Source organism: Mirounga leonina, unplaced genomic scaffold (assembly GCF_011800145.1).
Source record: "Mirounga leonina isolate KUSES-001 unplaced genomic scaffold, KU_Mleo_1.0 Mir_173, whole genome shotgun sequence".
NCBI lineage: Eukaryota > Metazoa > Chordata > Mammalia > Carnivora > Phocidae > Mirounga > Mirounga leonina.
In genome coordinates this window covers 67,655,073-67,790,132 of record NW_023270447.1, presented here as the reverse complement: position 1 = coordinate 67,790,132, position 135,060 = coordinate 67,655,073, and the positions used below count along the sequence as shown (strand labels likewise).

At 47.6% G+C, this 135,060-nt stretch overlaps 2 protein-coding genes across 3 annotated transcripts; both read right to left on the bottom strand.

Moving 5' to 3' along the window:
* Positions 1-26,729: 26,729 nt before the first annotated feature.
* Positions 26,730-31,234, bottom strand: SMIM12 (small integral membrane protein 12). Of its 2 annotated transcripts, none has more exons than XM_035019151.1 (2): positions 31,103-31,234; positions 26,730-28,014 (listed from the first exon to the last, which is right to left on the bottom strand). In XM_035019151.1, exon 2 carries the CDS (start codon positions 28,007-28,009, stop codon positions 27,731-27,733), a length of 279 nt encoding a protein of 92 aa, XP_034875042.1. In that variant the 5' UTR covers positions 28,010-28,014; positions 31,103-31,234; the 3' UTR covers positions 26,730-27,730. The 2 variants fall into 2 exon arrangements, with proteins under 2 accessions (XP_034875042.1, XP_034875043.1); XM_035019152.1 differs by lacking the exon at positions 31,103-31,234 and adding an exon at positions 28,162-28,185.
* A 5,173-nt stretch (positions 31,235-36,407) lies between these two features.
* On the bottom strand, positions 36,408-77,365 carry DLGAP3 (DLG associated protein 3). Its single transcript, XM_035019150.1, has 11 exons — positions 77,216-77,365; positions 74,348-75,499; positions 69,761-69,966; positions 69,405-69,477; positions 57,313-57,526; positions 56,734-57,047; positions 56,284-56,369; positions 39,127-39,611; positions 38,080-38,171; positions 37,699-37,842; positions 36,408-37,027 (listed from the first exon to the last, which is right to left on the bottom strand). Exons 2-11 carry the CDS (start codon positions 75,446-75,448, stop codon positions 36,809-36,811), a joined length of 2,934 nt encoding a protein of 977 aa, XP_034875041.1. The 5' UTR covers positions 75,449-75,499; positions 77,216-77,365; the 3' UTR covers positions 36,408-36,808.
* Positions 77,366-135,060: the final 57,695 nt, after the last annotated feature.

Below are 135,060 nucleotides of genomic sequence, written 5' to 3'. Positions count from 1 at the left end.
GATAGATAGATAGATAGAAAAATAGATGATAGATCATTGATACAAATAGATCATTGATACAAATAAATTACTGATATTTTTGTGGCAGAGCCTGTTGGGGCTCACCCAAATCATGTTGTCTCTTCTTCCTGGATACACTACTAGATCCCATTTCTGGCCTCCTTGCATCTAGGTAGGACCATGAAACTAGTTCTTACTGCTAGAATGTGGTTGAATGTGATACGAGTTCCCTCTGGACAAGGCAATTAAAAATGGGTTGCCAGGGTGCCTGGGTGGTTCAGTTGGTTGAGTGTCTGACTCTTGATTTTGGCTCAGGTCATGATCTCAGGGTCATGACTTTGAGCCCATGTCAGCCTCTGCATTGGGTATAGAGCCTGCTTAAGATTCTCTCTCTCTCTCTTCCTCTGCCCCTTCCCACCGCTTCTCTCTCTCTCTCAAAAAGAAAAAAAGAATGATTGCCTTCTCCATGTTCTGTTTCCTGGAGGATGGAGAGAAGCTCGTGGAGGACTCTGAGACCCTAGAAGATGATGGAGCCACAACATGGAAGAAGCCTGGGTCCCTGAATGACTGCATGGAGCAGAGCTCCCCTCCCCACCCACTATGCTAAACTGTGAAGTAGGTAAAAAATAAACCTTTATTGTATTAAGCCACAAAGAATTGGGTTTTTATTATTGTTGTTACACCATTAGCATACCTGACTAATATATATAATTGCTCTATCCTTGTCCTTCTTACTCTGAACACAACTCCTCAAAAGCCCTAGTTCAGGCTGGGCTCAGCATCCCACTCTTCAGTTTCCATCCCTGGCTTTATGTTCAAACCTCCATCTTTACTTTCTGTTATAATCCTGAGTCTAAAGTCACTGATAGACCAAATCCCACATCTAAGTAGCACATCTTTATCTCTAGGCAGTGAGGCACACTAGAATGGACAAAACTTGGTGTTTCTAAGACCTAGATCCAAATCTCTCTATAAATTACCAGCCATGTGACCTTGGCCATGTGACTCTATCTCTCTGAGCCTCAATGTCCCCATCTGTAAGATGGAGATAATAATGTCTTCTTCATGGGGTTGTTGTGAAGATTACACTAGATAACAGACAGTAGGGGCCTGCACAGCCTCTGATACACTGAAGTCCTGCAGTGAGCCCAAAACCACTGGCCTCATCCCCACAGGCTGCCAAAACTAGCCAGGCTCCCAGGAGCCAGCCTACAATGGAGAGGGCTGTGAATATGTGGGGAGTGGCACTCTTGGCCCCAGGAGAGATAGCATCTCCTCAGCCCTCCCCCCATACTCATGAAGACAAAACTGTACACCTCTTACTGCACATATTGTGGCAACCTCCTCCAAATCACACTCTGATAAAAACCACAATGGCAACAATCATGTACTAACATCAGTTACAATCTCTTGGGCTTATTGTGTCAGAGACTTCTCCCAAGGAAAATCAGAATGCTAGAAGCATAGGGGCACTGGGGCTGCTCAGTTGGTTGGGCATCCAACTCTTGGTTTCAGCTCAGGTCATGATCTCAGGGTTGTGAGATCAGGCCCCTTGTCAGGCTCCGTGCTCAGCACGGAGTCTGCTTGTCCTTCTCCCTCTGCTCCTACCCTTGCTCTTGCTCTCTCTCTCTCAAATAAATAAATAACTTTTTTTTAATGCTAGAAGCATATTTCATTTTTACAACAATTCTATGAAGTACTTACTCTACAAATGAGATAAGTAAGGTTCAGAGAGGTTAAGTAACCTGCTAAAAGTCACACAGCCAGCAGGTAGCAGATCTAGAAATTGAACTTATTCATTTGCTCAATCTTTCATTGATTTAGTCAACAAATCATTTCTGCCATCTGTTCAATGCCCAGCCACGTGCTGGGCCTAAAGACGCAAGATGCAGGGAGACAGAGTACTCAAGGGGCTCTAGGGAAACAGACTGTGACTCCTTAGCTACAGTCCCAGGTATATTGGAGCCTGTGCAATGCCTATCCCTCTCTGGTTCCCTCCCCCAGCTCTGCTACCTCCCAGAGCTGCAGAACCCCAGCAACAGGCCAGAGACATTTCCTGAGGCCGCTGTTTTCCTTGGCCCTGTGATGGGAGACAGTATGCCCAACAAGGTGGAAAACAAGATGGGGTGGGGGAGGTAAGCTGGGAGCAGACCTCCCAACAACCTGTCCCTTTCGCTGGTGGGAGCAGGGAACAGAGAAGGCTGCCCTTCCACCCACCCACCGGCCCATCCAGGCCATTGTTCCCTTGTTGTGACAGGGGGTTCGGCAAGGGCCCCGCAGACCGGGGGCTTCCTCCCCAGCCAGCCATGCTTGGACAGCTGGAGGAAACAGGCGGCTGGAGAGCCAGCTATCCCTCCAATAACAACAGGCTGCTGCCCGCTGGCGGCCTTGCTGGGGGGCGGGCCTGGAGCTGGAGAGGCCACCCCACTCCACCCTGCCACTGGCAAAACATGTTTTCTTGTTTTCTGAGGGGGAGGGGGAGGCCCGTGCCCATCCTGAGCAAACAAGGTTGCTGATAAGCGTGGACAGGCCTGGCTGCCAGGCTGCCGGCTGCGTTTACAGAAGCAGGGGCAGGGCCAGGCCCACCCTGGAGGTCACTGGGGCCAGAATGCCAGGTTCAGAGTCAGGGTGGGGACAGTGAGCTCCTGGCCACTCCAGGGACGAAGCACCCAACTCCAAGCCTGCCTTCACTGGAAAGAGAAGACGGGGGCTGCCAAGGGCACAAGCACCATCGCTGACCTCAGCAGCACAGCACGCTTACCTCTGAGAGCAGACGTGCACATACCCACGGGGTGCCTGCTTCTCCGCTGGTCTCTGTGACAGTCCCCTCCCCAGCATCGCCATTTTCAATGCTGTAGATGATATAAGAAGGATTGCTCCCCATTACCTTTCTCAGATGAGGTGACTGAGGCTTGGAAAGGCTAAGTGACTTGTCCAGGGCCACACAGCTCTTGGTGCACAGGTGGGATGTAAATCCGCATCTGCCAGACCACAGAGCCCACGTTCTTTCCATGCCCTAGCGAGCCCCACAGCCCTTCGTATTTGTAGGGGTCTTCAGTTTACAAAGTTCTTACAGGCTACTGTATTCATTTACTGGGGCTGCTGTGGGGCTATTATCAACCTGCCATAGCTACCCCACATTTTTTATCAAGAAGCTCACAACAGACCTGTGAGGATCATGTCTCAGTTTGGGATGCCCCCAAAGCAGACCCTGAATTAAGGGTTTGAATGCAGAGCAGATTATTCAGGAATCGATCCTAGGAAGCTCCCATAAGGCATATCAGTGGGCCAAGACAGCTGTGGGCAAGTGAGATTCAGTCACACTGGGGACCCCTGGGACACAGAACAGGACTGTCCCCCAGAGATGCAAGGAAGCTGACATAATTACCCACCACTGCCACCCATCTTTAGCTGAGGGCTGCTCCTGGCACCTTGGCCCCCTGAGACTGTGCTGTGAGAGGCTGGGCATGCTCCTGTAGCCAGAGAAAGCCCTCAGGAGGAGGCATACAAGTTGACAGCATGTGCACGGTCAGTGCCAAGGGGACATGAGTGGGGCCCCAACAGACTCTGCCATGTTAGTAAACAGAAAACATCACCCTCATTCTGTAGATGTAACTACAAAATGCCCCCCACCCAGACCACACTACGCCCACACCCTCTGCATACTGGGACCCGGACACCCTGGGCCCATCTTCAGCTCTAAGTAAGTGGATGACCTCTCACCAAGGGTCACAGTCCCTGCAGCCCACCCCACAGGGTCTGAACCCCAGCCAGAGACAACAAGCTTCACCATCCTCACCCTTCTGACCTTGTCCAGAGAGAGCCGTGTCCTTGGATTCCTCCCCGCTTCCACCTCTGTCTTCCATCCCCATTCATGACCTCCCCCTCCAAAAGTGGGGGTGGGGGCAGAATTTATTTCCTCCTTTTGGGGAGAAGATCTTTTTTTTTTTTTTTTTTAAGTAGGCTTCGTGCCCAGTGTGGAGCCCAGTGTGGGGCTTAAATTCACAACCCAGAGATCAAGACCTGAACTGAAATCAAGAGTTGGACACCTAACTGACTGAGCCACTCAGGTGCCCCTGAGGAGAAGGTCTTAATATTACTGTCCAGGCCACAGCAACTTCTGGCTGGACACATCTCCAAAGGCAAGGGAAGCAAGGGCAAAAATGAACTATTGGGACTTCATCAAGATTAAAAGCTTTTGCACAGCAAAAGAAAGAGTCAACAAAACCAAAAGACAACCTACATAATGGGAGAAGATTTTTGCTAATGTTTTATCAGATAGAGGGCTAGTATCCAAAATCTATAAAGAACTTATCAAACTCAACACCCAAAGAACAAAGAATCCAATCAAGAAATGGGCAGAAGACATGAACAGACATTCCTGCAAAGAAGACATCCAAATGGCCAACAGACACATGAAAAAGTGCTCAACATCACTCGGCATCAGGGAAATCCAAATCAAAACCTCAATGAGATACCACCTCACACCAGTCAGAATGGCTAAAATTAACAAGTCAGGAAATGACAGATGTTGGCGGGGATGTGGAGAAAGGGGAACCCTCCTACATTGTTGGTGGGAATGCAAGCTGGTGCAGCCACTCTGGAAAACGTGTGGAGGTTCCTCAAGAAGTTAAAAATAGAGCTACTTTACGATCCAGCAATTGCACTACTAGGTATTTACCCTAAAGATATAAATGTAGTGATCCAAAGGAGCACTTACACCCCAATGTTCATAGCAGCAATGTCCACAATAGCCAAACTGTAGAAAGAGCCCAGATGTCCATCAGCAGATGAATGGATAAAGAAGATGTGGTATATATATACAATGGACTATTACTCAGCCATCAGAAAGAATGAAATCTTGCCATTTGCAATGACATGGATGGAACTAGAGGGTATTATACTAAGCAAAATAAGTCAATCAGAGAAAGACAAATACCATATGATTTCACTCATATGTGGAATTTAAGAAACAAAACAGAGGATCATAGGGGAAGGGAGGGGAAAATGAAACAAGACAAAACCAGAGAGGGAGACAAACCATAAGAGACTCTTAACATAGGAAACAAACAAACTGAGGGTTGCTGGAGGGGTGGGGGTGGGGGGAGGGGGTAACTGGGTGATGGACATTAAGGAGGACGCATGATGTAATGAGCACTGGGTGTTATATAAGACTGATGAATCACAGACCCGTACCTCTGAAACCAATAATACATTATATGTTAATTAATTGAATTTAATTTTTTTTTCAAAAAAAGGAAAAAAAAATTACTGTCCAGGAGCCATATAATCAATCCCCAAATTCTCTTCACCATTTCTCTCACTATACCCAAGGGCTCTCTGGTGGCCTAGTCACTGGTGAAAAGTGCCCAGTGCAGGTATACAAATGACACCATGCTGGGCACTTCACTGCACAGATGAGGAAAAGCTCAAAAATTCAAGTGATTTGTCCAACTTCAACACAGCAAGCTTTTTTTTTTTTTTTTTTTTTTTTAAAGTAGGCTCCACACCCAGCATGAAGCCCAGTGCAGGGCTTGAGCTCACAACCCTGAAATCAAGACCTGGGGTGAGATCAAGAGCCAGACACCTAACCAACTGAGCCACCCAGGCGCCCCATATAGCAAGTTATCTTCTGATTCCGAGTCTTTGGCAAAGAGGCATATGCATCCAGTCACTGGGGGTTTATAACAGATGCCAGAAAGGGCTGCTCTGATCTGCTTTTGTCCTACCATTTGCATGTGTGCAGAAGGATGCCAGGGCGGGGCAGAGGTGGGCATGGTCTATCCCAGGTAGGGGCAATAAAGGGGTGCATTGTCTGCAGCAAAGAACAGTAAGACTGACTAAAACTCAGCCAACTTTTTATTATCACCAAGCACTGGCCATTCTCAAGAATATTAGTGACAAAATATTCCCCCACCCAGGTGGACAGCCCCTACCCCCACCCCACCCCTGCCAAACCCCACTGTCCTTTGCTCCTCCTCTCCCATTCTGTATCCAGAACAGAAACTTTGATTCAGTCGGGGCTCTTTTCCACTGAAGGGGAATGCTGTCTCAAAACCCATCCTCCACACATCACTCTAAGCAACCATATTCTGAGTTGGCATCAGAACTAATCCCTGGGATCTTTAAGGTTCTTAGACCAGACTCCCTGTTCAAGAAGTATTCCACAGGTTGTTCGCTAAGGCTAGGGGTCTGTATCCCATCCTCTCGCACGTAATCCAGGGTCCTACGCCTACCTCTCTGATGTCACAATCCTCACTAATCTTCCCTGACTGTGCTCAGCGCTATTTTTGCTCTGCTCTTGTCCAACTCCACACCTGCTTCCTGCCCCCAGGGCACCTAGGGCCCTGGCCTGAGAATTCAATCCAAAAAAGCTTGGCCTCCAGCTGGTCTACCTAGGGGCCATGATCTCCCAATGGTTACACAACACAGACCCAGAGGGAGCACCGGAAGGTGACTTCTCACCTGTGCACTGTCATCAACACAACCTTGAACCTTCTGGGAAATCCCCTGAATGGAGACCAGGCCCTTAGCACTTAACCACTATCTGAAGTTTTGTTATGGATTTGCTTATAGGTTTGGTGTCTCCCTCCACTGGAGAGTAAATTTCAAAAAGGCAGACACCTGGTCCATCTTCTTCCCTGCTGTGTCCCCAGTACCTAGAGCAGTGCCTGGGACAAGAGAGGCATTCAGTAGCTAGCAGCTGAAAGAATAAGTAGATGAGTTTTCCTCAGCCCACACCTTGGCCACAGAGGTCCAGACCCACCTGGGGAAGCCTCAACACTCAGTACGGCTCTGCCTCTGAGCCCCTGGGAGCACACATGCCCTTCACCCCAGATTGGATCTCAGGCTCTTCTACCACTCCATCCTCTATTCACCAGCCCTGCTGGGCTCTCCTGCCTGCTCCCCGTTTGAGAGCCAGAACCCTGAGATCAGACAGGCTGATTGCTGGACCTCAGTAAGGTTCGGTGTCTTTTCCCCAACAAAATGGAAAAGTAATAATGCCGGTCTCAAAGATTCTTAAGGGGATTAACTAGGGAGCCTAAAATACACCAGATGTGAAGAGTACTCAATGGTGTTTATCATCGCTAATGCCAAGCTAATAATACATTATTAATACTAAGTTAAGAGGCTTTTATAAAAGTCCAGAGGAAACTTCCAACCCATTCACCCTCCCCCAAGCCTTCCAAGGATCCCTGAGGAAAATGTTCAAAACTTAGGTTTACACGGAACTCAGATTTTAAAACAATGGGCTAATCCCCACCCATTTTGCATTGCATTCATGACTCTAAAGCTTTACCCCTCCCTGACCCCACCGCCTTTGTATATGACTTTGTAGCTTTCCTCACTAAAGAAATGGAATCCGCTTCCCCACCTCTTGAATCTGGGCTGGCCTCGTGGCCTGCTTTGACCAACAAAGTGCAACAGAACTGACTGTGTGCCATCTTTGAGCCTGGGCCCCCAGCGGTCTTGCATGTTTGCCTCTGCTCTCTTGCATCTCTACCACAGCCAAGACAGCATGCCTGCACTAGCCCGGGAGGATGAGAGACACGCCGAACAGAGCCAAGCCACGGCAGTCACCCCAGCCGAGGCAGCAACTCCCAGACTGAGCCCATCCAAGATCAGCAGGGCTGCCTAGCCCACCCCAGTGTACTCCCCACCTGTGAGCCAGGCATCCTTATTGTTGTATGCCATTGAGGTTTTATTACGCAGAAAAAGCTGATACACGACCCAACCAGGTATTGGATTGTGGTCTGGCCTTTGGACCGACCAATGGCTGGCCAGCTTCTGCTCATACAGCTCCATCAAGGGGATTCCGATCACCTTCAAAGGCAGCCTAGTCCCAAAAATCTAATCATATTTGGAGCTAAAATCTCTCTCCATGTACTTAACCCTTGGGCCAGACTCCTAGATCCACACAAAAGTAGTTCCGTCTCTCTCTCCTGGACCCATCTGGTGCTTCCAAGTCACATGTCCAAAATCAAAAGTTTCTCTTTTCTCTGTTTTGCACAGGGCAAGACTCTCTCAGGTCTCTGAAGACTTGTTCTGCCTCAGCCCCTGCAGTGAAAGTGTGGCAGAGCCATGAGACACACTGCTGTCTCCAGTGTGGGGACAGGGAGTCTCACCCCACCATCCCGCCCTCCACACCAGCTGCCAGGCTCCGTCCATCCATCTTCATCAAACAATGCTACCTGGCATCTACTTTGTGTCAGCAGCTGTGCTCAGGATGACAAGATAAAAGGCACAATCCCTGCGCTCAGGGAGTCCATCTAGTGAAGGGCTCATAGTGCTCGCACAGGGATCTGATGATGATACAATGATCTTTTATTGGGTGCCTACTATACACCAAGTACTTTAAATCATATATGTCTCAAGTCCTTGCAATGATTCTACTGAGTTTTATCATGTGCCTTTTTACAGATGAGGGAACTGAGGCTCAGGAATCGACCTGCCTGAGCCATAGCTCCTAAGTGGCAACATCTGGCTGTTGGTCCCAAAACCCAGGCTCTTCCTGCGGCACCAACTGGAGCAGAAGAGGTCACCAGGTTTTCCCTCATTTGACCATGCAACCCTTTTCTTGGAGAATATTCTGTAGGAGTACTGTTCAGCAGACAGGGAAAGCCCAATCTAACTCAACCCTCATTTTCAGGCAGGGAAACTGAGGGACTTTCCTGGCCTCACTGGGTCCCTGGCCTCCTGACTGTCAGCCCAGGACTCGGGGAAAGGACCCGCTCCTGGGAAGAGGAGGCAAAGGTGGAGGCAGGGACCCGGGCCAAGGGAACTGCTCAGGCCCTCCCCTGCCTGGCGCTGCCCTCCCTGCCCTGTCTGCTGACATGAGCTCACCCTCCAGGTGCAGCTGAACAATGCACACCCTCCAGGGCCGCAGGACCCACTTCCACCTTCAGGAAAACCCTTTGGGGAAGAGGAGGAGAAGAGTCCTGGGCAGCACTCAGCAATCCAGGCCCAGCTCCCAGCTGCCCCGACACCAGACGGAAGGGGACCCAGCAGTTAGCAGCCGCTCAGGGCCTGGCTGAGAAGCAGGTGTGCTGGAGTCCAGCTGTGGGACCTTGGCCATGGGGCCTTGGGAAAGGTTCACCAATTCTCTGAGCCTCAGTTTCTTCAGCTGGGACAAAAAAAAAAAAAAAAAAAAAGATCAGTTGAGACATTACAAATGATTCAGTAAAGCGTGATGCATTCTTCTTCAGATATGAAGAGTTATTCTTACATTGGAGATCAGATATGAAATAAACTTGCCCCTTTTTCCTAAGGAAAGACCCTGAAAAACTTCTTGGGTAAGTCATGGCAACTCTGGGGGGGCTTCCACAAAAGGAGGTGTCTCCTATTCCGTGATGTCTGGCAGGGCCAAGACCTGCCCAGAAACACAGACGGGACAGCATGAATGCTGAAGTACTCCTTCCAGAAATATTTCCCAAGTGCCAATAATGTGCCAGGACCTATGCTTACAGTTCCACACACCCCCACGCCCCCCTCATGCTGGCTTGTATCTTCATTTCCATGTCCTCGCTCTGACAGTCAGTCCAGGCTGCCGGAAATACACTTTCCCATCTTCACCTGGCGAATTCCTTCCTATTCATCCTGCAAAACTCAGATGAGGCTGAGGTGCAACCTCCTTGGGTCTTCCTGGCCTCTTCTCTCTCCAGATGAAGCGGAAGGTCTCTTCCGTACCCCACCTGTGCAGAACCTCACGACTGACCTCCTACCCTAGAGTGATCTCACCTGTTCGTACACCTGCCGCCCCCAGGAGCTTGTGAATGGCTTGGGGGCCGTGAGCCTGTACTCCCAGCCTGGCGCATACAGCTTGAGTGAATGAATGTGTAACCCAGCCTCCGGCCCTTTCTGTTGTGGGAAGCCTGGGGTTTTTCCTCAGGCCAACCCTTGAAGCAAGAGTCTGCCTGTCTTCACATCTACCCCCAGGAAAATACACGTAGTGTCCAGGTGCTGGAGATTTTGTAAGAAATACAGAGGACGTACACACCCCACAGCAAGATCCTCCCCCAAACCCATCAGATGTGTTTAATCCCAGGCTCCTCCCCACCACACTAGTAGACCAAGGTGGTGGGTGGAATGATGTCTGCCCCCGTCCAGGTGTCCACATGCTAATCTCCAGAACCTGTAGATTAAAGGTGGATTAAAGTTACAGACGGTAGTAAGGTCATCAGTTAGCTGACATCAAGATGGGGAGATTATCCTACACTATCAAGGGTCATAAAAAGTGGAAGAGGAAGGCAGAAGTGGATGTCGAAGTGATCTGACACGAGGACTGGAAATGGCTGTAAAGGTGGAGAGAAGAGACAGGGGGCCACATGCCAAGGAATTTGGTGGCCTCTGGAAGCTGGAACAGGCAAGGAAATGGATTCTCCTCTAGAGACTCCAGAGAGAAACGACGTTGGACCAGTGAGGCATGGTTCACACTTCTGACCTCCAGAGCTGTAAAAATAAGTTTGTGTTGTGTTAGGCCACTAAGTTTGCAGCAATTTGTTTCAGCACCAATAGGACACTAATACATCCTCCTCTTGCCCGAGCCCCTTACCCCGTGGACTCCCCGTCTCAAGCAATTCTGCTCTGGCCCCAAACCTGCACAGCTCACCCAGCTAAGGTGCAAGCCCTGCAGGTGCCCCAACCACCCTCCTCAAAGGGCAGTTCAGCAGCTGTCCGTTGCTACGCAAGGATCTAGCCCTTGACAAGAGGGCTCAAGCCCCCGCAGCCTGTGCTCGCATGTTGCACAGTCTGGCCCGGAGGCAGACACACATGCACACGGCGCAGAGCTCTGAGAGCGAAGGGGAGGGGAACCCAGACGGCACAGGAGAGCTCAGGGAAAGCTTTCTGAAAGAGGTGGGTGGCACTGAGCTGAGTTTTGAAGGGCATGTAGGCAATCATCAAGCGAAAGGAAGCAAAGGACTGTGGGTCCAAGGAAAGAGAAATCCAGAGACAAGATAGAGACAGGGGAGACAGAGAGCCACGGCAAATTGGAGAGGCAGAGAAAGAGGCCCAGAGAAAGAGGCAGAGAAGAGCCGACTGTGTCGGGTGGCTGCTCCCAGCCCAGCCCCCCTCCGGTTCTGGGACAGAAAATAGCCTGGCTGACCCGTGGTGTGCAAAGCATTTCCTGTGCAGCCCTGGGGACCCCTGAGCTGTACTTTCTCAGGGGTGGGGCTGGCTGCGAGGGGGGCAGTGAGGGCAGAGGAGGAGGGGACAAGAAGTCCTGGGCCTGCATCAACTGTCCAGGACAAGAGTGGCTGAAGATGGGAAGGAAGTGGCATGCATATGTCAGGGTCCACATGTGTGCATGAGCATGAGGACTACCAGGGTGTGGCTGAGGCTCTTGCACGCGTGCATGTAGCTAATCCTTGGGTTCTAGGTCTCTTCGTGGGAAGTGAAGGTTGGATGAACAGACAGCAGGTCCTGGTGGACACCTCCCTGTCTTATGTCCCAGGGTGAAAGGCAGCTCTGAGAGCCTTCTTGAGGACAGAAGCCATCCCCTCTGGGAAACCACCAGCTTCAATGTTCTAGGAGCAGCTTCCAGTTGACTCTGTCCTGCCTGCTCCCCAAGGGCACCACCTCTGTGTGCTCCCTTCAGGGGTCAATGCCCTGTTCTCAACTTTGGCTGGGGAAGGAGTGATTCATCCAGAACCTTCTCTGAGGACCTTTTCCAGGGAACAGGGGGAGAGGGTGGGGGACAGTGAGTCCTAGCTCCCAGAACCCAGAACATCTCACTGTGAAAGACATCTTCCTCTGGGGGAGATACTAAATATGCCCCAGCGACTTCAGCCTAGACCCTCTCCCACCCTCCTCACTGGGTACCTGTCCCCACTTTCCCAAGGCTGTTTTTGAGACTCTCTGGAAACCAGCTCTCCATTCTATCTTTATGCAGTTTAATATTTTACCCTCTACCCCTGCTAGATTTTTATCATTCCAGCACGTGGAGATGTCTTTGAATGGAGAGCACACTTTTTTCCTGTTTGATGGACCTGCTTTCCGAAACATTCGAGCAGAGCCTGGGCAGCCAACCGCTGGGCTGCCACAGAGGGGATTCCTGCCTGGGAGGGAGGCAGAGCTTTGGTTTTCAGCTGGGCAGCTATGCACACCGCAGGAGGTCATCCAGGGGAAACAAGGTAGTTCCTCACTGTCTTGGGTCTGAGTTCTCAGCCAGGATTACCTTCTCTGACCTTTTGGCTCAAATTCTGACACACCTAACAACCAGCCAGGACCTCTGATTGCACCATGTTGGGACCCATGAAGCTCATCCCAAAAAACCACAGAAGAGCTGCTAGGCTGGACCTACACTGGCTTCATCTGGCCAGTCCAGGCTGCTTCCTGGCCCCAATGGGCCTTATCCCCTGGCAGATCAGAGGTGCCATCATCCCTGCCCTCCCAAAAGGAGACTAATGAACACCTGGCCTAAGGAAACGGAACATTTGCCGAGCACCCATCATGTAGCTCCTGTAATAAACACGCCAACCCTTCTAAGGGGGAATTCCTATTCTGGTGAAGAAGGCATTTCCAGAGGAGGCTAAGTGAGGACTCAGAGTCAGGTTGAGTCTGACACATGGAAGGGACCGCGTCCTCTCCTCCTAGCCTCCCTCCACAAGAGGAAGGTCGGGCATGGGGGCGTACACAGGAGGCAGGCTCCTGGAGAAAAGGAGGCCGGAGCAAGATGCGCTTTCCCCAGCCCAGCTCCCAGGACTGGGTCAGAACCTCAGGGAGAGGGAGGGGGCGTTGCTAACCGGGAAACTGCCTTTCCTGGGGGGTTATGTGAGAGAAGCTCACAAGCCCCTCTGTTTTGGGGCCCGGTGACCAAGTATGATTTGGATCTGGTGAGAGAACCCTTCTCCCTGCTTCTTCATACAATTCCCGTGGCTCCAGTCCAGCAAGGACTGAGGGAAATATGATGCCACCTGGCACCCTATCATAGGCTTGAGGGCACTGGGGTGGCACTGGGTTTGGGATAAGGGTCCCTGTAGCCCTTCTGTGGCTCGCAGACCAGGGCCACTCATGCAATAGCCAACTATGAACACGTGTGATGTACCCTGGGGGCTCTGTGAGTAGGTAGAAGCCTGGGGTCCTCACGACGGGGAGCTATGAGGCAGCAAAGGTGGGGCCTTAATGTCAATAATTTCATTTGTAGCCACAGGTTGGTGAAGCCAGGGAAAGCCGTCTCTCACGAACTCTTAGGGATGTCAGTCAAGCTCAAAGAGGCCAAGTCACAGGGCGCCTGGGTGGCTCAGTTGGTTGAACGACTGCCTTCGGCTCAGGTCATGATCTTGGAGTCCCAGGATCGAGTCCCGCATCGGGCTCCCTGCTCGGCGGGGAGTCTGCTTCTCCCTCTGACCCTCCTCCCTCTCATGCTCTCTGTCTCTCATTCTCTCTCTCAAATAAATAAATAAAATCTTTAAAAAAAAAAAAAGAGGCCAAGTCACTTGCAGAGGTGGTACAGCCAGCACCACGCCTGGGTCCCTAGCTCCACAGCCATGATCCTTCCAGGACCCTCGTTCACCAGGGCACCCCTGATGCCCACTTCAATGCGAAGGTCCCAGAAATCCTCTTGGTCATCCCACCCCACTTCCCTTCCCGAGGCCGGTACACCTATGCTGAGCCTTCTCAGCAGCAGAGACGCCTGGGGCCACCTTGTGAACCTCTGCCCCGCCCGAGAGGCGCCGTCAGACCTGCCCCCTCATCGTGCCTCCTAAGAAACCGCCTGCCTTCTCTGGGAACTTTGGCCCCGTTCCCTGGGCCACTGCAGAATCGGCCACATTCTCACCTAACACTTGCCCTTTCAAGTGGGCCAGTGTGCCTCCTCTCTCGACTTCTGGGTTTGGAAACCAAGGATCGAGGTGAGTCCTGTGAGGGAACCTGCCATATATCAGACTTGGGAGTCCTTGGCAGCCGTGTTCCTCCATGTGGAAGAAACAGGTATGCAGAGAGAGGTTGGAACCACCACAGAGAGAGACACAGAGGTGAGCGGCGCAGAGAAAGTACGGTGACCTTCACGGCCGACGCTGAAGCCGCTCTAGAAACTAGGAAGGTCTTCTTTTTGCCTGAAGAGCCTGACGCTGGACTTCGGTGACTGGCCTACAGCATTGTCCAGCCCCCACATCGTGCCCTTTCCCATCCATCCCAGGAGAGGCAGGGCCAAGCAGCAGCACCAGGGAGAAGGAAAGCGGGAGGGGGCCCCAGCCGGGCCGTCCCTTGGGCTTCTCCCGACAATCACACGGGCGGCACATTGTTCATTATGGCTTGAGACACCTCCCCGGATACCCCCACCACTCAGCTGGCAGCCGAGCGAGGCCGAGGCGGGAATGGGCGGTAGAGGCAGTTCTAGTGTCTTCAGAAACCTGATGCCTGCGGACCACGCTCTAATGACAGCTTCCTGAGGACAGAGAGGGAAAGAGGAGAGGTCAGGTGGGGGACAGGAGAACAGCTCATTCTGTGCTGGGGCGGGAGGGATCCCAGGCCTGGGTGGGGAAAGGGCTCAACAGGAGAAAAGATGGCTGCCTGGCCCCCACTCAGACCTCCAGTGTGGCCTTGAGTCAGTCAGTTCTCTTTCCTCTCCCTCAGGCACCCCACCCCCCCCACTCCTCCCCACCCCCCCACCCCCCAACACCCCCGCCGTGAAACACACAATGGGAGCCGAATAGACTTTGAGCTGGAGAATCCTGATCTCTCCCAGCTTGGCCTCCCACCAGAACCACCCCTGACCTTAGCACCTGCCAAACTCCTCTGAATTCTAATTGCTATGACTGTGTACCCGCTCGGGGTGGGCAAGCCCACGGGGCCAACTGCTGGGACTCTGCTGTTAGTGCAGGCTGAGGGGAAAGGACAGGAAACCAGGACCTGAGCAGGGAGGCTGAGCTACTCCAAGGCAAGACCCAGCCCAATGCTGATGTCTTTAGGCCAGTTTGATCCTCAAAGCAGACAGACTCCGGAACTGGCGTTTTAGGAGATGTCTGTGTTCTGAGCAGGATCCCAGTCCACTGCTTAGGAGCATGGAAACCAGCCCAGCCCCTCAGAGGAGAAAGGCAGAAGGGTAAGGAGACACGAACGCGCCCAGTCAGGGCATCAGGAAGTAAAGCAGGGCGTATAAACTGTATAAACTGGAAAAGCAGAGCTGGAGCCAGACAGCCAAGGTCCAGGGGTGCCCAGGACTCACACACACCAGGCTGTTGGCAACGAAGCTGATTCCAGAGCCCCGCAGTTTGCCCAGGCCAGGCTGCTTGGTGGGATTGGCCCTTGCAGCTAAGCACAAAGTAAGCTGAGACTGAGTCACACGCAGGACTGCACCTGGGAGGAGGTGGTGTCCTCGCCGGCCACGTGAATGGCCCTGCTTTCTACACCAGGGGTGGCAAGAGAGTCCAGATAAAGAGTCTTATGGCGGTTGTGGCTCCCCCGGGCCTAAGTAGCCACAACTCACAGCTGCGTTGTGGCCGTGGCACACAGGGCAAACTGTCCGTAAGGGCTGGAGGTGACCCAACTCTGGAGCACAGGGCCTACCCGGGCAGCTTTCTCAGCCCAGCCTCAGAGGCCCCTGGCAGTAGAGAGTCCAAGTAGGAGCGAGCCAATATTTGCTTCAAAGCCTCTCTCCTCCACTAATTTATCTCCTCCTCCTTCTCAGATTCTGTGGTATAGCATGCCCTCCAGCTCAGTGCTGTCCAATAGAACATTCCACAGTGATATCCAATGCAGTAGCTACCAGCCACGTGTGGCTAGTGAGGAAGCGGATGTGTAGTTTTAATTCATTATTTTGTACTTGTCATCGTTGCCCACGGCTAGTGGTCACCATATGGGACAGCGGAGTCTTGGCTCTTGCACATGGCGGGGCAGTAAAACCTTCTGAGATCCAAACATTTCACCATGTCCATGTGCCAGGAGCGATCAGAAACGGCTCTCTGTTCAGGGTAGGGCTGAAGTGACAGGGACAAGAGGGAAAGGGAAAGAAAAGAAAGGCGTATACGTATTACCTTATTTCGTCCTCACAGAAACCCTGCCAAGTAAATACGATCATCCCCACCTTAGGAATGAAGACACTGAGACTCAGACAGGTCTAATAACCTGCCTCGGGTGACCCAGTTAGTTAAGGCCAGAGGAAAGGTTTGACCCTAAGAGTCTGGCCTCAAAGTCCCTGGTTTTCCACCTCATTACACAGCTGAGGAACAAAGCGCTCCCTCCTGGCGCTGACGGGTCAGAGCGGGGCAGGGCAAGGCCAAGGGCTGCCCAGGGTCCCCTAACCTGCCTCTTCCTGAGCTCAGGCTGCCCTGTTATGACTGCATGCTATGACCTGAGGTGAATTTGTAGAACTCAGGCACACCCAGATTCACACAGAAGGCCAAAGGCACATGGCCAAAGACAAATGATCTGCTTCTGTGCCATCCATTAGTGCGGATAATTACCAGTTGATTTGATATTCTTGGCTTAGGGGAAGGCAGAGCTGTGCTTTGTCCGGGCTAATATTAAAATACCTCTTCACCTCCCCTGCACACGCTGATCTGCTCACTCAAGGCTGGGCCAGACGGGGGGTCAGAAGTGAGCTGGAAGGGAAGGAGATGAGGGTGGGGAAGGGACTAACATTTCTTAGACATTTCATTTCATGCCAGGTACCAAGCTAAGGACTTCGACAGACCGTCTCGAGTACTGATCATCGGTACGGGGTAGTGACGACTATTTTCAGTTTATAGGAGCAGGCCTGAGGCACAGACAGGCAGGGCGATCTGCCCAAAGTCACACAGGTGATAGGGTAGAGTGCGACTTCAAAATCTAGCTCTGCCGGACTCCCAGCCCCTTTTAGATCACACTGGCTCTTGGCAGAGATCTGGAAAACCCACCGCTGCTGATAAAGGGCCTCAATTCCTCTCCAGCTCTGCCTGGCACCATGCCCGAAGCCAGGCTCCTGCTGCAGGCATCTATCCCTTCTCCCGGAAGTTCAGGCTCCCATGAACAGGGGCAGCCCCCAGCCCCCAACCCCATTGTGCAGTCCGTGACAATGAGAGGCAGGCGTCCCCTTCTTACCCACCGCTTTCCTCCCCACCCCACGGGGTGCTGCCAGCTCGGCACAATAGTGCATTCTGTGTCCAAGAGCCTCCGCTGGCGGCCCCCCGGCTTGCGCAGCCCCTCCAGACAATGGCAGGGCCCAAAAGGCCTGATAGCCGGTGACAAATGTATGTGAATGACCAGCTCACAGGAAGTTGCCTTCAATAGTCCGATAGCTTCCTGTATCCTGACATTGTGAAGGCCCACTTCCTGTGCTGTCTCCGAAAATACAGCTCGGTGAGGCTGGGGGCGGGGGCAGTGGTAGAGCTTCTCTGTCTGCTCCCCCCCAGGGGGGCCCGGGCAAGATTCATTTCTCCCCCCCCCAAAAGGCCACCCATCTCACCTCATTTCTGATTCAAGGGTGAATTCTCTGCTGGCCTCTAACCAGTTCCTCCACCTCCCGGCCAAACCCCACCCAAGCCCAGGCAGAACAAAATGACCTATTTTTAAAGATTGCACGGCCTTCCTCAGTAACAGCCCCCACCCCCCAATTCCAGGATCTCAGGCCTCTGCTGGGAAAGGCTTTCCCGGGTCTCCTCGCATTCCTCTGGTGCACACTGAACACGGTTCTACTCCAAACAATAACCTTCAATAGTCTTACAAATGCTCCTTCAGTCACCCTTCGACCTTCTCTTCCCAGGGTGGATGGTCATGATTCCTTCGGCTTCCTCTGTGTCACAAAAAGCCCAGGGCAGCAAGAGAGCGGGGAGGCCCCCTCTCCCTCCAGGCTCCGGCCAGACTCGAGAAAAGCTTTTCCCCGGGCGTGCCTCCCCACACACCTTGGCTCCCCACGGAGGTTGATCAGGGACAGCGAGACTGGGGCAACCAGGAGTGAATGCACCTGGGCATCTTCTGCAGAGTCAGGCACTAGGCAAAGAGCTTTTCCCTCCATTACCTGGTGACACTGGTAGTAGAGCCTCACGTTCAGGACAAGAAGTTAAGCCATTGGCCCCGGGTCCCCCAGCTACTGAGAGCTGGAGCCATACTACCCCCAGCCTTGCTTGGCACAGGGAGACAGGTTGAGGTCTAGGGCAATGGAGAGGGTACCATTTACCCCCTCCTCTCACACACCCTCTTAGGACTTGCGCCCCATATCCCCGACATTGGAAGTCCTCCCCCAGCTTCCGGGCACTGGGGAAGCAACACTAGGGAGGGCAGGGGGCTGCACCCACCCCGCCAGCAGCCTGCCTCTGAGTATTGTTTTCCACTGTTGATAAAGGAGGCACTGAATCAGCCTCAGGCCATTGTGGTTGCCTGGGTGGGGGGAGGGCGCAGGGAGGAGGCAGGACAGGTCAAAGGGTGACAACCCATTCATTCCCGCCCACCCACTGGAGACCTGAGAGCTACAGCTCAGCTGCTAAGGAGTCCCAGGCCCACAGTGTCCAGGAATGGGGAGAACTAAGAGGTCTCTGGGGATGGAAAGGAGGGGAGAAAGCCCTCACCAATTTTCCCACCCTCCACCCTCCCCTGTCCCAGGGGAGGAAAGGCCAAGGGCATAGTGAAATCAGGAGGGGCAGCCAGCTTCCCTGGGGTAGAAAAGAACTCAGAAGCCAGAGACCTGGGCTTAAGTATCACCGCCTTCTCCACCTGTGACTTCGAGGGTGGCTTAGCCTCTGAGTCTCAGATTCTACCTCCTTTCCATGGAGACGACCCCTGCCCTGCAGGCAGCTTGGGAGGATTAAGTGAGATACGGTGAAGCACCCAGCCCAACCACTACTCCTCTTCACCTGCAGGAGCTCAGCAAGCAAGCTTATTTCCTTCTTCTTGGCTGGGATTTGTCTGCCTCAGGTGCCTGAGATAAAAAAAGGTCCGCAGGAGAAACAGGGTGGCTGTCCGCTAGCTCTTTTCCAAGAAGCCGGGAACATCACAATCCCAGGACTCATGGATTTAGCTGGGCAGGAGGTGGCTGGCAGCCTGTCCTGAAGCATCCGTCACCCCTGCCCGCACTGCTGGCTCTGCCCAGGGCTGCAGAGCCTGGAGGGACACAATGAGGGTTGGGGAAGGGCAGCGCACCATCAGAGGTCCCTAAAACGTTCGCTAGTCCACCTAATGGGGCTGCATGAAAAGTGACGCAGAGGTGGGCTCCAGGCCAAGGCAAGGTGCTGGCTTGTTATCTGTGGCCAATTCTGAATCCCAGCAAACATCTGAGTCACTTTCCCACCCTGCTCAGCTTTTATCAAAAAAACACATGAGCTCAAAGGAAAAAGTCTATATGAGAACATCAGCGTGAACCTACCCAATCAGGCAGGTAAATCTTCTGGAAAAATAATAGAAGGGATACTCGGATTCTCGGTGCCTTTCTACCACTCCCTACCTGAAAGGGTACTACTGTGAGTTGCAGAGCTCAGCTAAAACGAGGGCAGCTGAATGATCCCCGCAAAGCCAGCCCCCGCTGGGAGAGCCTGGGGCCACGGCCCTGCCTGGAGCGGCTGCCTTGAGGCGGAAGGGCGTCCAGGCTCTGATAAGGCAGGGGAAGGACAGGACCCGTGCCTGGGGCCTGCTGACTGTTCCTTCACCCCAGAGACCACAGGGATAATCAGCTCGCAGAGTCTTCCGGCCTCAGGCATTTAGTTCCTACTCTAAGGCCTCTTGCAGAGGGGAGTCGGGGGAAGCCAGCACCAGCTTCACCCAGGACCAGGGCAGCACCAGAGACCAGCGGGGCCCCGCCTCAGGGGGCTGGGTACCCCCTGCCCAAGGCTCTCCCCGGTGGCAGAAGCAGCCTCTTCTGCACGGCTGCCCTACTCTCCTGTTATAGGCTCAAATTGTGTCCCCTCAAAATTCCTATGTTAAAGCCGTGACCCCCAGTACCTCACACTGGGACTGTATTCGGAGATAAGGCCTTTAACGAGGTGATTAAATTAGATGAGGCCATTAGAGTGGGCCCTAATCCAACCTGACTGTTGTCTTTCTAAGAATAGGAGATTTGGACACAAAAGACCCCAGGGAGCGGTCACAGGCACAGAGGGACCACCTTGTGAAGAGGTAGCAAGTGGGAAGCTACCCCCAAGTCAAGGAGAGAGACCGCAGAGGGAGCCAACCCTGCTGGCCCCTGATCTCAGACTTGCAGCCCCGGGCCACCCGGCCTGTGGCTCTGTGTTGCAGCGACCCTCCCCTGGGCTGGGGGGATCAGGAGGAGGGTTCTGGGGGGCTTCCTCCTCACACGCCACCAGCTGGGCTGCTGCAACAATAACCCCGGCAGGCTCCCTTCAGCTTGGCCCTACCCTTCAGATGCCCAGCTTCTACAGCCCCCTCCAGAAACCTCCATCTGCCCGCAGGCCAATCAGTGAGCCGACCAAGGCAAGGCTGTGTGGATGTCGGGGACCCAGCTGGAGCCGGGGAAATGCTTCGAGATGCCACGGCAGTGCAGAAGGGACTGGGGGGTGGGGGAGGCAGGGAGCAGAGACGCATCCAATGGCAAAGCCGAAGGGCCTCAGGGCTGAGGATCAGGATGCCCCAGCCCCCTGCCACAGCCTCACTGTAGTCCTGTTTCCTCTCTACACTCCCTCTTACAGCCTAGAGAGAGACCAGGGTCTTGAGGCAAGAGTACCTGCATGGAATGTAAAAGCTACCAATCAAAATAACTACCTTTTCCCAAGCGCTAACTATCAGTGAGTCTCTGTTCCAAATACCTTGCATGTTGTCCCTTAGTCTTCACAATAACCCTCTGAGGCAAGTCCCATATTAGCCCATCTGACACGTGGGATTGAACCCGAGAAGCCAAGCAGCTTGGCAGAGGCCTCAGAGCTATACGGGGCAGTGCTGGGCTTTGAACTCAAACAGCCTAACTCCAGAGCTGAGTTTCTTGGAGGGGAAGGGGAGGGCTGGGATCTGAGCCCCTCGAAGCCCAACACATGTCAGGGAGGTGACAGCCAGCCAAGGACAGGACTTTAGGGACCACAGTAGATAAACAATCCACCTTGTCATCAATTGACCAAACTATAAACACAAAGAACTCCATCTGTGGGAAAGACTGTGACCTCCTACCCTCCCTCACGTGAGGAAAGCAGTCTGGAGAACATCCGAGAGGCAGCGCTACCCCTAAAGCTTTATCTTTGGTCTGCATACGGGGAAAATGAAAGCGGGAAGGGGCAGGCGAAGCAGGCAGCAGCCTCCATCTGAGGCAAGTCCCGGGAGCCGCCCGCAGAGGGCCCGAGCTGGGCCCGAGCTGTGCCCTCTGACCAGCAGGCACTCAAAGGGTGCTTCCCTCATCAAGTCAACCAGTCTACAGGCCAGCTGACCTCGGTCCAGTGTGATGACAATACAGAAACTGGGAGGGGGAGGGGGCACGGGGTGGCTACAAGCCCAGCTCTGCCAAGAATTCCTGGTGTTATCTGGGGTGAGCCATTTCCCGCTTGGGGCCTCCGAGGCCCTTTGTTAGCATGAGGAGAACCAGTGCTCCTCTCCCTTCTGACCGAACTCCTTGGGGATGAGGGACAAACAAAAGGGGCTTCATGTGAATACGGAAGGTTTACATCAGCTTTGAGGAGAAATGAGGAAACTAAAGTGCGCCTCACCGATCAGCCCTCCCGCCCTCCCAGGCCTAAGGGATAAATGCAGACAAAGCGGAGACACTCCAGAAGCAGGGGCTCCCTCGGACTCCCAGGCCTCCCCAGGACCTCCACGTCCCCCGCATTGGCCCACGGTTCTGCAGAGGCTGAGGGAGAGCCCCACCTGGGAAGGGCATTGAGTGAGTCCCTGGGCTCCAGCCCAGGGCCTTGCTGGTTCCTTGGAGCGTCCCCATCCAGCCTGCTGAGCCGCTGCAGGGCTTTGATCACTACTACACGAAGGGTTTCCTGAATGCTTTCCTGAGGACATTGTTCCCCACTACAGAGTCATCAGGGTCAAATTCATCATGGGCTCTGCTGGGCCAGGTCCCACCCAGTGGGGAAAGCCTGCCCTCTGCCCAAGCCCCTTCCCCTGGGAAATTTAAGCGGGGCGGGGTGGGGGAGGGTGGTTTCCTTTGGGTTTAGCTTATTACCAGCCTTGGGGAAGGCAAAGCCACAGCCAAACACTGCTGCCATGAGCTCAAGGCTGTGGGCAGCCCTGCTCCCTGTCTTCCAAAGGGGCTCATCTCCACGCCCAGCCCCAGTACCTGCCCCGTCCCCGAATCACACTCAGGGGCCTCTTCATTCACTCAACATTTATTGGAAAGGACTCTGTGCCAGGCATTCTGCAAGGGGCAGAGAGGTGCCTAAGCCGTGGCCCCTGCCCTCGAGGAACTCACAGTCTGGGTGGGGGACAGACACACCCCCGTTACAGTGCCTTGTAATAAATGCCACAGTAGCATGACCCCAGGCCTGGAGCGGGAGGGAATGGCAGCCCCTGCTTCGGAAAGCGGGTAGGGACCTACGCGTGTCAAATCTTAGAGCGTAATAGGAGTTCGCCAAGGAGCCAAGGAGGCACGACGCATGGTGCATCTGGAGGCATCAGGGTTTGAACGAGCACGATGTGTTCAGGAAGAGGCAAAGCCTGGCTTCCATCCCTGGGGATGACGGGAGGGAGACTGGGGCAAGAGGACAAAAGGAGCCATGGAGGTCTTCAAGCAGTGACCTCAACAAAGATGTACTGTAGAAGGAAGATGCCGGCAGGAATAGGAAGAGGTTCCCGGGAGAGACCGAATGTTGAGGCAAGATGATGGAGCCCTGAAGCGGGGATGTGAGAGGTGGGCCGGACAGAGGAGGGTGGCCGCAGGCTGGTGAGGGAACCCCTGAGGGGGCAGGGGAGTCATAGACAGCCTGAGAAACAGGACAGGGGGAATGGGCTCCACGCCAAACACCATGCTGGGTGTTTTACAAACATCCCCTCAATCGTCCCAACTCCGTGAGGGAGGCAGAACTAACCCCACTCCACAGAGGACGCTTGGAGAAGCAAAGGGACTTTTCCCAGTCACAAACTAGATTACGGAGTTACCTGCAAACCCATCATACACTATGGGAAGGGTACCCAGATACTCTTCTTTATTCTGAAAAGCTGACATCCCAAAGACTGCTTTTTAGCAAATACTTTGAGAGACTGTGGACAGAAAAGAAGAGCATTTATTTCAATTTCATTACCCAGACGGGCTGCCACCCCAATGCGCTAACAGTGAGGCTTCGCTGGGCTAGAACCTAGCACCCAACATTTCCCAAGCACTCTCGGAGCTGGTTCTCCCTCTTTTTACGCCATCAGCAGGGAGCACACCCACATCCCTGGTTTGCAGGCAGAGAAGCCAAGGCCTGGAGAAGTGGAAGGTCATGTCCCAGGTCACCCAGTTTCCTTGCCCCCAAATCCACGGCTCTTTCCTCTGCCTATGCTCCTGATCCATGACTCCTGGGCATTCTGCAACCCCTCCCTCCCCGCTTTCTGTCTCTGACCCCACAGACAGCACCAATGGAACTCCTACTTAGCGACACAGGTCTGGCCACCTGGGTTCTTATGCAACATGGTCCTTTCTGTAAAGTATTCCTAAGCAGCCCTCCACTGCCGGGCCCATGAGGGTCCCTGTCATCACTCTCCCAGCCAAGGCTCCTCCTGCCTCTGGATCTCCACTTCACCAGGATCACAAGCATACATGCCACTATTGCAGGAAGTGGAGGTTTTTCCTATAGTCAAATGAAAGCAGCTAACATCACTGAGCACCTACTGGTTGCCGGGGACTCTGCTAAAAACTTCACATAGGTTACCTTAGCCTTGCTACATAACCCAGCAAAAATGGGTATTCTTATCCCCATTTGACAGATGAGGATAGTGAGGCTCAGAAAGCCTAAGTGACTTGCCCAAGGTCAGCTAGCCCTTGAGGCAGGAATCATAACTCGAGTCTGTCAGACTGCAGAGCGCACTTTATTTTGCTCTCCCGCACGGCCCGGCTCACCACTCTACCAGTGCAGAGGCCTCCCCATCAAAGTGGAAAAGGAAAAGGGAAGCAAGACAGGAGCTTTTCCATTTCTGCTGCCCAGCTCCCAGGCAGCTCCAGGGAGGCCCATCCCAGAGCGTTTCACTCGGCCACCAGCCCCACCAGCCTGGAACCCTGGGAGGCTGACAAGAGTCAAAGGGCTCCCTGGCAGGCTTATTCTGGCGGCCTCCCAGCTGACTTGTGCTAACACAGCAACAGGCACAGGAAAGGCTCTAGAGAGAGTGGAAAAGCACCAGACACTGGGCGGCTGAGTGGGGAGAGAAGTGATTCCTACCCAGCTTAGACAGGATAACCCCGCTCTAAAGCCATCACCATCTCTAGGCCGGGAAAACACCCAAGGCGGGGCGGGGGGGGGGGGGGGGCGACACCAAGCGCCTCTACTCACTAATGTGTTTCAGTGAATCGTGACTGCTGGACCAGCCCATAAAAAGGGACACATGCCTCCAAGGTGAATCAGCAAGCATGGAAGAAAACCAGTGCCCTGGGGCATCCCAGCAAGCTCAGCCTGCCTTTGCCCACATCCACAGAAACCCTGCTACCCGAGCAGAGGCAAGAAAGCACACGCCATGTCCATGCCCGCCCTGCGGCAGCAGGTCCCAGCCGGCCGTGGGAAAGAAAGACCCAGCTGCAGATATTAATAGACTTGCCAGAGGCAGAGAGTCAGTGAGAGCAAAGCCCTAGGAGATGAAATTATTTAAAAGGGGGCATAAAGTGAGATGGCTGGAAGAGAGCAACTTGGGTTTCCAAAGATGGGGCTTCTGTGGCCAGGCCCTGGGAGGAGGCATAGCCACAGTGACGGGCTTACCCTGAAAGATCTGCAAATCCAAAAATGTCTCAGGCTGTGGGAAAACTCTGTTGCTGTCATTTCTGTAGGTTTTCTGTCCCCCAGTGTTCTGCTTAGACAGATATTAAACGACACACATGCACGACACCCAAAAGTGTTCCAAGAGAAACCACTCCTGGGCCCTAATATTTGCCACAAGTTGTTAGATTGCTAGGAAAAAAAATGTATACCTATCAGACTTCACTGGAAGGACAGGGCAGTTTGGGAGGTCACAAATCAGCAGCCAGTGGGTCAAATTATCCCCATGGGTATGTGAACATGCTTAGAATTAAAAAAAAATAATAAAATAAAATGCCAACATTTAAAAATCAGGTTTCAAGAAAAATGCACAAAAATCTAAATTTCCAGGGGCACCTGGGTGGCTCAGTTGGTTGAGCATCTGTCTTTGGCTCGGGTCATGATCTCAGCGTCCTGGGTCAGCCCTGCATCGTCCTGCTTAGCAGGGAGCCTGCTTCTCAGTCTCCCTCTGCCTTTCCCCCTGCTTGTGCTCACTTGCTCCCTCTTTGTCAAATAAACCAAAAAAAATCTTAAAAAAAATATATAAATTTCTAGCATCTTTTAGGGAAAAAACTGAAAAATGTGGCATTACTGGGCAAGCAGCACAAACTGGAGAAGGCCGCATGGCCACCGCCCCCATTAGGCAGGCCCGTCCTTCTAGTTCCTGGCCTGGCCTGCTCACTGGAGTCACCCGACTGACCCCTGTGGGCACATGTCTTTGTCACTCCTCAAGCCCAGGGAAGCGATGCCAGGCTTGGTCATGCTCAGGACGGCCACAGGGCGGCAGCACTGGGCCGTCACTGAGGCCCGCCCACCTGCCAGTGAGTAACCCAGCTGAGCTTGGCACATCCTTTCAGAACCAGAAATCTCATCCTTACCTCAGCAGCAGACGCTCATCCCCTCCACTCCCCATCAGATTTATTCCCTAAAAGCAACAGCGGCTCATTTCAGCGCGCCCACTCGCCTCAGGGACAGAGGAGGAGCCACTAGCCACTTCCACTCTCCTCCTCTCTGGCCACCACCTTCCACGTCTTCCCAGCTCCTCCCACTCCACAGGACATCTCTACCTGTTCAGGCATCCCACCTTCACCCACCTGTTAACACCATCAGGCCTCAGCACCTCCCCACAGGGACAGACACCCTCCCCCGCTTTTAAAGACAGTGCATCCTTCATCATGCGCTCCTCACTTCCTTTTGCTCACTTAGGTTAAATGTCAGTGGACTTCATGAGACAATAGGTTCTCACGCCTCTTCCTGTCCCCCTGCTCTCACTGCTCTTCCAACAGTACCAGTAACATCTTAAGCAGCAGCATTTAGTATAAACTCCTGAAGCCATTTAGGAAAGACATTTAGACCCTTAAAACTGCTCATCCATTTCATCCAAAATGCCATTTACTGGTCCTGCCATTTACTCCCAAATGCAGAAGTTATAAAGGACAGTCACTACAATATTTACACTAGTGAACAATCAAAAACAACCCAAGTGTCCAGCAACTGGGAAATTATTAAAAACAAACTATGCTTTATTCCCACTTGATGGGCAATTATGTGGCTATTAAAAACAACTAGGATTATGAAGACCATGTGATAAGACAGAAAAATGACTACGATATGAAACACTATGTAAAAAAAAAAAAGGAATATAAAATTAAAGGGACAGTAATGATAAGGTTGTTAAAAAATGGGGCGCCTGGGTGGCTCAGTCCGTTAAGCGGCTGCCTTTGGCTTGGGTCGTGATCCCAGGGTCCTAGGATCGAGTCCCATATCGGGCTCCCTGCTCAGCTGGAAGCCTGCTTCTTCCTCTGCCTCTACCCTTCCGTCTGCTTATGCACTCTCTCGCTTGCACTCTCTCTCTCAAATAATTAAATAAAAATCTTAAAAAAAAAAAAAAAACACTTAAAAAACTATGCCAAGAATTAGTGAAAGGTAATAAATGCTACCTTTTTAGTTGTACTGGAGCCCAGGGAGTGGGGGGCCACCATTTATCAATCTCTACCAAATGTTCTTTAATGTACATATATTACATTTATAGGGGAAAATGTATGTCTGTATATAATTGAAAAATTTGATAGCAACTATTAAGCTCCCCGGTCCACACTGAATTCACATTTTGAAAGGTCCTATAAGCCTTTTCTCATCATGATAAAAAGGCTCCTGGGAACCTGCACCTCCAGGACTCAGTGCCTGGGCCCATGAGCCCTTGGTTAAAGGTCAATGTTATCCGACCCTGAAATGCCTGCATTTGCATAACCCTAAGGAGACTCCGACAGGATCTGGAAGATAGGATGAGATCAATATGATTCTCAGATGCCACTTTAATCAAGTTTTGTACCATACAGTGATGGGGGTGGTGAAAAATGTGACTGTTTTCAAGCAAATTCACCTGTCCCAAGGTAAACAACCTGGGCTTCCAAGAACAGTAAAAGGCTTTCCTCCCCAGGGAGTCTCATTCCTGAGCTGACAGGACAGGATTTCAGGAAGAATGAGTACAAGAAGAGGGCAAACTAGTGAAGGGAGCCAGGCAGCTTTTTGAATTCTTCCCAGTGTACACTGGAACTAGGCATGTAGGCATCCCTCCTAAGGCAACACCCCAACCCCAGCCACTCCCACTTGAGGCCAAAGTGCCTCCCCAAAGAAACAGACAGCCATCATTCATTTCATGACACTCCTCCCCATGGCGCGCCCACAAGCGCAGAAGCCTGAGCAGTTTCGGCCACCATACAACACATGCAGCCTTCAGGCCAGAACCCTCAAGGGCCTTCCTCTTCCCTGGCCCCTCGGCTGCTCGAGTGTCCGCCTGGCAACACGAGGGCGGCTGGTGTGTGTGGGGCTGGGTGGTACAGGAGGGGCCAGAATAAGCGACACAGCAAATCCAATGTGGGTTCTGGAGCAGGGTAGACATGGTGGCAGGGCCAGTCATGGCCCACACAAGGACCCATGGGGCTCTGTGTCCTTCATTAATTCTTCTCTGGGCGGTTTCTGTTCAGGACAGCTTTAGGGGCAAATTCCAGCTTGTCCTTAAGGCTCACCACCTGGGTGTGGTCCTTGCCTAGCAGTTCATCCAGCTTGCGGTCCTCCCGGCGCTCAGAGATGCTCTTCTCCTCCTCCACAGGCTGGGGATCCTTTCCCCGGATGAACCATTCCAGGTGGTAACCCACAGCCCCGACCACGAAGGCCACAGGAAATGTAACATAGGGAGCATAGGTACGCACCACGGTCCAAAGCACAGGCCACATGACATCTGCAGAAGAGCACAAGGCAGCATTAGGGAGAAACCAGCATCCCCCTTCCCACCGAATGCGGACAACCCACCAGGGCTCTCCATTTACCAGGCAGCCTGGCAGAATTTACCAAGCACCCACCCCACGCAGAGTAACACAGATGGTACCTTGCTTAGGCAACAGTTAGGGCCCTGAAGCAATCTAGAAAATTTTGAAAGACGTGACTGTTAGGGGAAAGGGGAAGGATCTCTATTTTATGTACTATACTCATTGACCATTATGCAACCATGTTTGGCAGTGTTCCCCACAAGGGAACCTCTGAGCTTACCTAACAAAGATTCAAGCCTGTGATTGGCCCCAGGCCCTCCCTCCACAGTTTACCAACATTTCAGGAATGGAAAAAAGCCCTTCCCTGCTCTATGCAATTTCTCCATGAACACAGCCAGCCACACTTTTCCCACCGTGTATAGTCCCACTGTGACTCTCCTGGTCCAAGATAATGAGAAATAGTTCCTTTACCTCACAAAAAGAATAAGGAGTCTATTTAAATGGCCAATACCCTAATCCATTACTCAACCATTCTGGATTTTAGATAATGATTTTTTTCCTATTCTGAACTTGATCTTTCTAACAATGAGACATACCTATACTTTACAAAACTGCTGGCCAAACCTCTCTCAAAATACATTCTCTTCAACCAAACCCATACCCTCGTATTTGCATAATAAACTCCTAAAAATATCACCAACACATTACACATACTCTGAACGTGATAGGTCTTGAATTTTTCTGTAAAAACAAACAAAAAAACAAAAACAAAACAAAAAAAACACTGTACAAGCCCATGGCGGTGGGGGGAAAAAGTGGATTGGCCCTGGAGCGTCCTGAAATGAAGTAAGATAACACCAAAAATATATATATAACACACAAATTGGTTCACTCTAATGGCCATTTAGTCTCATGACTATTACCATTAACAGTTATCAAAGATTATTCACGGGGCACCTGGGTGGCTCCTGATTTCAGCTCAGGTCATGATCTCAAGGTTGTGGGATCAAGCCCCGAGTCGGGCTCCACACTCAGTGTGGAGTCTGCTTGTCCCTCTCCCTCTACTCTTCCCCCCATTTGTTCTCTCTCTCTAATAAATAAATAAAGTCTTAAAAAAAAAAAGATTACTCACATTATCATAATAATGATAGATACCATTTATTGAGCACTTATGTACCATTCCTTGGGCTAAGCACTTTATTTACAGTATCTCCTTCTATCTTCATGTCCACTCTGTGAGGTAGATGGTATTATCAGAGGGTTAAGTAACTTGCCCCAAAGTCTCAACTAAAAGATCATTCATTCCATTTGCACCTCTGTAGGTGTTTCTCCAACTTGGCTATCTCTAGTCTAAAGTGTACAACTGAAATCTCACCAAGGATAAAATGATTCTTTCTTTGGTTCCAATTCTCTTTGGAGGAATCCCAGCATTCTGTGGACCCAAGACTATAACGGACCATTATCAGGGAAAAAACTGCAGCAGCTAGAATGTTCCCCTCTGGGTCCTTTGTCTTAGCACCAGCCCCTATGCCGGACAAGTCACCCGCTGGTCATCACCTGATCTTCACAACACCTCTATGAGGTAGGAATTATTAGCCCAGATTTGTGTCTAAGGCCACAAAGGCTCAGGGACATTATGTGAACTTGTCCAAGATCACTAGAAGTGACAGAACCACTGCTTTTGAATCCAGGCTTCTCCAAACGTCAACACTTGTGCTCTTTCTAGTGGCAAGAACACACTGCAGATAGGTGTGCTGTTTCTGTCCAAATCCTGGACTTGGGGAGCGCTTCCTGCAATTTTTTTCCATCAACTTGGCATGTCACTATCTGGAAGAGCGTCCCTTTTGGCAAACTCTAAGATTACTCAGAGATTTGTGAAATTACAGGACTTAGACGTTGTTAAAACAAACAATCCTGAAGAACCTCAAACCTAATACTTCATTTTCTTTCCTACCTTTTATGCAAGCTCTCTCTAAGTTAACACTTACCCTAAACAGCAATTCTCCCTTCAGATCCCCAATTTGTTGTAAAACATACCAAACACGAGTCCACAATTCATATCCTCTCCCATATGCAGCAAATGTCTCTCTCTCTGTTGTCCTGCCCACATTCTAATCATTCCCAAGTAAGTCAATTCATTCATTTATTCAACACTTAGAACCACCTTCTCTGTGACAGACGTTGTGCTGGCGGGCCTACCCGACTTGTCTGCATTTCTCAAAACACTTAAGCTCCAAGAGGGCAAGGACCATGTCTGTGCGGCCCCCACTGTGTCTTATCCATCCCCCACCCTTCCCGCCCTGCCTGCCATAAAGTGCTCCGAAAAAAGTTTGTCAAATGAATGAATGACAGCTCAAACAACGCGCCAGCGTAAAACCACAGCAGTCGCCCACCCCCACGCCCTCCTAAGGCGGCAGGAATACAGCAGGCTACTTTGCAGATCGGAAGAAGCTAAATACCCCCTAACAAGTCATCCCCAGGGCATCAAAACGAAGGCGGCAAAAGCGTCCCGCAAATACTGGAACGTCTTCCTTCCAGCCTGGCAGAGGAAGCCTGAGTGTCCGGTAAAGGTCAAGTGGGTTGCCAGGAAACCTGCCCTTGTGCGGGCGCCCCGGAAGCCCAATGAGACCTGAAGCCGCAGCCCGAGATTTGGGAATTGTTAACAAGAGCAAAGGAGACCTGACAGGGTGGGAAGACTGGCCCTGACCGTCACTCGAGCCCAGCCCGGGGATGGGAGCGCAACTAAGTCGGAGTCCCAAGTATCTGGCCCTCTCCCTCCTCTGGGCTCCCGGTCCCACCACGCTCGTGGCCTCCGCAGCGTCCGTTCTCACCCACGTGCCTGAGGCCGAGAAGCGCTGGCCGCAGAGGGTGTGCTGGGCGCCCAGACACGGCCTCCGAGCCCTGGGAAGAGAGCTGTCAGGCCCAGCCAGGGCCGGAGCGGACACTCGCAATCACCCTTCCCTAACTCAGAGGTCACTACCAGGAGTCGTCACCCTGACAATGGGCGGCCCCGGCGGCCGCTCCGGGGAAGGGAACTGCCCGCTGGGACCGCGTGCTCACCTGCGCCGCAGCCCGCACTCCACGGTCCTGCCCCCGCCCTCCGCCCAGCCCGCGAGCGAGCCTTTCGGCTTGTTCGCTCGCCTGGAGCACCGACGCCGTCTCCCAGCGGCCTGCGAGGCCTGGCCCCGGGACCCCGCCCACCGGCGCCAGCTCTCTCGGAGCGCGCCGATTGGCTGAGCTCCAGTCAAAGGCCCGGAGGAAGCTGAGCGTCCGCAGCGGGCCCCGCTGCGCCGAGATGGGGACTGCGCCCCCTCGTGGCCCGGAGGGTTTCCCAGTGACGTCAGCACGTGCTTTCCGCGTGGAGAAAGTGGAAGGTCGTCCGTTCATTTATTCAACTGATGTTTATTGGGCGTCTCTAAGACCTAGGTCTGGACACACAAAAACAAAAGACATGTTCCTTAACTTCAAGAAGATCTCCTTAGCAGGCTATAGTCTAGAACTCTAAGACCTCTTCAGATTTGGGCTAGCTTTTTAGCCATGTGACGTTGGGAACACCATTAATCCGCTGGAGCCTCCTTTCCCTCTTAGGCATAAAGGTAATAACATCTATTTCAAAGGATGTTGTGAGGGTTTGATGAGATAATGCATGTTAAGTGCTGTGCCAGGTACATAGCAACAGGGAAATAAATGGTACTATTGTCGGTATACAAAGAACTGAAATACAGTGAAACTTAAGTCTTGCCTGACCCCTTGATACAAGTATTCACTCCCGCTGTGTCCCCACTATGCCCTGTACAGACATCTATTTTATCAGGTATAGTTGACCTCTGAACAAGAGGGGTCTGAAACTGTGTGGGTCCACTTACACATGGATTTCTTTTTTCAATAAATGCAGAATGGTACTAGAAATATATTTTCTCTTTGTTATGATTTTCTTAATAATATTTTCTTTTGGCCAGCTTATTTTATTGTAGGAATACAGTACATAATACATATAACATACATAATATGTGTTAATCAGCTGTTTATGTTATCAGGAAGGCTTCCGGCCAACAGTAGGCTATTAGTAGTTAAGTTTGGGGGATGTCAAAGTTATACATGGATTTTCCACTGTTCGGGGGCTGGGCGCCCCTAGTGCTGTCATTGTTCAGGGGTCAACTGTATAGAAAAATAACACCAAAGCTCAAGCTCTGGAATGCCCCCACTGGCCCTGCCTTCTCACCTCTGTTCCACGAGTCTCAGCCACGCGTATTTACTTATCTTTAGTAACACAGGCTAAACCCCTCATATTCCCCCATGCAGACCAAACTGTTTCAAACCTCTGTGCCTTCATTTATTATGCTTTTTCATCTACCTGGAGTGCCCTTCCCACTTTTCTTTACCAAAGTAGCTCTGGCTCATTTTTCGTGCTTAAGAGACACCTCCAGAGGGAGCCTCCTAGACTGCATCATCATGTTAGATGCCCTTCCTCTATGATCTCAAAGAGGTCAGTGCTAAGCTCTTGCAGCGGAAATAGAAAAGAACAGTATAGAGATATATGTAAGAAACCATTATTAGCAGCACTTGTTCCCTAAATGAATGTGTAGAGAAGAGAAGGGAACAAAATTGCCTAGAACAATTAGCATTAGAACATCGACATGTGCTAGCCACTGGGGATACAAAAATGACTAGAACCACCCCTGCCTTCAGGAGTTCTCGGACCAACCGCTCGGGAAGCAGAGGGCTCTACAAACTGTCAAGGGAGTGTGAGAAACGTGACAACAGAAGCATGCATAGGTAGCGCAGAGGAGGAACCCAGAAAGAATCAGGGAGGGCTCACCAGAGGAACCTGCCCTTGAGCTGAGTCTCAAGTGATGGCTAGTAGTTCAGTCAGGCAGAACTGAGTGGGGCTTGAGAGCACAGACCTAGGAATCAAAAGTGGGTTCAAATCCTGGCCCTGCTGCCAGCTAATCTCAGAAAAGTTGTTTACACTCTTTGTTTAAGCAGACGCAATGAGAATACCCATCCGCTAGGGTGGTTCTGAGTCCTAGTCACCTAATGTGTATAAAACGCTTGGCACGGTACTTGGCGCCTCCTGAGTGCTCAGTAAATGGCCACTGGTATGTTTAGTATTCCCCAAATTGATTCCTCCTTCTATAATGCTCTATGTCCACTTATGGTTTTACTTATTCACTAAGCCAAAAACCTGACATCCTCAAAATCTCATCTTTGCACTATTCCCCAAACCCAGCTTAGAACACCTGAGCTTCCTGAATGTCTCTCAAGTCCCTCATCATCCTCATCTCTTACCTGGACTACCTTAGCAACTCCCTCAGTGGTCTCATTGCCTTCTATTGCTCCCTCCAGTCCATTTCCATTTTTAGCCAAAGGGTCTTTCAAAAGCTTAAATAAAACCATGAAGTCTCCAGGGCACCTGGGTGGCTCAGTCAGTTAAGCGTCTGCCTTCGGCTCAGGTCATGATCCCAGGGTACTGGGATTGAGCCCTGCATTGGCCTCCCTGCTCAGTGGGGAGCCTGCTTCTCCTTCTCCCATTCCCCCTGCTTGTGCACACTTGCTCTCTCTCTCTCTCAAATAAATAAAATCTTAAAAAAAAAAAAAAAAGTGAAATCTCCGGCTTAAACCCCCTCTCTTCTGGAACATGGGTCCCTTCTGGCCACATCTCCTCTATGCCCTCTATACCCCTGTCCGAGCCTGTCACCAACCTCCAGTCTCTGCTCTTCCCATGATCCCACACACACAGACATACCCTATCATGCATTTGCCCAAGCTGGTCCCTCTGCCTGAAATGAATGTCCTCCCTCTCTTCCTCTGCTGCAAAACTCTAACTCATCCTGCAAGACCCAGTTCAAAAGGCCCTTCTTGCAGAAAGACTCAACTGACTGCTAGAGGCCTCCTCCTTTGGTATCCTCAGCCCCTCTGGGAGAAGCCTCCCTCTGTACGTGCCATTCTCTTTATGTGCCTGACTATGGCCACCTGGGAGCAACTGAAAAGCACAGGGACTGGATCTAATCCTTCACTTGTCCATGGAGCCCAGCACAACTCCCCAGCCCTCAACATCCAAAGACTCCACAGCACATCAGCTCCACACGGGGAGATTTAGATGTCAGTCTGTAGCAAGATGCCCACTACATTCATTCAGGGCTGCCCTGCTCCTCTGTGCCCATCCCGTATACCTCCTGGTCCTGGGAAACGTGGCCCAGTTTCTAGGAAAAGACATAGAGCCATAAAGAGCTGTATAGTATAGAAGGTTAAACTCAGACTCAGCCACTTCTCAGCTTTGTGATTTGGGGTAAATTGTTTAAACTCTCAGAGTGTTAGTTTTCTCACCTATAAATGATGGTAACAACAATATCGGCTTCAAGGATTGCTCTGAGTATCATCTAGTACAAACCTTGCCCACGTCCCAGTTTTAGAGGTGAGAAAACTCAGTCTCAGAGAGGTGAAGTGACCCAGCTAAAGGCTCACTTGGCAAGTCTAGGGGAAATAGACAAATGGGTATTTCCAGTGGAAACTTTTGGACGATCATCCAACCTAAGTGTTCTCAAACCTGGCTGCCCATCAAAATCACCTGGCACACTTGTTAAAAACTCGTTTGGGGGCAGAGAGTCTATTCACAGTCTTGGACAGGGCCCAGGAATCTGTGTGGGATCAGCTCCAAGCTGACTCACTTTCGGGAATTTGGATCACATGGGGCTCCTCTCCACCTTCCGTGGTCTCATATAAGTGTGTGTGTACAACCTCTTGCTTTTCAAGCAGTCTCCCACACTGGCCTATAAAGTAGCTGTTCATGCCCCTCTCCTGTTCAAAACCCTTCCGTGGCTCCCCATGGCTCTGGGGACGCAGGCCCACCCACCTCAAGTTGACTGAAAAGCCCAGCATGGTCATGCCTCTGCACTCCCGATGCTCTTTCTCCTCCTGGCCTTTGCATAGCTGTTGTCTGATTTAGAACATTCTTCCCATCGCTGGCCCTCCTCCAGTGGCTCTTTCCAGCACTCACCCTTATTCTGTAACTGCTTGTTCACTTGTCTGTTTTTCCCATAAGACCATTAGCACCATAAGAGTAGAAATTACACTCGTTCAGGGCTATCTCCCAGGTGCTGGCCAGTGCCAACAGTGGTTCTTGATAAATGCCTGCTGAATAAATGAATGAGAATTGTCCAGTCCAGTGTGGCCCAGAAGGGCAGTCGAAGCCTTGGATGGCTCTTCTTCCTGCCTCAGGGTGACACATCAACCCCAAGCAATGGGTGGGGTTGCCAGACCGGGTGGGGGCTGCCATCAAACCCTTTGGGGACTCTGAAAGCTGTAGAGCTAAAAAGCTCCCGGTTTAGCATGAAGCAGACCTGGGGCCGCCACTCCTAGCCCTGCCTGTGACTTTGGACAGGTCACTGAACCTCTCCTGAGCTTCAGCTTTCTCATCTGTCCTAAGGATGAGCTACATTCATGTAAAGCACTCCCCCTCCACCCCACCGCCTGACCCAGAGCAAACATCCCATAAACATTAGCCAGCACTACTAGCTGGGCGTTGCTACTTAGCTTCCTAGGAAAGTTCCATTCTCCTCCTGGGCCGCCACCAGAGTGCCCACCCAGAGGAGGCATCAGAAAAGGTGACAATACTAAATCGAACAGCGTTTCTGCTGCTGATCAGGAATGAGCCGAGCAGAGATAACACGGGACCCTTAGGGGAAGGGAAACCAGTATCCATCCGCATCTAAGAATAACAGCACTCCCTGTTTATTGAGCACAGGCCGGTGGGCCAGGCACTGGGCTCTGGGCTGCCCGGTTGCGGGAAAGCTTGGGAGCACTGGGGGGCAGAAAGACAAATGGACTGAACTAGAAGTGGTGAGGAAAACACCCTCCCCTCTTCACCGCCCCTGGGCCCCTCCAGGAGGGCTCAGGTCCTTCTGTGGCCACCAGGGGGCCGAATCCCCTTTGCCCAGCTCGCCCAGGTTACCACACTCTCCCCAAACGGAGAGTGGCTCCTGGCTTCCCCTCCCTCCACTCCCCCACCCACGCCCCCATTCCCCTGCCCCCTCCCCCTCCGCCCCACCCCACACTCCCGGCTCCCACGCACGGGGCAGAGGTGGCTCCTTCTGGAGAGAGCAGCCGGCTCGAGTGCAGTTCTGCCGTTTTATTTTTCCTGGGATACTCAAGGGGATGTGGAAACAGCCACAGGTGTGGTGAGGGGAAGCCCCATCTCCCCTCCCCAGCAGCTGGGAAAGGGGAGAGGCCCAGGCGCCCTGGTCCTGGGTTGGTCCAGCCACTGCGGTCCCTGGGCCCAGTGGGCTGAGGGCTGAGTGTGGAGCCCCTGGGAGGGTGGGGCAGGCTCCTAGGTGGGGTTCGGGATTCTTCATAAAAAGCCACGAAGCTTGATCCCCACGAAGCCCAGCCCCGCGGGGTGGGGGGGGAGAGGGGGACGCAGAGCCCAGATGGGGGACCCGGCCCGGCCTGGCCCGTGGTGGGGGAAGTAATGGCAGAGATGGTGCCCCTGGGGAGGAGGTGGGGACGAAGCGTCGGACCAGGAAAGAAGGGGGTCCAGGTGGGGGCGCAGGGCGGAGAGGCACGGCCCCCAGCCCAGCCCGGGCTCCTTCGCGTGGGGTCAGGAAGGTAAAAAACCCACGAGAGTGTGACGGGCAGGAGGGGCCGGGGCGTGCGGTGCCGGCCGGGCGGGCGCACGGTGCGGCCCGCGTTCACAGTGACCTCGACGCTGGGTGTACAGTACGGGTAGAAAACCGCGGGCCCTGGCCCGGGCTGGGCGGGCCGGGCCGGTCACAGCCTGGTCTGGGCCTCGGGGATGTAGATCTCGATGCTGTCGGCGCTCTCGGTGGCCGAGCTGTGGCGGAAGGAGGCGGCGCGCTTGGCCGCCAGGAGCCGCTTGCGCGCTTCCTGCCGCTGCCGGTCCACCGAGTCCAGGGAGCGCTCCTTCACCGGCACGCCCCGGCCCCGCGAGGGCTTCTTTGGTATCGGCGGAGGGACCTTCTTCTCCTCCTGCCGGGAGAGGGGGCGGCGGCTCAGTCTGGGGCGGGGTCTCTCCCCCAGTCCCCCGCTCGCGCCCCCGCCGCCCCAGGGACCGACACCGCGCGGCTCCGACGCGGGAGGGCGGCCAGAAGCCCCAGGTGTGCCTGGGACAAGGTCAAAAGCCACTTTTCGTTAAAAATTACGAATCCGGGCGCCCCCCGGTGGCGCCGTTCGTGACAACTCGCATCCGAGTGCTCGCTCCTCCGGGGACGTGGGTGGGAAGTGGGCGCTTTCCCTCCCGACTCACGCAGGGCAATGGGGGTTCGCTACCAGGCCTCTGGGCCTCATCACAGACAACGTCTGTGAGGCCCCCCGAGAGCCCCTCCGTGCCTAGCTCCAAGCTAAGGGCAGCCCCTCTTCTGAAAGCTCTAGTTCTGCTCCCTCAGACTACAGCTGGTCCGAGGGGGCTGCAGCCACCTCGGGGTTCTGGCAGCTCAGGCAGTGATGGGCACAGGGCCAAGCAGATGGCAGTGACCAAGAATGTGGTCGTATTGGAAGAAGATGGTCACCCTCACCTGTCCAGGACTGCCTTTGCTGCCCATGAATGCCCTCAGCTCCCCTCCTCTCCCCACACAGGCCCTCTGTGGGGAAGGGCATTTTCCAGGGTCTGGCCTCTTGGCTTGAAGGGACTCTCCCCCTACCTTAGGCTCCAGGAGTTTCCAGCTGTTGGCCTTGAGTTGCTGTAGCTCCAGGAACTTGAGGGTCACATCCTCTATAGAGAGCTGCAGGAGGTCCCAAAAACCCGCCAGGTCCTGGAAGGTGGGCACGGGGAACGCAGTGGGGTCCTTCAGTGGAGGGAGACAGAGGAGAGGCGGCCAGTCAGGAAGATCTGCTCCCCAGCCAGGACCAGAGAATGCTCCATCCACCCTCCCCGTCAGGAAGCTCAGCCTGGGACAGTGGCGTTGGGGGGTGGGAGGCAGGAAGACAAGAAAGAGCCCGGGCCTCTCCATCTTGAGCACAAACACCTGGTCTCACCTCCAGGAATATACACCCTTGGTGGGCTCTGGCCCACCGGCACTCACCATGCTTTGCTGACACAGCCGGAAGAACTGCTGAACCTTCTGGGACAGGAGAAGTTGTGTGCTGCCCACCGCACTGCGGATCTTCTCCAGGACTGGGGAGCAGGAGGAGATTGAGGGGGAGGGACGGATGCCTCTCCTTTCCCAGCCTCAGGAAGTCTGCCCTGAATGACTCAACCTTGCCTTATCCTGCACTCTCTGTCAGGCTGTCCCCTCCAGGCTCTCCCCATCCCATCCTCAAGTTCGTAACAAGTGGCTCCTATCCCACGGCACCAAGAAGACTATATCCTCAGACACCAGTGTTTCTTCAGACAACCTCCATTTCTTAAGCACTTATCCTCCTGTGTCCTTCTTTCCTCCATTGCCATGGAACAGAGGGGAACTAGCCCCAGCCTGGCCCTTCAGGCTTACCCAGGCACTAGCTCAATGACCACCCATCGGCAGAACTTTGTCACTCGTCAGTATATGACTCCTTGGCTCATCCAGGGTTACTGAAAATTTCATGTGCATGACTCTTGTCTTCCTAGTCACTATCCCATCAACTTAGGGATTCTGAGGTATGGCCACGTCTCCCCTCAGATGGGCTTGCAGGGAAGGGCCGTGGCCTCCCTCAGTCCAGGGCCATGTCTTCGGGTGGAATCTCCTTCACCCAGGTCTCAGACAGTGATCTGACCTTGGCACTGGCTCACCCTCCGCCTTGAAGTGTGGTCCTACTCCCTAGATCAGACCTGGACTCCCACACCAGCCAGATGGGAATAGAGTCCCCTTGAGCCCCAAGGACTGGGTGACTTGGACTGGCCCCGTCTCCTAAGAGGCCCGGCCCTTCCACCTGGTCACTTGCCCAGTCCCACCCCGGCCTCTGAAGCTGCTCCCCACTTCCTTCCAAGAGCTCCCAGCATGCCCTGCGGCCAAGGGGGCCCACGGCTATCCAGGCCAAAGAAGCAAAGCATGGGGAGGCACACTCAAGCCCCAGCGGAGGGCGCTGGCGTTCCACTGCTCCCCGCCCAGCCCAGCTGGGACCCCTCCGCGCACGCAGGGTCCCTCACTCACTCTCCTCGGGCAACTCATAGTCCTCCGCCTCGCGCTCCATCTGCTGGCACCAGTGCTCCAGCTTCTCCACCTCTGCCCTCAGCATCTTGATGAACCACTCGCCGTCCCGTGGGCAAGGGGACGTGCGGCCTGAGTCGGGGAGGCTACGTGAGCCGCGCTCCATCCAGGAGTCACGGCGGCTGGACCCGGGGCCGGGGGTGGGGGCAGGGGCAGGGCCTGGCGACCCGTCGGCGGCCGGCGGCTCATACGGCAGTGGGTAGCCCTCGCGGTAGGCCCACTGGCCCTGCGTGTGGACCGTGCGGAAGACTGAGTAGGTGGGGGCCCGGGGCCCGGGCTGGGGCTCAGAAGCGTGCCTCTGGAAGGAGCGTCCGAACTGCAGGGCCTTGTCTTCTGTGGCCACTGTGGCCAGGCCGGCCAGGCCCTCCAGCTCCAGGTCTGCCTGCACACCCGCCGTCACACTGTTGGAGCGCTTGAACCTTGCCCGCCTGGCGAGAGAGGTGGCTGTCATCGCTGCCCCTGCCCAGTCTCATCCCCACCCTCACAAGCCCCCTCACCCCACCCCAGGCCAAAAGGAAAAGGAATGAGAAAAGAAACCTACAATGGGACGGACATTAACCCACGACCTTTAAATATACCAGTCCCTGCTGGTGGGTACAGAATTCCTGTTGCATTGCCTCTGGACAGGGGTGATATTCAAAATATCTAACAGTCTGTACCCCAGGGGCAGAAAAGATGCTGGCATGTATGGATCAGAATGGACACACCCAGAGTTCTAGAGCATGGCCTGCAGAAGCTGGACTGTGGGGCAGAGCAGAAGGGCAAGAGAGGGGCCAGGGTGGTGGCTCTTTCCCAGTGACTACTTAAGTATTTCAGCATTTTAACAAATAGTGTGTCTTTTCTACTTTACACCAGCTGCATGGGTTTGTCTTCAGCCCTTCAGAAATGAGTAAACTAAAGCCCAGATGGGTGGTCACCGGGCTACAAAGTAGCTAGCCAGGATTTAGACCCAGGGCCGCTGGCTCCTCAGCCCAAGCACTTTCCACCACACCAGCGGCTAGAACATCAGAAAGAACTGCCTTGGAGTGGCCAGGGTGGGAGGAGCCTGCAGCTGAAGGGACTTCTCCTTCTCCTCTAGGGACCCCCACAGCCCAGCCCAGAGCCTGGCCAGACATGGTCAGCCAGCGCCAGTGGAGTTGAATTAAGTTGTTGGCAGGAATGACACAGGGCCTGGAAATTTCTTGTTTTTGAGTTAATATGCAAATCCTCTGCAAAACGGAAAGTCAGTTGGCCTGGTTCTTTGTCACCGCTCCCCCAACAGTTCAGAGTTCTTTGCTATGCAGAAGTCCGTGGCCCCTGAAGTGCATGGAGCTGGGGTCAGACAATCCTTGAAGAAGTGGGAGTCAGGAGATGTGGGGGTGGTGGGGAGAGGTGAACAAAAGTTTGACGTCTGGAAATTTCAGGACCATAAAAAAAAGACCCACGTGTCTTAAGCCACCTCCACCCCATTATGGTCTGAAGAGAGAGGGACTTGGGGGGCCAACTCTTGGCAGACCCCTCCAGCTTCCCCGGAGTCTCCTCCAACCCCCACAACTTCAGCTTTCCTCTTGCTGCCCAGGCCTTCTCTCCCTGCCTGCCTTGCCTGCCTGCTTCCCTCCAGCTGGCAGGCTGCCTGCTGGGAGCCTGTTGCCATAGAAACCAGGCCCAGAAGGATGCTGCAGGACCCAGGAAAGAGAGATGCACTCATGTGCAGTCTCCAACAAGCCCTGTGTCCCCACCCCCACCCAGAGAGAGAGAGAGAAAGCGAGAACATATCCGCATTGCCTCCCACATGGTCTTCACCCCGGCATCCGCCCTGTCTTGCCCTGGTCAGGACTGTACCACCCTCTTCCTTGGTATCAGATCAGCCTCCTTTCAAGACACCTCCATCTCCACTCAGCACAAAAGAAAACCACTAGATGAGGAGTCAGATCTGAGTTCTAATGCTGGCTTTGTTGCCATGTGCCTTTGGGAAGTCACTCACCCTCCATCTAGTGTGTGTGTGTGTGTGTGTGTGTGTGTAAAATATATTAATATGATACATATTATTATATATAATACACATGCACACATATATACGATATAAAATGATAGGAATGGACCAATAATCACCAAGGTACTTCCTCTCTCAAAAATTATACCTTGCATATTTTCAGATCAGGGGCCCAACATTCCCTCACCAATCCGCTCAGATCTGGAGCAGTCTTCCTAAAGCTGACCTCTGCCCACTCATTCCCCTGCCCAAAACTCTTCCACAGCTCCCCACCGCCAACCAGAAAAAGTTCAAGTTTCCTCTGCTGGCATTCACCCAATGCTAACCTCGACTCTGGAAGCAGTCCTCCTCTCCAACCTCATCCCCCCTGCATTCTCCTTGTTCCCCAAGTAGACGATGCTGGCCCTGACTCTAAGCCTTTGCATGTGCTATTCCCCTTTCTAAAATGGCCTTCCTCCTCCTCCCTCCCTGTCCATTCCTGCCTCTAGTCATCTCTTCCTCTGTGAGCCTCCTGACTGCCCCCAAGACCATCCTCAGCACTGTACCTCCCTCAGCAGCCTTCTTGCATGTGGAAGCAGCCCCACTGTTCCGTTAAATTGTTCTCTGTTTCAGGTGAGAGTCTTGTGTGTCTAACTGAACTATTTGGATGCATGTTGGCTCCACCGCAAATATTTTCATGCCTCTGAGCTCCAGTTCACCTTTGGCTCCTTCAGAGCTCCAGCAGTTGCAAACCACACAGGTACAGGTGGGGCTTGCCCCAGAAAAGACATCATCGAAGGCCTGTCTTCCCTGTCTGCTTCCCTGGTCCCCCCACAAAACATGGATCTGTCCTTCAGCACCACTGCGCATGCTACCTTTCACCTAGCCTCTGAGGGGTCCTGAGAAGGTCACATCCAGTCTGGGTGGAAACAGGCTACGTGGTCTGGAACAGAAGCATGGGTAAGTGCCTCAGGCTTCATGGTTCTCAAGTCACAACTTCAATGAGGTCTCTTCACCATGCCTGCCTCAAGGAAGACCAAAAAAGTTGAGAAGCTCATGGGATGACTAGAAGCACAGTCTTCACCAACATTCCCAGCTGGGGGCCAGAGATTGGCACAGTTCCAGCAGGAGTCGGTCAACCTTGTGCAAGTGGTGTTTAAAACCAGCAGTGTGAGGCAAACCATAAGAGACTCTTAACTAGAGAGAACAAACTGAGGGTTGCTGGAGGGGAGGTAGGTGGGGACATGGGCTCAATGGGTGATGGCATTACAGAGGGCACTTGATGTAATGAGCACTAGGTGTTGTATGTAAAAGATGAATCACTAAATTCTACTCCTGAGGGCACCTGGGTGGCTTAGTCAGTTAAGTGTCTGACTCTTGGTTTCGGCTCAGGTCATGATCTCAGGGCTGTGGGATCGAGCCCCACATCAGGCTCCATGCTCAGTGCAGAGTCGGCTTCAGATTCTTTCTCCCTCCCCCTCTGCCCCTCCCCACTCACGTGCTCGCTCTCTCTCTCAAATAAATAAAAATCTTAAAAAAAATTCTCCTGAAACCAAAACTACACTATATATTAACTAACTTGAATTTAAATAAAAATTTGGAAGAATTAAAATAAAATAATAAAACCAGCAGTGAGAAACACCTGGCTGGCTCAGTCAGTGGAGTGCGTGGCTCTTGATCTTGGGGTCCTGGGTTCGAGCCCCATGTTGGGTATAGAGAGGACTTAAAAATAAAATCTTTTTTTTTTTTTTTAAGATTTTATTTATTTATTTATTTGACAGAGAGAGACAGCTAGAGAGGGAACACAAGCAGCGGGAGTGGAAGAGGGAGAAGCAGGCTTCCTGCCGAGCAGGGAACCCGATGCGGGGCTCGATCCCAGGACCCTGGGATCATGACCTGAGCCGAAGGCAGATGCTTAACGACTGAGCCACCCAGGCGCCCAAAAATAAAATCTTTTTAAAAATCAAAAATAAATAATAAATAAATAATAAAACCAGCAGTGTGATGTGATCACCCAAGAAAAGAGCAATGAAACAAAGATGCAAAGCCCTGGGGAACACTGACATTTCAGGGGCGGGTGGAGACAATATAGCCCCAGAGGTGTCTAAGCCAGAGAGGAAGAGGAAGGAAACCAGGGCAAAGTCACCTAAAGGCAGAGAGGAGACAGAAGGGTCTCAGGAAGGAATGAGTAATCAACATGGAATATGCAGCCAGTCGAGAATTAAAGGTGTCCGCTGCTATGGCAAAATAGAAGCCACTGGGGACCAGGGCAAGAGTCAGTTTAGTGGAGTATGGGGGCTGGCACAGATGGCAGGAGGTTGGCAGGAGGTCTAGAAAACTAGGCAAGACAATTCTTTCAAAGAGCTTGGTTGAGAAAGGAGGAAAAGAAAAGACAGTGTACCTTTATGGGAGGGATATTTTGGTTATTTGTCAATTATATCTCAATAAAGCTGGGTTTTATTTAGGATGGTTCTCCCATGCCGTATCTCGAGAGGAGAGAAACTGCAGGGTATGCAGAATAATGATTGAAGAGGTCCACGTCCTAGTTCCTGGAAGCTCTGAATAGGTTACCATCCATGGCAAAAGGGACTTTGCTGATATGATTATATTAAGGATCCTGAGAAGACGAGAAGAGTCTGGATTATCCAGGTGTGTCCAATTTAATCATCAAGGTCCTTGTAAGTGACAGAGGGAGAGAGGTAAGCCAGAATCAGAGGAGATGGGATGACAGGATCAAGGCCGGAATGATGTAACATGGGGACTCCACCTGCCACTGGGGCTCTGAAGACAGCAGGGGGCTATGAGCCAAGGACTGTGGATAACCTCTATAAACAGGAAAAAGGGACAAAACAGATTCTTCCCAGAGCTCCAGAAGGCATCAGTCCTGCCAATGCCTTGATTTTAACCCAGTGAAACACAGTTCAGACTTCTGACCCCTAGAAATGTAAGACAATAATACTGTATTATATGATGCTGCTAAATTTGTGATCATTTATTACAGCAGCAATAGGAAACTAACACAACCTGTAAAGAGAAATCGATTAAAGATTGAGAAGAAAGAGGCGGTAGTCCAAGGACCAAACATAAGGAGTATAAATAAAGAATAACATCCTTTGAGCACTTAGTATGCACTAGACTAAGTATTTTGCACAGAAACATGCTCAATCCTCAGAATCGGTCCCACGGTAAGAGTGTTAGTATCATCCCTATTTACAAAAGAGAAAACTGAGGTTTAAAGAAGAAAGTGGACTCTTACGATCAGACAGTTATCACTTTAACCCAGTCTAGCTGAGGAGGCCAGTGCTTACACCACTCCAGTCCACTCCACTGCCTCCCCAGGACTGAGGGAGAGGGGTGGCTGTAATTGGGGAGATATGCCTCAACCTCGGGCAGGACTGGTGGCAGAGGCAAGGGAAGGGAGGCAAGGAAGTTGGGAGTTGGTCCAGAAGTGGAGACAGGTCCCACCAGATGACCACAATCATTACAGGGAAGTGAACAGGGAGGTGGTCTTCTGGAAATTTGGGGGCTGGGGGCGGTCAGGGAAGAAATGAGAATGAGCAGCTTTAGGGGAAGCAACCCAGCAAAGTGGTTAGCACATGCACCCTGGAACCAGACTGCCTGGAGTCAAAACTCAGCTCTATGGCTTGTGCCTCACTTTCCCTGTCTACTAGTGAAAATGATCACAGAATTCTCATGAGATAACATATGTAAAGAATTTAGACCAGCACCTGGCCTACCCATTGTAAATGTTAGCTATTATATTGAGAGGCAGAGAGGTTTGTAGCTCTCACTGAAAAGAAAAGAAGCTGGACAAATACAATAATGGGAATGTAGCACTGAGAACCCAGCGAGGGCATTGTAGTTATTAATCATTGTGATTGCTGCTGATCACTTCCATCTGTTCTCACACAGCATTCGGAATAAAACCTCTTTTATACTCCAAAGCACATTGTATTATAGTTAGTAATTTGCATTTGTCTCCCTTATAAATAGAGCCATTCCTCACATAAATGCTGGCTGAGTGGTTGGTGGGTTGGTTGGTGGGTGGGTTTGTTGGTGGGTCGGTTGGTAGATTGGTTGGTTGGAAGGAAGGATGGTACAGACCACTATTCATCCCCCAATATCCAATCTCCCCTTCTTCCTCAGTAATAGAATCCCACAATTTGCAGCTGGACACATGGCCACTTCGAGTAACGACTCTACCAGTTTCTCTGGTAGAGCCATATGGCTAAGTTCTAGCTTACAGGATAAAAACAAAAGGGTATGTGCAACTTCCAGGAAATGTTCTTAAAAGGAAAATGTGCCATTTTTTGTTCCTTCCTCCTCCCTGATGACCAGAATGCAGACGCAATGGCTGGACTCTAGCAGCCATCTGGGAATATGAGATGGAAGCCAAGTGCTAAGAATGGAGAAGCAATAAGATAGAAGGAGCCCGGGTCCTGACACTGCACAGCACCTACCAGCTCTCAACCGAATCTCTGGACTTCTAAGCAAGAGAGAAATAAACTGTCATCTTGGGGGTTTTCTGGAACTCACAGCCAAACCTAATCCTAACGATAACAGATGAATTTTCAGGGTAGTGAAGTCCAGAGCTTATGTCCCTATTTAGTTCTGGATTTGGCAGTATTTGCTGTGGTCTTCACAACAGCTGTAAACACAGGATAGAAACCGGCCTCAGTTGTGAATCATCACTAATTCATAACAATGCCTGTCACAATATTTTTCTCCCCAAGCTTTTTAACAAGGTTGAGGAGGCCTTCCCCCTCGAGCTCTTTGGGGTGACAATGATCACATTCCTGATGATTCTAGAAGTTGTTACATGGTTATTTCAGGGTGACATTTCTACTGTGATTCTCTAAGGGATAACACAAAGGGCTCTAGGAAGAAACTGGTTTATCCCAAGAGACACAGTGTCCAAGGAAGTCTCCACATCCAGGAGTTGTCAAGAGGCTTTACGAGGAGTATTTGGCAGCAGGCTGGCAGGGGTGGGAGGGGACACTGGGCAGGGAGGGGCGAAGGGCAGTAGCATTTCAGCAATGATACTAGCCCCCTCTCTGGAAAAGCATCTAAGGGCTTAAATATATAATCAGTTGGGGGCCCTGAGTCTACCACCCCAGCCTGGGGGCTGTGACAGTGATGCCGAGGTGGGGCCAGGGTGGGGGATTTAGGAAGAGCCATAGGTCAGTCAGGAACCGTCCTTCAGTAGAAGGCTGAGGAATGCAGGCAGTGTCCACACCCAGGGCTCGTGGTCAATCCACAGTGCATTGTTTTCGCATGACTGCTCTGGGAGTACAAATTCATGAAGGGGTGCCTGGGCGGCTCAGTCAGTCAAGCGTCTGCCTGCGGCTCAGGTCATGATCCCAGAGTCCTGGGATCGAGTCCCGCATCGGGACTTGCATCATTGCTCAGCAGGGAGCTTGCTTCTCCCTCTGCCTGAAGCTCCCCCAGCTTGTGCTCTCTCTCTTTGACAAATAAACAAAATCTTAAAAAAAAAAAAAATATCACAAGGATGGAAGCTTCCTTCCCGGGCCTCAAGGGGCTCTATTCTTTCAGTATATGCCATGCCAAAGGTCCCAAGGCCAGAAATTACCATGATGCTAAGGAAGCGGTGGTAGGGAGGGGGCGGCCTTCCTACGTAGAGTTCTCCAGCTGGCCCTGTTTGGGCTCAATTGGTTACAAGTAGGGTTGTTAGATAAAATACAGGACTCCCTCTTGAATTTGAATTTCAGATAAATAACATAATTTTTTAGCATATCTCATGCAATATTTGTGAACTACTTATACTAAAAATTGTTCATGGTTTATCTGATAACCAAATTTAACTGAGCATTCTGTTGTATTTTGTTCATTTATTTTGTTTGTTTTTGCTAAATCTTGAATTTAAGATAAGGTCTTAGTAGGAAGGACCTAGAGGTAAAAGATACAGGGGATCCCCATAGTTAGAGAGCGTTTGAGGCAAAAATCACCTGGTTTCTATGTTCTTAAAGGGCCCCAGGAACACTCTTCCAATATTTAGCAAGGACATCTGATGCATTCTTTTATCCTGGCCCAGAGTATGCTGGGTCTGCATAGATAGGTGCTGTAGGATGCCCTGTGGCAGCGCTGGTAACTGATCCTTAAGTATGCTCCTTCCCACCACAGGGCCTTAGCACATGCTGTTCCTTCTGCCTAGAACACTCTCATCTCCCACTTCCACCTAGTTAATTCTTGTTCACCTTGTAAAATTGTGTTAATTGTTCGTTAAGATCTCTGCCTAAATGTCACTTCCTCGGGGAAGTCACACCAAACCACTCTGACTAGGTCAGAGCCCCCTGTGGCACACTCTCACTATGCACAAACCTCTCCTTTGTGGCACCACCACAGCTATACTTGTACGTCATTTATGCGCTTCTCGGATTAACATGGCAGTATGCCTCACAGGCAAGGGCTGTCTGGTTCCACCCACCTGTGTATCCTCAGTGCCCAGCAAAGTACTTGACAAATAATAGGGATCCAATAACTATCTGTGGGCAAATGAATATTGAGTGGCGGTACAGTGGAGATGGAAGTAAAGAAGCACCAACAACCATCCCTGTGTATTTCCAAGCCAAGTCACTGATGGTGGGCAACTGGAAAAACCCACCGACGACAGGTATAAGGAGCAATAAATCTGAATTCTTCACCCAACAGGTTGGCAGGGAACACACTGAAAGGCGGAAAAGGAGAGACTTTTCCTCCCTGGCAATTTCTAAAACCAATGCGCAGAGAGAGACAACAGATCCTGGGACCAGTGAGACAGGAGTAAGGACAAGAGAGTCCAAGAAAATGGAGCGGCAGCAGGTGGGGAGCTCCTGGATGTTTGCCCAGAGAGGCGGCTGGTAGTCATGGCTCGTTTTTATGTACCATTTGGGGCATGGTGTGTGGTAAGTCAGACTTAAAGTGCCAGGGACATAAGGGACAGAAAGGACAGTGCAGGTGTATAACGAAGGATGCCCACAGCAGACAGGCAAGGGAGCCTGGCCAGAGACACGCGCCAGATTTCTCCTCTCCCCACCTGTCACCCCCTTGGGTTCCCAGTGTGATCACCTGTCCCAGGCAAGTCAGTTCTTCAGACATTCATCCAACACCATCTCCCCCTCCCCAGCTTACCCCACCAAGACCTCACAAATACCTACGCAAGAGCAAGGAAGACCTCAGTCTCTGCCTATCCCCGCCCTTCTGTGACTTCACTCCAAAATGCTTCTCAAATTGGTCCACTTCTCTCTGTATCTGCTGCTATCAGCCTGGTCCAGACAACCAATCAATAGAGTAGACTGAACTAACTTAAGAAGCTCCCACTCACACACACCCCCAAACATACAGAAATGCCGGTAAAATAAAGTCAAAAGGTGTTTCTGCTATACCACGCTTGAAAATAGGAAGAGCGATATCTTCAGGTACTAGAGACAAAAAGGAAAATCAAAACCTAAGAAGTGAGAGGGAATCTAAGCCAAGTGAGCCACAGGAATATTGGGCCAGACATATGCTAAAGGCTAGATGGTAGTGCCCAGGGAGGATGAGAGGAGAGCCCCCAAACCCATGCATCCTGTGGAGCTGGAAGGAGATCCTGTGCATAAAGCCAGCAGCCAAGAAGGGTCAATTTCACTTACAAACGTGGACTGGAAAACTCAGATCACGCTCCAGGAATGTGGCCAGGAAGCAGGATGCTGAGAATAAGAACATTAAGGTTGCTCTGTGTGTGGGTGTGAGTTCCAGTGAGTACCACCACTGAAATACAGAAACCTCAAGCTGAGACAGGAACTCTAAAACTGGTCCCAGGATCAAGCAGTATTTTAGCATAAAAAAACACGGAGCCCATGAGGAAGGAGTGGGCAGCGACAAGTAATAGTGAACACATAAATTGTTAAAACATGTTTGTAAATCTAAACTATTAAACCATAAAAGATATAAAAACAACAGATTTAGCGAAGTCTTTTTAAAGTGGTATAATCAAAATACTAGACAAATACAACATGGGACATGGGAGGAGGGAGTTAAGAAGGAAATTAAAGTGTTCCAAGATTCTTGGTGTTTGCCTATGCAGGACAGAAATACTCACTAATTTTAGACTTTATTAGAAAAATATTAAATTAAGTATATTTGCTAAAAATCTGAGGACAATCACAACTAAAATGTAAACTTCCAAACCAGGAGAAGGACAAAGAGAAATAAAGTAAATGTGATCAGTTCAATAGAAGGCAGAAAAGTAGGGGAGGAGGAAAACAAAGGAAAAGCTTGACAGGGCATTTGGCTGGCTCAGTCAGTGGAGCACCTGACTCTCGATCTCGGGGTTGTGAGTTTAAGCCCCGTGTTGGGCGTAGAGATTACTTGAAGAAAAAAAAAAAAAAAGGAAAAAAGAGCATATCAAATGGAAAATATTGAAAGAGATAATAAAAATAAGTCCAAATAAATCAGTAATGAATATATATATATAAATAGATTAAATATGTCTACTAAACTTTAGCTCCATATGGCTTACAAGCAACAGGTCTACAACACGAGGGTACAGGGAAGATGAAAACCAAAGAATGGAAAAAGATATTTTGGCAAGTTAACCAAAAGAAAGTAGCCATAATAGCAAAATAGACTTGGAGGCAAAAACCCATAGTAAGGATGAAAAGGAGCCTATTTACGATAAAAGAACCAACCCACAAAGAAGATATAACAATCATAAGCCTGTATATTTACAAAGAGTACTCTCAAACTAAAGAAATATTAATAAAATTACCAAGGGAAATGACATATCCACAATCATGGTGAGACTTTTTTTTTTTTTAAGAGAGAATAAGAGTGTTGGGGGGGGAGGGGCAGAGAGGGAGAGAGAGCATATTAAGCAGGCCCCACCATGCCCAGCACAGAGCCCATTGTGGGGCTCCATGACCCTGAGATCATAACCTGAGCCAAAATCAAGAATCGGATGCTTAACCAACTGAGCCACCCAGGCGCCCCAGGGTGAGATACTTTTAATACAACTCTCTCAGAACTGGTAGATCAAACATCAAAACAAACAAACATTTGAAAAATATAATGTATAAGTCTGACCATCTATATAAGAAATGTATATATAAAACAGAGGAAGTCTCAACAAATTCTAAGGAATAGAAATATCATACAGAATGCATGCAGCACATTTAGAAATCAGTAGTGAAAAGGTGGTTCCCCAACCCTCCACCCCACCAAAATTTGGAGACCAAAAAAAAAATAATAATAATTCAAAATAATTCATTGGTGAAAAAGGAAATTATGATAAAAGCTACCAGCTATTTAGAACTGAACAATGGAAATACTGCATCTCAAAACTTATCAGCTATAGCAGTATAGTTAAAAGGGAATTTATAGCCTTAAAAACACATGTTAGAAAAATAAGAAATAGTGTTTAGGAGGCTGTAAAAAAAAGAACAAAGATGGTATAAGAAAGAAAATAAAGATAAAAGAGAGAGAAACAATAAAGATGCTAACCAAATCCAAAAGTGAGTTTTTTTAAAGACTGATAAAATATAACTTTAAAAAAATATGTTAGGGCGCCTGGGTGGCTCAGTTGGTTAAGCGATGCCTTCAGCTCAGGTCATGATCCTGGAGTCCCTGGATCGAGTCCCACATCAGGCTCCCTGCTCAGCAGGGAGTCTGCTTCTCCCTCTGACCCTCACCCCTCTCATGCTCTCTCTCTCATTCTCTCTCTCAAATAAGTAAATAAAATCTTTAAAAATATATATATATGTTAAGGGGGGGCGCCTGGGTGGCTCAGTCATTAAGCGTCTGCCTTCGGCTCAGGTCACGATCCCAGGGTCCTGGGATCGAGCCCCGCATCGGGCTCCCTGCTCGGCGGGAAGCCTGCTTCTCTCTCTCCCACTTACCCTGCTTGTGTTCTCTCTCTGGCTGTCTCTCCCTGTCAAATAAATAAATAAAATCTTTAAAAATATATATATATATATATATTAAGGGGAGCCTCAGTGGCTCAGTCAGTTAAGCACTGGACTCTTGATTTTGGCTGGGGTCATGATCTCCAGGTCATGAGATCAAGACCCTGTATCGGGCTCCCCACTCAGTGGAGAGTTGGCTTGAGATTCTCTCCCTCGCCGTCTCTGCCCCTCACCCCACTAACACTCTCGATCTCTCTCTAAAATAAGTAAATAAATATTTAAATATATATATGTGTATATATATATGTATGTACATGTAAATATACACATATTTGTGTATGAATGTATTAAATGGGCACCCGGATGGCTCAGTAAGTTAACCATCTGACTCTTGATTTCAGCTCAGGTCATGAGCTCAGGGTCATGAGATGGAGCCCCACAACTGGTTCCGTGCTAGGCAAGGAGCCTACTTAAGATTCTCTCTCTCCCTCTCCCTCTGCCCCACCCCACCCGCTTGCACATGTGCTCTCTCCCTCTCTCTCTCTCTAAAAAAAAAATAATAATAATTTTTCATAAATAAATAATATATTAAAATGATAAAATATTCAAGCCTCAGACAAGACTGATCAAGAAATAGAGGTAAGACATACATATATGGTATTAAGAATGAAAAGAGGGGACATAAGCTACAGATACAATAAAAACTTATAAAATTATAACACTATAACTCTTAAAGAATACTTGTGCCAAAAATTTTTGGAAACTGTCAATTTTTGTAAAATGGTCCATTTTTTAGAAAAATATAAATCATCAAAATTGACTCAAAAAGAAAAGGAAAACCAGAACAGGTCAATAACCATGAAAGAAACTGAAGCTGTAATTCCAAGTTTCTCCTATCCCCAAAAGGCATCAGGCCTAGATAGTTTTATAGGCAACCTTTACCCAACCTTTAAGGAATAGATAATTCCTCCTTTATACAAATGGTTCCAAGGAACAGAAACACAAGGAATGCTACCAAACTCATTTCAGGAGTCCAGCATCACCTAAATACCTGAACTGAATAACCACAATAAAGAAAATTGTTAGTTAATATCACTTATGAACACAGATTACAAAAATCTTAAAGTAACAGCTATTGAAAAATCCAATAACATATACAAAAATAACACAGCAAGACTGTGACAAAAACTGCTAGAGTTCCGCATGCCCCTTCTTCTCTTTGTCTTTAGCCATAAGCACCCTGATCTGCAGCTATGTGCCTTGTTCATTGTGCCCTGCTTCCCAACTAAGACTACATGCCGCAGCCTCGCTTGCAGCTAGATGCCACCACATGTGGTTTCAGCCAATGCGCTGTAGGTGAGGGTGTTCGGTGTAGCTTTCAGGAAATCTTTTTTTAAGAGGCAGCACTGCATCCCTCCTTTCTTCCTCCTTGGTACTTCTCAGAACGCAGACAGGACAGCTGGAGCTTGAGCTTCAGCTCCCGGGACGGAGGTGATACACAGAGTGAAAGAGCAGCAAGATAGAAAAAGCCTGGATCCCAACACTGCACTTCGACACCCACACTTCTTCTTTCTCTAAGTGAGAGACAAATGCACTGAAGAGACTACCGAGGTCCTGTTACAGCCAAACTTCACCCAAACCGATAATAGCATCAAGCAGGGTTCATGCCAGGAATGAAATAATGGATCAACATGGAAAATCTATTAATATAATTCACATTACAGATGAAAGAAGAAAATCGATGATCATCTAAGTGGATTCTGAAAAAGCATTCAAAAAAATTCCACTCTCATTTTCTGTTTAAAAAGAAATAAAAGTAAAACCTCTTAGCCAACTAGGAATAGAAGGGAATTTCCTTACCCTTATAAATAGTAACCATCAAAATCCGTACCAAACATCATTTTACTTATGAGTAGGATTTGAGAAGATATCCACTAATGTCAGGAATGGGACAAGACTGCTCCACTCAAGAGTGAACTAGAAGTCCTATTCAATGCATTATTCCAAGAAAAGGAAATTAAAAGAATCTGGATTTAAAAGAAATATCATCCTAGGGGCACCTGTGTGGCTCAGGCAATTAAGCATTTAACTCTTGATTTTGGCTCAGGTCATGATCTTGGGTTGTGAGATCGAAACCCATGTCACACCCAGCTCAGAGCCTGCTTCAGATCCTCTCTCTCCCTCTCCCTCTGTCCCTCCCTCTGCTCATGCACATGCTCTCTCTCTCTCTCTCACTCTCTTTCAGAAAGAAAGAAAGAAAGAAAGAAAGAAAGAAAGAAAGAAAGAAAGAAAGAAAGAAAGAAAGAAAGAAAAAAAGAAAGAAAGTTCCTATCTGAAAAAATAAAAGAAGACTAAATCAGAGAGGGACAAAAACCTTAAGAGACTCTTAATCATAGGGAACAAACTGAGGATTGCTGGAGGGGTGAGCGGTGGGGGGATGGGGTAAGTGGGTGATGGACATTAAGGAAGGCACATGATGTAATGGGCACTGGGTATTATATAAGACTGATGAATCACTGACCTCTACCTCTGAAACCAATAATACATTATATGTTAATTAATTGAATTTAAATTTTAAAAAAAAAGAAAAGAAATATCCTCATTTACAGAAAACATGACTAAAACCCATCATGATTTTCAGATAAACTATGAGTCCCAATAAGAGACAGCAGCAAAGTTGCTAAATACAAAATCACCATATAAAGCTTTACATTCTTCCCATACACTAGTAGTGCCCAATTATAAAATACAATAGAAAAAAAGATCCTCCATAATGCAAAAGACTGTCACCTTTCTTCTGGATCAGGAAACATTCCTGCTTACTAGCCTTCCCACACTCACTATTATTTCCCTCAAATTCATTCTCCACTTAGCAGCTAGTGATCTTTTGTAAACATAAATTAGATCCTGTCATGCTCCTTTCACCTTTTAATGGCTACTCATCAGTTATAATTGAATTCCAGTTCTTTATCATGCCCATGCTCTGCATGACCTGGCGCCTGCCTATTCTCTGATCCACTCCCTCACCACTGCCCCATCCCATTCCACACCACCCAGAACCTTCTTTCAGTTCCTGACGCGTGTCAAGCTCTGCCCTGCACTAACGCCTTCACATATGCAAGTCCCTCTTTCTGCAAAGCTTTCCCCCCAGTCATCACCTGAGTGTTCCTAGTTAATCCTTGAGTCTCAGCTTAAATGTCACCTGCTTACCCTAAATAAGATCGCTTCTCTCTTAGCTTTTTTCTTTCATAGTCCCACCATAACAAGTAATAATATCCCATTACATATTATACCATAATGTATAATCATATTTTTAGTTGTGGATCTTTTATTCATTGCCTCAATTCCCTTCTAGACCATAACTTCTACGAGGGCAAGACTCACTTCTTTGATGTTTCCCTGAGCCTTTAACAGGAACAGTCATATAACAGATGCTCAGTAAGTATTTTTCCGAATGAATGAATGAATGAATGAATGACAGAGTTTGCTGATTTAGCCTGAATCTCAGTAGAATGCCCACTGCACTCTTCCCAGGATTCGGGCTTGTTAGGAAGAATAGGGGGACCCCCGGGGGCCTAACTGGATGAGGGAACAAGAAACCTTGTAAGGGAGTGAGTGGGGGTAATGGGCTTGGTTTCTGGTACCTGGGGCAGTAATAAGAGTTGGGGGAAAAGTTCTCAACACAGAGCTATATCCCTCCATGACTCCTACCCCACCTCTCAAGAACCCAGGTCATGGACCTGCGAATTGGGTTTGCCATAAAGTGCTACTTTTCTGGGATCTTTGTGGAATATTAAGAGTTTGAAGGAGGGGCATCTGGGTGTCTCAGTCAGTTGAGCATCTGACTCTTGGTTTTGGCACAGGTCATGATCTCATGGGTCATGGGATTGAGCCCCGCATAGGGCTCCTGGCTCAGCGAGGAGTCTAATTGAAGATTTTCTCCCTCTGCCCCTCCCCACTCTCTCTCTCTTTCTTAAATAAATAAATAAGATCTTTAAAGACTTATTTATTTAGTTGAGGGGGGGAGGGGCAGAGGGAGAGGGAGAGAGCCAAGCAGACTCCCTGATGAGCACGGGGCCCCACACGGGGCTCGATCTCATGGCCCTGAGATCACGACCCGAACCAAAACCAAGAGTCGGACACTTAACCAACTGAACCACCCAGGCGTCCCAATAAATAAATCTTTAAAAAAAAAAGTGTGGCAGACAGCCGCTTTCAGGACTGATGGGGGCAATAAGGCAACTATCTATCACCCTTGATGGAGGCATTTACAGCCTCAGGAGCATATGGAACTGCAAGGAGCTGGAGTATGTAATGGAGAAAAATGGTGAAGCTCACGGGAACCCCAAGAAGACTTGATCAGGCACGCACAAGATACTCCCAGGGACTCCCAGAAAGAGCTAGGGGAACTTTAGGGGAAGGCAAAAGGCCCAACAACGGCAACTGGGAACAGAGCTACGAGGGGCTGCTACTAGGACTCTAGTTTTCTTCCTCCTGGGCTACACAGATTACCATGAAACCCTTACAGCCACCCTACTTAGGGCCGCTGGCCTGATGGCACTACAGCCCAGGGGACAGACGGGCCACCGTGAAACTGCCACATGGTCATTAGAGAAAGTGGTCTTCCCACAGGAAGCCCAAGACTGAGGGACTCCTCCCAGTAACCCCTCCAAAGCTGAAATGCTAATTTTTCAGCTGGAAAGTAAGGAAACCGTGTTTCTGAGGCCACGTAATGCCAAAATAGTGGCTGCTGGTAATTCTACCATCTCGAGTACACCACAGACTCAGGCATATAATAGGTCCCCCTGACTGGTTAAATGCTTGCCTGAGCCAAGTGAGGAGGAGTGTTACATTTGCCAGGGGCCCCTGAGAGGCAGTCTTCATGTTTATTTGTTTCTTTTTGAGCTCACATACTTGTACACCACAGGAAGCAAGGAGGGACTGGAAAAATCCTGTTATCCCCCATAAACAACAATTGTTGGAGGCCTGCTCAGCACCTACCTGCTACCTCTCCCTACTGTCCCCTTCTTCCAACCACTCCTGTCACCTCGGAGCACGCGGGACAGGCGTGGGTACAAGGAGAACTCACTCTAGGTCTCATGACTGGTGACATCTCTGAGGATAACCTTGCGGCTGCTCGCCATTGGAAGGTTTTGGTCTCCCGTCCAGAAAGAGAGGGTTTGCAGGCAGAGCGGACCAAGGAGGGCATGATGCAGTCCTCTCTCTTCTTCTCCCCAAAGGAAGGCCTGAGATGGCCCCACCCAGACCTACCTCTTGTCCTCTTCCACCTGGACGCCGATGGAGTGGAACTCTCTTCGACTCCTGTTCTCAGTGTCCGAGTCTGAGATGGTCTCCACCTGGCGGCAAGATTGGGTGAGTCCATGGGCCGGGGCCAGACCAGGGACACAAGCCCTCCCCGGGGGCGGGGGGTGAGCAGAAGCTAAGCCCCAAGCCAGTGGGCAGGTTCTGCACAGTCAGCCCGAACAAGAAAAGAGGCCCAGGAGGTCAGAGGCATCCCACTGGCCACCACTCTCCACTCGCCAGTAGAGGTGATGTTTCCAGGACAAGCGACAAGGGAGTGGGGCTGGCACTGGTGTAACAGCCCTGTCGATGACCAGGCACAGGGGCTTACGTGCAGCTCAGAGCAACCTCACCGACCCCCTCAGCCCGTCCCCAACCCGCCAGGGCCTGAGCTTACTTGGGCACCTGCTCCTTCCATACCTGCACCCCTATGGACGGCCGCCACTTCCTCTGCCGCGCCAAGCTCCGCAGCTCCTCCCTGCCGGGAATGGTCTTGATGATGAGTGTAGGGGGCTTGGGGCTGGCCCGGGGTGGCACCGGCGCCAACTCCAGGGTGCGCGCGCCCATGGCGGGGCCGTCCAGCCCGTCCGCAGAGCTGCAGCGCCGGGCGGGGCCCTCGGCCGCCGTGAAGCTCTCGTGGGCGGAGTCGGTGCTGCTCTGGGCGGTGATGGAGATGCGGGGCGGGGCCTGGCTCCCCGGCGGGATGGGGGACGGGGCCTTTCTGAAGTTGAAGGCTGTGGCCAGGAACGCAGAAACGCAGCCGGTGAGAAACGCGTCGCAGCGGGTGTCCGTGGCCCACCACCCCACGCCCACACGGCGCCGGAGGACCCAGCAGGCACGCGTACTCCACGTGCCAAGGCTTGTTCTCCCCATCATCCGGCCCAGAGAGGCAAGCCAGCTGCCCAAGGTCACACAGCACAGCCTTAGCGAGCGCCAGCGCCAGAACCCCGGGCGCTCTTCAACCTAGGGCCCGGCCAGGGGCAGAGAGGGCACACTCACAGGAGCCGGGCCTCCCTGAGACAGAGGCAGGGGCAGCAAGGAGGGGCAGGCAGTCGTCGTCTTGAGAGCAGCCGGCCTGGATGGCCCGGAGGTAGCTGTGGCTCCGCATGCGGAAACAGCCGGGCAGGTCCAGGGCATCCACCGCCTGGGACTCGAGCTCCCCGAACACGGACCCGCACACGGCCTCCAGCTGCTGGTTCAGCTCCTCACTGAGCTGGGGGCAGGGGTCGGGAGAACAGTTACTGGGGTGCTGGGCTGGAAGCGGGTATCTCTGAGGCGCTTTGCCTTAGGAATATATCTACATGTGCAGAGGCAGTCTCTGTGTGACGCCTCTGCCTTTGAAACCCTCACTCTGTGCAAAGAAAGATGCAGGCACCTCCGCCCTGTGCTGCCGTCCAGGCCTGCCTTGGGGCCCGTCTTGGGGTCTAGTCTTTCCTCTAAATACTCCTCCCTCTACCCCATCAATGCCTCTCCCAGACTCCTAGGACCACCCCCATCTTCCTCTCCACCTAGTCCAGCCCCTCACATTTCTCTCACCTAACACTGAGGGAGAGGACCAGGGACATCCACCCTCCGGACCAGTCTGCAGGTGGGGAACGGCAGGGAAGGCCACTTTTTATTTTATTATTTATGATCCATTACATTACAAAATTGATTGACAGCAACCTATAGGGACGCATACCATGGGGCTGGGCAGAAATTAATGGGTAAGTAAGTGATGGAGCAAAAATTATTAACCTTCAAGTGTTCCAAGCCTTCTCCCACCTTCTGCCCACTAACTAGGGTCCTGATTTGGCCTGCTGGCTCCTTCCCTGCCCTCATCCTCTAAGGCAAGTCCAGCCATTGCTGACTGAGGTTCTTGTTTTTGTCTTGATATTTTGTGGTACAGAATCCATGATGTGTAAAAAAATTAAAGCAACTAAGAAAAATGCAAAACAAAAACTCTGCTCACGGAACCATGTCCCACAGCACTGCACTAAGACTAAATATACTACGGAGATTGCAGCTTCTATTCATATTATATGAGAAAAGTAGCACAAAGAAAAAATAAAGGTGGGTGGTCCCAGGGATAAGCTTTACCCCCAGAGCACAGGATGGGTGCACATTTGACCCTGAGCTTCCAAAGCATCAAGGAATATAGCCTGCAGGTTGCCTGCATAGTCTATGGAGAGAGACCCACCTAGACTCAAGAGTTGGCTCAGCTACCTCCTAGTACTGTGGCCTGGGAAAGCTACTTAAAGCTTTGGGGCCTCAGTTGAATCACCTGCCCAGTGGGAATGATAATGGTACCATCTTCATGGGGCGGCTATTTAGGGGACTCAAAGAAAAACACGGGAGGCGTTTGGTGCAGGTACTGGTACACACTAAGCCCTCAGTAAGTGGCACGTGAAGGTCTCAAGACCAACCTGGAAATAGGCCACCACTCATGGGAACCGCAACTATTCCTATTACTGAGCCCGAGAGAAATCCCCCCGAGTGATTATGTAGAGGTCATTGGATGAAGTCTCGGACAAGGTCCTCAGTAGCATCCACATGGTAAATGTGATAGCAGATATCCCATGGCTGCATCTTGTGACATCTCCCAGGAAGGATTCATAGCATCATATTTATGTGCAATCAACAGATAAAGTAGTGGCTTGATCCACATGTAAAATGCTGCTCAACGTTTCCATAACTCCATCTCCAAAGCATAACATGATATCACTAAATTCTACCTCAAATTGAGCAGAAATTTCCATCCAGTTCTACTGAGGGGCAAACTAAGGCTCAGAGGGGGCAGATGAGTTGACCAATGATGCCCAGCTTGTAAGTGATTTACCGAAGTCAAATGCCAGGTTTCCTGGCTCTTTTGCCAGGCTGAATCGGAATCTCCTGGGGACCTTTTAAACCTACATTAACTCAAGCTCTACCCCAAGGATCTGAACCCAGGGCTCTCTAACTAGATGCCTCTCTTTGCTTTGGCTGCCTTGAAGCTCAGGGACAAACTTTGCTGGAAATTCAGATTCAGTGGTTCCAGTGTGGGTCCCGTAATCAAAAAGGAGTGTCTGGACTTCCTTCCACAGCCCGTTCTAAAGGAACTTCATTACAAGTATACAAAAATCACAGGTCATGGAAAAATCAATTCGAGATCCCGTAGAAGTGAAGTTGTGCCAGGTTTGGCACAAGCCACAATCCTGTGGCAGCCATGGCTTTCATCATGACCCTCTGCAAGTCCACCTCTCAGTTTCCTATCGCTGGACCCCCAAGGTATGAAGGACCAGCAGTGCCTGGGTATTTCCTGAAGCTCAGAAGCTGATTTAACTCCTGTTATTTCTAGGCCAGGCTCAAGATACTCCCCAACTAGAACAATCCAGCTCAGAGGATCCTTCCTGGGGCACAGGACAGGTGATCCTGTAGAACCCCAGTAGAGAGCATTCTGGTCTCAATTCTGGATCCTATAGATGGAAGGAATCTCATTCTGCAGCTTATCTCTGTATCTCCAAGCCTCTCCTGTGTATAAAGTATTAGGCATAATATCTGGCATATAGCAGATGCTCAATAAACATAATAGACTATTATTAGCAGTAAGAGGTTCTTAAATCACACTGACAACACCTTTCAGAGGCCTCTCCTTCCCAGGGTCTCTGAAGCTCTTGAAATCCCAACCATATGCTATTCCTATGACCAACTCCATCCAAGGCAGACAGAGGGAGGGTGAGAAACTCCCTGGGGCCACATGCTTTCCATCTCTACTGGTGAAGACGAGCTTCTGAAGTTCCCACAAGGGACCAGGACCCAAGGGAAACACAGACGTGTATAGACTCCCAGAGGAATATTGCGCCTATGTTGATCTTTACTGTATTATGATTATAAAACTGTAATATTGTGCTGTGAATTCTCCTATTATCCCTGCCCTGCCTTCCAACCTGCTGCCCCCAGACCCACTTTCAGTAGAGTTAAAGTCAAAGGATCCTCTTAGAAAATGGGAACCTTAGCCTCTGTCCAAACCAGACTCAGGATCAGTAAATATTTCCAAGGATGTGGGATATTTAGAAGAAAATACTTTGCTTGGGTCTAACTGAAAATTGTCTGTGCTGGAGTCAGTGGGTTCATCTGGGGGCTGGACAACATCCTGTATACTTTACCTATGTCATTTAGTTTAGCTAACCTTGGAAAACACTCCCAATTCAAACACTCTAAAACACTGGATAAAATATAAGAAACGTTTTATATGCATAGCTGAGCTCACAAGAAAGCGAGATATGTCCCCAGAGGACAAAAGCAAAGAGGAGACTGGAAAATCAGAATATTAACTGTGTGAGTCAGTGCTGCAAACAGCCCAGTGGTGGTGGGAGGTGGGGGCACAATTTGCTGGTCTGACGGACCAAAGGGCTTAGGTATTAACACCCACTTGGGTGTAGGAGTAGGCGTTGGGTCCACATGAAACACAGCGTTAGAAATGAGAACCTTCATAAACCTAGGAAACAGAAAACCTTTCATGAATGGTAGACTAAAAAAAAAAATCAATTATCAGCAAAGGCTGATCACAAGAAGCCAGTTTGTAGTCTAGGCATTGGAGGAGAAAAGTAGGCTAATCTCCTCAGATTAGACCCACGAGGTGGTCTTCACATAGACACAGGATTCTGTGGGCCTGTGGGCCTGCATGGCTCAGACACCTCCCTGCAAATTAAAAATTAACATAAAATGGTCCCAAACCAAGAATAGTCTATCGGAAGCAAATGCAAAATATTTTCTGAGGGACCCACTCTTAACCCAGGCTGTTCACGATTCTCACAGATAAAGTTCCACTGAAAATGAGTTCATCCCAGACCATGTGGTATGCTAGCTCTGACACAGCCCCTAATGATCTCCACGCCTCCTGGCATTAACACCCTTGTGTGGGCCCCTCCTCCTGAGGATGGAATAGACTTATTATAATGAGCAGAACATGGAATGTCACTTCCGAGATTAAATTACAAAAAGACTGTGGCTTCCATCTTGAACACGCTCTTTCTCTCAGAGCCTCTGCTCTGTCTGGGAGAAGCAAGCTATTATGTTATGAGTAGTCCGATGATGAGTCCCACATGTCAAAAAACTGATGACTCTGGCCAATAGCCAGGGAGGATCTGAGGCCTGCCAAGAGCCATGGGAGTGAGTGAGGAAGCAGCTATTCCTCCAGTCAAGCCCTAAGATGACAACAGCCCTGGCCAATACCTTGACTGAAGCCACGTGAGTCACCTGATCCAGAAGGCACCACCCACCTAAGCTGCACTCAGATTCCTGACCCACAGAAACTCGTTGCTTTAAGACACTAGGTTGCATAGCAATAGATAACTAATGCAAACTGTGGTATAAGCAAAAGCTAAGCTTTTATTAAGTTAAGCCATTGAGAATGCAAGCTTTATCTGTTACAGCAGCTAGTGTTACCTTAGCTAAAACAGATTAGCTTTTAAACTATGTTTAAAACTCCTGGGGCGCCTGGGTGGCTCAGTCGGTTAAACATCTGCCTTCGGCTCAGATCCTGATCCCGGGGTCCTGGGATCAGAGTTCCGCATTGGGGGTCCCTGCTCCATGGAGAGCTTGCTTCTCCCTCTGCCTCTGCTCTCTCTCTCTCTCTCTGTGTCTCTCACAAATAAATAAATAAAATCTTTAAAAAAAATAAACTGTTTAAATTTCTAAAACTTAAAAGATAAAACTGAAAACATCAGGAGAGAATATAAGCTTTGAAAAGAAGACTAGAAAGATTTAAAAGGAACCAAACCAGATGTCTAGAACTGAAAAAAAAGTCAAATTAAAAACACAATTAATGAGTTAAATAGTAGATGACGCACAACTGAAGAGAAAATTGGTAAATCAGATGATACATCTGAGGAACTCACCCAGAAGGCAGCATAGAGAGGCAAAGAAATGGAAAATATGAACCAGAGGTTAAGATGCATGGAGGAAAGAATAAGGTCCCACATACAACTAATAGGAGCTCCAGGTGACAGACTAGATAGGATATAGAAGCGGCAATATTTGAAGAATTAATTAGACTAATGGAGAATTTTCCAGACTCCTTGCTTCACGCATGACAGAGTGACAGGCAAGACAGCTATAAAGCTAGACAAAACTGTCAAAGACAACCACTTCATCACTCTGAAAATCAATCCAAGGTATACAACAAAGAAGCGTATACATGAAAATTCCTGAACAGCATGAGTCCAGGGCGTCCTTGCCTGGGGCTGCTCCCATTACTCAAGTTCCCAGCTCTCTCACTTGCAATAGTTCAACCAGGGTGAGGCAGGCTGTGAAAACCAGCTGCTTCGTTGCCACTGCCAAAAGGGGCTCACTTAATTTGGAACATTGTCGTATAGTGTCAAGAACGGGCCGGGGCGGGGGGTGGGGGGGGAGCTGGGGAGAGAACAGTAATAGAGGAATAGCCAGCAGCACAGCTAAGCTGAGATTTCAGCACTGTTTGGAACAAGCAATGGACTGGCAGACTAGGCAGGGATTTAACAGAGGAGTTCCGGGGCATGGGATGGCCAGAGAAGGTTTGATGACCTCGCCACATATGCTGGGTTAAGTAGAGGTGAGTGCATGCACAACAGAGACAAAGAGGCCTCAAGCTGCCCACGCCTTTCTGGCCAATGGAGCCTGTGCACATGTGTAGTGGTGACATAGGAGAGCCTGGACAAAAAAGAAAATCCAGGGTAGGCTGAAAAACAGCCTGAAGTTTGTACTCCCTAGTCCACACACAGAACAATAAGCAGAGAGCAGCCTTTCTGGCTCAAAGTTTTGGGGCACAATCTCTGGCTGAACACTAAGCTGTGCAGACACAGGACAAACCCCCTAGGAAACCAGGCTTAAAAATAAAAACAAGAAAGAAAAAAAAAATTAGTGAAGATATCAGAGGCCACATTTAGCAGGGAAGACAGATTTCACAGAATTAATCCAGGGATCAACAAACACATAAACAAAGCAATAATAATCTTCAAGAGGTAAAGTAAGAACCCACAACTATATGGTCAACTAATCTTCAACAAAGCAGGAAGTAATATCCAATGGAAAAAAGTCTCTTCAACAAATAGTGTTGGGAAAACTGGACAGCAACATGCAGAAGAACGAAACTGGACCACTTTTTTACACTATACACAAAAATAAATTCAAAATAGATGAAAGACCTAAACGTGAGACAGGAAACCATCAAAATCCTAGAGGAGAACACAGGCAGCAACCTCTTTGACCTCGGCTGCAGCAACTTTTTTTTTTTTTTAAGATTTATTTATTTATTTATTTGACAGAGAGAGAGAGAGCACATAAGCAGGGGGAGCAGCAGGAGAGAGAGAGGGAAAACAAGGCTCCCAGCCGAGCCGGACATGGGGCTCGATCCCAGGACCCCAGGATCATGACCTGAGCTGAAGGCAGACGCTTAACTGACTGAGCCACCCAGGCACCCGGCCATAGCAGCTTCTTACTAGACATGTTGCCAGAGGCAAGGGAAACAAAACCAAAAATGAACTATTGGGACTTCATCAAGATAAAAAGCTTCTGTACAGCAAAGAAAACAATCAACAAAACTAAAAGGCAGCCTACAGAATGGGAGAGGATTATTTGTAAATTACATATATGATAAAGGATTAGTATCCAAAATCTATAAAGAACTTATCAAACTCAACACCCAAAAAACAAATAATCCAGTTAAGAAATGGGCAGAAGACATGAATAGACACTCTTCCAAAAAAGACATCCAGATGGCTAACAGACACATGAAAAGATACTCAACATCACTCATCATCAGGGAAATACAAATCAAAACCATGGTGAGATACTATCTCACACCTGTCAGAATGGCTATAATTAACATCACAAGAAACAAAGGTGTTGGCAAGGATATGGGGAAAGGGGGACTCTCTTACACTGTTGGTGGGAATGGGAACTGCAGCCACTCTGGAGAATAGTATGGAGGTTCCTCAAAAGGTTAAAAATAGAACTACCCTACAATCCAGCAATTGCACTACTAGGGATTTACCCAAAGGATAAAAAAAAATACAGATTCAAAGGGGTACATGTACCCTGATGTTTATAGCAGTATTAACAACAATAGCCAAACTCTGGAGAGAGCCCAAATGTCCATTGACTGACAAAAATGGATAAAGAAGATGTGGTATATATATACAATGGAATATTACTCAGCCATCAAAAAGAATGAAATCTTGCCATTTGCAACAATGTGGATGGAGCTAGAGTGTATTATGCTAAGTGAAATAACTTCAGTCAGAGAAAGACAAATACCGTATGATTTCACTCATATGTGGAATTTAAGAAATAAAACAGATGAACCATATTGGGGGGAAAGGGGAAAGAGTGAGAGAGAGAGAGAAACAAACCATAAGAGAGACTCTTAACAGTAGAGAACAAACTGAGGGTTAATGGAAGGAGGTGGGTGGAGGATGGGCTAGGTGGGGAATGGGTATTAAGGAGGGTACTTGTTGTGATGAATACAAGGTGTTGTATGTAAGTGATGAATCACTGAATTCTACTCCTGAAACCAATATTGCACTGTATGTTAACTAACTAGAATGTAAATTTTAAGTTTTTAAAAAGGTAAAGTAAGAATCCAGAATCACTACAATATATTACTTAAAATGTTCAGTATACAACAAAAAAACTATGAGACATGCAAATAAACAAGAAAATGTGACTGTCCCCAAATGTTTTATTTATCAGACAAAAACTGCAAAGCAGCTATTACAAATATGTTAAAAGAACTAAGAGAAATGTTTAAAGGTTTAAAAGAAAGCACAGCAATGACTTCATGAATAAAAAAAAATCACAACAAAAAGAATCTTTTTTAAGACTCAAATGGAAATTCTGGAGCTGAAAAGTACAATAACTGAAGTGAAAAATTCACTAGAAGGACTCAGCATTAGAAATGATCAGTAAACTTGGTTAGTATAAATTATCCAATCTGAAGAATGGAGAGAAAAAAAGAAAAACAAACAGAACCTCAGAGACCTATGGGACAATAACAAGCAAAGCAGTATACATGTAATGGGACTCCCAAAGGAAGAAGAGAGAAAGGGGAAGAGAACAATACTTGAAGAAACAACAGCTCAAAATTTTCCAGATGTGATGAAAACCATTAATCTACAGATTAAAGAAGCTCTATTAATTCAAAGTAGGTTAAATACAAAGAGATCCATAGCCAGATACATTACAGTCAAAAGGTTGAAAGCCATAGACAAAGAGAAAATCTTAATAGCAGCAAGGGAAGAACAATTCACCACACACAAGAAAACAATAATATGATTAACAACTGGCTTTTCATCAGAACAATAAGCATCAAAGGTAGTGGAATGGTATATTCAAAATGCTGAAAGAAAAAACTGTCAACCAGGAATTCTATATTCAGCAAAACTATTCTTCAAAAATGAAGTAAAATTAAAGACGTTTCCAAATACCTATAGACTGAAGAATTCGTTACAGACCTATCTTACAAGAAACATTAATGGAAGTTCTTCAGGCTAAAAGGAAGTGACACTTAATGATAACTCAAGTCACAGGAAGAGATGAAGGGGACCATAAATGACAAATATAAAAGAATCTATAGATATACTTTTCTCATTTTTTCTCTCAAATTCTTTAAAAGGCACAAAATTTTACAAAACTATTATTATAACATCATTACTTTATAATAATTGTTAGATTTAGAACATATACACAGGAAAGGTACATGACAATAATAGCACAAATAGGGGAGAGAAAAAAAGAGATACACTTGGAGCAATGCTTCTATATTTTGCCAGAATTAATTAGATTTTAATCAGTTATGATACACATTATAATTCCTAGAGAAACTCTAGTAACGCAAATAATATAGTAAAAAGGAATTAATAACAAAGAAATTAAAATGGTACACTAAAACATTTATTTGATACAAAAGACAGTAAAGAAAAAACAGAGGAAAAACAATGATATGATACAATTCAACCATATCAATAATCACGTTAAATGTGAATGAACAAGAAAGCTCGTTTGAAAGGCAGAAATTGTTAGATTGGATTTTTTGAAAAAGCACAAGTAGGTTGAAAGTAAAAGGATGAAAAAAGATGTACCAGCAAACAGTAACCATGAGAGAATTTTCCAGATTTGATGAACAGCATTAATCTTCAGATTCAGGGAGCATACATACATAGTGAAACTGCAGAACACCAAAATCAAAGACAAGATTTCAAGAGCAATCAGAAGGAAATGAAAACTACCCACAAAGACAATTGGATTGATTGCAGACTTCCCAACGGCAACAACAGAACATAGATGACAAAAGAGTATCTTCCAAATGCCGAGAGAAAATAAATGTTGACCTAAGATTCTAAAATAAGCTGATTTATGTTAAATAATGAGGGTAGACTCCATTTTTTGTTCAAGGCAAAGTTTGCTACTAACAGACACTGACTGAAAAATTACTAAAGAATATTTGAAAGGAAGGAATGAAATGTAAGAAGGTATGGGGGGAGGTACAAATGTGAGTCTATATAATCAAGTCTTTTTTTTTTTTTTTTTAAAGATTTTGTTTATTTGACAGAGAGAGACACAGCGAGAGAGGGAACACAAGCAGGGGGAGTGGGAGAGGGAGAAGCAGGCTTCCTGCCAAGCAGGGAGCCCTATGCGGGGCTCGATCCCAGAACCCTGGGACCATGACCTGAGCCGAAGGCAGACGCTTAACGACTGAGCCACCCAGGCGCCCCAATATAATCAAGTCTTAATAGCATAAAATGTAGCAACAATAATAAAGACTAATTTGGAGAGGTAAAAAGGAGATGGAACTAAAATACCGGGCAACATGTACAGGTAAGAAGGGAAGAGGTGGTCAAAACAAAAGTGTCCTAAGGATAGAAGAAATTGTCAAATGAGACTTTGCTAAGTCAGATATGCACATGAAAATTACAAAAGCAACCACAAGAATGAAAATAGAATATAGAACTGCCAAACCAGTGTGGGATTGGGTAGTAAGAAAAATGAAGAAAACTAATCCAAAAGAAGGTAGCAAAGGAGTAGAAAAGCATCACCCAAAAGGCAGGAGAAATAAGGGCACAAAATAAAACAACAAAATACATCCAGGCATATCAGTAATCACAATAAATATAAATGTACTAAACCCTCAAGCAATTGTCAGAATAGATGTAAGATAAATTCCTTAAACTATTTACAAAAGACATACCTAAACAGAAGGAGACAAAAAGCTGGAGCACACCTGTGGGGTTAGCAAGGGGACCAATGTGGCTGGAGTGGGTGGGGGAAGGGAACAGCATTAGGAGAGGGACTCACAGGTAGCAAGGACCAGATCATGAAAGGCCTTATAAATCGTAGTAAAGTCCTCTGAGTAAGGCAAGGGTTTTGAGTGAATGCAATTCTAGTTTGAAATGATCGTTCTGGGCAACGCTGAGAAAGAATGAATTGGAGCAAGGGCACGTGCAGGAGACCACTTAGGGGGCAAGAGAATAACCCAGACAAAAGCCATGGTGATGTAGACTGGAGTAATGACAGTGGAGGTGGTGAGAAGTGCTGGGATCCTGGATATGCTTGGAAGGCAGGACCAACAGGATTTGCTGAAGGACTGGATGGAGGGATGTGAGACAGAGAAAAAAGTCAAGACTGATTTCAGGCTTTTGGATCCGAGCTCCTAGAAGGATAAAGTTGCCATTATCTGAAATGGAGAAGACAGTGGATGGAGCAGGACATTTTGCGGGGGAAGGAGTGGGGGATAAGGATACTAGCAGCTCCACTGTGGATATCTTAAGTTTGAAATGTCTACTAAATTAATCCAAGTGAGATTTCAATACACAGTTAGACACACATGCCTGGCAATTATGGGAGGATTTGGGGCTGGAGATACACATTTGGAAGTCATCAGGCCCTCAGTAATATTCAAAGCCATGAGCCTGAATGAGCTAAGGAGTGAGTGTCGAGAGAAGTCCAGGAACTAAGCTCTGGAAAAATCCAGTGTTCAGATCCTGGAGAGTTGGAGAGGCACCGGTGGCAAGACTAAGCATAAACAGCTAGAGAGAGAACCTAGGAGAACGTAAAAGGTATGGTATCTTCAAAGCCAACTGAGTACGGTGTTTCAAGAAGGAGAGAGTCATCATCTGTGTGAGATGTTGCTGATGGGTCAAATAAAACGAGGACTGAGCATTAACTACTGGTTGGCAACATAGGCTAGTCTGATGTGAAAAGACAGCTGTGCCAATCAGATTCCCTGATTCAGGAAATGTAACAAAGACTGAAGCAGCAAACAATAGGAGCCAATCTGGACAGTCTTCGGCATTGCTTTTTTGCATTGCTTTTCTCCCCCCAGCAAACGGTAAAAATAGCTAACCTTTCCCGAGTGCTGGCTATGTGCCAAGAACACTATTACGATGCCTATTTTTAAATAGAGAAAGTGGGGCTCAAAAAAGTCAATAACTTGCCCCAGGTCACTCAGCTGGTAAGTAGCTGAGCTGGAATTCCAATCCATGTCATGCATGTAATCATGCATACCTCTGCTTAGTTAAGGGGAAGTCTAGAGATGGAACTTAGAGATGGAACTCAACATTTATAAAGTACCGATTTGGGGCCAGGTACCTTGTGTTTGCACACATTTTCTCACTGAACTCTCACAAAAGCCCTGAGATAAATATCACTACTACTGTCATTTTAAAGGTGAGAAAACAGAGGATCTACTGGGTCTCACTAATGGTCCCACGGGGGGTTGGGGGGCAGTGAGGAAAGAACTCAAGCATGGGCATCTCTTGGACCACAGCTCTGCCTATCCCCGGTCTGTACCACCACACCTGCCCTTTGCACGGGGTTAGCTGAGACTAATCAGGCCAGGACATGGCTGGGGAACCTCAGAGACCTGATGTCACCCCTACAAACTCATCACTTTGAGGACCCTTGGTGGTTTTGAAGGATGTGACTGAGACCCCCAGTCTGAGTCAGCTCCAGGAATCCCAAGGCGGGCTTCCCAGCTCCCCCAGAACCAGACCTGTGCTCTCTCCAGGGGCTGGACCTCTAATTTTAAGGCATAGACTGAGTATGGGACTGAACCCCATTTCCAACCCTTTCCTTCAGGCATGCTGGACTGTCCCTACCTGTCCGGTGGTGAGGGAACGGCTGTAGCCAGGGATGGAGCTCCGGGGATGGATCCGGGGCGGGACACAGCAGCTGGGAAAGGACAAAATTCCATATTCAGAATGGGGGTCTGCCAGAAAGGGGAATAACAGCACTGGGGCCCCTGAGCAGGTTCTATCCCTCAGAAACCCCCAGACAGGGATCCTCCCAGGAGACACCTGGGTGAAGGGACTCTCCCAAAGAGGCACTCAGATTGGAGCGATCACCAAGGACCCCTCTTTATGTGGGGCAGGGTAAGACTCCCCAGTTGAACCCTAAGCAGGGAACCCCCCAGTATCAGCTTCCCACCCCAAGCCCTGGCCCTCCCTGTCCTTACTTGATCCGGGCCTGGTCCACGCTGGAGGAGCGGCGGGAGGTGAAGCGCCGGGCCACCGCTTTGGGAGATGCCTTGGGGCTGCCATCTGAGTCTCCGCTCTCCTCATCCCCCATGGCCTTGATGTAGCTGCCGCTCCGCATCCTGCGGCAGGGGATCTCCCCGTCCTTGCCCCCAGTGGGGTAACCCCCCCAGTCATCTTGCGGCACCTGCGGGGACAGGGGCTTCTGTCTCTCAGACGCGTCCCTACTACATCTAGAAGCCAGGACCCTCTGTCCCCACTGCCAACGGGAGGTGCTCTGTTAGCTGGAGCAGGCCTTGCTCAGGGACATGTGGAAGCAGAGCCAGAAGGTTTCAAGCTGTCCCCTCCCTTACGGGAGATGCCTCATCATCTTTCATGGACCTCTTACTACTGAACTGAGGTGATATGCCAGGAGTCAAGAGGATGAGTATCAGAGGCCAAAGTGTCCTGTGTTGACCCACCCCAGCAGTGAAGTATCACCTGCCCCCACCTTTCACCCCTCCTTCTCCTTCCTCCTCTTAACCTGCTGACATCTCAAATCCTCCAACTCTTCCCTCCTTCCCTCTCCGAGGAGCCACTGAGGGCTCTAAGCAGGCAAGTGCCATCAGATTTGTTTCAGAAAGAGCATTCTGACAGTCCATAGGGGGGATGCACTGTGTAGGGCTGGGAGCAGGGCAGGGGATGGAGTGGCAGGAGGGAGACCAATTAGGAGGCTGATGCTGTTAGCCAGGCAAGAGATGATGAGCCTAAATTAAGACCATGACAATGAGGGGGACGAGGAGATGGAAATGAGGTGTTAAGGAGCATCAGTGAGTCTGATTAGACGTAGGGGGCGAGGGGGCGAGGGGGTGGGGAGGAGCCGCAGATGACTGGGAGGCTGCTGGCTGAGGACCTGGGGGATGGTGCTGTCGCTCATGGAGCCACAGAATCCCAGAGAAACAAGTTTGGGGGAGAGCTGATAGGTTAGGGTTAAGCATCTTTAGTTTGGCAGTGAAATGCCGAGCAGGTGGTTGGGTGTTCGGTTCTGGAGTTCAGTGGAGAAATCTGGGCTGGAGGCAGACATGTGGGAGTCATGGGCGGCAGCTGAATCCACAGGGGTGAATGAAACAGCCCAGGGGAAAGAAAGAGAGCTGGGGAGGGATCCAGTGACATTTCAAAAGGGGACTGCAAAGAAAGGAAGAAAAGCCTATGAAGTCACCTGAGGAGGAGTGAGCAGAGGGGTAGGAGGGAAGTCAGGAGAATGCCATGTCATGGAAACAGGAGACATTTCCAGAATAAAAAGAGTTGATAATGTCAAATGCCACAGTGCATTCAGAGGTTAGTAATTCGGGCTCAGGAGTTAGATCCATGTTCAAATTCTCGCCCCATCACTTGCTAGGCGAACTTGAGCAAAAACTGATTACTCTCTCAGTTTCCTTGTCTGTGAATTGGTAATGACAATTATGCCGATGTCCTAGCGTTGGTAGGAAGGATAAATAAGCCAACATAGTGTGCCCAGCACATAGTAAGTCCTCAATAAATGTTAGCTATTATTATTATAAGCACTGAAGTGGCCTTTTAAAGGGAGCTCTCAAGAGACCACTGGTGACCACTACCAGAACATTTTAGAGGACAGGGGACGTGGATGTCAGACTATAGTAAAGGGGAGAATTAAAGGAAGTGAAGATGTAGATTCTATGCTCTAAGAACTTGGGTATGAAGGGAAGACAGGAGATGGAAGGGGGTATGGAGTGAAGGAAGGATTTTTTAGGATGAGAAACCTGGGCACATTTCCAGGATAAGAGAAAGCACCAGTAAAGATAAAGATAGTCTTTAAATGTGGGGAGGGAGGGAGTGGGGGACAGTCAGTAGTCAGTTCAGGGATAGAGGGGATCCTGGGGAGATGGGCTCAAGCCCTACTGGAGGGATCAGCCTGGGATGAGTGGTCCTGGCTTTTTCTCTGAGCCAAGAAGGAAGGGGATGGGGGTGGCTAGGGATCTAGATGAGTCTGTAGATGGGCTGATAGGAAGGTGAGGGAGCCTGTGATGGTTGGCCTACACTAGGAAGAATGAGGTATAAGTGGAGGAATGGGGAAGAGGGCTGGGGCAGGTAGGGAAGACTTCAAACACCTGTTGTAAGGAACAGGTTGAATGGGGTGAGGGTAGAGATTTTGAGAGGGGTCAAGAGTCAGGGAGAACACAGAGTTCAGGGAGGGACACAGACTCTGGGGGTGAGGCTAGGTGAGAGGACAGAAACCAGGATGAGAACAGTGACACAGGGATGGAATGGGGTCCACAGATAGGGGCAGGGCTCAGCAAGGAGGCTGGAGCTCAATGAGAAGATGGGAACACAGGGAGGAGACGAGACTCCATAAAGCAACAAGGGCTCTGGTAGAAGGAGGGGTTCAGGAGAGGGTTGAAGGAGAGCTGGGATCCAGTGGGAGAAATAGGGTCTCAAAACAAAAGGGTTCAGGATCCAACAAAGACACCTAGTCTGATGGGGCCAGCTTCCCCTGCTTTTGGGCATGGCCCCTGCAGTCTGTTAGTTCTCCCACACACATTTATTGTGATTCCTTAGGCAATCCTAAGATGCCTTGGACCCCCAAGCCCTGAGGGACCATTCCCTTCCCTGTACTCTCCAGAGAGGAGCTACAGGCGAGCAGAGAGAGGCAGGCCAGCAGATCGGACAGCCAGGGCGCTCTCGGCCACACTGCAGGGCTCCCACTCCACAGCCACTGCGGCTCCTCACTCCTCTGCAGGACGCTGTGAGGTGCATGTTAAAAAGGAAGCCCCCAGAGAGGTCAGGGCAGCCCTGGAGAAGCAGTAGGGAGCAGCCGTGTGGCAGTGAGGCTCCAGGGACGGCCAGGGCTCAGACAGGGGAGAAGGAAGGTTGGTGTCCCCTCCTCGGCCCTTTCTGCTGGACCCTTCAATTCCCAGCTTAGAGAACCTCTCTACCCAGGGAGGGGGCAATCCAGAAGTCCTGAATCCTAGAAGTCTCCCACCTTCCCTACTGTCTGTTTCCACGTGGCCCTTCTTGCTTCCACGTGGCCCTGTTTTTTTCCCTTGAGCTCTCCCGTAAGTTCTCCACCCAGGAGAGCCCTAACGTGTGAAGAATTACCGGCAAGGCCAAGGACGCCCAAAAGACACATGCAAGGTCAATTCTCTGTACCTCTGAACATGCTGTAGTCTCTTCCTAGAAGACCCTTAATCCACATCTGCACTCGACCATCTCCAGCTCCGCTGGGATTCAGTTCAGGCGTCCTCCTCTCCGGCAAGCTGCTCCGAGCAGCCCTCAGCCGCCACCAACCCCGGTGGGTGAGGTGCCTCCTCTGTGCTCCCATGGCGCCCAGGGCTCTCTCCTATCACAGCCTCATCGCTCTATTCTACCTGCTTCTATCCCACCCCGACCTCTGAGCTCTTCACAAGCAATGTCTGTGGGGTCATCTTTGCATCCACAGTCCCCAAGAAACGCTCCCCGAGTGAATGACTGTGGATTAAATATGTAGCATGTGGGTTTGGGGGACAACTCTAAGTCTGCTGGACTTCCAGAACTTGTATTGACTTTTCCTCCCAAACCTATGGCAGGCCTCAAGAAAGCAAGGCAGGGGGGTACCTGGCTGGCTCAGTCAGAAGAGTGTGCAACTCTTGATCTCGGGGTCATGAGTTTGAGCCCCATGTTGGGTGGAGAGATTACTTAAATAAATAAAACTTAAAAAAAAAAAAAAAGGCAAGCCAAGGGGTAAAGGAGAGGAGCCGGAGGCAGAGAAGAGGAAGGTTGATGGTAAGAAGAGCCCTGAGCCCAGCTCAGTAAGGAGATGGAGAGGGGACAGTGTGGGATGGATAAGGACACCATAAGCAGAAGGGGTCAGAGCTCCTCGTCCCATCTGTAGAAACCGTACAAGTGGGGAGACAGGCTGGGGACAGCATGCCAGCTATCACCTGCGCCACCCACTCCCAAGAAGCCCCGCCCTGGCGTTGTATCTGGGGCTCAGACCAGTGTGTCCCCAGCCCAGGAAAACCTACAGGACAGGCTCCCAGGGTTTTTCCACGGCCTCATGGCATCCTACTGCGGGCACCCCAGCATGACAAACCCCAGCAGAGGCACATTCTGGAAATAACTGACCTTCATATTCAAACAGTATCTGGACCACCCAGATCGGAGCAGAAAAGAGGTCTGGAGAAGGCCTAGGGGCAGGAGAACTGCTTTCCAACTGCTGACCTCCAATCTCAAGGGAAGCTACAGCCAGGGAGTGCCACGCTGTCCTGTCCACTGCCTACCCTCAACCTCATTCTGCCTCCGAGCTCATGAGACAGAGGCCAGCACAGCTTGTCCAAGCAGCAGGTTGAAGGGAAGTCTTCCTGGCAGTGACACGCAATGTCAGAATAGAAGGGCCCCTTCATTGTACAAATGGGGAAAGCGAGATCCCAAAAGGGGCTCAAGGTGACACAGTGAGGCAGGGTGGAACCTCCCTGCCTCCAGGCCTCCACCACAGGGACAACTGACTTCCATCCAACCCTTCTGATAGCTCCCTGGGTGACAGCACCGATGAAGGTTGAGGACCCTGTGCCCCACCCCCACCAAAGCCTCACCTGCAGATAGTGATAAGTCCTGGCTTTGGCCTTGGCCTCCGGACCCAGGAGCCCCTTGCCTGGCCCGGCCCCTGGGTATCCATCCCGGCCCTGGCTGACCATCATGGTGTGCCAGGCGCTTCGCTTGACCGATTGTCCATCCAGCGACATGGACATGCCAGTGCAGGCAAGACAGCGGCCTTCCGACCCGCCAGAGCGCCCCTTGAAGCTCAAGTCCCGGTAGGACCCGTCTGGAGCCTCCAGGCAGAAGGGACCCCCAGGCTCCCCAGGGGGCCGCCCACCCGCCAGGAAGCCACTATCGCTGTCCAAGTTGTCATCGGAGCTCCACCAGCCAGCGGCCTTGGATTGGTGCCGCCCATCCCCCTTGCGGTCCTTGCTCTTGCTCCTTTTGCCGTGCCTGGACTGGTGGTGGTGGTGGTGGTGGTGGTGGTGGTGGGAGGTGTGGGGGCCTCCAGAGCCCAGGCCAGGGTAGCTGTCTCCTCCAGAGCCACCTCTGCCCTCAGCCTTGGGCCCATTATAGTCCCGCTTCCCTGGGGCCTCCAAAGAGTGGGACTTGGCAAAGAGCTTCTGCACAGAGTGAACCAGGTGCCGGATGCGGCTGGGGCTCTCGCTGCGGGCCTCCGGGGCAGTGCCGGACGCTGGCCCTGGCCCGGGCCCGGCCCCTGCTGGACCTCGCTGGTATGGGAGCGTGTGGAAGCCATCTTGTTGAACGGGCAACTGCTTTTCAAACTGGTCCAGGAGTGTAGAAGGCAGGCGGGGGGCACCCTTGCCCTGAGGGTGGCCCACACAGTCTTCACAGGTGTCGAAGGGGCCCTGGCCGGGGTACATCCTGGGGAAGGTGCTGCTGCCCCCCCCAACCCCGGCCCCCCCTGGCCCTCCCTCGGGGCCTACTGATGGCCCCTCACTCAGGCTCAGGGGCCCTTCAGGAGAAAGGTGTCCCAGGCCAGCTCTCGGGGCACAGAAGCGGGGCTCGGTGGAGAAGGCCTCCCCGGAGCCCAGCAGGTACGGGGCCCTGGCAGCTGGGCCCACGTCCATATGCTGCTGGTCGGCAAAGCGGGCTGGGCGGGGATGGCTACCGCGGTCGCCATGGTAACCCCTCATGGCCTCAGCAAGGGTTCTTCATAGTGTTGGGGGCCAGGCCCCAGGAACCTCCTGGGAAAATAAGGAGAAAAAGGATTCAGATTGAACAACAGGCCACTTTACCTAAAACTCTATTCTTAGGTATTCTGGTATCCCTTTAGGTAATGCATATCAATTTATTGTGAGTAATAGTACTATCTTTCCCCAAATGAGCTTAAAATGCCTTAAAACAGTCATACTAGACAAAGACACTCACAAAGGGGGCACCTGCGTGGCTCAGTCAGTTAAGCATCTGCCTTCGGCTCAGGTCGTGATCCCAGAGTCCTGGGATCGAGTCCCACATCAGGCTCCCTGCTCGGTGCAGAGCCTGCTTCTCCCTCTCCCTCTGCCTGCTGCTCCCCCTGCTTGTGCTCTCTCTCTATCTCTCTGTCAAATAAATAAAATCTAAAAAAAATTTAAAAAATAAATCTTAAAAAAAAAAAGATACTCACAAGGGCACAAAATAATGCCATCATTCGTCAAATGCTGCAAATTTGATACTTATTCATAAGATAAAATGCCCTCAGCCAAAAGGGTTTTTAAAAATCCTTAGGTTACCAAAAATAAAAGGATAGCCAAACAGACATAAAAATATATATATATTCAAAGAAACCAGTCATTAGGTGAACTAGCTTTTTAACAAGCTGGCTTTAGGCAAACTGATCCAGAGCCACACCTCTGCCCAATGCTGTGAAGAGCCAGGCCTCAGGGTCACAGCCTCCAGCCGCAGTAACCAAACAGAACACTGGACCCTCATCTACGTATCCACCCCCTCCCCTTCCTTCCACACCCTGTTCCTTCCATCTGGCTGCAGGCTTATTCTCCTCCCTCCCACAAGCCCCCACCCACCCACTCCAGGGCTGAGACAGGAAGGAATAACCTAAGATGACTGCCTCTTCCTCTTCTGGGTTCCAAGAGTTCCCCAGTAAAATTTCCCTTTTACCCCCATTGGCCACCCCCATTCCACTGCAGGGGAGTCACCAAGGGAGAAGAAACCATAAAGAAGAGGAATGCTGGCTGTCCAAGGCAGCATCTAAACCCTACACTGCGGGGCACCTGGGTGGCTCAGTTGTTAAGCGTCTGCCTTCGGCTCAGGTCAGGATCCCAGGGTCCTGGGGTCAAGCCCCACATCGGGCTCCCCGCTCATTGGGAAGCCTGCTTCTCCCTCTCCCTCTCCCACTCCCCCTGCTTGTATTCCCTCTTTCGCTATCTCTCTCTGTCTGTCAAATAAATAAATAAAATCTTTAAAAAAATTAAAAATAAATAAATAAATAAACCCTACACTGGGATTGGAAATCAGGAGTTCCTCCCAGGAACAGTGGGCTGGCAGGGCAGGGAGGTGATGGAGAGAAAGCACTGCAACCAGTGCCCCTGGCCCCCATCCCAGGCTTGCCAAGGCTACAGGACAGAGAGGTCAGCTCTCAGCAAGAACTGCCTCTGATCAGGACTCCAGAGCTGCCAGGGCAGGCGCTACAGCAGGAGGGGATGTCAGCAGGAGGGACAGGGACTGAGGAGCTGGCAGACGGCGCCCTCCCTCATCCCAGACCAGGCTCCTGGGCCATCTGCTGACTAGGAGGGAATGACAGCCTCAAAGACTCCAGACAGCAGCACCTCCGAGACCCAGCCTTCCTTCCTCCCCAACCACCACCTCTCCATACCCACTGTTTCAGGCTGCTTCCAGAATAACCCAAGTTATTCTGATTTCAGAACCTCAATCTACTCCCCATCTCCCAGACTCCTACCACTCACCATCCGGGGTTTCCCATCCTCGGTGTCAGGATCCCCACCACCAGACAGAATCCTAACTTCAGAAGGCTCAGGATCACTGGCTCCTGATGGAAAAGAAAAGGGTAGTGAGCAAAGGGAGAAAGAGATTGTCCCAGAGTCCTCAGAGGACCAGTCTCTGGCCTTGACAGTCTCCCTTCCCAACCCCCCAAACCAGGACTGATTGGATCTCCCATGATGCAGAGCCTTTGGAACCCCAGGGAAATGAAGTTGGCTTCATTATGCAAATACATGCAAATGAGCTTACAGGTTGGACTACCTCCAACAGCAAGTGTCTGTGTGATCTGTCCGTGGTGCTGAGCCACTGCAATTTTTTTTTCGTTGCCCTCAAATACGATCCCATTCCACAAAATTTGTTGAGCAGCTACCATAAGCAAGACTGAGTGAGAAGTGTACAGAGGTGATTTAAGTGTGGTCTCTGTCATCGAGAGGCTTATAGTCTAACAAGGGAACAATCCTACACGACAGGGGTATTTTAGGTCCCAGTATTTTTGCACAAGCTGTACCCTCCTCCTAGAATCTCCTTCCATCTACTCACCTCAACTCTCTCCCTTGGCTAACACTTACTCAGATGAAGCCCCACCTACCCTCAAAGACTTTCTGTACTCTTATTTTGTGTTATGTCTCTCTATTGGGCTTTCATAACACCCTTGGTTCCTCCATGAAAGAAACCATAACACTGCACTGAAATTGTCTGTTTCAGTTTCTGTCTCCCTAACTAGAATGTGGTCTTCTGCAGGGTAGGAACCATATCCTAATTATCTCTGAATCTCCAACACCTAACTCAGGGCTTTGTCCAGAGCAGGCCCTCAATAAATGTTCCCCAAGTAGACGAATAAATGACTGGACTAGAAAGGGGTAGCAAACGTTACACTAGTTCAGATAAAAACAAGACCAGACCCAATAGAGGGAAATTGAGGAGGACTTCCCAGAGAAGAATGCATTCGGGTTGTGGAGCAAGATGGCTGTGTATTCCAAAGACAAAGTGGTGGGGGAGAGAGAATTCCCGGAGGAGGAAACAGGAGGCACAAAGGCAGAAGAGGTGGGCAAATAAAGAATTCTTAGGGGGTGGGCTGTGAGAGTTCCAGCAGACATTTAGGGTTTGGCAAATACTGGGACGAGGTGGGGGAGAGAGAGATTCATGAAGGAAGACGACTCTGAAGTTTGCAGTAGCCGTGACTGGAAGACTAATGATGCCATTATTAGACACAGGGATGTCAGGAAGAAGAGCTAGCTTTGCAGGCGTGATTAATAGTAGTGGAAGAGACACAGTCAGACATCAGGAAGAACTTCCTGACCCTGAGGGATGTGAGATAATGAAGGGAATTGTGGAGTCTCCTGGAAATCTTCCATAGAGCAGAGGGTGAGACATGCCCAGTCCCTGGCCCACCCTGCGGCCTGGACTGAAGAAGCTATTGGTTATCTTGCCTGCAGGGAGCCGGGGGTGACCTCACAGCTTGGCTCTAGATAACAATTCTTCTCCACTTCCCTTCTCTGGGAAAGCCGAGGTGACTTCAGACCAAGAGGGCCTCACAAGCAGCTGTTGGAAAAGCTCTTGGAAGCATCTCCCTGCTTTGGAAAGAAATTTTGATAGCCTGGTCCTTTGTCCACATCATGGCCCTCCTCCTCTTGCCCCAGGCAGGACCCACGTTCGAGACTCGCAGCACGGAAGTCCACTTTGGCCGAAGCCCAGACCATCTCATTTGCTTTGTCTGTGGTCACATCAACCTGGAGTCTCACTCAGAGCTTCCCAATGGTGGACATTCCCAGGCTCCCCACCGCCAACTCCTCAGCCCCGCCCCGCACAGGGGCTATTGCCAAGCCTCTGAGCCTCCATCGAGAGCTTATCAAACTTCAGTCTCTTTAGCATCAATCCATGTTCTTCCAGCTCTAGTCTCAGGGGAGACAGGCCCCTGTAACTGCTCCTCTCCAAACAAGCTACCCCCGCCTCCCTTACCCATGTCCTATAGGGCAGCACTGTCCAGTACAAAAGCACAAGTTCTGAAACCAGAAGGTGTGTGACACGAGACAGGTGACCTAATGATGTCTGCTCATCTATCTCCCAGGATCTTAATATTAAATGATAAAATGTATATGAAGCCATTTTATAAACTCTAGAAGATTACACAACATAATCCCTCATGTGAAGCCTTTATTTTGGATTTCCAAAATCCCCACTGTCCAAATACTAAACTGTAATCAAATACAAATTACTGAGGGAAGGAGATACCCAATTTATGGATTTCCTAAAGAAAAGATTTCATTGATGTAGATTGAATTGTATAGTCTTCCTCCTATATAGTATGCCTTACCATCACATTCTCCTGCTGCCACCCTATTACTAAGTGATAGGAAGGCAAAACGAGCTAGGAGGGGACTCATAATTCCATCCATCACCAAGGCCTATGGATTTTGCTTCCTAAAAATAGATCTGCCCACTGATTTCCATACCCACCAAATCATTGTTGGCTGACTAGCTAAAACTCACTCTCAACCTTCTCCCCTTTCCCAGCGCCCCCCCCCATAACTGGTGGCCACACAATTCACTTTTGGCTAATGATATATGCATAAAAATCTGACGGTTTCCAGGAAGTAGTTTGCCTTTATGATGAAAGGGGTGGAGCCTGCTAGTGCCATCCTTCCCCCCCTTTCTTATAGGCTTGAATACAACCATGATGCCTGGAGCTAAGGTAAATACCTTGCCAACAGGAGAGAAAGACCTAGAGAATCACAGAAACGTTAGTCCTGGAATCATTGAGCCCTGGAACCAACAGAAGCAGTTGCCTTCCTCCAGGCCTATATGTGGTAAGGAATAAACTCCTCTTTACTTAAACCATTGTGAGCCAGATTTCCTGTATTTGTAAGCAGAGAGCACTGCTAACTAATTCAATTAACTCAGAACACCATCTCCTACCTGAGCGTCTGCAAAAGCTCCTAACTGGTCTCCCTGCTTCCTTTCCTACCGGGCTTCCAATCCCAATGGCCACTTGGAAACAGAAATCTGATCATGTCACTTCTCTGTTTAAAACTCATCAATGGCTTATTGATGTTCTTAAGATAAAACACCATAACCTGTCCACCAAGGCCTGCAGGGTCCAGCCCTTCCTACGTTTCCAACAATCCTCTCACGACATGTTCCCCCTTGCTTCCTCTGCTCCAAACAGGCCAGTCTTTCTGCAGTCCCATGATCCCTCCCATCAGGGACCTGTTCCCCCTGTCCAGAAAGCTTTGCCCGCCCACCTCTGCCTTGTTAACTCCTACACACCCTTCAGATCTCAGCCCCGTTGTTGCTTCCTCAGGGCAGCTTTCTCTGGCCTCCCTGACTAGGTCAGATCTCCCTGCTGTTTGCTCTCGAGGCACTAGGTACCTGTATAGCTCTTATACCCGTTACCATTTTCAGTTGGTGTGATTTGGAGATTGTCTGCCTCTCCCACCAGAATGTAAGCTCCATGGAAGTGCAGGAATTTCTGCCCATCTTACCGCATTACCCCAGCCCCTAGAATGATGCTTGGCACAGGGCAGGTGTTTGTGGGGTGAATGTAAGCCCTTCATTTATGGCACCTTATGTAACTCCCACAACTATTCCAAGGGATAGATACTATCCCCCACTTCCGTTTTACAGAAAAAGAAACTGAGGCCGACAGAGGCCCAGGTGCCAGAGTTGGTGGCAAAGCCCGAGGTCACAGCCAGGTCTGACTCACACCAATGCTTTAGCTTTCCTCTGACCTGTGCTGCTAGCCCAGAGAAGCCAAAGTTACTAAACTGCCATTCTGAAGTAAACACAGTAATGCCAGTGAATTTGTTAAAAAAAGAAAAGGAAAACAAACAAACAAAACCTCCAGAGCTAACCAGAGTGTGGTTTCGCCTTTTCCCCTGTGCAGTAAGTGCAGTAAGTGGGGAGTGGAGGAGTGCTTTCTAGTCCAGTCATTTATTCATCTACTTGGGGAACATTTATTGAGGGCCTGCTCTGGACAAAGCCCTGAGTTAGGTGTTGGAGATTTAGAGATAATTAGGATATTAGTACCAAGTCCAAGGTCAGATAAGTACCGAATAAAGGGAGCTCCCTAAAGCCCTATGACAACTCTGGGGGCTGGTGCTATTTTCCCCATTTTCCTGCACCAAGGCATCTATCTACCATCCCAGGGCACAGAGGGCTGCCCAGATGGTGAAACTCTGGGCCCAGGGAAGCAGCCTCTTTTGCAATTGCCTGCGCTAGCTGGGAAGTGGGGAGTGGAGGAGTCTGGGAGGGTGCCGTGTATGACAAATTCTCTGATGCAGCTCAAATCTATCTGGGAATGGAAGAACTGGCACGCATGCCGTCACCAAGAAATTACCCAATTTAGCACCAACTACACAATCCAGCAATTAGTTTCTTAAACCGGAACTTGCTGGGGGCTGCCAGGCTGGCGGGGTTGTTGTTACAAATCTCACTGGGAAACCAGCTGTGTAATTCGCCAGGAGGTTGTCACTGCCCCAAGCAATTACCTTCCAGAAAAAGAATGGAACAGGGAGGAAGGAAAAGGGCTGCAGAGGATCGAGTCAGAGTTTTTTCCTCTTCTCTCCCCCAGGGCCCTGCCCAGCCAACTCAGGTGCTTTTCCTTTCTTGAGACCCAGGCAACTCCCAAACTCCCTGGATCAAAGCAGTTATCGGTGCAGATTCTGTGGTCAGGCTCTCTGGGTTCAAGTCCCTTTCCACTCACTTGCTAGCTCTGTGTACTTGGGCAGCCAATTCGCCTCTCTTAGCCTATTTTCTCATCTGTAAAATGGCGGTATTAGAGCCATCAGAAAGGGATTAACAACAATGTGATGGTTAACAAGGTAAAGCATATAAAGCCCTTAGAACTGTACCTGGCACATGGTGAATGCTTAATAAAAGGAGCTCTCATTATCTGTTTTCCTTTCTTTTTCTTTTTTCTTTCTTTTTTCTTTTTTTTTTCCTTTTTACTTCCTCCATTGGTTTACAGTGTGACCCTTGGGTGGGTCACTTAATCTCTCCTGGACAACCATATAAGATCAAAGGTATTCTGCTGGGGGAAAAGGCAGCAGGTCTTAGTCAAGACTGTCCACGCCTAGGCACCAGGGAACCAGGAGTATTTGGCAACGGCCAATGTCTCAGAGGCTGACACAAATCGATGCGGTAGGCAAAGCAAAGATAAAGATTCCAAAAATCAAATATTAACCAATTCATGCCTTCCCCATGAAGCTGTCTGGGCAAGCTACAAGCTGGACACACTGGTCCAGATGGCAGCAAAGGGGTACAGTTGCTCTCTGGCTGGGGATCAGCCCCATCTAGTCCCCTCACACTGGAACCTATGAGATCATCCCCATACCACTTCCAACACAGCAGAACTTGCAGCAAGTGAGGTCTGGAACTCATTTTGCTGCTGCAGGCCTGGCCTCCTACAAGCCTGTGGGTGGGCCACGTGTGCTCTTGGGACCCCAAAGTTTCAGGCTTTGCCCACCCACCCCCTTTCCTGTGTCAACCAGAATGGCCAGGACTCTGCCTCAGTTTCCCTGTCCAGTCCTCCCCACCCCCTGTCCTGACAGCAGCATTTGTGGTGGGGGCTGTATGTCCACTATAAAAGGGCTAGCTACTGGGGAGCCTTAACACAAAGCCGAGGACCTGTAGCCCACTGTCCTCTACACAGGGGTGGGCGTTCCTCCCCCGGCTGCCTGCCTCTTCCTGCATCCAGTTTTGCCTGAGCCCCCTTGAACCATTCCACACTGGCTTGGCCCAGCTGCCTTTGGCAGGATCTCTTGTAGCTGGGCTGGTGCCCTTGTCCCTGGCCTCTCTCAACCCCACCACCAGCCCTGTTGCTGAAGACTCAGTATGTCTTGTGCCCAGCCCCGGCCCTTAGGACCCCAGAGAAAAACCCCCTCCTACCCTTACTTCCTCAGAAAATGGAGAAGGCAGGAGGAAGAGAATAGAAGGAGGGAGGCTCGGGGTCTTTTTCATTCACCTTTATTACTTTATTTAATCAACTCTTCCTTGGGGCGTTAGGGTAGGAATTTTACAGAAAATGGGCTTACTGCTCCAGAACACTCGAGACATTTAGGCAGAGCCAAGTCTAAATCCATCTCCTGACCCGTTGGACAGTGCTCAGTCTGTGAATAACCCACACTACCTATAATCTCTTTGAAAATCCCACCTCAGGGGGCTTTGCACTTGATGTTCTCTCTGCTGGAACGCTCTGCCCCAGATATTCCCATGGCTTCCTCTGCCTCATCTTTCAGGTCTCAGCTCAGAGAGGCCTTCCCTGACCACTCGCTAACTAAAGTTGAACCCCATCCCCCAGGTATGCTCTACATCACCCTGTTCCATTGTCTTCATAGCACTTACTGCTCTTTGAAATTATTTTCTTTATTACATGTTTATAGTATGTCTCCTGATAGTAGAACATAAGCCCCAGCAGGACATGGACTATGTCTGTCTCATGTGCTGCAGTATTCTGAGTGTCTTGAACAATGCCTGGCATTAATAGGTGCTCAAAAAATATCTATTTGGGGGCGCCAGGGTGGCTTAGTCAGTTAAGTGGCCGACTCTTGATTTTGGCTCAGGTCCTGATCTCAGGGTCCAGGGATCAAGCCCCATGTCAGGCTTCGCACTCAGCGGGGAGTCTGCTTGGGATTCTCGCTCTCCCTCTGCCCCTCCCCCCATTCATGCACACACTCTCTCTCTCTCTAAAGTAAATAAACAAATCTTTAAAAAAAAACACCTATTTGCATGAATGAAAGTCTTCACTTGCCACCCTCATCCACTCTTCTCCTGTGCCCAACAGCCAGCAGAAAGGACCTCTACTCCTTTCCCTCTAAAGGCTTGAGAGAGCCCCTGAAGGATTGGTATTAGAAATCCAGCCTCCAAACCCAGCCCTGCTCTTCGTACTTATCTAGCCCTTCTCAATTGGGCAGATACAGATGGTTCTTTTCCAGCTGCATCTGGGTCTCTCCAGATGTGCCCCTTTGCACAGTTCAAGGAAGGCGTTTGGGGGAAATGGGAAGAAAGAGTGGGGTAAATGACTCTCCCCCACCCTGCAGAGAAGAATGAGACTCTGGGGAGGGAATCTCAGGGTCTGGGGTCTACCAGCCAGCCCCGAGTATGTCCCTTCAATCGGATGCTCTGGGCCCCAGCTCCTCTCCCAGCTGGGGCCACAGAGCCAAGAGACACCAGAAGCAAAGTTCAGGCTTCCTCCTCCTTCTCCAGGGCTGCCAAAGGCCCTGTGAGACACAGTTCAGCCTGATCCCAATCCCCACCTCATGCTCCCTAATTGCAGCCATGGCCAACTGCTTTTGGCCTGCTCTTCCCTTTCTGCCAAGTGAACCAATTCTCAGGCTCTTCTGCCTTGTCATGTCCATGTTCTCCCTCCTGAAGTTCTCCAGAGCCTTCTTGGGGCAGTCATCCCTGCCCACTGCTGCAAGGCAGGACTCCCAGGACCACACTCCTATAGGACCCTCGTCAGGGGCAGCTAGTAAGAGAGAATGTGGGTCTTGAATTAAACTATTTGGGTTCATGTCCCAAGTCCACCACTTACTAGACATGGGGCTTAAGGGGGCCCTTCATCTCTCCTGAGTTCAGTTTCCTCAACTTCCACATGGGAGCAAGAATGGTTCCTTTCTCATCATGATGTCCCAAAGATTAAGATAATGCAGGTAAAATGTCCATCAATGCTATTAACAATGGAGGGGGGAGGACCACGAAAATGTGTGAGGTCTGGAAACAGGGTCTCTAAGAGGGTTTCTCAAATGGCCTTGGGCAGAGGCTGTAGCCATGCCTGACTTGGGTTTGGACCAAAAATGGGTGCTCTGAAAACTCACTTGTTTCATGTTTCCCCGGGACTTTGTTTGCCTGAGCTCCTTCTGAAGACCCCCCACACCTTGAGAATGCTGAAGACAGCAGAGCAGCCCTGGTGGCCAAAGATGGTGGCACCTGAGACAACTAGAGGCCCTTGATTTGCAAGCCCCACCAATCCCTGCAGCCAGGGATGGTGGTATCTCCTCCAGCTGGGATATGGAAGGAAAAGCCCAGTGACCTTATTGCTGGGTATTGGAAAGACAGTCTTCTGCCTCCAGCTATTATACTGTAGCCCTACCTGCATGACCCTGAAAAACTTGTTTATCTGTCTGAGTCTCCATTTGCTCATCTGTAAAATAGGGATAATACCTACCTCCTAAGGTTGCAGCAATGAGAAAATAAGCTGATCTGTCCAAGGCAATGGACACATATGTTTCCATATGTTGGCTTCTCTGGACTTTAGCACCCTAGTGCCTTCTGTTATTTGTATGTGTTTGATGAAATTTGGGCTGCTGCCTCTGCTCTGGCCTCCAGACTTCATCTTACCAGAACCATCAGAGAACAACAGGTAGGATCCCAAGGCCATGGCAAGGGTCCACTGGGCAGCAGCTTCTCAGCCAGGCCAGGCCCGGCCCATGGCCTTTCCTACCCTCTGGCCCAGCTGTCTGATGGAGTCCAGAGTTTAGGTCTGCCTCCCAGGTTAGCACACTGTCCTATTAGCAATCTGTGTGAGCTTAGACAGTGGCTGCCTGTGTCAGGGCCTGGCCCCTCCTCTGGACCTCTCCTGCAGGGGAGTCACACACAGGGCTAGGCCCCACACGGCCCCATGAAGTCTGGTTGGTTGGCACACTACCAGGTTCACAGGGTAACACCTCCCAATCCTCAGCTCTACCTGATCCTGACCCAGCCTCTAGGTTGTCTTAGCCTCTGCTCTCCTCTCTAGATTTCTGGGTTAGCAGGAGCCAGGACCACAGGGGGAGACAGCATGGGAAGAGGAGAGCCTTCCATATGGAAGGCCTGTCCTCCCAGCTTTGCCCTCTAAGGTGTTCTTCCAAGAAAACTTACCTATGAGTGGCCCCCCGTCAATCCCAGGACAAAGCAGTCGCCACCTCCTCTTAGGTCCCATAATTCCACACAGTAGGGTAAATTTTATTTGCAGATGCTGAGCTCCTTGAAAACCAATCCACCTGATCTGTCTCAGCATGGACAAGACCTGGCATACAGTAGGTGCTCAGTAAGTTCAGTGATTGAGCCATCAAGAAGGAGTATCCCTCAGATGGGGCACAGGGAGCAGAGGAAAAACAGAAGAAGGCAGGAGGGAAATGACTGCGTGCGGCTGGACCAGAATGCCCCAACAGGCAGAGCTGTTCCAGGGTGGTGGGCTCCCTGAAGAACTGGGCGTGTCCTGCCTAGTGAGGCATACAAGCAGAGGCTGGAGGGCTGCTCTGGAGGATGCTATAGAATGGATTCAAGAACCGAACACATTTCAGACAGACAAGGCCTGGTGCCTTTCAACTCTGGATTCCAAGGCACAGCTCTTTGAATGCCTACAACTAAAAAGCCATGGTATCAAGCACTTTCATTACACTTCTTCACGGCGCCCTTGAAAACTCTCCTCTGCAGGAGCTACCATTTTTACTTCCATTTTACAGATGAGGAATTGAGGCTTAGAAATGCAAAGAAAATTGCCCAAGGTCACCGAGGTGGTGGAAGAGGGATGCGAATCTGGTCTGAGTCCAGGCCCAACATTCTCACCCACGGAGAGACCAAGCCCCGGCAAGTCAAAAGTAGCATGTCTCTCTGACCACAGTGGTTTGATGAAGCCACCAAGTGGACCCCCGGTGTGCCCTGACTCATCACTCAGCCTCAGAAAACCTCCATCCCTGCCATCCCTCCCTCGCGCACGGGCACATGCTGCTTATTCACAGTTTAACATATGTGCTCATCCAAAGTCAGATTACAAAGCCATGCAGATCATCCAACACAACTCACGTGGCATGTCATATATAGTCATCGTCACCTAAGGTGCACAGATACACACGCACTTATTCCCACAAGGGCTCACACACCTCTACATCTTTATCCAGTGGACGTTGATGCTTATACACACAGAAGCTGCACAGATACAAACCTCACATACATGTTCATTCACGTGTTTATCCCCATACAACAGATATGTATGTTCATTTCACATCACTCAGGCACCCACATCTGCTCAATGTCATACACCAAACCCTCCCCCAACAAGAACTTTATCCATTGTTCCCAGATCCAGTACTAGGCCCAGGTGAGCAATGATGCTCCCTCCCTCTGGGGTTGGCCAGGCAGCCCTGAAATGGGGAGAAGACTCAGCCTGCCTGTGATGGATGGAATTAATCTATTGAGCTGGAGAAACTAAATAATTAAATCCCTAATCACCCCCCAAGCCAGCCCAGGCCAATATAGCTGAAGGAGGGAGGGGGTTCTGAGGCCCAGACCAATATCCTAGAGAGGGGGAGGGGCTTGGGAAGAAAGGCATAGACAGAACCCTCTAGGAATGTTCTCTGGGAGGAGCTCTAGCAGGCAGGGAGACAGACAGACATGGTTCTCAAGGGCCACAGGCTCTCCCTGTCCATGCTTGAGAAGAGAGCATACCACCATCCACTAATACAGAGCGGTCCTCCTCCAATCCTCCCCAGAGCCTTCCTGCCCCTCCAAGGATGCATCCTGGGAGTATATGGAGATGGCAGACAGGACACTCAAACTGCCCAAGACTGTGGCTGCCAATGGGGTCCGACCAAAGTGGAGCCGACATAGGATCAGTAGGGCCCTGGCACACCCCTGCCTCACTCAGAGCAGGCCCCTCCCCGGCCTGGTGCAGATGGCAGGGAAGGACCCCTCCACACAGGTGCACCTGCTTTCCTCAGGAAGTGGGTCCAGCACGTGGCTAATAGGCTGAGGATGGGGCAGAGGCCTGGGCAGGGGGGCTCAGGGAAATCAGCCTGGGAGCAGGCCCCAGTCCCATTGGCTGAAAAGTGGGTCATTTTCCTTTTGAAAAATAGTGAGAAAATGGAGAAGTAGGTCGGGCTCTCATCCCCTCAGCCCCAGGCACCATCCCGGACTTGCAGGGTGGGGAGAGAAGAGATCTGCACATGCCACAGCCCCATCTCCCCCAGGACGCTGCCCGGGGAGGCCCCCAGCACAAGAGGCCAAGGTCATCAGCATTACTCAGGACACCCAAGGACATGCGCACTCTGAGGCCAGGCCTGGAGCTCAAGCCCCACCCTGCCCTGGGGGCTCTGGGGTGAAAGCAGCTAGGACCGGACCACTGGCAGGGTGGGGGCTCCAGCACGCAGGACCCTGAGGAGCCTCCTCCCATCCTCACGTCTGTCGTGATACCTCCTCTCCTCTCTCTCCCTTTCCTCTTCGTCCACGTGGGCAGAGTCGTTGCCATGACACCGCGGGCAGGTGGGCGGCTCTGGCGGCAGTTTCGGCCCAACCCCCAAGCTCCGAGCCCAGGTGGGAGGGGAGCGGCGGCAGCGCCCCCGCCCCTCGTCCAGATGGAGACGAGATTGGCAGAAGGCCCCCAGACACCTAGAACCTGCAAGGGGCTCGAGCCCTGGCCTCTGGGGGATGAGGCAACGCGCGCGCAAGCTTGGAGGTCTGGGGGAGGAACTCTCAAAGGATTTCAGGCCTTAACCGCCCCTACCCCAGGTCGGGGAGCGGCACGGGGAGGGCCTGACCCACCACTCCCACTTCTTCTCTTTCTCAGCCGGCCCTCCTCCCAGCCTTCCCCGCGCCCCAAGTCTCTGTCCCTTCCCGCGGGCCGCCGATTGGCCCCTCCTGAGGTCTAGCCTCAGTCCCTCACGGTGCTACACGAGCGTGAGTCCCCGTGTCTCTTGGCAGAAAGGATAACGGCCAAAGTTGAGACTCTCAGAGAGATTCCTCCCTTACCCCCAAACCCCTGGCCTGTCCTCTGGAATTCGGGTCCCTTTTCCCTGGGTACGCCCACATACCTGAATTCACATCACAGCTCACTCCTGAGCCCATACTTGGCCAAGGCACCCACCCCACCAGGAGAGAGGACCCAGAATGGAGCAGGGAGAGGAAGAGAGGAGGGAAAATGCTGTCAGAGGAGGCTGCCCTCCCTCCACATCGGGCCTCAGGAAGTCTGTCTGGACCGGGCCTCAGCTCAACGGCTCTGAGCACTCCTTTCGGGGTCCGCAGGCCTCTGTCTCAGTTCTAAGTCTCCGTGGCTCTGACCTCCTAAGACCCCTCCCGCTGTTCAGGACGTTGTTCCTGAAGGCAGGAGCCCTGTATCACTGACCAAATGGAGCCAGAGGGACCCCTACACGGCAGCGCTCTGCAACCTGGCTGGCAGGGGTGGGCGCATGTAGTGGCGGTACAAAGACCCAAAAGGAAGGGAGAATGGTCAGCCAAGGTTAGCTGGAGGGTGTCCAGCTTGCCATGGGTGCTCATGATATACACACTGCATACACACACAAAGACATTTTTACTTTCTTCCTTAGCCTTCTCCAGCTAAGACAATAGATCTGAGTGGCTGAAGTCACAGGTGTGCACGCGTGTGCATGAGAGTGCACACATTCTATCTCCCTTTCTCCACCTCCACTGCCAGTGGTCGACATCGAAGCGGCCCTCATCCTAAGTTCTCACCAAAGCTATTTCGGTGGGTCCTAACTGGTCTCCCTGTCTCGCATCTTGGTCCAACCCCGTCTATTCTCTTCACTGGCTGCCAGTGAAATACGTTTATTCAAAAAATATGTGTTGAGCACCTACTAAAGCCATGCACTCCTCTGGACACAGCAGGTAGAGTAGCAAACACAACGGGTGAAGCTCATTCTGAAGAAGTTCATTTTCTAGTACAGAATGTACGTTAGACTGTATAAAACATATATTCCCTACATACACCCCTGAGCACCACAGTATCTGATCAGCCTTGGGCTCGGTTCAAATATATTTAACAACGGAGTGGGGTGAGGGGACAGAAAGACAAGGGGATATCTAAGGTAGACTGTGGGTGAGGCCTCTCCAAAATAAAAGTGACTTTTGAGCAAAGACGAATAAAGTGAGGGAGCAAATCACATGGATATCTGGGGGAAGAACTTTTCAAGCTGAGGGAAAAATTAGTACAATGGCCTTGAGGTGGGCCTGTGCTTGCCATCTTTGGGGAACCAAAAGGAAGTCCTTGTAGGGGTGGCACCTGAGATCAGGGAGGGCACCAGAAGCTATTTTACACACGGCACTTCTGTCACAGAGGCCCCACTAAGCATTATGAATTTCACTCTGAGATGAAAAGCCATTGGAAATGCATGACCTCATCTTACTCAAGCTGCTTTTGCAGGGGAGAATCTATGGAGGAGGGCCTGGCAATGGTGGGAGTAGGGAGACCATCTGGGACATTTCCTGTCACTGAAACACCTTTTCCTACAGTTGTCCACCTGGGGAACACCTGTTACAACTTCAAGCTGTAGCTCAAAGGCCTCCTCTCCTATGGCTCCTTTACCAAGCCCCTCCCTTCCCCACTCCAGAACCGACCAACGTCTCTGTAGGTCTCCACCACCCCAGTGACCACTTATGTCCTCCCACCTTCCTCAACACTCTCCTTACTTGGTTTCAGGTCTTTCACCTTCTCTAGATTATAAGTTACCTGAGGTCGAGAACCATCCCCAGTGTCCAGCACAGAATGTAGCAGATCACAGGCATAAAATAAACATTGGCTGAATGAGGCGAGGCACTGGGTGAGGCACAGGTGGTGGAAAAGGGACTATTTGCAGGCTGTTGTTAACATGTGAGCGGGTGAGTGAGGTGCACAGGTATGTGCTCACCGGCTGCAATCAGGCCAGTGTTAGCAGATGCCCACATATTTCTGCATACTCTGTTCATATGTGTATATTTGCTAGCATGCATGTACATGTTGACAAATCCCTGTGTTGATCTATACATTCCTGTAGATTCGTTCATGTGTGTACATGTTAGAAAGTGCATTTATGTCAAGATAGGCATATTAAAGCATAGACAAGTAATATACACATATACACGTACACACGTATTGCCACATGCCCCACAAGTGTGAGGCTCATACACACACTTGGGCCTCTCTAATATCCCTGCCCCCTTCACCCACTAAGCCCCCCTTGTTCTGCTTGATTCTTAAAATGTCTGTCGTCATGTTAGTGTTTAAGCTCCCATGCCCTCTTCCCACATACACTCCTGAGCACCATAGCATCCGATCAGCCTTGGGTTGGGCTCCCTCACTCAGCTGTCTCCAAGGCCTGTATAGGTTTCTCCTCTGCAAATCCCCATCATATGGATGGTAGTGAGGAACAGTTGGGTCCCCGTGACATGAGAATTTGAGACACCTCAGGAGGCTGCTTTCTGGAGAAGAGCCACAGGCATCAGGGTGGATCAAATTCAAGTGTGTGGGAAAACAACTTTTGGACAGCCCCAGTGTTCAGTCAGAATCTCTCACTCTCTCTCTCATTCTTTCTCTCTGTCACATTTACTCATATGACCCAGTTTATGTAGATATATTCACATGCTATTAATCCATGTGTGCACATATGTGTCCCCACACACACACTCACATGCAAACTTACACTTACATATATGCATTGTTGGGTGAGCACCCCAACACACACACACACACATACACGGGTTTAATTAAGTCATTGCCTTCAAAGTCACATATATACATGGATGCACACATAAAGTTATACATACATAAGCCTATATATACATGTGTCCACACTTCTACACAAAATCATAAATGTGTTTGAACACATTCACACAGCATACTCATGCATATGTGTGTACACATGCACAGTCACAGACCCACTCACAGGCAGCAATACACATGCATGTGCACCAGAATAGCGGAGCTATCCAGCCCCTCCCCTAGTTTCTGTCCTGCGCACAAAGCCAGGAGTCCATATTCTCTCCAAGGGACATCACAAGTTTGCACTTGCTCTCTTTCCTGCCAGTCTCCCACTTCTCCATTTGGAAAGTTGTTCCTACTATCAATAGGATATGCCCCACTCCTGGACACACCCCATTCCCACCCACTCTCAGAAGAAAAAAAAAAAGTCATTCTAAAAATGGGCTGTTATCCCCTTGTCCCATGCCTGTAGTAACCAATATTTCCTCAGACAACCTGGGGGATCAGTTGCAACGAAGCAGGTGCACCTTGGAATAGGTGCACATTTTCCCCACCCAAGAGGCAGCCCCCACCCGCACCCCCATGTACATATACAAGTCTTTAATTCAAAAAAGGGAAATAAAAAGAAAATATCAAGACCAGAGTTTTTCCTCCCAGTACCTCTGGGTATAGTCCACTGCTCCCAGACTCCAAAAGAGTTATTGGGGCACAGGAGGAAACAGTCAGAAGATTATCTCTGGGCCCTCAAACCTCCTGGGATGCTGCTCTTCTTCCCTAGAAGGCAACTTCATGATGTCCAGTGAACCCCTTCCATCCCAGCCCAAGGACCCTGCCAAAGAGAGGCCAGACCTTAAGGCTTGAAAATGTAACGGTGGTGACCTTGGCTCAAGATAACAAAAGAAGCAAGTATTTAAAAAACAGGAGCTAGGGAGGGGAACTGAAGACAACTCCCAGCAGGAAAGTGGCTGCTGGAACATTGGATCATGAATAGCAGGACTCTCCAAGGGGCCAGGGAGAGGGGGGTGGACATCCAGTATTCCATGTGGGGGTGGAGGGGTGACTGCTTCAGGCAGTAGCTGCAGCTCCAAAGTAAAGTCTTATCAAAGCTGTTATGTAACTAAGGGAGCTGAGTGGAGCACAAACACCTCCCCTCCCCAAACAGGCACCCACACCCACACCCACCACCTCCCAGCACCCACAGCATAGGAAAACTCAGCTCCTCCCAAGCAGCTAGAGAAGAGAAGAATCATCTTGATGAGTTACATCAAAAACATGATGGGTGATGGGCTCCTTATTAACTAGAAGTCACATCTGGGAAAGAATGAACTGGCTCAGTTTGGGGTCCCTAGATACTTCCCCCTTTTCTTGAATTCCCTGCCACACCCAATTTTTGTCCAGCATCATCTGGAAACCCTCCCTGCTCTCCTCTCAAGAAGGATCCCATTTGAATATTTGATTGTGCTCTTGGGGATGGAAGGTGAAGCTGCCATCAACACTTCCTGCCTGTTGTTCCCCACAGTCTCATCTGCATGTCCTGACATTTGGCTCTCATCCCCCTGGGATGACAAGGGAAGGGACCTGGAGAAATAACTCCTTGCTCGATTCCCTTCAGAGTTACAAAGACAAAGCACAAGAATCCAGAAAATTGAGATGACGCTAGGTTGGTGGGAAAAAGATTTCCAAGGAAGCTGAAGATTGAAACCTAGACCATATACCCTAATTTGTGGGGTTTTTCTCTTCCCCAGATCTTCCTCTTTTCCCATTGCCCTGTCTCCAGTAGCCTCCTCCTTTTCTGCTCCATGGCATTGAACAACCCCACCCACTCCTTGAATCCTTTGCTTGGAAATCTTCTTCCCCAATAAAAGTCTCTCCCAAATGCTGCTCTAAGCTGTGGTTGGGGTGGGCAGAGAATGAGACAGGCTTGCAGAATATTTCACGGTCCCCTGTCCTCAATTCCAAAGTATGCTGGGCAGAGGGGTGCCACCTAGTCAATCAAATTGTCCTGAACTCCTGAGACCTATCTACCCCAGGCCTAATAGCAAAACCTAAGCTGTCCTAATCTAGAACTGCCTTGAGCCTGAACTCGTGGGACCCAGTAGGAGAAAAGCTGGTGTCTGTACCCCTTAGCTTGTTGCACTAAAAACTATCCAGGAGAAGAGAGCTTACAGCCACAGTATCATCCTCCATTCCTATCCCCACACTAACAGAAAGGTGATTTGGGAAAGGGGAGAGGGAACTGAAACAGGAAGAGTTCTTTTTTTCAAATACCACTAATAACTAACTGTGAGGCCTAAAGCCAGAAGGAGGATCCCAGAATCTATCTTTCCATCCAGGGACTCCGTCCTTGTTAAATGGGTCATCTGGGAGAATTTTTCTAGTGAGCCCTCGGCACTGCCTAGTCACATTTCCATCATCGGGTTCCAACGCAGCCCCATTCAAGACCCAAGACAGTTCCGAAGGAGCAAATCCCGGCCGAGTCCCGCTCAGCACTCGGGACAGCTCCCAGCGACTCTCCGGGCACAACGGCCAGAAACCCAGGATGCCAGAAAGATTTACCCCACCACACACCGGTGCTCTTTAGAACAGAAGCCCCTCTCCCCTGCCCATCCCACGCTCGCTCCCATCCACCGGGAGCACCTGATGTTGCTCCCTTCCCTCTGTGTCCAAGGAGAGAAAAGAAACCCAGACACGAGGCTTCCCTGAGGGAGCCTAGAGAGAGGACCCCACCCACCTCCTTTCAGCCCAGAGCCTCTCAACGCCACTCACAGCTGGTTCTAAAAACCACTTTTCCTTCTTAACCACCACCCCAAAGATAAGAGAAATACTCACGTGGGGGCTCCCAGCCCTGTAGGCAGATGTGGTGGGGGGAGGCAGAGAGAGGTGGCTCCCCACACCCTGATCTGAGCCCCCTTTCTGAAGGAGCCAGCTCCCATCTGGACTGGGGGGAGGAGAGACATGTGGAAGCACTGATTGAGGGGAGGGGAGAAGGGAAAGGGGAGGAGGCAGGAGCGGGGGACTGGAGCGTGGGGGTGTCGGGATGGGGGCAAGGGAATCCTTTTTAATTTCATTCTCTCCCCATGTCTACATCAGCCCTGCAGGCTCAGCCCTTTAATATTTACACATAGGAAGAAGAGAGGATGAGAAAGAACAGAGAGTGAGGGGGGCAGGGGATACCTGAACTCAAAGGACATAGAAGCAGGGGCCTTCAGGAGTTAGGAGCTTGAGCCCCCCACATCATTCCCAGCCCACTCCCATTCTGAGCTCCTGACTGGAAGGAAGAAGGAACCCTGGTACCATTCTGTCCCTTTGTTAACAAAACACTTTGAAGCTGCTTCAGAAAAAGATCAGATCCCCACCCACACACCTGGACACCCCCACAAACCCAGATTTCTTGGGTGCCTTATGTGCAGATGGTAGAGGCAGTATTCATGCGCAAGCATGTTCTGGTGCTTGGAAGCATGTTTACATGTGGCTTGCTGTGTAAAAGCACATGAACATGTCAGCTAGCATGTACAGGTCTATACAAGTATGTTTTGGGTGTATTCACATGTAACAGCCCATGCAATCATACACAAACTTATGTAATCAAATGTGCAAATCAGCCCCCAAGAGACCTACCCCCAGCTCTCTAGCTGCAACCCAAGGATAAGGCCATCCACTTCCCCAGATACCCTTATTCGTCGGCCCCTCCCTCACAGCCTCACTTTTTCTTTCTGTGACATGGGGAGAAGGGCTGGTGGGAAGGCATGCTGCATCTGAGCCCAGGGACTTGACAAGTTATTAGCAACAATGAGCTGGCAGCTCGTTACCATAACGATGGTGCCACTGCCTCACCCCAGCTCAAACCCAGACTCCCCAGACAGCAGGAGGCCCGCTGAGCCAGCAGTCTTCAGACTGGGGTGGGGGGGGGGGCAGGTGAGTAAAGAAGGAATCAAGACATAATTCTTGTATAGTGGAGGGTACACAGCTGTTCTTCCAACTCCCACTGAGACAACACATTGAATCCACCAAGTGGGAATAAAATCAAACTCTGGAAAGGTTTCCTGACTATGGAGTTGGTAAGACAGTAGAAGGGGTCTGTAGAAGCCCCTCTGGACAAAAGGTTCTGTTGTCATTTGCCTCCTTCATCCCCTCACTCCAAGAACCTCTTCTACTGATCTTAGTAGATTAAGAGAAAAAACAACCAAATAGAAGGCCCCTCTCTGAATTTCAGTCTTCCCATCTGTAAAATGGGGACAATTATCTTATCATTTACCCTAGACTTCTGGAAGTTTAATTAGAAAGGGTTAAGGGTACTACAGACACTTCCAAAACCAGAAAAGCCCCAGAAGTTTCTCTACCCAACAGGAACACATGAAATAAGGAATTGTCAGGCCAGCTAGAGGCAAAATGCATCAGAAACTGGGTGGGATGAAGGAAAATGGAGCTCAGCCAGCTCAAGCCCCAACATCAGCTGGAGAGAGATGATGTGAGGTGCCAGGCAGCAGCTGAAAGCAGGCACTGCCACAGAAGAAAGTCTGGGAGTCTGGCCTTCAGCAGCTTCAGCCCCTCACCAGCAGAAATCAAGACAAGCCCATGGCCTACTCGGTGGTGGGTATGGTTATGAATCCCTATCCCCAATAACATCTAGTTCTCTCTTTAAAAAGGGTCCCAGGTTGGGGCACCTGGGTGGCTCAGTTGGTTAAGCGACTGCCTTCAGCTCAGGTCATGATCCTGGAGTCCTGGGATCAAGTCCCGCATCGGGCTCCCTGCTCAGCGGGGAGTCTGCTTCTCCCTCTGACCCTCCCCCGTCTCATGCTCTATCTCATTGTCTCTCTCAAATAAATAAATAAAATCTTCAAAAAAAAAAAAAAGGGGTCCCAGGTTAAAGAATCTACAGCCTTAGGCTTATTGGGTCTTTGATTCTTCTCCTCAAATCCTTTCTTCTCAGCTCTGATGGGCATGGATTGGGGCAGGGGGGAGTTCCAGGAATGGAGAATAACATGGAGGGTTGGAAAGTTCCTGGGCTAAGACTAGCCAGGAACACACAAGTTTGCTGTGTGACCTTGGGCAAGTCCCCTCCCTTCTCTGGGATTCAGTGTCCTCACTTTATAATTAAGAGGTTAGACCAAGTCGATTCTAAGGTTCCTCTCCTATATACAAGCTCACTCCTTGGACGTGAGCCCCCTGGCATAAAATGCAGTGGGCACTGCCTGCTAGATCAGTGGGGCAGTGGGGGTGGGGGCTGCAGGGTTTGTATCTGAGGCTGTTCATCCTGTGTTCATGTTCCTTTTAGAAACACCTGCCACCCTAGCCCTCCCAGCTCCCTTTTTAGACCCTGATTCACTGCCAACTCACGAAGCCTCTCTCCCTTCCCTCCCTCCTCTCTTCTCCCCCTCTCTCCCTTTTAGGCCTTGGCAGCTGGGTGCAGAAGTAGCCCCAGCACTCAGGAAATGCTGGGTGGAGATGGAGATCAGTGCCCCCAGGGTCAGAGAGAACACACCAGGAGGTACCACTCTTTAACCTTGGCCCAGCCCAACTCTTTGAATCACCCAAAGACCTGGGTTGGAGTCTTTCATGAGAAATGCAATTCACTTCTCAAGCCTCAGCATCCTCATCTGTAAATTGGCATTATATTAAGTTGAACTACGTGAAATTGCTGGTTTTGTAGGTAAAAAACAAAAACAGTTGAATACTGGCAATTTCATATGGCTTAACCTGGCCTGCTAGCTCCCTGAGGCTACTGGGGGGATAAGAAGAAGGAGTTGAGGGTGGAGTATTTTTCAAAAGCCCTGGACAGATACAAGGGCATTGTTTTCTTACTATTATTACTTCAAAGAGCTTTCAGACCCACCTGGAGCCAAGGGACTGAACAAATGACCCAGAACTTGGAAATTTAGGACTTGGAAGTCCGGGAGAGAGCCACCTGCTCTGATGACTAACAACAGGACAGAAGCTTCCACCTGGCCTCCTCAGCTCCTGGACTAAAGGGCCCTTGGTGAACATTACTGGGATGACCCAAGTTCCTAGGCCCCAAGAAGCAGTACACACACACACACCAGCTCATCCCTGGCCTTACTACCACCAGGGGCCCCAGCAGGCAAGAAGGACACAACGAGTAACATCACAGAGGATACCCCCTGAGGTAGGTGAAGGTGAGGATCAAGGTGGGGAGTACAATGCAGCTCTTGCCTGAGTTGGGGGTGAGGAGTCACAGGGGAGGAGGCATGATCTGACCTCAGAAAAGTCTGATCTCCCCGTCCCTTGCCTCCGGACAATGGCCAGGAACCCCCTGGGGGGAAGGAGGGACAAAGCCCAGGAGTCAGTGATTCAGAGTGAACCCTGCTCAGATACATTCTCACACAGCCAACACACACACACACACACACACACACAGAGGCCACGGATACCTGGACGCACTCACAGACACAGTCACAGTGACACACACACATCCTATTCACACACACACTCAGAGACATACACAGGCACACACGGTGACAACACACACACTCATTCACACACGTCTACAGATACATACACAGTAACACACTCCACACTCACACTGCATACACCCACTGACACGCACACACTCTCACCCACAATGACACACGCACACACTGCATACACTCACTGGCATACACAATCACCCACAGACCCACACGGTGACACATTCACACACTCATCACAGGCACAGTGACACGCACTCACACTCACACACCTGCAAAGGAAACTTCTCGCCGGATCTCCCCAGCACCATCACTTCCCCCCAAAACCCGGCTGGCTGCTCCCTCCCAAAACCGAGCCTCCAGCCCCGGCCAGCACTGGGCCGGGGCTGGCGGGCCCCCGCGGCTCTACCCGGGAGAGCCGGTCCGCGCTCCGCGTGGTGCCCCCGCCGGTGCTCTGGGTCAGGCCCGCGGCCGCGAGGCCGGGGCGGGGGCGGGGGCGGCGGAGGAGGCCCAGCCCTCCCACCCAGCCCCGGGGCCGGGAGGCGAGGCCGCGGGAGCCCGGGGCGTGGGCGGCGCCGGGGCCGCAGCCAGGCCGAGGCTGGGGGGCGCTGCAGAGGGCGCCGCGAGCGCGGCCCCGTCCTCACCCCTCCCCGCGGCTTACCTGGCCCGGCTCGGGCTCCGGCCGGGTTACATGGTGCCGGCGGCCCGGGCCGGGGGCGCTGCGGCGGCGGGCGGGCGGGCAGGGACGGGGCCCGGCACTGCGGAGCCCCCAGCGAAGGGGCCGCGCCGGCTGCGGAGCCCCGAGCGAGCGCCGAGCGGCAGCGGGCGCGGGAGCGGGAGCGGGAGGCGGCCAAGCCACGGAGGCTGGATTTCCCGGGGACCAGGAAGGGGAGGCGGGGGGATCCCGCCCGCGCGCTCCGCCCCCGCCCCCGCCCCCGCGCAGGGCTGCCGAGCCCGGAGCCCGGGAGAGGGAGGGGGACCGAGCTCCCTGCCCCCGCACCGGACCCGGGAGGGCCGAGGTCGCAGCCGGCGGACGGCCGCCGGGGTCTCCGAGGAGCGCCCGCCCGGCTGAGCGACAGCGCTGGGGAGGCCCAGCTCCGGGGTGCGAAGCAGCTCCCCTCCCCGGGGACCACCGGGTCCGTGTCCGCCAGACCCAGGAACAGGCACACGGTGTCTGCCACGACCACGCACCGCCGGACCTGGGCGCAGGGACCCAAGCCCAGCGGCGGGCGGTTGGGGAGACAGTCGCACAGCCTCACGGGCACGGTCTCGCGCCCACCGAGGCACAGTCACACCCTGAATGTCACACACAGCCCCCCATACACAGCCCCTTGGGAGACTCTTCGGGGTTTCCCGGTCAGCTACCCGACTTCGGCTCCTGGCCTGGGTTCAAGGAGCCCCCTTTCTCTGCCCCAGCCCCTGCCAGGGTGGGGCGCTGTGCCCGGCCTCCGAGCCACAGACCGGAGTCCCCCACCCACAGTCCGCACAGCCCAGGCATTCCCAGTGTGGAGGGAGAACCCCGCTATGCCTGCCGACTTTGCTGGAGCCCCCACCCGTACCCACTGTGCCCGCCCACCTCTAGGCCCTGAGCCAGGGGTTGTGCCATGGCGGGGGCGGGGTGGGGAAGGGAAAGGGGACTGTCCGAAGCACAGCCGGAGGCGGCAGAGCCAGGACACAAGGCTGCAGGAGCCAGGAGAGGCGGAGGAGAGCTGACTGCAGCAGTTCCTGGCTGGAATCCGTCTTGGCGCCCAAAGCGATGCTGTAATGGGGCGGGGGGGGGGGGGGGGCATTGGGGAAGCCGCGGGGGGGGGGGCTGAAACGGGGGGGGGGGGAGGGGCTGGTCCTGGATTCTGATTTTCCAGGGTGGGTGTGAGGGAACACTGCCTCAGGCACTGAAAGTTGGGGTGGAGAGGAGTGTGCATCCTCAAAGTCCTCTTCCTTCCTCCACCGTTTCCGCTCTTGAAAGCTTTGGGATGGTGAAGTGAGGGCTTGGGAGCCTTGGGAGACCAACTGTCCTCCTCTCCAGGAACAGACCTTTGAAGTAGTTATGATTCAGCATTCACCCAACAACTCCCTTTTCTCTGTACCCCTTTGGGGTTGCTGGCTCTCTTCCTTGTATAAAGGGGGAAACTGAGGCAGGGAAAGTAGAAGTCACAGGCCCAAAAGAGTTAAAGCTGGGAACTAAGCCATTTCCCCCTTCTCCAGAGAAATGTTTAAAGATGCCACATGACATAAAGGAGTTTGGGAAGCCCTTCCCCAAGGAAACCTAGAAATCTGGGGGTGGGGGGCCACAGAATGGTTACCTATCTTGCCCCCCACAAGACTGGTTCCGTCAAGAATTTTCAATCGTGAGCTAAGGTTACAGATCATTTCTAGCCCGGAGACCGGCCAAGAACAGATATGACAGAAAATAAAGCAGAAACTTGGTCCCAGGAACCAGCTTTAGAACTGAAAGAACCATTTTGCTTTCCGTGAAGTGTCAGAACAGAAATCGTGTAGGACCCCAAAGGTACCACCACATTTTCTGAGTTCCAAGATGTACATTTTGTTAACTATTCTGAAATTGGAACACCTCTTACAATGGTTAGGGACATTTAATACGGTTTTCTTTTCTCTTTTAAGCTTTTCAGCTTTTGCTTTTCTCTTAAAGCTGTTATCCAAGGGTTGATATGTTTTAGAATTGAGAACATGGTGTAGTTTTCATTTGTTAATTCAACAACCATTTACTGATTAAGATGAATCAGACAGGCTTACCCTGGGCAGTGTTCTTTCACAGCCATCCAGTGATGTATAAAGGAGATGGAGATGTAAACCAGTAATTACTCTCAGGGCCAGCTTCATAGGAGTGTGAGCTGTGCAGTCACACAGAGCCCCCTACTTTAAAAGGCCCCACTCTTGGTTTAATGCTCTGCTGTCACTGTCTTGAAATTCTTAATAATTTCTTAACAAAGGGCCCTGTGCTTCACAAATTATGATTGCTGTGTTAGAAGTTCCATGCCTTAATAGAGATGGGCACAAAATACTTTTGAGTCTAGTGGCAACAGTCAGCTCTGCCTCCGTGAAGAGGGGCAGTCAAAGAAGTGAAGAAGCATAAAGGAGGCATTGGGGATTTCCAAGTTGGGAAAGAGAATTAGGGTAGAGAACCACACAGGTGCAGAGACAAGAACTCATCAAACTGTCTTTCAAGCAGTATGACAGACTAGGTGCTTAGTTGATCTTCCCACCGAAAACGTGATTAAGTGTTAAAAAATGATAGATAAAAAAATTTTTTAATCTTCTTAAATGCATCAATGAGCTGGCAAGAAAATAAAAAACACCCCAGCCAAAATCCACGTGAAGGCGTAATCAGAGAAGTTTGCAGAACATTGAAGCCAACTTTAGTCTTGGGGGCTGCGATACATTGGTTACAAAAATGGCACCAATTCACCTCTCCCTGAATCCACGTCCTTTGCCATATAACTTTGAAACTCCCTGCATCAAGAGATGGATTCTATTTTCCCACACTTTGAATCTGACTTGTGACTCACTTTGGCCAGTAGAATAGGGAGGATGTCATAGTGCACCAGTTCTAAGCCCAAGATTTAGAGCTTGCATACTTCTGCTCTTTCTCTTGAACTCTAGCCTCTACTATGAGTATAAGCCTGGAATAGTATAAGCCTGCAAGAGAGCCATGCTTTCCCAGCCAAGAGCATCAAAACAACCATCTCTTGATCATGTATAACCAGTTGACCCCCAAACATGAGAGGGCCCAGCCAAGAGCAACAGAGGTATATACCTGACTGTAACTGAATGCAGACACTTAAGTGAGACCAGCTGAATGAGAAGAACCATCCCGTGAATTTGAGGACTCTTGCGCAATAATAAATGCTTATTAATTTAAGCCACTGAATTTTTTAATGGTATGTTATGTCATAATATTGTGGCAATAAATAAGTGATATAAGGGTACTTGCTAACAGATGAAATTGAACTTCAGTGTTCATGGTCTCTCAGGGTCTTCCCAAGTTGGGCAAACACTCCCCTGCATTAACTTAGAATCCCAAAGGGCTCTCTCTACTCTAAGGTACAGGTTAACTATAAAAAACTTGCCCCATCCCCACACCCAGGAAATTGCAAGAAAATTACTATTGGGGTTTTTTTTTTCCAGGTTTTATTTATTTATTTATTTATTTATTTATTTATTTATTTATTTATTTGAGAGAGAGAGAGCAGGGGAAGGGGTAGAGGGAGAGAATCTCAAGCAGACTCCCCACTGAGCAGGGAGCCTGATGCAGGGCTCTATCTTACGACCCTGAGATCATGACCTGAGCCAAAATAAAGAGTCCCATGTTTAAACAACTGAGTCACCCAGGCACCTCAGAAAATTACTGTTTTAAACCTTGGCAATAGCAATAAATACAGGAAAGAAGAATCATCTCCTAAGACTCCATAACTACAACTTAGACTTCACACCATATGCAATCAGATCTAGAAGATCTGAAAAACCTCAAACCAAGAATTTAGTATAAAATGGTCCCAAACTGGTAGTGCCCCAGGCACCTGGCAGAAGCCAATATAAATCTCAGGCTTCAAATAAATTCCACAGATAAAGTTCCAAAGGAAATGAATGAACACGATCAAATATCACCCAACATACGAGGAAACATGACATCAAAAACAAGAACTAGCTAAAACAACAAATAGCAGACAGACGTCTGCAAATAACTTAAAACAATGAGACACAGAATATAAAATAACTATGTTTGATATATTTAGAGAAATAAAATAATCCTGTTGCCTTTGGCTTATTTTCTTTTTCTTATTGTGCTGGCCAGGTCCTAAAGCACAATGTTAGAAAGAAGTGGTAATGGTGAGTATGTTTGTCATGTTTGTAATTTTAATGCTCTGACATTCTTTAGGATGTTATTTCTTTAGGACGGTATTTATTGTAGAGTTTTTGGAGACCTCTCTTGATGAAGTAAAGGAAGTTCAGTTTTAGTTCTAATTTACTAAAATTTTAATTAAATGTACATTGAATTTTATCAAGGGCTTTTTCTGCATCTGTTGACATGACCATATGGTTTTTCTCCTGTAATCTGTTGTGATCAATTACATTTAGAGATTTCCCTAATATTTAAATTTTCTTTCCTGAAGTAAACTCAACTTACTCAAGGAATTTTATGATTCATTGTACATATATCATTGGATTTGATCAGCTAATATTTGTTTTGGATTGTTGCATCTATGTTAATGAATAAAACAAGCCTGATGGTTTTTTTCATTTTTTGTTATTAGGCTTTGGTATCTAAGTTATTTGGTAGCTAAGCTTTATAGAATGAGTTGGAAGAGTATTATCTTTTTTTCTTTTCTCTGAAAAAGTTTATGTAAGGTTGGAATGATCTGATATTTCTAAGTTTGGTGAAACACATCTGTAAAACCATCTGGAACTGGTGTTTTCTTTACGGAAGTTTTTTGTTTTGTTTTGTTCTGTTTTACTATTGCTTCTGTTTCTTTAACAGGACTGTTTAAGGACTATTTCCGGTTTTCTATTTCTTTTTGAGTCAGTTCTAATAAGTTATATTTTTCTAATACTATGTCTATTTTGTCTAAGTTTTCAAATGTATTCCCATAAAGTTGTTGACAAAATTCTCTCATTATCCTCTGAAACACTGCTTCCCCTTTAATTGTGCCCACCTTATAATATTTATTTGTGTCTTCTCTATTTTTGTGGTTCTCACTGACAGAGATTTGTCCATATTTTAATCATTGTAAAGAGGTCAGTTTTAGTTTTGTTAAATCTTTTCTAATTTCTTGATTTCTGCTCTTCCTTTTATCACCTACTTACTTTTACTTTCTTTGGGTTTACTCATTCTTTAACTTACCACTTAAATTGGAAACTTAGTTTCTTAATTTTCAGCTTTTCTTCTTTTTTTAATGTAAATAGTAAGGCTAGAAGTTATCAGTGAAGAACTATTTTCACTGTGTCTCACATGTTTTATTATCATTTAGTTCTGAGTATTTTAAAATTTCCATTATGATTTCTTCTTTGACACATGAGTCACTTGAAAGCATGTTTCTCATTTACAAATAGCAGTATTTAGTGTATATTTTTGTTACTAACTTCTAATTTAATTGCACTGTGATCAAAGAACCTTGCCTGTATGATACTTATTCTTTGAAATTTGTTGAAACTTGCTCTGTGACTAATATATAATCAGTGTTCGTAAATCTAACACATGTGCTTATGGTTATCAGTCTTCAAGGTGGCCCTCAGTTATTCTCATCTCAAGGCATTAATGGTCTTGGGTAATCCCCTCCCACACTGAATAATAAGGCTGATATGTACAAGCAATAGGACATAGCAGAAATGATAGCATGTGACTTCCGAGGCTAAGTCATAAAACACCCTGCAACTTCCACCTTGCTGTCTGAGTTTGCTCACCCTATGGGAAACCAGCGGCCATGTCATGAAGATATTCCAGGAGGCCTGTGAAAAGACCTACATGATGAGGAACTGAGGCTTCTTTCCAACCACTAGTACCAACTTACTAATTATGTGGGTGAATCAGTTTGTACATACTCCTGCTTCAGTCAAGCCATCAGATAACTGCCGTCACTAACAACATCTCTGTGAATCTCATGAGAAATATTGAGCCAAAACCACCCAATCTTCTCCATAGATATTGAGATGTTTTTTAAATGCTTTTTTTTACACTACTGAGTTTGTGCAGCAATAGATAACTAAGACAGTTCTGCTGAATATTTTGTACTAATTGTAGGAAGCAGAATTATGTATATGTGAAGCCTCTGATGTTCAATTTTATTGTTCATGTCTTCAACATAGTGGATTTTTATCTGCTTGACTTATCAACGATTTAAGGAAATGTATTGAAATCTCCCACTGTGATGGTGGATTTGTTTATTTCATGTCTATTGTAGCCCTATCAAATTTTCTTTATGTATTTTAAGGCACTTTGTTAGGCACATGCATGTTAGGATTAAAGAGGGAAAATAAAACTAACATTATTCTCAGATGACATAACTAGAAAATACAAAAGAATCTAAAGACAAATTGTTAGATGCAACTGTATTTAGCAAGGTGCCTGGATAGAAGATCAATATACAAAAGTCTCTTGCATGTTTTTACATTAGCACAACAGTAAAACATTTAATTTGCAAAAGTACATCATTTACAATATCTACAATGATGTTAGATATTTAGTAATAAATCTAAGATACAGAAAAGTATATTTACTGAAAGTCATTTAAGAAGACCTAATCAATGGAAAGATAATTCACATTCATGAATTAAAAAATTATAACTTTATAATGATGTCAGTTCTTTTCATATTGATCCCTAGATTTAATGCAATTTCAATAAAAAACCATGTAGTTTGATAAGCTGGTTCTAAAAGCAATATGGAAAAGTAAACAACCAAGAATGACTAAGGCACAGTTTTTAAACTTTTTATCATGATAAATTTCAAATACACACACACACACACACACACCAAAAATATAGAAGAGAGAATAATATAATACACCCCCCATTTATCTATTCAGTTATCCAATCAATTACTAGAACTTCCTGGCCAATCTTGTTTAATTTATATCTTCCACTCCCTCATCTCTTTGTATTATTTTGAAGCAAGTCCTAGGCATAATATCTTTTCCACAAACATTTTAGTATGTATCTCTAAAATGCAAGCATTTTTTGTTAAATATAATTACAATATGATGATCATATCTAAAAATTTAGGGGCACCAATGTGGCTCAGTCAGTTAAGTGTCTGCCTTCAGCTCAGGTCATGATCCCAGGGTCCTGAGATCAAGCCCCACATAAGGCTCCTTGCTCAGCAGGAAGCCTGATTCCCCCTCTGCCTGCCTCTCCCCCTGCTTGCGCTCTCTCTCTGTTAAATAAAAAATAAAATCTTTTTTTAAAAAAATAAATAAATAAATAAAAATTTAACAATAATCCCTTGACATCATCAAATATCATCAAATATCTAGTAAAATAAGCAGCCAAATGTCTCTGATTTTTCTCACACATTGTAATTGATTGATATTACTTAAGTCTTTTTAATCTATAGATTCCCTCCATTTTTTTTTCAGCAAATATATTTATTGCAGAAAAAAGATTGTTTATCTTGAGAATTTCCTATGGTTTGCAGGTTTTGCTTGCAAAATTGTTTATAACATTTCTCTATCCCCCATATTTTTTATAAATTGGTAAGTAGATCTAGAGGTTTGATCAGATGCAAGCTCAATTTGGGAGCAACAATTCTTTATAGGTAGTGTTGTGTATTTCCATCAGTAGACGTATTGTATCTGGTAATCTCTCCCTTCATGATGTTTCTCGTTTATGAATTAAAGATTGCAAAATGGTGGTATACCAATTATTTAATTCCCTCCTCTATTAGCTGCAACACTTCTATGAAGAGAAACTTCTCTATTATTTTATTACCTTAACATATAGTTCATAAAGGAAAAGCAAGAAAACACTTGATTTGTTTCCTTTAGTTTTAAGTTTGAAAAACAGCGAGTTGGTTAAAAATGAATCTTGAGGGCGCCTGGGTGGCTCAGATGGTTAAGCGTCTGCCTTCGGCTCAGGTCATGATCCCAGGGTCCTGGGATCAAGTCCCGCATCAGGCTCACTGCTCCACGGGAAGCCTGCTTCTCCCTCTGCCTCTCTCTGTCTCTCATGAATAAATAAATAAATCAAATCTTTAAAAAAAAAAAATGAATCTTGACCTCAAAAAAATATGAAAAACAAAAAACAAAAAACCTGACTACAAAAAAGCAATTCAAAATGGATTGCAGACCTAAATATGAATGGTAAAATATTAAAGCTTCTGGATGAAAATATAGGCGAATATCTTTATGAACTTGGGAATATCAAACATATCATATCAAAACTGTTAAAAGAAAAAAAAAACCTGTCAGTCAAAAATCTTATGTTTGGCAAAACTGTTTTTTAAAAGTGAGGAGGGACGGGCGCCTGGGTGGCTCAGTTGGTTAAGTGTCCAACTCTTGGCTTCAGCTCAGGTCATGATCTCAGGGTCATGAGATCAAGGCCCACAGTGGGCTCCATGCTCAGCACAGAGTCTGCTTGTCCCTGCCCCTCCACCTCCTCTCTCTAAACAAAATCTTTTTTAAAAAATAAATAAAATAAAAGTGAGGAGGAAATTAAAACACTCCCAGATAAACAAGAGCTGAGGAAGTTTGTTACCATTAGAACTTCCCTGCAAAAAAATGCTCAAGGGAGTCTTGCAGGTTGAAATGAAAGGATGCTAGACAAGAACTCAAAGCTGTGTGGAGAAATAAAGATCTCAATAAAGGTAAAAACATGAGCAATGATAAAAGCTGATATTATTGTCAATGGTTTGTGACTGCATTTTCTATTTGTTTCCTACATGATTTCAGAGGCTAACACATTTAAAGAAAAACGTATTAGTGTAAAAGCTAGTATTACTGTAACTTTAGTTTGTAACTTCAAATCTTGTTCTCTACGTAACTTAGGGGACTAATGCATTTAAAATAATTATTAGTTCATGTGGGGACACACCATATATAAAGAGATAATTTTGTGATGTCAACAACCAAAATCAGTGGTGACAGAACTTTTTGTGTGTCATTAAAGTTAAGCTGGTGTAAATTCGAGTTAGAGTGCTATAACTTTAAATTTTTAAATGAAATCCCCATGGTTACCACAAAGAAAAGAGCTCTAAAATATACACAATAGGAAGTGAGAAAGAAATGTAAGCCTTTCACTACAAAAAACAAACACAAGAGAGGACAGTAAATGTAAGAGCAGGAATGACTATGCTAATATCAGACAAAATAAACTTTAAATCAAAAAACATTACAAGAGAGATGCCTGGGTGGCTGTCATTAAGCGTCTGCCTTTGGCTCAAGTCATGATCCCAGGGTGCTGGGATCGAGTCCTGCATCGGGCTCCTCGCTCAGCGGGGAGCCTGCTTCTCCCTCTGCCTCTCCCCCTGCTTTGTGGGCACTCTCCCTCTCTCTCTCACACACACACAAATAAATAAATAAAATCTTTACAAAAACATTTCAAGAGACAAAGACATTATGCTAAGTGAAATAAGCCAGTCATAGAAAGACAAATACTGTATTTCCATACATGTAAAGTTCTGATTCCACTTACATGAGGTACTAAGAGTAATCAAAATCATAGAGACAGAAAGTAGAATGGTGATTACCAGCAACTGAAGGGAGAAAGGAATGAGGAATAGTTGTTTAATGAGTATGAAATTTCAGTTTTGCAAGGAGAAAAGAGTCCTGGAAATGGGTGGTAGTGATGGTTGCACAACAGTATGAATGTACTTAATGCCACTGATTGTATACTTAAAAATGGTGAAGATGGGGGCGCATGGGTGGCTCAGTCGTTAAGCGTCTACCTTCAGTTCAGGTCATGATCCTAGGGTCCTGGGATCGAGCCCCACATCGGGCTCCCTGCTCGACAGGAAGCTTGCTTCTCCCTCTCCCACTCCCCCTGCTTGTGTCCCCTCTCTCGCTGTGTCTCTCTCTGTCAAATAAATTTAAAAAAATCTTTTTAAAAAATGGTGAAGATGGTACATTTCATGTTATGTGTATTTTACTACAACTTTCCAAAGTTGAAGAAAAAAAATACTGCCAAATAGGATTTTGTTAAAATTAAATTTATGTTCATTAAAAGATCATTAAAGAGAGTGAAGAAATAAACCATACAGGGAAAAGATATTTACAATGCATGTATCCAATAAAGAACTCAAATCCAGAATATATGGAGAATCCCTGCAAATCAATATGAAACAAAAAAACAAGCCAAAAATTTTAATGGGAAAAAAAAAACTTGAGTGGGCACTTCTCAAAAGAGGATCTCCCACTAGCCAAAAAACCTCAACTGGATACACACTCAACTGAATGGTTGTATTTTAACAAGAACAATACCAAGTGTTGGTGAAATGTGAACCAACCAGAACTCTGATACCTTGCTGGTAAGAGTGAAATGTTACAACCATTTTGGAAAACTGTTTCACAGCATCTACCAAAGATAAATGTATGTAGACCCTATGACCCAGCAATTCTACTCCTAGATATATACTCCCCACCATGTAAGTGCATATGTCCATCCAAAGACATGTTCAAGAATGTTCACAGCAATTTAATTTATGATGGCCTAAAACTGGAAACAAAAATGTCCAACAATTGTAAAATAAATCAATAAATGTAAGAATATTAATTCCATTAACAGATGAAAATCATTCAGCAAAAAAACAAACTACTATTACAAACTACAACATAGGAGAATTTATATCCTTGCTTCTCAAATGTGGTCCACAGATCAGCAGTATCGGCATCACCTGGGCGCTTGTTAAAAATGCGGCATCCAGGGGCACCTGGGTGGCTCAGTCAGTTGAGCGTCTGCCTTCAGCTCAGGTCATGATCTCAGGGTCCTGGGCTCAAGCCCCGCATTGGGCTCCCCACTCAGCAGGGGAGGGGGGCTGCTTTTCCCTCTCCCTCTGCCCCTCCCCGTCCCCGCTTGTGCTCTCTGTTCTCTCTTGTGCTCTCTTCCTCAAATAAACAAAATCTTTTTTAAAAAATGCAGGATCCAAGGTCTCACAAGAATCCAACTGAATCAGAACTTGAAAATCACCAGTTCATGCATATGCACATTAAGAGTTGAGAAGAATAACTCTAAACCTTTTGAGTGGCAGTTACACAGATGCATATAAATGTAAATTTTCATCAATCTGGGGCACCTGGGTGTCTCAGTCGTTAAGTGTCTGCCTTCGGCTCAGGTCATGATCCCAGGGTCCTGGGATCGAGCCCCGCATCGGGCTGCCTGCTCAGCGGGAAGTCGGCTTCTCCCTCTCCCACTCCCCCTGCTTGTGTTCCCTCTCTTGCTATGTCTCTCTCTGTCAAATAAATAAAATCTTAAAAAAAAATTTCATCAATCTATACATTTAAGATTATACATTTAGAGTGTATATATAAAGATCTTTACATTTAAGATGCATTTTACTGTGCCTTTTTTAACCCAATACAAAATTAAGATAATCAAATAAAAGTAATGTTTTACTAACATATTCCAAAGGTGACCAGTGAAGGTTTTTTTAGGATCATTACAAACTCATGGATTTAAACATATTTGATGTATTTTAATCCATTGAAATTATTCTATTTATGCTTTATTTTTCCCATCTTTGACTAGGGTTCAGGTTGGCTACTGGGTCATTTGCAATCCCAGAAATATTTGTAATTTCCTCATTTTCTAATATTAGAAAATATTTCAACTCATTTTGTACATTTTTTATCCAGATATGAAAAATAGCCATTTTTCCAAGAATCCAGGGCCCTTTTAATATTAAATCATATTAAGAGTTCCAAACTGGGTACTAAGAGATCTAATTAGTTACTTTAAACACTTCTAAAAAAGAGAATAAAGAGCTGTGATTTGCCCTATCAGATACCAGGACTTTATTAAGAAGGTATAACATCAAGACCATGTGGTGCTGGCTCAGAGAGACAAAATGATCAGTACAATATACTAGACTGTTCAAAACAAATTTATATATGGCACTTAGATGTATAACAGATGTGGCATTGCAGATAAGTAGAAAAAGGAGGAGAACTGATGATCTATTTAGAAAAATAATTAATTGGATCCCTACTTTACATAATATACAAAATTCAACTCCATTTGGGTTAAAGACTTAAATGTCAAATAAATTCAAATGCCTTAATAGAAGTTGTATTAGTCAGGGGTCTCCAAAAAACAGAATCAATAGGAGATAAATATATATGTATATTTGTATGTGTATATTTTTTCTTATTTTAAAGTAAATTTACTAAATTTATTAAATTTATTAAAGATATATAAATATATGGGGCATCTGGCTGGCTCAGTTGGTAGAGCATGCAACTCTTGATCTCGAGGTGGTGAGTTCAAGCCCCACATTGGATGTAGAGATTAAAAATAAAATGCATATATTTAAATATATATTTAATCTATTGAAATATATTTTAATATATTTTATATATACAAATATATTTGTTTATGAGCTATATAAATATATAGATATGAATATAATCATATAATTTACATATTTATTGAACATACACATTTATATAGATTTATTACAAGGAATTGGTTCATGCAATATGGAGACCTAGATGGGGCTCCTGGGTGGCTCAGTCGTTAAGCGTCTGCCTTCGGCTCAGGTCATGATCCCGGGGTCCTGGGATCGAGCCCCGCATCGGGCTCCCCGCTCTGCGGGAAGCCTGCTTCTCCCTCTCCCACTCCCCCTGCTTGTGTTCCCTCTCCCACTGTGTCTCTCTCTGTCAAATAAATAAATAAATAATCTTTAAAAATAAATAAAAAATAGGGGCGCCTGGGTGGCTCAGTCGGTTAAGCCTCTGCCTTCGGCTCAGGTCATGATCCCAGCGTCCTGGGATCGAGCCCCGCATCGGGCTCCCTGCACAGCGGGGAGCCTGCTTCTCCCTCTCCCACTCTCCCTGCTTGTGTTCCTGCTCTCGCTGTGTCTCTCTCTGTCAAATAAATAAATAAAATCTTTAAAAATAAAAAATAAAAAAATATGGAGACCTAGAGGTCCCAAGATCTATTGTAGGCAAATTAGAGACCCAAGAGAACTAATGGTATAGAGTTCTAGTCCAAGTCCAAAGGCCTGAAAACCAGTAGAGCAGAGGGCATAAGTCCCAGTTGGGGTCCATGTCGGAGGGCAAAAGTCTCATGTCCTAGCTTGAAGACAAGCAGACATAGACAATTCTTTCTCAGTCAACCTTTTTATTCTGTTCAGGCTTCAGTGTACTGGATGAGGCCCACTCACATTGGGGAAAGCAGTCTGCTTCACTGAAATGTTAATCTCATCCAGAAACACCTTCACAGACATACCCAGAAGTAATATTAAACCAAATATCTGAGTACCACATGACCCAGTCATGTTGACACATAAAATTAATGTGACACCTCAGACAAGTATTAGGTAAATTTCTTTCTGAACTTGGATTAGGAAGATTTTCTTTTTCTGAGAGAGAGAGAGAGAAAGAGTTTGCGCATGTGCACACAAGTATGCACAAGCTGGAGGCAGGGAGGAAGGGGGCAGAGGGATAGGGAGAGAGAGAATCCCAAGCAGGCTTCATGCTCAGTGTGGATTCCAATGCAGGATCAACCTCACAACCCTGAGATCATGATCGGAGCTGTAATCAAGAGTTGGCCGCCCAACTGACTGAGCCACTCAGGCACCCCTAGGAAGATTTTCTTAAACAAGGCATACAGAAAGCACTATCTAGGAAAGAAAAGCTTGACACATTTGACTATATTAAAGTGAAGAATTTCTATTCATAAATAATTTTTTTCATTTTTTGATTATTTTTTTATTTTGTAAATCATCTTAAAGAAAGTGAAAAGGTATAAAAGGGGCAGAGATATCCATAACATAAATAACTGACCAAGAATTGGCATCAAGGATTTTTAAATGTCTTTATATAAACCCCTTCAAATCAATAAGAAAAAGACAATCAAATAGAAAAGTACATGATACATGAGTAAGATACATGAGCAAGATATATGAGCAGGGAATTCTCAGAGGAAATGCATATGGCCAGTATATGCTTGAAGAGAGGCTTGAACTTATTAGTAGTAAACAGGTAATGCAAGTCAAACACAGAATAAGATACCAATTCATACCTATCTGATTGGCAAGAATTAAGATATCTGACAATTCCAGATGTTGGAGATCATGTGGATCAATAGGATCTCATATATTTCAAGTAGAAGTATAAATTAGAATAACCATTTAAAATAATTCAGCATTAGATTACAAAGCTTGCCATTCATAGACCCTTAGGGATAATATTCATGGTGTTAATAAACCAATACCACATGGACACTGAACAATCAGAGCAGATGCCTGGCCACCCAGACTGCATGCTAGCCAGTCGCTCTACTGATGTATACTGACTATTTATCTCACGTAAACTACAACCCAGTATTCCACCCCTAGTTATGTGTCCAGTGGACACTTCTGCTCATGTTTATCAAGAGATAGATACAGGAATATTCATAGCATGACTGTTGGTAGTAGAAAAAAAATAGAAACAACCAAAATGCTCATTAACAGAAGAATGGATAAAATAATCATGGAATAGTCACACAATGGAAAATTATATAGAGTGTGCAAAAATATGGAAAAGTCTTAGTTAATATAATGTAGTTATTTTTTGAAGTCCCAGAAGATTATATATGCCATAATACTGTTTCATAAAATTCAGAAACTATTCAAACTGAACAATATATTTAGGTCACATATATATTTGATAAAACTATAAAAAAGAGTGAGTGATAATCACAAACTTCAGAAGGGGGAAGCAGAATTCTAGGATGGGAAGAAGCAAATAGGTAGCTCTTTTTTTTTTTTTTTAAGATTTTACTTATTTATTTGACAGAGAGAGACCCACAGCGAGAGAGGGAACACAAGCAGGGGGAGTGGGAGAGGGAGAAGCAGACTTCCCGCTGAGCAGGGAGCCCGATGTAGGGCTCGATCCCAGGACCCTGGGATCATGACCTGAGCCGAAGGCAGACGCTTAACAACTGAGCCACCCAGGCACCCACAAATAGATAGCTCTTCTAGCTTTTGGGTTGGATGGTGGGATTACAGGTATTCATTACATTCTTTTGTAAATACATACACATACATACATACATACATTCATATACAAAATAAGAGGTCTATGTCCAATGATGACAGTGAGTGACCATGAACCAAGGATTGAGATTTATCTAATTCTATGTGTCTCAGATTCATTAAAAAATAAAAGACAATTTTGAAATATGAGCAAAGAACTGGAATTTTAAAGAATGATCAAGTAGATAAGAAAAGAAACTAAATATAACTCCTAGAAATGAAAAATATAATAACTATAATTAGAAACTCAATCAATGGGTTTTAACAGCCAACTGGATGCAGGTGCTAATAGAATCAGTGAACAGAAAGAGCTGAATATATGTGGAAGGGATCATAGAGAAAGAAAGCTCCGAGAGAGGTCACGAAACATGAAGGGTAATGTGAGATGGCCAAACATACATCGAATCAGAAACCCCCCAAAAAGAAGGAGACAATGGGACAGAAGCAATATGTGGAGAGAATTGATAAAGAAAACCAAACTACAGATGCCCAACAAATTTCAAATAGAATAAATAGAAATAAATCCACATCTATGAGATCATGTTAAAACTGCAAAATCAAGGGATGCCTGGGTGGCTCAGTCAGTTAAGCGTCTCAGCTCAGGTCATGACCTCAGGGTCCTGGGATCGAGCCCCGCGTCAGGCTACATGCTCAGCGGAGAGTCTGCTTCTCCCTCTACCCCTTACCCCACTCATTCTCTCTCGCTCTCTCAAATAAATAAAATCTTTTTTAAAAAACTGCAAAATCAAGGATACAAAGAAGAATTTAAAAGCGGTCAAAGAAAGTTTGCCTTCAAACAAACAATAGATAAGCTGACAACTGACTTCACAAAGCAACAACAGACACCCCAAGGACAGTGGAATGGTATGACCAATGCGCTGAGGGAACAAAGCAGTCAACCTAGAGATCTATGCACAGTTAAAAAGACTTTTCAGGAATCATGGTGAAATAAAGACACTGCAGAAAAGAAAAAATCAAAAGACTGCCATTAGCTGGCCCTCACTAAAGAAAATTATAAAGGAAGTTCTTAGACAAGATGTGATCTCATGTGTAAGAAGTGATCTCAGATGGAAGGTCTAGGATGCAAGAAGTAATAAAGAACAAAGAAAATGGCAAATATGTAGATACATATAAATAAACCATGACTATATAAAATAGTAATAATACGTAAGTATTATTAGACAATATTATAGGTATTATTAGTAGACATAGTAATAATACACTCCAGTGAGTTTTTCAAAGATGGGATTAAAACATATGACAGTAACCTGTATCTCTGGAAAGGAAAAAGTAGAGTTAAAGTGTCTAGGGCCCTTGTATTTGGGGGAAGGAGGATAAGGAGATTAACTCCAGACTTTGATAAATAAATATGTTAAAATTGCGAGAGTAATCAGTAAAAGGACAGAAAGAGTATATAACTTCCAAAATAGTTGTAGAAAAATTTAAATAAATTCCCACTCAATGAAAGTGGGAATCCAAGTTTCAGGATAATTAGACTGTGTGGGGATACCCACAGGAGATGAGATTAATGATACAAGCAAGAGCAAAGATTATGGAGGGTCCGGTGAACCTGGCTGAGGAGCTGAACTCCTAAGCAATGAGGAGTCAGTGAAGAGTTTTCGTGTGAGCAAGACTGACATGATCAAATTCATTTTAAGAAACAACCGCGGGGCGCCTGGGTGGCTCAGTCGTTAAGCATCTGCCTTCGGCTCAGGTCATGATTCCAGGTCCTGGGATCAAGCCCCGCATCAGGCTCCCTGATCCGCGGGAAGCCTGCTTCTCCCTCTCCCACGCCCCCTGCTTGTGTTCCCTCTCTCGCTGTGTCTCTCTCTGTCAAATAAATAAATAAAATCTTGAAAGAAAGAAAGAAAGAAAGAAAGAAAGAAAGAAAGAAAGAAAGAAAGAAAGAAAGAAAGAAAGAAAGAAAGAAAGAAAGAAAGAAAGAAAGGACCGCTAGGGGCACCTGGGTGGCTCAGTTGGTTAAGCGTCTGCCTTTGGCTCAGGTCATGATCCCAGGGTCCCAGGAACAAGTCCCACATCGGGCTCCCTGCTCAGTGGGGAGCCTGCTTCTCCCTCTGCCAGCTGCTCTCCCTTCTTGTGCTCTCTCTCTCTCTTTCTGACAAATAAATAAATAAAATCTTAAAAAAAAAGAAAGAAAGAAAGAAAGAAACAACAGGCTAACAAGAGTGTGGGTATAGACCAAATTTTAGACACACACACACACACAGACATGCACGTGCACACACATATATGTAACTGCACAGAGGTAACCAGAAATCTCAACTTTCGCCAGTTGGTGAATACAAATGTCACCCATCAGCATTCACAACTATATCCTGGTAGCTTAAAACCCAGAATTTTTGCAAGCAAACAAAAAGTGGGAGCTTTAGGCCATGGCTAGCCAAGCCAGAAATCTGCATGCTCAGGGCTCAATCATCCATGGAAGTGCCACTCCACAGTGGCAACTGACTCCCATCATTGCCATGAGCCATTGTTAGTGGAGCTGAAATGCTGCTGCTTTGGCTTGATGCTTGAGATTAAAGTTATCTCTTGTGAAATAGAAAGAATGCTTTTTCTATGTTATGCTCCATTGGAGAGGTCCTGCAGTGTGAAATTGTTTGAGCTGTTCGTCCTATCCTTCTTTTACTTACTGCCACAGACATCCAGGCAGGGACTCCATAACCTAAGGACCTAATGTCTCAGTAAGAGTCATACTCCTGTTGAAACTCCATTCCTATGGATGTTATCCCCACCATCACCCCTAGGAACCAGTGAAGCAGGAATTCAGCTGCGCCACATGCTGGCAGAGCTAGAATTCAGCTATAGCCTGAAGGCCATGAAACTTAGACACTGCCCTGCACTCAAGGCAGAAAACCCATGTCTTCACTCCTTGGAAGTAAGAAAGAGACTCTGCTGAGAAATGCTCAGGGGAAGAGAGGAGGGGAGCCACAGCAAGGTGGATGGAGCCCCATAGTGTTTAGAGATCAATGTTCTAACTCTTCCAATTCAAACTCATAATCCATGTCTCCCAGGATGTACACCTGCCACCAGAACCGTTGGATTGGAATTATCTCTGATCTCAGCCACTGTCCTGTATCTGGGACCAGCACTCTTTCCCATTACTTATGACCTATTGTTAGAGCTGGTTTATGTACTCAACAACTTTTCCCATTTATATAGGGGGTTTTCCCTTCTTTCTGTCTCCTTCCCTATCATTCACTTCTGTTAGGGTCACCCATCCCATCAGCTATATTTGTATATCTCTGAAAAGAGTTCAGGGCTTCTCTCCGGGGATTCCTCAGACTTTGCGTAAATCACTAGATGTGAACGGCTACAGAGAGAGTAGGATTTGCCCAACCTTTCTCAGAAATACCTGAGCCCCAGTTCATACCCAGCCATGACATTCGGTGACATTTATGTCATTTAAAAGCAGTTTTTAAGATACTTTTCAAAAGCAAAATTTTCTTGGGGCACCTGGGTGGTTCAGTCGGTTAAGCACCTGACTCTTGGTTTTAGCTCAGGGTTAGGTGATGGAGGCCTGCGTCCAGCTCCATGTTTGGCATGGAGCCTGCTTAGGATCCTCTCTCTCCCTCTCCCTCTGCCCCGCCCTCTCTAAAAAAAATGTAAATTTTTCTTTTTTAAAACTAATTAAAATGTTAAATAAATTACATTTTTAAATTTACAAAATGATTCTATTGAATTGCCACTGGATTACATATAATGTGCATACATATGTATATGTATACTTAAATACAATGCATAAATTCTAAGTGTATCACTTGATGAATATGTCAAGAAGTATATTCCTATAACCAGTCCTAATCAAGAAACAGCACATTATCAGCACTAAAGTATATGTTTAAATAAGGAGGATTTGGTAGGAGAAGAAAGGAAGAGCCTGAGATCACCATGGGGTCTGGCTCAAATGACTGGGCAGTGCCATTCACTGAAATAAAAATCACAGGAGGAAAAGCAAGACTGGAGGAGAAAACTATTCATATGATTTTAAACATATTGAGTTGGAGATGCCCGTGGGACTCCCAGGAGACTATCTCTAGTACTCAGGTGTACTCATGGTATGCGAACTCCAGGGAAAGGTTGGAGATGATAGATAAATAGATGATAGATAGATAGATAGATAGATAGATAGATAGATAGATAGATAGATAGATAGATAGATGATAGAGAGAGAGAGAGAGATTTGATTTATTTTCTGAAACAAGAACTGGGAACCATGCTATGAATTTTTGTGCTTCTCCTAGATTCAAGAGAGAAAAAAAATTTTTTTTTAAAGATTTTATTTATTTGACAGACAGGGACACAGCGAGAGAGGGAACACAAGCAGGGGGAGTGGGAGAGGGAGAAGCAGGCTCCCCACCGAGCAGGGAGCCCGATACAGGGCTCAATCCCAGGACCCTGGGATCATGACCTGAGCCAAAGGCAGACGCTTAACGACTGAGCCACCCAGGTGCCCCAAGAGAGAAAATTTTAATACCAAAGTGTTGACGTTCTTGGGATATTTTAATATTTTAGGCAATTCGCTTAGCCTCTCTATCCTTAGTCTCTTCATCTGTAAAATAAGGATAATAGCGGTACCTACTCTATAGAGTTCTTGTGAGTAAATACTGAATATTTCATTAGTAAATAAGTATAAAATGTGTGGAACAGTGCCTGAGATGTAGGAAACACTCAGTAAATGTTGGCTATTCCCACTCATGGGGACAATAGGCCTAAATATTTGAAATGAAGACTGTTCTCAATATTGGGACTCTTAAAATTTCTTACTACAGAACAAGTGTTAGGAAAGAAAACAAACGGGTCCAGACAGTAGCCTCCTTACATTGAAGGAAAAGAAGTCCATCTCTGGTCCCTGTGTTTTGGAGAGTCTTGCACACCAGACACACACACACCACAATTTATTAAAAAACACATGGATGCCTCTGTCACTCTGGATCTAGAAGGGCTGAAATTACATCTAATAAGATGTCTGAAAAAAGGCTAAAAAAAGAGCAACATTTGATAGCACTAAACAAATATGAACGTTGATAAAGAACATTGGCATAATATTATTAAAAGAATAATATTATATTTTGATATGCTACTAACAAAAGCACAATATTTCCAGAAATTAATAGATATTTTCTGGGTATGGTAGAGATGATTTTGAAATTTGATCATAGAATGGACAAACAGTACAATGGATAAAAAAAAAGTAATGACAAAATGAATAATCACTTCTGAGATAGAGTTCAAAATGAGATTAGTAATATAATGGGTAATATCATGAGAGAAGAAATTACATATAAAATTTCAAAAAATAAATACTACTTCAGTTAACTAGAGTGTAGAACAAGAGTCACATTAAACAACAAACTTTTTTCCTTTTTTTACAGTAAAATACACATAATATAAATTTTACCATCTTAACCAGTTTTTAGTGTACATTTCAGTGATATTAAATACATTCACTTTGCTGGACAGCCTTCACCACTATCCATCCCTTTAACTCTTTTCATCTTGTAAAACTGAAACTTTATACCTATTAAACAGTAAGTCCTTATTCTCCCTTCTGGATGGCCCCTGGAAACCACCATTACACTTTCTGTTTCTAGGATTTTGACTACTCTTTGTACCTCATATAAGTAGAATCTCACAGCATTTGCCTTTTTGTGACTGGCTTCTTTCACTTAGCATAATATCTTCAAGTTTTATTCATGTTGTAGCATATTGCAGAATTTCCTTACTTTTCAAGGCTGCATAATAGTCCATTATTATATATGTATAATATATGTATATACCACATTTTGCTTATCCTTTCATCTATTGATGGACACATGGGTCATGCCCATATTTTAGCTATTGTGAATAATGCTGCCATGAACATGAGTGTACAACTATCTCTTCAAGACCCTGCTTTCAGTGCTTTTGAGTATATACCAAGGAGTGGAATTGCTGGATGATACGGTAATTCTATTCTTAAATTTTTTATAAACCTCCATGTTGTCTTCTCCAGGAGCTGTATCATTTTATATTCCCATCAACCGTGTACAAGGGTTCCAATTTCACCACATCCTTGCCAACACTTGTTATTTTTTGTTGTTGTTATTGTTTTCTGATAGTAGCCATCCTAATGGGTGTGATGTGGTGTTTCATTGTAGTTTTGATTCGCATTTCCCTAATAATTACTGATGTGGAGCATCTTTTCACGTGCGTATTAGCCATTTGTATATGTTCTTTGGAAAAATATCTATTCAAGTCCTTTCCTAACTTTCTTTTTTTTTTTAATTTTACTTATTTCTTTAAATAATCTCTACACCTAACATGGGGCTTGAACTCTCGACTGTGAGATCAAGAGTCACACTCTTCCAACTGAGCCAGCCAGGCACCACCCCCTTTCCTAACTTTTGAATTGGCTTGTTTTTGTTTTGTGGTTGTTAAGTTTTAGGAGTTCTATTTGTATTCTGAATATTAATCCCTTATCAGACACATGATTTGCAAGTATTTATCCCATTCTGTGGGGTGCCTTTGTATTTCTTTTTCTTGCCTAATTGCTCTAAGACTTTCAATACTATATTGAATAGAACTGGTGAAATTAGGCATCCTTGCCTTGTTCCTGTTCTTAGAGGAAAAGCTTTCAGTATTCCGTCATTGAGCATGATGTTTGCTGTGTTTTTTTCATTGTGGCTTTTATTATCTTGAAGCTGTTTCCTTCTATTCCTAGTGTGTTGAGTGTTTTTATCATGAAAAAGTGTTACATTTTGTCAAATACATCAATTGAGATGATTATGTGGATTTTTCCCTTCATTGTGTTGATGTTGAGTATTACAGTGATCAATTTTCATATGTTGAACCATCCTTGCATTTCAGGGATAAATCCCACTTGGTCGTGGTATATAATCCTTTAATACGGTGCTGAATTCTGCTTGCTAGTATTCTGTTGAGAACTTTTGCATGCAAGATATTGGTCTATAGTTTTCTTTTCCTGTAGTATCTTTGTCTGGGTTGGTATCAGGGTCACTCTAGCCTCATAGAATGAGTTAAGAAGTGTTCCCTCTTAAATTTTTTGGAAGAGTTTGTGCAGGAATAATGTTAAATCTGTAATTTTTGGTGGAATTCCTCAATGAACCCATCATGTCCAGGACTTTTCTTCATTGGGAGATTTTTGATTATTGATTCAAACTCCTTACTTTACAGATACATCCAGATTTTTCTATTTCTTCATGATGTAGCCTTGGTAGGTTTTGTGTTTCTAGGAATTTGTCCATTTCATCTAGGCTACCCAATTTTTTGACATGCAATTGTTCATAGTACTCTCCTATGATCCTTTTTATCTCTGTAGAATCAGCAGTAATGTCTCCACTTTCATTTCTGGTTTTAGTAATTTGAGTATTTCTCTTTTTTTCTTAGTCCATGTAGCTAAAGATTTGTCATTTTTGTTAATCTTTTCAAAGAAACAACTTTTGGGTTTGCTGATATTCTCTATTGTTTTCTATTCTCTATTTCATTTATCTCTGCTTTAATCTTTATGGTTTCCTTACTTCTGCTTGCTTTGGGTTTAGTTCATTCTTCTTTTTCTTTTTCTTTTTTTTTTAAGATTTTATTTATTTATTTGACAGAGAGAGAATGCACAAGCAGGGGGAGCGGCAAACAGAGGGAGAAGCAGGCTCCCCACTGAGCAGGGAGCCCAATGCAGGGCTCAATCCCAGGACCCTGGGATCATGACCTGAGCCAAAGACAGCCGCTTAACTGACTGAGCCACCCAGATGCCCCGATTCCTCTTTTTCTAGTTCCTTAAGTTGTAAAATTATGTTGTTGATTTGAGATCCTTCCTGGGTTTTTTTTTAAAAGATTCATTTATTTATTTTTAGAGAGAGATACAGAAAGAGAGAGAGAGAGAGCATGAGCAGGGGGAGGGGCAGAGGAAGAGAATCTTTCAAGCAGACTCCCCACTGAATGAGGAGCCTGATGCAGGGCTCTATCCCACAACCCATGAGATCATGACCTGAGCCAAAACCAAGAGCTGGACGCCTTGCCAACTGAGCCACTCAGGCACCCCAAGATCCTTCCTGTTTTTAATAACCATTTATAACTATAAATTTTCCCCTTAGCACTGTTTTTGCTATGTCTCATAAGTTTCAACATATTGCATTTTTTTTCACTCAACTCTGAGTATTTTCTAATTTCCGTTGTGATTTCTTCTTTGAGCCATTGGTTATTTGAAAAATGTATTGTTTAATTTCCACAATTTTGAGAATTTTTGTTTTAGTTTTTCTTAATTTTCACCTTATCTCATGGTGGTCAGAGAGATACTTTGTTGATATCTATCTTTTAAAATCTATTGGGATTTAATGTATGACCTAACGTATGGTCTGTGCTGGAAAACGTTCCATGTGCTCTTGAGAAGAATGTACATGCTATTGATGGGTAGAGTGTTCTGTATACGTAAGTTGGATCTAGTTGGTGTATTATGTTGTTTAAGCCTTCTATTTCCTTACTTATCATCCTGTCTTGTTGCTGTATCCATTATTGAGAGTGGGGTAGTGAAGTCTCCAGTTATCATTGTAGAACAGTCTATTTCTCCCTTCAATTCTGTCCATTTTTGCTTCATATATTTTGATCATCTGTCACTATGTGTGAAAAGTTTTTATAGGCACACCTCAGAGATATCACAGCTAAGGTTCCAGACCACCACAATACAGCAAATACCACATCAAAGTGAGTCAAATGAATCTTTTGGTTTCCCAGTGCACATAAAAGTTATATTTAGTGGCACCTGGGTGACTCAGCTGGTTAAGTGTCAGACTCTTGATTTCAGATCAGGTCACGATCTCAGGGTCATGGATTTGAGCCCCACATTGGGTTCCATGCTCAGTGCAGTGTTTGTTTGAGATTCTCTCTCCCTCTTCCTCTCCTCCTCCTGCTCGTACTCACTCTCTCTCTCTCTCTAAAATAAATAAATAGATCTCTTTTTTTAAGATTTTATTTATTTATTTGACACAGAGAAAGAGAGCATAAGCAGGGGGAGCAGCAGGCAGAGGGAGAAGGACAAGCAGACTCCCTGCTGAGCAGGGAGCCCATCACGGGTCTCGATCCCAGGACCCTGGGATCATGACCCCAGCCGAAGGCAGTCACCTAACCAACTGAGCCACTCAGGTGTCCCTAAAGTAAATAAATAAATCTTTTAAAAAAATACTTTATTGCTAGAAAAAAATGCTATCTATCATCTGGTCTTGGAAAAAATATCACTAATAGACTTGCTTAATGCAGGGTTACCACAAGTCTTCAATCTGTAAAAACACAGTATCTTTAAAGTGCAGTAAAGCGAAGTACACTAAAATGAGGTATGCCTGTAATCATTATATCTTCTTACCACATTAAACCATTTACTAACATACAATGTCCTTCTCTGCCTCTTGCAAACTTATTTCATTTAAATACTATGTTATCTGATATTAGTATATCCACTCCTGCTCTATTTTGGTTGTCATTGCATGGAATCATTTCCCATCCTTTCAAACTGTTTGTGCCTTTGGATCTCAACTGAGTCTCTTATAGACACCATATCATTGAGTCATGTGTTTTTATCCATGGCTGCCTTTTGATTGGAGTTTCATCTCTTTACATTCAAAGTAATGACTGCTAACGAGACTTACTTATGTCATTGTGCTATTTGTTTTCTACATGCGTTTTAGCTTTTTGGTCCCTCATTTCCTGCATTACTGTGTTCTTTTGCGTTAGATGATTTTTTTAGTGAAACATTTAGATTTCTTTTTTATTTCCTTTTGTGTATATTCTAGAGCTATTTTCTTTGTGGTTACCATGGGGATTACATTTAACATCCTGAAGTTATAAACACTCTAATTTGTATTTATACCAGCTTAATTTCAATAACATACAAAAACTGCTCCTTTACAGCTCTGTCCCACCCCTTTTGGTTGCTGATGTCACAAAATTGCATTTTTATACATTATGTGCCCCAAAACATAAACTAATAAATGCATTAGTACCCTAATTACGTAAAAAGCAAAATATGGAGTTACAAACCAAAGTTACAGTAATACAAGATTTACATTAATAATTCTTTTCTTTAAATGTATTAGTGTTTTGGGGCACCCAAGTGGCTGAGTCACTTCAGCATCCAACTCTTGGTTTCAGCTCAGGTCACAGTCTCAGTGTCATGGGATCAAGCCCCGCATAGGGCTCCATGCTCAGCACAGAATCTGCTTGAGATTCTCTCTCCCTTTTCCCCTCCCCCTGCTCTTTCTCTCTCTCTCTCTCAAATAAATAAAAATCTTTTTAAAAAAATAAATAAATGTATTAATGTTTTAAACCATGTAGAAAATTAATAAAAAATACAATTACAAACCACTGTGACGATAATACTAGCGCTTATAATTGCCTATGTATTTACATTTACTGGGATCTTTATTTCTTCATACAACTTTAAATAAATTACTGTCCACTGTGTCTTTTCATTTCACCTTGCATGACTCCACCTGTCTTGTAGGACAGGCCTAGTGGCCACCAACACCCTCAGCTTTTGTTTATCTGAGACTCTCTTAATTTCTCCCTCATTTTTGAAGGACAGTTTTGCCAATATAGGATCTTGATTGACAGGTTTTTTTCTTTTAGCCCTTTGAATATATTGGCCACTTTCCAGCCTCCAAATTTTCTGCAAAATCTGCTGATAATCTTATTGACAATTCTTTGTATATGATGATTTACATCTCTCTTGCTGCTTTCAAGATTCTCTGTCTTTTGAATGTTTGATTATAATTTGCCTTGGTGTGGGTCTCCTTGAATTCATTTTATGTGGATTCATTTTACTTGGATACATTGATTTTCCTGGATATTTATATTCATGTCTTTCAGCAAATTTGGGAATTTTGCAGCCATTATTTCTTCAAATACGCTCTCTACCCCTTTCTCTCTCTCTACTCCTTCTAGGACTCCCAGGATGCATATGTTGGTACACCTGACTATATCCCACAGATCCTTGAAATTTTGTTTACTTTTCTTTCATCTCTTTTTTCTGTTTCTCAGCCTCAATAATTTTCATTGTTTTCAAGTTTTCAATTCTTTTTTCTTTTCTTTTCTTTTTTTTTTTAAAGATTTTATTTATTTATTTGACAGAGAGAGACACAGCAAGCAAGGGAACACAAGCAGGGGGAGTGGGAGAGGGAGAAGCAGGCTTCCCACCCGGCAAGAAGCCCGATGCGGGGCTCGATCCCAGGACCCCAGGATCATGACCTGAGCCAAAGCAGATGCTTAATGACTGAGCCACCCAGGAACCCCTCAATTCTTTTTCCTGCCTCCTCACATCTTCCTTTGAATCCCTCTAGTGGATTTTTCATTTCAGTTAGTGTACTTTTCATCTCCAGAACTTCTTTTGGGTTTCTTTTAGGTGTTCTCTCTTTTTTTTTTTAAGATTTATTTATTTATTTATTTGAGAGAGAGAGAATGAGAGACAGAGAGCATGAGAGGGAGGAGGGTCAGAGGGAGAAGCAGACTCCCCGCTGAGCAGGGAGCCCAATGCGGGACTCGATCCTGGGACTCCAGGATCATGACCTGAGCCGAAGGCAGTCGCTTAACCAACTGAGCCACCCAGGCGCCCCGATGTTCTATCTCTTTATTGATATTTTATTTGTTCAGACATCGTTTTCTTTACTTTCTCCACATATTTCTTTAGTTCTTTGAGCATCTTTAAGACAGTTGTTTTAAAGTCTTTGTCTAGTAGATCTGCCATTAGGTATTTTTCAGGGACAGTTTGTGGTGGCTTATTTTTCTTCCTTTGAATGGGCCACACTTTGCTGTTTCTTTGCATGCTTTGGCACTTTTTGTTGAACACAGGAAATTTGAATCTAACATTGTGGTAACTCAGGAAATCAGATTCTCCCTCTTCCCCAGGGTTTGCTGGATTTTCTTATTGTTTTTGTTCACTGTGGGTTGTGTTTGTTTGTTTGTTTTAGGCTGTTTCTGTGCTGGGGATCAGAATGAGGTGTAAGCTTAATGTCTTCTTGGGTTTTTACTGAGCCTTTCCCTGGGCAAGTGTGGTCACTTTTTAATTGTCTCTGTATGTGGAGCTGCTTTTGAATGTTCTAATCTTTAATGTCTGGCTCCCAAAAAGGGAAAAGCAAAAAGTGAAGGAGGAAAAAGGGACTCTGGCTTTTTAAATCCCCTGCAAATCACTTCAGCAGAGGAGACGTGTTTTCAACAAGGGTAGGGTTGAAGGCGGGAGCAGGTGCAACAACAGCTGCCCATCTCTTTGTCTGCACCTCTTTGATCAGAAGCAACAATTAGTGGGCGCCTGGGTGGCTCAGTTGGTTAAGCGACTGCCTTCGGCTCAGGTCATGATCCTGGAGTCCCGGGATTGAGTCCCGCATCGGGCTCCCTGCTCGGCGGGGAGTCTGCTTCTCCCTCTCCCGCTCCCCCCTCTTGTGCTCTCTCTCTCTCTCAAATTAAAAAATAAATAAAAAATAAAATCTTAAAAAAAAAAAAAAAGAAGCAACAATTAGTGATCAAAGCACAGATCCCATATATTTGGGTGACAGGACCATTGTTGCCCACCCTATCTTCCATGTACTGTGTGCAACTTGCTCCAGGAACATGTGCACAGCTGTCTGCCATGTAGCTGAGGGGTAGGGGTGGTGCTATTATACTAAGAGCTGAAAGTGACCAAAATTAACCATAATTTACCATCCTAAGTGTTCCCCAGAAGTTGCAATCCTTCAATAGACTCCAGAGTTCCAAAACAGGTACATCAGACAGATTTTGCCAGTGCAATTGTCCTCTCAGAGGGGAGACAGATTCCTGGTGATTCTTCCTCTGCCATCTCCTCAGAATCCTCAAGCTTGTATTGTATATATTAGGAACTATGAGAAGACAGAAGTCAAAAATAATTATCAGAAAATAAAAAGCTTCTGCACAGCAAAGGGAACAATCAACAAAACAAAAAGACAACCTACTGAATGGGAGAAGATATTTGCAAGTGACATATCTGATAAGAGGTTAATATCCAAAACATATAAAGAACCAGTGCAACTCAACACCAAAGAAAACAAATAAGCTGATTAAAGATAGGCACCTTTGCCTGTACTTTATGTAAAAATAGAATCATACAGAGTGTAATTTTTTGTGTCTGGCCCTTTTGCTCAACTTTATAAGATTCATCCATGTTATTGCATGCAGTTAAATCTTCTTCATTGCTACTTAATATCCCAGATATGACTATATCATAATTTATTCTACTCTTGATTAACATTTGGTTTGCTTCCAATTTGGAGCTATAATGGAAAATGCTGCTATGAATGTGTTACATGTATATCTTTTAGTGGACATATGCATTCATTTCTCTTGGGCATATACCCAGGAGTTGAGTTGTACAATCATGCAGCACATGTTTGTTTAGCTTTAGTTTATGCTGCCAAACAGTTTTCTAAATGTTTATATAAAGCTATACTCCCAATAAGCAATGTATAAGACTTCTAGTTTCTCTACATCTTCAACAACTTCAATTTGTCAGTTTTTTTAATTTTAGCCATTCTAAAATTGTGCAAGTATGAGATGGTATCTCATTGTAGTCTTAATTTGACCTCACCTGAAAGATAATGATGTCAAACATGTTTACAAATGTTTATTAGCCATTTGGATATCCTCTTTTGTGAACAGGCTGTTCGAGATTTTCGTTTTTTTAAAACTTGTGTTGTCAGTCTTTTTTTAAATTATTGATTTGAAAGGATTCATTATATATTCGTTAAGAGTGCTTTTTCCACATTATGTATAGCAAATATTCTTTACAAGTCTGTGGTTTGTCTTCACACTTTCTTAATTTTGTCATTTGTTGAAGAGAAGTTTGTAATTATAATGAAGTCAAATTACCATCCTTTCACGCAGCCATGAAAAAGGATGAGATCATGCCATTTGCAACAACATGGGTGAACCTAGTGGGTATTATGCTAAGTGAAATAACTCAGACTGAGAAAGACAAATACCATATGATTTCACACATATTTGGGATCTAAAAAAAAAACAACAAATGAATAAACAAACAAAAGCACAATCAAACCTATAAATACAGAGAACAAACTGATGGTTACCAGAGGTAAGGAGGTGGGGGGTGAGCAAAAATGGGTGAAGAGGAGAGGAAGATACAGGTTTCCAGCTATGGAATGGGTAAGTTATGGGGAAAAAAGGCACAACATAGAATATAGTCAATGATGCTATAATAAGGTTGTATGGTGACAGATGGCAGCTACACTTGTGAGCAGAGTATAACATATAGACCTGTAAAATCACTATGTTGTACACCTGAAACTAATGTAATATTGTATGTCAACTCAAATCAAATAAAAATTAAAAAAAAAAAAAACAAATTACCGAGGCACCTGGGTGGCTCAGTCAGTTAAGCACTGGACTCTTGATTTTGGCTCAGGTCATGATCTCAGGGTCCTAGGATTTTGTTCCACCTCAGGCTCCATGCTCAGTGGGAAGTCCACTTGAGATTCTCTCCCTCTCCCTTTACCCCTCTCCCCACTCACACACACTCTCTCTCTCTGAAATATAAATAAATCTTAAAAAAAAAGAATTATCACTCTTTCTTTTACAATTATTCTGATGCCCTATTTAAGAAATCTTTGCCTACCTGAAGGCTAGGAAGATATTCTCAACCTATTTCTTTTAGAGGCTTTATCATTTTGCCTTTCACATATAGGTCTGTGCTTCATCTCCAATTAATTTTTAGGTAAGGTGTGAGGTAGGAATCAACATTCATTTTCTTCTATATCATCTATTTTAAAAACCTCCCTTTATCTCCACTGAATCACAGTAGCATTTTAAGTATAAATCAGGAACTGTATATGTCTGGACCTGTTTCTTCCACTCTATTCTATTCCACCAAGGTATTTGTCTATTCTTGGCCCAATTACACACTATCTTAAAGCAGTGTCTGTCTCAACTTCTGCTTCTGGAAATGATGGAGTAATAGGGACTATGCTTATCTTTCCACCAAAATAACTAAGAAACATGACAAAACATACAAAACAACTATTTTCATACATTAGCAAATAGTGCAGAACTGTGAATCTGAGAAGAGGAAAACAAGCATAGTGAGCCCTACAAATTCATCAGCTATCTTCCTGGAGATACACTCTGGACCATAGTGCAGAGTAGAAGATCCCAAGCAGAGCGTGGAAGTCTTATTTAGTTGAAGAGAATAGAGATTCGGATTCATGGAGGCTGAGGTAGCTGCAAATAACAGAGCAAAGTTACAAATAAGAGGAACTCTGCAGGAAAAGAGCTCTAAAAATCTGCTTAAGGGTCTCCTTCAGTTTACGCTGACATCCAAGCCATGCACACAAAGGTGAACACCAGAAGACAGGGCAAAGAACACGTAAGTAGTTGCAAGCTGTAAAATCATCAGAGCTCTACAAGGTTGGGAGAATATTTGAGCTCTGACAAACCAGAGTGGAGAGTCCTCATTGAACTCTCATGGTATTTAATAAGATTTCAGGAGGATCATGCATTGGTGGTATGGTTAAATTATCCCTAGAGTAAAGGCTACTCCAAACTAGCCCTGATAAAACTTAAATATAAGACCCAAAAGGATCAATTAATCTGAAAGTAACTTAGCTGCCTTATAAAACAAAATCCAAAGTTTTTAGAGGAAGACACCAAAACTCAATAGCAAAACTTTCACAATGCCCAACATCTAATCCAAAAATAACGAACATGCCGAGAAGCAGGAAAATGTGACCTGTAATCAAAAGAAAAAAATTAGGGGCGCCTGGGTGGCTCAGTTGGTTAAGCATCTGCCTTCAGGTCAGGTCATGATCCCAGGGTCCTGGGATGGAGCCCTGAGTCAGGCTCGCAGGAAGCTTATTTCTCCCTCTCCTTCTGCCCCTCCCCCTGCTTGTGCTCTCTCTCTCTCTCTCTCTCCCCTCCCCCATCAAATAAATAAAATCTTAAAAAAAAGAAAAAAATTAGTAAATAGAAACAAAGGTCAGAAATAAGAAAGATGATAGAATTAGCAAAGAAGGACTTTAAATAGCTGTCATATTTATGTTAAATATACTCAGTAATTTGGAGGAAAATATGGACATAATGAGAAAAGAAATAAAAGATTTTAAAATAACTAAATGGAATTTCTAGACATGAAAAATACAATGTGAAAAATTCACTGGATGGGATTAATAGCAAGTTAGACACTGGAGAAAAAAGATGAGTGAAGTTGAAGACACACAATAAAAACTATTCAAAATGAAGAACAGAAAGGGGGGGAAAGACTGGGAAAAATAAACAGACTCAATGGAACAATTTCAAGTGGTTAAATATACCTGTAATTGGAATCCCAGAAAAATAGGAAAAGTACACAAAATGAATGTAAGAAACAATGGCTAAAACTTGTCCCAATGTGATGAACACTATAAAGTCATTGATTCAAAAAGCTGAAAGAACTCCAAGCAGGAAATTAAAATCTTTTATATTTCCTATGACAATAATGTCTTATACAAGATTCAAACACAATATTTAAACATAATATGTCAAATTTAATTCAGTCATTTTTGATAATTCACTGACTTTCAGCCCTTAAAAGCTACAAATTTACACATATTTTTCTATCCTGTCATTATGAAGGTATATTTGTAAAAGTAGGAGGATGGAACACATTTTATTTAACAATGTGTTAGCTTTGGCTGGCTCACTTGGAAGAGCATGCGACTCTTGATCTCAGGGTTATAAGTTCGAGCCTCACATTGAGTATAGAGATGACCTAATTTATAACTTTTAAATATTTAGACAGTAATAGTATCTAAGCTTCTCTTTGTACTTTTGTCCAGCACTCCACAAATGTCAAAGGCCAATATGAACCCAACACCCCAACCACAAGTACATTTCAGAGCTAGACTAGTGCTCACTGAGAATTAGGGGTGAGGAAGCATGATTTTATGCCAACATGTCTCTATTAGGCCTAGGTGGTGGGCATGTGCCACATCAATAGCAGGAAAAGCAGGTATGGGAGAGCCCTACAGGTGATTGTTCTGGGAAGGGGGTCGTAGTTCCTGAAGCTGGAATGAAATCCAAGGAGGTGGTTTCAGGATCAGTGAAGGATAGCTGCAGCCACAGGGGGAAAACACTATCCTCCTAGGGCTAGAGGAATGGGAAATAGATGTCAGGGAAAAGCTTCAGCTTCAGAGAGAGCACCTTGAGGCCTGAAGACAGAGAGAAATTAAGGTAAAATCTAACAGGCTTCCCTACAGAGGCCAAAGGAGGCAGTGGTACCTGGGCTAGAGGTGAGGACTCAGGTGGGAACAGGTAAGGTCACAGAGGCTGCAGAGCTGGTCAAGGGGCCCGGACAGCTGTGTGCAGAGCCAAGAACCTGGACCAGCCCTGGCCAAGGACAGGAATGGGGTTGGGCTGGGTTCAGAGATCTGGACTGTGATTAAACTGAGGGAGGGAGTGGGGCCCAGTAGAGAAGGGGAGATTGAGTCTGTGTCAGCAGCAGCTTCTTGGCACCACCTTTGGACCCCTATAGCCAAAGGACCTAGATGGGCAGGGCCAGGGATTGGGCATTCCGGACCCTGCAAGAGGTGGAGGGATTCTAGGGCATACTAACTGATAACTGTTGAAAACAATTGGCAGATGAGTTTTCCCCGGATCCTGGAGAAAGGGGATGTCCGGCATCTAATCAAGGACCAACCAACCTGGGCTCCCTTCTTCTCCATCCTGAGTTAAGGGAGAGTCTTGGGTCAAATTCTTGAAGGTTTGGAATAAGTAAGGGGATCGAGAATCCAAAAGGGCTGACAGTACAAGGCAGTCTGTTCTCCTTCATCCCTCCAGCTCTTTGCCTCTGGGTCCTCAACCCAGGTTCCACTCTCCTGAGTCGACAGGAAGGAAAGATGATTCCTACACATTGTAACTCTAGACAGAGGCTTTCTTTCTGACTTCCCAGAGGCAATCAAGTCTCTCAAGTTATTTTTCTCCAGGTCAGACAGAAGACTAGGTTAGACATTTCCCAAAGGAAACTAACTATTTTACTACAGGAAAAGTCACATTAAAAAGCAAGATAGTATGAGACCACAGGGATGGATGAGGCCTTAGGGAATCATTTTTTATTTGGACAGAATCAAATTCAGCCTTAGGAGACTCAGCTGGCCCTAATGTGGGACACCAGATCATTTCTCAGAGACCCAGCCTTGCATGGCTCCTGAGGCTGAGCAATTCATCCCACCAGAGCAAGGGAATTCATGATGTGGGCTAAGGCTGCCTCCTGGCCTTGGCCTGAGATGCTGGTCCCCATTGCATGGGATGAACCAACATAATCCCCAAAGAAGGAGATCTCTCTAACAATTATGGACCTACCAGTGTGCTTTTGGAGTCTCATTTGTGCTTCTGTTTAATTCCTCCAAAAAAGCAAGATAGGCTAAGATTTGGCTGGTGTGAGGACTTAGGTGATACCCTTTCCTTCACACTCCCACCGCCACCAGATTTCAAATAAATATGGAGGAGACTGTGCAGCCTTCTAGGAAAAAGAGAAAAAATTAGTCATGCTCATAGTTGTAATGCAGACAGGAGTCCAGTTTCTAGAGAGGGCAGGTGACAATACCCAGTCCCAGTAAGGGCGTGGTAAAACAGGGACCGTTACGTACTGTTGATGGGTGTGTAATTGGCACGCCATTTTTAGTGGTAATTAAATGATGTAATTAAACAGTTTAAGTGCACATACATACTCCTTGACACAGCAATTTCACTGCCAGGCATTTATTCTACAGGTTTACAAATATGCAAAGATTTGTGGGCAAGGATACTCATTGCATCATTTACGGCAGAAAACAATGAAAACAAACGCCCATCAACAGTGAAACAATCGAGTAAAATAAATACTCTGCATCTATCAAAAAGAATGAGGTAGAGGTACAAGATATAATTTTTATAAAAAGATATAAAGGGATGTACAAAATTATTAAATGAGAAAAGAAAATTGGAGAAGAGTCTTGTAATCCTATCCCATTTGTGGGTTTTTGAAGACTATTAACTATACATATATACGTACTGGAATAGAAAACATCTAGAAAGATTCACACAAGAAAAAATGAACAATGGCTACCACTAGGAGACCTTTACTTTCTAATTCACATTTTTCTCCAGGCTTTGAATTTAGGTTCAAACATGAATTACTCTTAAAATGTAAAAGAAAAAAAAAATGTAAAAAAGGAATAAGGGACCAATGAAAGGTAACTTATCAAAAAGAAAAGAAGGAGGGCGCCTGGGTGGCTCAGTTGGTTAAGCGACTGCCTTTGGCTCAGGTCATGATCCTGGAGTCCTGGGATCGAGTCCCGCATCGGGCTCCCTGCTCGGCAGGGAGTCTGCTTCTCCCTCTGACCCTCCCCCCTCTCATGTGCTCTCTCATTCTCTCTCTCTCAAATAAATAAATAAAATCTTTAAATAAAAAAAAAAGAAGAAGGAATTTATCAAATGTTATCATTAGAAGGCAAACCCAGAAATAAGACCCAGTGGCTCATTGGGGAGCCCTTCCTGACCCAACCGACTTGGCAACATGAACATGCTGCTCTCACCCATGATTTCTAACTCCTTGAGAGCCAAGCAGTCCTGCTGTGGGGCCTCCAGTAACATGGCTGAGGAGACGGAGTGGCTCCCTTCCCCAACTGAAGCCAACTGCTGAGTCGTCAAGGCATGCTAAGGGAAAGCCCTGGTGGCCGTTGACATTGGCAGGGATTTGCACGCACTGAGTCCCAGCTCTCAGCTGAAGCAGAAGGCAGCAATTCTGGCTGATCCTTGTCCCAGCTAATAGCAGGACAGACCTCCAGCTCGGTCACCACCAAGTCTTGGCACAGGAGTCTTGGCACAGTGGAGGTGATGACAGAATTGTAGGTATCCAGCAACAGAAAAGGGAAGCAATCATCAAGACTGAGTCTAGAATGAATCCAGGTAATATGAGCTTGGAGAATCCCAGAAACTTGAGGAAAATCTACCAATCTGGAATGTCTGAGTGAGTCCTTGAGCATTTTAAGCTAATAATATCCAGGTTTCATTCATTCACCTTAGATATTGAGGTCTTACCGTGTGCAAGACACAGTAGCAAGCACAGGGGATACAGCAGTGAATAAGGTACACACGGAATTTATTAAGTTGAATTGAATGAAAATACAATTGCCAATATTCAACCTTTTTGGATCTACAAAAATGGCACCTTCTTATGGATCAACATAAATACATTCTGGCAAGAAAAAAGGAATTACCCACTTAACTGCTTGATTACAATTGTGAAAATAGCTAGGAAGGAACAATCAGATCTAACCCAATCGTGTGTGTACTCGCTTGTGTGTTGCTGGTCAAGAAGGGCTTCCCTATAAAGAGTTACTTTTAAGGAAGTGAGGACGAGGAGGAATTAACTTCGTGGAGAGAGAGGGACATCATTCCTGGCAAAGTCAGGTGCAAAGTCCTTGAAGGGAAGGAAACTGGGTCTGTTCCAGGGACTGAGAAGGTGACAAAACCCACGGAGAGGGGCAGAGGTGGCAGAGGATGACGAGATGGAGACGAGAGGATGCTGAGAGGGACGCAGGAGCCATATCGCGGCATATTATCTGTATCCAAAAGATGCCAACATCTAGGGACTATTCGGGTGGCAAAGACTGATCTATCCCCCTGTCATCGCCGAGCCCGGAGCTCTACAGCGAGTCTCGGGACTGGAATCTAGGTCCTTTCGAGGGCCTCCTCCACCCAGCATGCCACGTGCAGGGTGGCAGGGGTGTCGCAGGCGCGGGAGGCCAAGGAGGCCACATGCCCGCCGGGCGCTCCCAGCCCCGAGCGACAGCCCAGCGCCCAGCAGTCCCGGCGGAAGCGGCGCACCGAGAAGCAGTAGATGAGCGGGTCCAGGCAGCTGTCGAGGCTCAGCAGCGCCAGGCTGAGGGTGTGCAGGACGTCGAGCGTGGAGGCGGCGCCCTCCCGCCCGGCCAGCCAGGGCGCCAGCAGCAGGTGGTAGGGCGCCAGGCAGAGGGCGAACTCCAGCAGGAGCCCCAGCACCATGGTCCTGGCCGCGCGCGGGTGCGGGCCGGCGGGGGCCGGGCCGGGGCCCGAGGGCGCCGCGAGCGCCCGCGCCAGGCTCACGTAGGCCGCGAGCACCAGCAAGAAGGCGGCGGCGGCGAAGGCCACGGTGGCGTAGGCCAGGCCGGCGCGCGCCCAGCCGTGCTCCAGGCACCGAGCGGCGCCCCCCGGGCCCGGGCGCAGCGCGTGCGGCGC

Bases quoted from the DNA above. Each gene is read 5' to 3' on its own strand.
- SMIM12 (XM_035019151.1), bottom strand. From the start codon at position 28,009: ATGTGGCCTGTGCTTTGGACCGTGGTGCGTACCTATGCTCCCTATGTT.
- DLGAP3 (XM_035019150.1), bottom strand. From the start codon at position 75,448: ATGAGGGGTTACCATGGCGACCGCGGTAGCCATCCCCGCCCAGCCCGC. The intron at 69,967-74,347 runs GTGAGGCTTTGG...CTGTCCCCGCAG, and splicing joins GGACTTATCACTATCTGCAG to GTGCCGCAAGATGACTGGGG. The intron at 69,478-69,760 runs GTAAGGACAGGG...GTCCTTTCCCAG, and splicing joins GTGGACCAGGCCCGGATCAA to CTGCTGTGTCCCGCCCCGGA.